The sequence below is a fragment of the Pan paniscus genome, chromosome 3 (genome assembly GCF_029289425.2).
Source record: "Pan paniscus chromosome 3, NHGRI_mPanPan1-v2.0_pri, whole genome shotgun sequence".
NCBI classification, from domain to species: domain Eukaryota; kingdom Metazoa; phylum Chordata; class Mammalia; order Primates; family Hominidae; genus Pan; species Pan paniscus.
Window position 1 is genome coordinate 40242308 of NC_073252.2, and position 138162 is coordinate 40380469.

The following is a 138162-nucleotide window of genomic DNA, read 5'->3' on the forward strand; positions in this document are numbered from 1 at the left end:
CTTTGTCTCCCCGTGGGGCTCCGAGGCCGCGCGCCTGGAAGCCCCCCGCGGGAGGGCCGCGCGCGAGAAGGCGGGTTCCCGTGCCCGCCGCAGCGGCCACGGCCCTAGTCAGGCAATGCCGAGGCCGGTCGCTCGCCTCGCCGTCCCTCCCAACTTGCAGCCTGGACCCCGCGCGCGTCAGGGCTCGTCCCAGCTCTGCTTTCCTCTCTCCCCTCACCCCGCGAGGCCGACCTTGTGTTTGTTTTGTTTTTTGGGGCTCGGGAGAGTGCCGAGGGCTAGAAACAGCTGTGGTTTACCGCGCCGCTTATTTTGGCAAAAATTCCGGGCCTGTTGCAATGTTCCCCAGCGCCAAACAGCTCCCGCCTTCCCCCCCAGCAGAACCCGACACTCGAAGAAGGGCTTGCTCCTCCAGGGACCCCCTGATAAGAAAAGTGGGGACCACGGCCCGCTCTCGGGCGAGCCTTGGGGGGTGGGCGACCGGAAGCAGCCGAACCGGCCGGGCAGGGCTTGCTCTCCAAAGGGAGAGCGGGAGCGGGAGAGGTGGGAGCGCCCGCGGGCTCAAGTCCCCCGGGCCGCCGCGCCGAGGCGGAGCTCGGGGACGAAGCAGAGGTCGTGGCGGAGAGCCGGCGGGCTTGGGGGGGGGGGGGCGGTGGGCGGCGATCCACCTGGGCGACGTGGCAGCCATTGCCGGCGCCTCGAGACCCCTCCCCACCCGGCCGCCCACCCGCCCTCTCGCGGCGGGCTTCTGCGCGGCTGCTCTTCCCCGGCCGGACGGAGAGCGGCAGTGTCTCCCCGCCGGGCGCGCTCGCCGTGTCTCCCCCGCGGCCGCAGCTGCTTGCTAGCCCTGCGCGGCGCGGGAGAGCGCAGTGGCGCCGGCGGGAAAGGGCTGCGGACCTGCGGCGCCGCGTTGTGCGTTCGACGACGCGGCACCGGCTTCGACGCCCTCTGCCCGCTCCAGAAGCAGGTAAAGGCGGCGGGTGGGAGGCAGGGAGGCGGGTCCAAGGTGAGGGCCCTGGAGGTTAGGGGTCCCGGGGCTCCGAGCCGAAGCGGAGGGCCTGAAGCAGCGGCGGGCGGCGCGGCGAGTGAACCCCCAAGCCCTGAATGTGGGGCCCGGCGCGGGCCGCCTCCGATCTGACCCGCGGGCCCGGCTGCCCGGACGGAAGGGAAGTGAGGCGTCGGCGAGAGGCGGGCCCTGGCGCTCAGCCCGAGGCCGGGCGAAGGCGGGGGCCGCGGCCGCTTCCTTGGCCTCCGAGTGCCTGGCGGGCCTCCAGGCCCCAGACACACCCCTCTCGACCCCCCGAGGTTTCCTCCCAGATCTGTTCCCGCCAGGACCTGACCTTGCGCCCCTCCAGGCGCCTTAGGTGTTTGCCAGGCGGAGCCTTCTGGGAACTTCAGGCCACCTTCCTGAGCACATAGTCCTAGCAGAGCCGTTTATTTACTCAGTTCAAGTCCAGACACACAGCCACTCACACGTTCGGATTTTGGAGACTGCGGGGAGACTTTCCCCTCCCCGGCATTTGTGTGTCTTTGGCCCTCGTCCCGCCTCCCCTGCCCCCATCTGCAACTTTGTCCCTCAGTGGGACCCTTCTAGAGCCCCTCTCTCATCGGGACTCTCTCTAAGCCGTCCGTTTGGAAATTCATCCTCAATAGAGTGAGTCATCTTAGCGGGGGCACAGTTTATCTCTCATGCGCTTTTGGTTAAAATAGTTTTTTTTTTTTTTTCCCTCCGAAAGAGAGCTAGAGTAATAGAATGTAGATGACAGGTCAGTGTCAGTGTTGGCTTCAAAGGCTCTTCCTTTCGGCGGCAGTCTTTGTAACTAGGATCTGATATTTGTGGCACGGACAGGTTTGTACACATTCTCGCCATGCAGTGGTTGTAATGTCTCCATGGCACAGTTCTGGCTTGAAGGCAGGATTGGCTGCTTTTTCTACTCGACATCTTTGAGCCAATCAGCAAGGGCTGCTTGCCTGGAGACTGGTTAACTCAGTAAAGGTGGCCATTGGTTGAGCTCCTAGAAGAAAATCCTGGAGATGAACCTAGCCTCTCAGAAAACAATGACTGATTTGCAGCTGTATTAAAAAAATGTTTTCTTTTAATCCCAACATCAGCCTTTTCACTCCGTTTTTATTACTTCCAGTGTTTTTCTTTCAAACACCAGCTGTCTTTTGTAACTCGTTTTAACTCTCATCCTTTAATTTTAACTAAAAGACGCGCTTTAGGAAATGTAAACATCGTGCGTTCTCTGTTTTGATAAACGTGGTTCCATCTGCCTTTCTAACATTGTTTACTGCTAAAGGTCAGAAATAAACAGTTTTGAGTTTCGCTGCCAGGACCTTTTATTATTTAAGTGCCGTGCTAGGATGGGGGGTAGGAGCGAGGGGCTGTAGTGGTGGACATGGTGGGAAGAATAGGAAATAAATGCCTGCTCTTTTGCAAGGAGGCTACAATTTAGTTAATGAAAAAAGGCTAACCTGTAAAACAATAAAGAATAAAGCAGTTGAAATCAGCACGCAGTACGTACGAATGCCAGTTTGTGTACTTGTTGACTTTAGTTAATTTGAAGGGGAGATAGAAGTACTGTATTTCATAGAAAAAGTGGGCTTAAGTTATGGTAGAGGCATGTTTTTTCCTTCATTAAAGTATATTAAAGTAGGCATAGTATCTTGTATGTACACAGTAGAAGCTAAATATTATCACTGTAGTTGCATGGTTTTTTTTTTTTGGAATTTATTTTAAATCTAAATACTGTTACATAGTTGCATCTTATTTATTTATTTTTTTGAGACAAGGTCTGGCCATATCGCCAAGGCTGGAGTGCAGTGGCACTATCTCAGCTCACTGCAACGTCTGCCTCCTGGGCTCAAGCCATCCTCCCACCTCGTCCCCTAGAGTAGCTGGGACTAGAGGCGAAAGCCACTACGCCCGGCTAATTTTTGTATTTTTTGTAGAGAGGAGGTTTCGCCATGTTGCCCAGGCTGGTCTCAAACCCCTGAGCTCAAGCAATCCACCTGCCTCCGCCTCCCAAAGTGCTGGGATTACAGGAGTGACCACCACGCCCGCCCGGCCGTTTTAAAACGCTGATTATTTTCCTTTTAAAATCTCCCTTTTCATCATGATTAGCCATGATTATGCATGTTTTTTGATATGCAAAGCAGCAACCATTTATTAGTTAATGAATTTCAGAAAAATAGCTACCTACCTTCTTTGCTTTCCTTTCAGCTTTTTATATGCAAAATCATATTGTAAGCCTTGGGAAGAATCAGTTGTCTATTAAATGCCTTTAGAAGTAGTTTATGTTAGGAATTTAAGAAGAGATTGAGCATTTTTTATGTATGTATGTATGTATGTATTTTGAGACAGAGCCTCACTCTGTCGCCCAGCCTGGAGTGCAGTGGCGCTATCTTGTCTCAGCCTCTGGAGTAGCTGGGATTACAGGTGCTCAACACCACACCTGGCTAACTTCTGTATTTTTAGTAGGGATGGGTTTTTGCCATGTTGGTGAGGCTGGTCTGTAACTCCTGGCCTCAAGTGATCCGCCCGCCTTGGCCTCCCAAAGTGCTAGGATTACAGACATGAGCCACCCTGCCTGGCCTTAGATTGAACACTTTTTTGATACCTACCTTGCCTGATAATGAGTAAGCATACATCAAGCCATGTATCATTATCAACCTCATTGCCCTCGTCCTCATAGTAATGAAGTGGCTTATGTGTATGTACACACACATGCACACCAGGTGCTGTTTTAAGCACTTTGCATATGTGATTGTATTTAATTCTTACAACTCTGAGATTTGCAGTATTCTTACAGGGGAGGAGACAGAGACTGAGAAGTATTAAGAAAGTTGCTGAAAGTTACCCGACTAGTGTGTGGGAGTGTTATGTATGTATCAGGTAGGTTTCAGTCAAACTTAGATCTTTGTGACCCAAAACCTTATTCTTTTTTTTTTTTTTTCTTTTTTTAAAGAGACAGGGCCTCACTATGTTGCTCAGGCTGCTCTCGAACTCCTGAGCTCAAGCAGTCCTCCTGCCTCAGCCTCTCAAGGCGCTGAGATTACAGGCGTGAGCCACTGTGCCTGCGCCTTGGGAAGAGTATTTTACTTTCTTACCTATCTCAGCATTGCCCTCCAGAAATTATTTTATTAGAACTGTACATCTAGATTGTGGTTAATCAATTCTATCTGAGCTCTCATACTTCATTTTTTTTTTTGAGATGGAGTCTCGCTGTGTTGCCCAGGCTGGAGTGTGATGGTGCCATCTTGGCTCACTGCAACCTCTGCCTCCCGGGTTCAAGCAATTCTCCTGCCTCAGCCTCCCAAGTAGCTAGGATTACAGGTGCACACGATCACGCCCGGCTAATGTTTTTATTTTGAGTAGTGACGGGGTTACACCTTGTTGGTCAGGCTGGTCGTGAACTCCTGACCTCAGGTGATCCACCCACCTTGCCCTCCCAAAGTGCTGGGATTACAGGCATGAGCCACTGTGCCCGGCCGCACATACTTTAAAAATTAAAAGAGGCTTTAATAAATTTATGTGGCTAAGTAGCTAGATTTTTTTTTTTTTTTTGAGACAGGGTCTCCCTCTGTTGTCCAGGTTGGAGTGCAGTGGCATGATTATAGCTCACTGTAGCCTTGAATTCCTGGGCTCAAGGGATCCTCTTGCAACAGCCTCCCGAGTAGCTGGGAGTATAGGCACATACCGCTGTGCCTGGCTCATTTTTAAAATTTTTTTGTAGAGACAGGGTCTCGCTGTGTTGCCTAGGCTGGTCACAAACTTGTGGGCTCAAGCAGTCTTCTCACTTCAACCTCCCAAGTTGCTGGGAATATGGGCCCGAGCCATCACGCCTGGCCTGTTTTTCTAAACGTGGATTGTATGAGCATATCCTTTGATCATGTATTAGCTGCTTTTCTTTTCTTTTCTTCTTCTTTTTTTAAAATTTAAATTGAGACGGGGTGTTGCCATATTGCCCAGGCTGGCCTCAAACTTCTGGGCTCAAGCGATCCTCCCACCTTGGCCTCCTAAAGCCCTAGAATTACAGGTGTGAGCCACCATCCTCAGCTGGCTGTTTTTCTTAAAACTTTATGCAAGCCCCAGATTTAAGGTTATTAGTGTCTTTATTATTATTATTTTTTTGAGGTAGAGTCTTGCTGTGTTGCCCAGGCTGGAGTGCAGTGGCATAATCTTGGCTCACTGCAACCTCTGCCTCCCAGGTTCAAGGGATTCTCCTGCCTCAGCCTCCCGAGTAGCTGGGATTACAGGTGTCCACTGCCATGTTCGGCTAATTTTCATATTTTTATTTCATTTTATTTATTTATTTATTTATTTTTGAGATGGAGTCTCGCTCTTGTTGCCCAGTCTGGAGTGCCATGGCATGATCCCAGCTCACTGCAACCTCCGCCTCCTGGGTTCAAGTGATTCTTCTGCCTCAGCCTCCCAAGTAGCTGGGATTACAGATGTGCACCACCACGCCCAGCTAATTTTTGTATTTTTAGTAGACATGGGGTCTCACCATGTTGGCCAGGCTGGTCTCGAACTCCTAACCTCAGGTGATCTGCCCACCTCAGCCTCCCAAAGTGCTGGGATTGCAGGCTTGAGCCACTGTGTCTGGCGTATTTTTTTTTTTTTTTTGGGTGGAGTTTTGCTCTTGTTGCCCAGGTTGGAGTGCAGTGGTGTGATCTCGGCTCACTGCAACCTCCGCCTACCACATTCAAGTGATTCTCCTGCCTCAGCCTCCCGAGTAGCTGGGATTACAGGCACCTGCCACCACGCTTGGCTAATTTTTGTATGTTTAGTAGAGATGGGTTTTCGCCATGTTGGCCAGGGTGGTCTGGAACTCCTGACCTCGGGTGATCTGCCTGCCTCGGCCTCCCAAAGTGCTGGGGTTACAGGTGTGAACCACCATGCCTGGCCATTAGTGTCTTTTTTTCTTGAAAATATTTGCATTCATTTGCTGCTTTATTTATTTTTTGGTTTTATTTATTTATTTATTTTTGTTTTGTTTTTACTGCTTTATTTTTTGGTTACTTTTTTTTTTTTTTTTTCTTGAGACGGAGTCTCGCTCTGTCACCTAGGTTGGAGTGCAGTGGTGCGATCTTGGCTTGCTGCAATCTCCGCCTCCTGGGTTCAAGCGATTCTCCTGCCTCAGTCTCCTGAGTAGCTGGGACTACAGGTGCCCGCCACCACGCCCGGCTAATTTTTTGTATTTTTAATAGAGATGGGGGTTTCACCGTGTTAGCCAGGATAGTCTCGATCTCCTGACTTTGTGATCCTCCTCTCTTTAATATCTCTTGAATCTGTTCCTTTTCCCTATCCTCGCAGCTGCCCTCCTACTCCATGGTTAGTATCACGTCTCACCTGGGTTGTTGCACGAGCCTCCTAACAGCTCATCCCTGCTTTCAGTCTTCCAATGCATTTTTCCCACTGTAGCTAGAGTAATCTGTCTAACACATTTAAGCATGTAACTCCTCTGCTTAAAACTTTTTTGTGACTTTTCATGGCCTTTAGGATAACTTTTGAACTTCTTTTTTTTCTTTTTTGAGACTTCTGAACTTCTTCACTTGGCTTTCAGGATCCTCATGATTTGGATCCTTATTGACACTTGGCTGTCAGTGTGCTAGCCCTATTAAGTTCCTTGTATTTCTCCCTGAAGGGGTCAGAGTTCTTAAATCTGCACTTGAGTTCAGAAGCTTCTATCTGTCTGGAATACCTTTCCTAGTTTGTTCCTTACCCTCACTTTTATTTTATTAACTCAGGCTTGTCTTTCAGGTCTCAGCCTAGGTGGTAGCTCTAGGAGAAAGCCCTTGGATACTTCAAGTCTGGGTTACATGGGCCTCCTCTTTGTGTCCTTAGCACTCCATGTTCTTTTATTACATTGTGATTGCTTGCTTATTTGTCATCTCACCACATAGCGGTAAATGGACTGTCTTAAAAAATGATGTGATTTGCATAGAGTGTATTGAAAGAGAATGAAATAGTAATTTTGGGGTTTATCTAATACAGAGAGGAAAGGGACATTATATTTGATAGATGAAAGTTTTCTAAGCCAGAGAAGGCATACCAGGCCCTTTTATAGCCTGAATGAAAAATATCCTTTGATGTCTAATTTTTATCAATTTGGTTTCTCTATTTTATTAGTTAGGACTTTTTGGTGTTCAAGTAACAGAAATACAGCTTGAAGTAGCCTGTAGGGGAAAAAGTTATTGGTTCATATGACGATATAATAGACATTGTATGAATAAGGATGGCCATGAAGAGCTAGGGTGGGAACTTTCCCATAGTTGGGACCTTTCCGTACTTATACTCTGTGCATACTGGTTTCATTCCTTTTACTGAAAATATGTTTCTTCACATGGTAAACCTGTTTCGTGGCAGCACAGGGGTATCAACTAGAACCTTGACCAAATCTAGTGTTTGAGGGGATGAAGTACTATGCTTAGTTCATTCTAGGTTGTGATATGCTCACTTACATGGCCAGGGATCTGTTAGCAAAAAGCAGAGCAGACCTTGAGTAGGGGAGGGGACGGAGTTCTGGGCAGACATAAAGAATATCCACTTTAATTCTTTATCGTTTTATTGATTTATTTATTTTTAATTTAATTAATTAATTAATTAATTTTTTTGAGACGGAGTTTTGCTCTTGTTGCCCAGGCTGGAGTGCAATGGTGTGATCTCGGCTTACTGCAACCTCCACCTCCCGTGTTCAAGCGATTCTCCTGTCTCAGCCTCCCGAGTAGCTGGGATTACAGGTGTGCATCACCACACCTAGCTAATTTTTTTGTCTTTTTAGTAGAGACAGGGTTTCACCATGTTGGCCAGGTTGGTCTTGAACTCCTGACCTCAGATGATCCTCCTGCATCAGCCTCCCAAAGTGCTGGGATTACAGGTGTGAGCCACCGTGCTGGCCAATTTTATTTATTTATTTAGAGAGATTGGTGGGGCGCGGGGGAGGGTCTCACTATGTTGCCTAGGCTGGTCTCGAACTCCTGAGCTCAAGTGATCCTCCTGCTTCAGCCTCCCAAGGTGCTGGGACCACATGTGAACCACTATGCCTGGCCTCATCCACTATAATTCTTAACCACCTTTCTGATTATGAATTTATTTTCATTGGTACTTTATTTGTGGTAAAGAGATGCCCTGTACTATGGACCTGTGTATTCCAGGTACGAAAATGGTAAGTCCAACATTTTAAAGAAGTTGGCCTTTTGGCTTATGCTAGCTTATAACAAGTACTTATTTATTGATTGATTGATTTGAGACAGAGTCTCGCTCTGTTGTCCAGGCTGGAGTGCAATGGTGTGATCTTGACTCACTGCAACCTCTGCCTCTTGGGTTCAAGCGATTCTCCTGCCTCAGCCTCCTGAGTAGCTGGGACTATAAGCGCGCACCACCACGCCTGGCTAATTTTTGTATTTTTAGTAGAGACGGGGTTTTGCCATGTTGGTCAGGCTGGTCTCAAACTCCCGACCTTGTGATCCGCCTGCCTCGGCCTCCCAAAGTGCTGGGGTTACAGGCGTGAGCCACCGCGCCCGGCAATAACAAGTATTTATTGAGCTCTTGTTTGCTAAATAAAACACTTATCTGCAAGATGCTTACAGACTAGTAGTCTCAACAAATAAATACAAAGGTGCTAAGATAGATGTCTAGGGTGCATTGGGAGCTGTGGCTAAATCATGCTTTGAGATAGTGGGAAACTTTCCTAAAGGAAAGTAAATTGAACCAATAAATTATGGGTTGGGTGTGATGGGGTAGAGATGGAGTCTTGCTCTGTTGCCCAGGCTGGAGTGCAGTGGTGTGATCTCGGCTCACTGCAATCTCCGCCTCCCAGGTTCAAGCGATTCTCCTGCCTCAGCCTCCTGTACTCAGGAGGATTACAGGTACGCACCACCACACTCGCTAATTTTTGTATTTTTAGTAGAGATGGGGTTTTACCATGTTGCCCAGACTGGTCTCAAACTCCTGACCTCCTGATCTGCCCACCTCAGCCTCCCAAAGTGTTGGGATTACAAGCGTGAGCCACTGTGCCCGGCTGGGGTTAGAGGGACTTTCAGGCAGAGAATGTATAAGGCACAGAGCTGTGAAATGGGCTACCTTGTGTGGGAAACAAATAACTAGGTACAGGTGGATTAGAGTAGAAGAAGAGGAGGCCAAAGGTAGATAAGGGATCACGTCATAGAAGTCCTTGAGTGCTTTATCACAGAGTTGGAACTTGATCTTGAAAGCTATAGAGAGTCATTGAAGGAAATTTAAGCTGGACCTCTCAGGTTTGAAGTGCCCATGGAATATTCAAGTGGATATGTCTGTCAAACAATTAACTATATTGGGGTTTGGGAGAAAATTATTGACTGGAGTCACACTTACAGGCATTGAAGCCATGGGTTTGAATGGACCTAGAAGAGGTAAATCGAACAAAAGATTAGGAACAGAACCTTAGCGAGCAATGACACTGAAAAAAGTGAGCAGAAGGCAGAAAATCCATGACAGAGACCAAGAAGGGCCAGACAGAAAAAAACCAGTAAATGCTGCTTGGGATGGGAGGGTGGATTGTATTGGGTCAAGGAGTCAACAGAAAAAAGTTGAAACAACAAATATAAACTACTTTCATTTTAAGAAACTGAAACCGTATAGGAAATAATAGGAGTTTGGTTAGTCTGATCATTATCAATTCTGTGTGCACAGAGAAAATAAAATTTTTAGACAGTTCTTCCAATGCAGGGATTTGAATTTTTTAGCATTTTTAAGGTCAGGTAGGAGCAGATGGAGGCTTTTTTGGCAGTGTTTGGGAGGTAAGAAGTGGTTGACCGGGGGCATGGATATGATACATGCGCAGTCACTGGGGAGTACAAGTATCTAGTAGAGTATTTTGCACATAGTTTCTGGACCTATAAAGATCCAGTAAAGCATTTTTTTTTTTCTTTGAGATGGAGTCTAGATCTGTCGACAGGCTGGAGTGCAGTGGCGTGATCTCAGCTCACTGCAACCTCTGCCTCCTGGGTTCAAGTGATTCTCCTGCCTCAGTCTCCTGAGTAGCTGGGACTACAGGCACACGCCACCACACCCAGCTAATTTTTGTATTTTTAGTAGAGATGGGGTTTCACCGTGTTGGCCAGGATTGTCTCAATCCCTTGACCTTGTGATCCACCTGCCTCAGCCTCCCAGTGTGTTGGGATTACAGGTGTGAGCCACCGTGCCCGGCCCATTTTTTTCAGGGGACCCAGAGTTAATTATTGATTATGTAGTTGTAATTAAATTTAGTTCATTTCTCAGGATTTCTATTTGTGATTTTCCCTTTTTTTTTTTTTTTTTTTTTTTGAGACAGTGTCTCACTCTGTTGCTCAGGCTGAAGTGCAGTGGCATGATCTCGGCTCATTGCAGCCTCTACCTCCCAGGTTCAAGCAATTCTCTTGCCTCAGTCTCCCAAGTACCTGGGACTACAGGCATGTGCCACCACACACAGCTAATTTTTGTATTTTTTATTAGAGATGAGGTTACACTATGTTGGCCAGGCTGGTCTTGAACTCCTGACCTCAAGTGATCCACCTGCCTTGGCCTCCCAAAGTGCTGGGATTACAGGTGTGAGCCACCATGCCTAGCCCTGGTCTGTTTTTGAGTCTATCTCTCTTGAGTGAACATTCTCTTTCTCTGCTAAATCACCTTGTCTCAGTTTTTTTCTTTGTAGTTAAGCTACTCATAGTTTTTTTAGTTGGGGAAAAAAGTACAACGTATTTACTGTCTTAACCACTTTTAAGAGTACAGAACAGTAGTGTTAACTATGCACATTGTTGTGCAGTTTTTTTCATCTTGCCAAACTGAAACTCTGTACCCAGTGAACCCATTTTCTCCTTCCTAGCCATTGGCAACCACGATTCTACTTTCTGTGTCTAGAGTTTGACTACTTGTAGATACCGCATATAAGTAGAAACATGCAGCTTTTTGTCATTGTTATTGCTGTTTTTGGGGTGACTGGCTTGTTTCACTTAGCATAATGTCCTCAAGATTCTTCCATGTTGCAGCATATGACCTAATTTCCTTTTTTTTTTTTTTTTTTTGAGACAGGGTCTTGCTCTGTCACCCAGGCTGGAGTGCAGTGGTGTGATCATGGCTCACTGCAGCCTTGACCTCCCCAGACTCAAACCATCCTCCCACCTCAGCCTTCTGAGTAGCTGGAACCACAGGTGTGCACCACCACACCTAGATAATTTTTGTAGACATGAGGTTTTGCCATGTTGCCCAGGCTGATCTTGAACTCCTGGGCTCAAGTGATCAGTTAGTTAGCCTTGGCCTTCCAAAATGCTGGGATTACATGCATGAGCTACTGTGCCTGGCCTCCTTTTTTTTTTTTTTTTAAGGCTGAATAATATTCCATTGTATGTATGTACCACATTTTTTTTTTTTTATCCATTCACTTGTTGATGGACATTTAGGTTGCTTTCACCTCTTGACTATTGTGAATAACGCTGTGATAAACATGCATGTGCAAGTATCTCTTGGAGATCCTGTTATTAATTATTTTGGATATGTACCCTGAAGTGGAATTGCTGGATCATATGATAATTCTGTTTTTAATTTTTTGAGGAACTGCCATACCCTTTGCTTAGTAGCTGAGCCATTTTACGTTCCTACCAGTAGTACACAAGGGTTCCAGTTTCTCTACATCTTCACCAACATTTTTATTTTTTATTTTTTTATTTTTTGAGACAGAGTCTCACTCCGTCACCCAGGGTGGAGTACAGTGGCATGATGTTGGCTCACTGTAACCTCTGCGTCCCAGGTTCAAGTGATTCTCCTGTCTCAACCTCCCAAGTAGCTGAGACTACAGGCTAATTCTTGTAGTTTTAGTAGAGATGGCGTTTTACCATGTTGGCCAGGCTGGTCTTGAACCCCTGACCTCAGGTAATCCACCTGCCTTGACTTCCTAAAGTGCTGGGATTACAGGCATGAGCCACTGCACCTGGCCTGTTTTTTAACTTATTTGTTGATAGTGGCCATCTCAATAGGTGTAAGGTGATATCTGTCTCATTGTGGTTTTAATTTGTATTTCTCTGATTAGTGATAAGTATCTTTTCATATACTTGTTGGCCATGTGTATATCTTCTTTGGAGAAACATTTGTGCAAGTCCTTTGCCCACTTTTAAATTGGGTTATTTGGATTTTGTTTGTTGAGTTGTAGGAGTTCTTTATGTATTCTAGATATTACCAACTTATCAGATGTATGGTTTGCAAATATTTTCTCTCATTCCGTAGGTTGCCTTATTATTCTGTTGATTGTTTCCTTTGTGACACAGAATTCTTTAAGTTTGATGTCCATTTTGTCTATTTTTGCTTTTGTTGCCTATGCCTTTGGTGTCATCTTCAAGAAATCATTGCCAAATCCGATGTCATGAAGCTTTCTCCCCGTTTTCTTCTACGAGTTTTAAGTTTAAGGTCTTAGATTTAGGTCTTTAGTCCATTTTGAATTACCTTTTGTATTCAATGTAACGTAAGATTCTAGCTTCATTCTTTTGCATGTGGGTACCCAGTTTTTCCTATATCATTTGTTGAAGAGACTCTCCTTTTCCCATTGTGTGGCCTTGGTACCCTTGTTGAAGATCATTTGATCACATATGTGAGTATTTATTTCTGGGCTTTCTATTCCATTCCATTAGTCTTATGTCTATCTTTAAGCCCTACCATACTGTGTTGATTACTGTAGCTCTGTAATGTAAGGTGTTTTGAAATAGGAAGTATGAGGCCTCCAGTTTTGTTTTTCTTTCTCAAGTTTGTTTTAACTATTTGGGATCCTTCTCATAATTTTTATCCTTTAAAAAATTCCCAGGCTGGGCACAGTGGCTCACGCCTGTAATCTCAGCACTTTGGGAGACCGAGGCAGGTGGATCACTTGAGGTCAGGGGTTCAAGACCAGCCTGGCCAACATGGTGAAACCCCTGTCTCTACTAAAAATACAAAAATTAGCCAGGCATGGTGGCGGGCGCCTGTAATCCTAGCTCCTCGGGAGGCTGAGGCAGGAGAATCGCTTGAACCTGGGAGGCAGATGTTGCAGTGAGCCGGGATCGCGCCACTGCACTCCACTGAGTGACAGAGCGAGACTCCATCTCAAAAACAAATAAAAACAAAAAACAACAAAAAAATTCCCAGCCAGGCACAGTGACTCATGCCTGTAATGCCAGCCCTTTGGGAGGCCGAGGCGGGCACATCACTTGAGGTCAGGAGTTCAAGACCAGCCTGGCCAACATGGTGAAACTCCGTCTCTACAAAAAAATGCAAAAATTAGCTGGGCTTAGTTGTTCTTGCCTGTAATCCCAGCTACTCGGAGGCTGAGGCAGGAGAATCACTTGAACCTGGGAGGTGGAGCCAAGATTGCACCACTGCACGAAAGAGTGAGACTGTTTTAAAAAAAAAATTCCGTTTCATTTTTTTCCCTTCCTTTCATTTTAAACTCACTTACAGCGTGGTTGAATTTTTCTTTTTTCTTCTCAACATGTAAGGACAGATAACCTATACATAACCTTTGAAATATGGAGTGTGCCCTGCTTTATAAAAACTTGGCATTTTTGAATTACATGTTTCATGTTAAGAGTTGATATTTGAATTAAAAAAGGATTTTGGCCAGGCACAGTTGCCCATTCCTGTATTCCCAGCACTGTGGGAGGCTGAGGGGAGAGGATTGCTTGAAGCCAGGAGTTGGAGACCAGTGTGGGCAGCAAAGCGAGACCCTGTCTCTACAAAACAAAATAAAAGAAGCAACAACAAAAAATAAGCCAGGTGGAATGGTGCATGCATGTGGTCCCAGCTTTGGGAAGCTGATGCAGGAGTATTGCTTGAGCCCAGGAGTTCAAAGCTGTAGTGTTGTACCACTGCACTCCAGCCTGGGTGGCAGAGTGAGACCCTGTCTCTTAAAAAACAAACACAACCCCCAAAAACTCTTTCTTTGCTTTGTAGAGGTATTCTTTTAGTGGATTAAATATGGTTTTATCTTTTCAAACATCTTAGAAGCAAACTAGTTTGCTTGAAGCATGGTACATTTTAAAAACTTTCATTACGGGAGTGGGGAGGGATAGCACTGGGAGATATACCTAATGCTAGATGACGAGTTAGTGGATGCAGCGCACCAGCATGGCACATGTATACATATGTAACTAACCTGCACAATGTGCACATGTACCCTAAAACTTAAAGTATAAAAAAAAAAAACTTTCATTAGGAAAATAGAGATATAGAAAAGTAGTATGATACATTGAAACCACAGGTACCCACCTCCTTGATTCAACAAGTGTTACCATTTTGCCATATTTGTTTTATCTACATATATAAATTTCCTGAACCAGTTAAAAGTAAACTAAGAGTGGCAAATAAGTTTTTTTCAGTTTTCCCTTTTAAGTATCATATGATTGTATTATAAATGTATGTATTTTGGACTTTGACATTTAAAGATTTAGATTGATATTTGCTCTTTTAAAAGATTATAAGAAGACATATATCTTCAGATCTCGCCAAGGAAAAGGAGGACATTCTCCCTATATAGCCATAAAACCATTATCATTTCTAGCAAAATTACCAGTAATTCCCTAGTATTATACTACTTTTTGATTTTTTTTGAGACAGGGTCTTGCTCTGTTGCCCAGACTAGAGTACAGCAGCACATTCATGGCTTACTGCAGCCTTGACCTCCCAGGCTCAAGCCATTCTCCTGCCTCAGCCTCCTGGAGTGGCTGGGGGCTACAGGCACATACCACCATGCCTGGCTAATTTTTGTATTTTTTGTAGAGATGTGGTCTTGCCATGTTGCCCAGGCTGGTCTTAAACTTGTAGTCTCAAGTGATCCTCCTGCCTTGGCCTCGCAAAGTGCTGGGATTACAGGCATGTGACCTGATTCCCTGATACATGCTACTTATACTATATTCAGATTTCCTGAGTTGTTCGAAAAATGTTTTTGATTGCTGTGTGGTGTTTTTTTTTCTTCTTTTTTTTTTTGAGAGGAAGTCTTGCTCTATCACCCAGGCTGGAGTGCAGTGGCGTGATCTTCGCTCACTGCAACCTCCTTCTCCTGAGTTCAAGCAGTTCTCTTGCCTCAGCCTCCTAAATAGCTGGGATTACAGGTGTCCGCCACCATGTCTGGCTAATTTTTGTATTTTTAGTGGAGACGGGGTTTCACCATGTTGGCCAGGCTGGTGTTTTTTTTTTAAAAGCCAGATTTCAGTCAAGAACTACCCGTTGCATTTGGGTTGTAATCTCTTGAGTCTTTTTAAATATATAGGTAGAACTGTCTCTTCTACCCATCCACCTCCTTCTCTACTCTGCCTCTCCTTCCCTACTCTGCCTCTCCTTCCCTACTCTGCCTCTCCTTCCCTGTGGTATTGACCTGTTAGGTCTGTTGAGACGATTACATTTTGTATTGCTGCTTGTTTCCTCATGGCGTAGTATTACTTCTTCCTCTATCCCCTATATTTATTTCCTGTAAACTGGGAGTTAGATCTAAAGGTGTGAGTAGACTTAGGTTAAACAGTTTTGGAAGAGTATCTCATTTAGTAATGCTGTGTACTTCCTACTGTTTCCAGTTAAGAGGCATATAATGTCAGGTCCCACTATTTTGATGCTGTATTTGATCACCAAGCTAATGTGGTGAGAACCTGATCATTTCATTATAAAGTTATGGTTTTCTTTTTGCTTCTAGCAAGTAGTAATCTATAGGGTGGTACTTTGACATCAGGTAAATTTTTTATTTTTTATTTTTTTGAGACGGAGTTTTGCTCTTGTTGCCCAGGCTGGAGTGCAATGGTGCAATCTCGGCTCACTGCAACCTCTGTCTCTTGGGTTCAGGTGATTCTCCTGCCTCAGCCTCCCGAGTAGCTGGGACTACAGGCTCTCGCCACCACGCCCAGCTAATTTTGTATTTTTAGTAGAGACGAAGTTTCGCCATATTGGCCAGGCTGGTCTTGAACTGCTGACCTCAGGTGATCCTCCTGCCTTGGCCTCCCAAAGTGCTGGGATTATAGGTGTGAGCCACTGCCCCCGGCCTCAAATTTCTTTTTTTAAAAAACATTTTTACTTCATTTTATTTTATTTTTTGACTTTTTGGAGACAGAGACTCACTCTGTCACCCAGGCTGGAGTGCAGTGGCACAATCTCGGCTCACTGCAACCTCTGCCTCCCGGGTTCAAGCAATTCTCATGCGTCAGCCTCCTGAGTAAGCTGGGACTACAAGCATTTGCCACTATGCCTGGCTAATTTTTTTTTTTTTCTTTTTTGAGATGGAGTCTCCTTCTGTCACCCAAGCTGGAGTGCGGTGGCACAATCTCAGCTCACTGCAATCTCCGCCTTCCGGGTTCAAGTGATTCTCGTGCGTCAGCCTCCTGAGTAAGCTGGGACTACAGGCGTGTGCCACTATGCCTGGCTAATTTTTTTTTTTTTTTTTTTGATATGGAGTCTCACTCTGTCGCCAGGCTGGAGTTCAGTGGCGTGATCTTGGCTCACTGCAACCTTCGACTCCCTGGTTCAAGCAATTCTCCTGCCTCAGCCTCCTGAGTAGCTGGGATTATAGGCACGTGCCACCATGCCCAGCTAATTTTTGTATTTTTAGTAGAGATGGGGTTTCGCCATGTTTGCCAGGATGGTCTTGATCTCCTGACCTCGTGATCCACCTGCCTCGGCCTCCCAACGTGCTGGGATTACAGGCGTGAGCCACTGCGCTCGGCCCACCTGGCTAATTTTTGTAATTTTAGTAGAGATGAGGTTTCACCACGTTGCCCTGGCTGGTCTCCAACTCCTGAGCTCAGGCAATCCCTCCCTGTACCCCCCCAGGCCTCCCAAAGTAATAGGACTACACTCGAGAGCTACCACGCCCGGCCCCAGATAAATTTCTTTCTTTTATTTTTGTGGGACTTTTTTTTTTTTTTTGGGACAGAGCCTCTCTCTGTCGCCCACGCTGGACTGCAATGGTGCTATCTCGGCTCACTGCAATCTCTGCCTCCCAGGTGATTCTCCTGTCTCAGCCTCCCTCCTGAGTAGCTGGGATTACAGGTGTGCACCACCATGCCCAGCTAATTTTTATTTTTAGCAGAGACGGAGTCTCACCATGTTGGCCAGGCTGGTCTCAAACTCCTGACCTCAAGTGATCCACCCACCTTGGCCTCCAAAGTGCTGGGATTACAGGTGTGAGCCACCGCACCTGGCCAGGTCAATTTCTTTACCAACTTTTCACCTAATGATTTTAGCATTCATTGATGATTCTTGATTAGCTATTTAATTATTGGTTAAAAAATGGTAATTAGTTTTGGGTTCTGTTGTTCCTTATACATTTAGTAGCTAGCCACCTTCTATAAAGATAAGGTTTCTCTCATCAACTAAGGCTATTTTGTTACCTGGAATTAGTGTTCTACTTAAAGGCAGAATAGATGCTTAGTTACTTTCTTTTATACAGACTTTTTCAGAGTGCAATAGTCACCTCCAGTGGCAATAAGTGCAGTCTTTCTTGTCTTTTCTCTTTTGTCACTTTCTTTTTGGAATATCATATATATTATAAATATTATAGACAGTTTTGACTTTGATTTCTTTTGTGATTATAGTTTGATGTGAATTTGACTTTAATATATAACTTTCCTTTCATAGTAAGAAGACATGTTGGATAACAAGAAGAGGTGTAGAGTTTGCATATATCAACTGTGGCCTTAATGAGCATGTTGACAGCATCGATGCTAGACAGACAGTAAGTGTTATTAAAGTTGTAGAGTATGAATATTTTACATATAAGATTTTTTTTTTTTTTTTAATTGAGTCTTGCTGTATCACCTAGGCTGAAGTGCAGTGGCGCAATCTTGACTCACTTCAGCCTCAAACTGCTAGGCTCAAGCGATTCTCTCACCTCAGCCTCCCGAGTAGCAGGGACTACAGGTGCATGCCACCACACCCAGCTAATTTTTGTATTTTTTGGTAGAGATGGTTTTTGTTTTTGTTTTGTTTTTTTGAGGTGGAGTTTCGTTCTTGTTGCCCAGGCTGTAGTGCAATGGCATGATCTCAGCTCACTGCAACCTCTGCTTCCCAGGTTTAAGCGATTCTCCTGCCTCAGCCTCCCGAGTAGCTGGGATTACAGGCGCATGCCACCACATCCAGCTAATTTTTTATTTTTAGTAGAGACAAGTTTTCTCCATGTTGGTCAGGCTGGTCTCAAACTCCCAACCTCAGGTGATCCGCCCGCCTCAGCCTCCCAAAGTACTGGGATTACAGGCGTGAGCCACCGAGCCCTGCCTGTTTTTGCTTTTTTTTGAGATGGAGTGTTGCTCTATTGCTCAGGCTGGAGTGCAGTGGCACGATCTTGGCTCACTGCAACTTCCGTCTCCTGGGTTCATGCAATTCTTCTGCCTCAGCCTCCCAAGTAGCTGGGATTACAGATGTGTGCCACCATGCCCAGCTAATTTTTGTATTTTTAGTAGCGATGGGGTTTCACATATTGGTCAGTCTAGTCTCTTAACCCTTGACCTCAAGTGATCCACCCACTTTGACCTCCCAAAGTGCTGGAATTACAGGCGTGAGCCACCGTGTCTGGCCCAGAGATGGCGTTTTGTCATGTTGCCCAGGCTGGTCTCAAACTCCTTGGCTCAAGTGATCCGCCTGCCTCGGCCTCCCAAAGTGCTGGGACAACAGGTGTGAGCCACCACGCCTGGCCTACACAGGTTTCTAAGCTTTTACTTATATATTTGAGGGACTAAAAAAACACCTCATGAGAAGGAAAATATAATCACAGATTTTGTTACTAGAATTTTCAAAAGAGCTTTCGTGGTATAAGACATGTTGACTGAGGAAGCATAAAGAACTGAATTGTGGTGTTAGTTTTTCTATTTAATGAGTGTTTTCATTTCTCTGCTTCTTAAAGGCCAGTCTTGGCTGGGCATGGTGCCTCACGCCTGTAATCCCAGCACTTTGGGAGGCTGTGGCAGGCAGATCACTTGAGGCCAGGAGTTTGAGACCAGCCTGGCTAACACGGCAAAACTCCGTCTCCACTAAAAATACAAAAATTAGTGGGACATGTTGGCATGCACCTATAATCCCAGCTAGTTGGGAGGCTGAGACATGAGAATTGCTTGAGCCTGGGAGGCAGAGGCTGCAATGAGCTGAGCTCTTGCCACTGCACTCCAGCCTGGGCGACAGAGTGAGACTCTGTAAAGAAAAAAAAAAAAAGTAAATAAATAAAAAATAGGCCAATCTTGCTTCTTCATATTTTACATATTGTTAGCCATCCATAAATATTTGTGCACCTGTTTTATGTGTGGTACTATGCATAGTACCATTTTGGCGTATATATCATGATCCATGTTCTCAAGAAACATTATTAGTTGTAGATATAAACACATATAGATGGAAATTAATAAGTCAGTAATACCGACTGACTCTAAATTAAGCAAGACTAGTACTGCAATAAGTAGTTAAGGATTACAGACAGTGTTGATGTATTATACAGAAATACACTTGGAATTAAAGGTATATATTTTTCAGCAACTGGCTTTAACATTTAACAACATGTCTCAGAGGTCTATCCAGTTTTTACACAGCTTTTCTTTTATTCATTTATTTTTTTGAGATGGAGTCTCACTCTGTCGCCTAGGCTGGAGTGCAGTGGCGCGATCTTAGCTCACTGCAACCTCTGCCTCCCAGTTAAAGTGATTCTTCTGCCTCAGCCTCCTCAGTAGCTGGGACTACAGGTGCATGCCACCATGCCTGGCTAATTTTTGTATTTTTAGTAGAGATGGGGTTTCACCATATTGGCCAGGCTGGTCTGGAACTCCTGACCTTATGATTCACCTGCCTCGGCCTCCCAAAGTGCTGGTGTTACAGGCATGAGCCACTGTGCCAGGCCTACGCATCTTATTTCTATATTCCACCAACTTTTTTTTATTACTGCATAGTATTCCAAAGGATGAGTTCTGCCATAATTTATACTGTTTTCCTAAGTGTTTAGGATGTTATAACAGATAGATACATATTTCTTTTTTTGTTTGTTTGTTTGAGACAGGGTTTTGCTTTGTTGCCCAGGCTGGAGTGCAGTGCTTTGATTACTGCCTACTGCAGCCTTGGCCTCTCAGGCCCAAACAATCCTCCTACCTCAGTCTCCTGAGCAGCTGGGACTACAGGCATGTACCACCAGGCCTAGCTAATTTTAAATTTTTCACAGAGATGTGTTCTCCCTATGTTGCCCGGGCTTGTATTGAACTCCTGCGCTTAAGCAATCCTCCTCCTTTGGCTTCCCAAAGTGCTGGAATTACAGGTGTGAGCCATCATGCCTGCCCCTGATAGATATATTTAAAGATGATTGGTTACTTTAATTTGGTTACATTTTCTATAAAAAGTATTTTTTGGCCAGGTGCGGTGGCTCCTGTCTGTAATCCCAGTACTTAGAGACACTGAGGCAGGAGGATCACTTGAGGTCAAGAGTTCGAGGCCAGCCTGGCCATCATGGTGAAACTCTGTCTCTACTAAAAGTACAAAAATTAGCCAGGCGTGGTGGTGCACACCTGTGGTCCCAGCTACTCGGGAGGCTGAGGCAGGAAAATCACTTGAACCTGGGAGGCGGAGGTAGCATTGAGCTCAGATCCTGTCACTGCACTCTAGCTTAGGTGACAGAGAGAGACTTTGTGTCAAAAAAACCCAAAAATATCTTTTTTTTTTTTGAGACTGAGTCTTGCTCTGTCACCCAGGCTGGGCGCAGTGGCGCCATCTCGGCTCACTGCAAGCTCCGCCTCCTGGGTTCATGCCATTCTCCTGCCTCAGCCTCCCGAGTAGCTGGGACTACAGGCTCCCGCCACCATGCCTGGCTAATTTTTTGTATTTTTAGTAGAGACAGGGTTTCACCATGTTAGCCAGGATGGTCTCAATCTCCTGACCTTGTGGTCCGCCCGCCTTGGGCTCCCAAAGTGCTGGGATTACAGGTGTGAGCCACCACACCCGGCCCAAAAATATCTTTTTTAGTGACATACTTTTGGCATCTCATGAGATTTTAGCATCTACCTTTTTCTTATCACAGTAGTATTTTGAAATCATCTTGTAGGTGACTTAATCCTTGGGAAAGACATTGATGATACTGGTTTTTGGTAGCTTCTCTTCCTGAGGAAGTTGTTTGCTGATCGTGTTTGGGAACATGCTATGTTTGGGTCCTGTAACTTCCCTATATATTACATATAGGGAGATTTTTTTTGTTTGTTTCTTTTTTGATGGTCTTAAGGAGCTAAATATTTGGTTCTTAGTATCAGTTTTCTTAGGCCTATTATTCCTAGTTGGTCGATATTGAATATTACGTAGAATATATGTGTGTGTGTGTGTGTGTGTGTGTGTGTGTATTTTTGTTTTTGTTTTTGAGAGAGTCTTGCTCTGTTGCCCATGCTGGAGTGCAGTGGCGTAATCTCAGCTCACTGCAACCTCTGCCTCCTGGGTTCAAGCAATTCAACCTATAGTCCTGAGTAGTTGGGACTATAGGTGTGTACCACCATGCCTGGCTGTTTTTTTTATTTTTAGTGGAGACAGGGTTTTACCATGTTGCCCAGGCTGGTCTTGAACTCCTAACCTCAAGTGATCTGCCTGCCTCGGCCTCCCAAAGTGCTGGGATTACAGGCGTGAACCACTGTGTCTGGCCAGAATATCTTTTTTTTTTTTTTGAGACTGAGTCTTGCTCTGTCACCCAGGCTAGAGTGCAGTGGCGCGATCTTGGCTCACTGCAACCTCTGCCTCCCGGATTCAAGCGATTCTCCTGCCTCAGCCATCTGAGTAGCTGGAATTACAGGCACTGGCCACCACACTTGACTAATTTTTGTATTTTTAGTAGAGGTGGGGTTTCACTATGTTGACCAGGCTAGTCTTGAACTTCTGACCTCAAGTGATCCGTCCACTTCAGCCTCCCAAAGTGCTAGGATTATAGGCGTGAGCCACCGCACTCAGCCAGAATATCTTTTTTGATTGTTATAGAGATCTGTTATTTTCTGGATATTGTTCCACCGAGGTAAATTATTCAAACTTAATTGTCCTTGTCATATACTACATATAAAAGATTTATTTATAAAATGATATGGAGTGCAGCACATTTCCTAAAATTGGAATGATACAGAGAAGATGAGCATGGCCTCTGTGCAAGGATATGACACGCAGATTCGTGAAGTGTTCCATATTTTTAACTTCAGTATAAAAACTGTACAGATATTTGTATAGCTGATAAGGTTCTTTTTAGAGAAAATACTTAAAAAAATGCAGCTTGTACCTTTTTGAATTGGATTTTAAAGCTTCTGATGTTGAATATTTCTAAATGTGTGTGTGTGTGTGTGTGTGTGTGTGTGTGTGTGTATTTATTATTATTATTTTTTGAGACAGTCTTGTGTTGCCCAGGCTGGAATGCAGTGGCAGGATTTCAGCCTCCTGGTTTCAAGAGATTCTCATGCTTCAGTGTCCTGAGTAGCCGGGACTACAGTCATGTGCCACCATGGCCGGCTACTTTTTGTATCTTTAGTAGAGACAGGGTTTCACCATGTTGGCCAGGCAGGTCTTGAACTCCTGGTCTAGGTGATGCGCCTGCCTCGGCCACCCAAAGTGCTGGGATTACAGATGTGAGCCACCGTGTCTAGCCCAATATTCCTAAATATTTAATGGTTTTTTAAAGTTTCTCGACTTGTGTATGGTGGCATAGCAAACTTGGAATTAATATCCTTTTTTTTTTTTTACTTTTTTTCTTTGAGTCAGGGTCTCGCTTTATCGCCCAGGCTGGAGTACAGTGGCATGCTTATGGCTCAACTGCAGCCTTGACTTCCTTGGCTCAACTGATCCTCTCACCTTAGCTTCCCAAGTAGCTGGGACTACAGGTGTGCACCATTACGCCCAGCTTATTGTTTTGTATTTTTTTGTTGAGACAGGTTTTATAATGTTTCCCTGGCTGGTCTTGGACTCCTGGGGTCAAGCAGTTCGCCCACTGTGGCCTCCCAAAGTGCTGGGATTACAGGGATAAGCCACCTACACTTGGCCTCAGAATTAGTATCAATAGTAAAGTTTGGGATTTTTAGGATACTGCATTTTGTTTTTTTTAAGAAAATCTGTAATAAAATTGTGTATCTTGAAAAATGATATGGTGCTTTTTAATTTTTATTTTCATTTTTTTAGTTGTTTAGAGTGGAGTCTCACTCTGTTGCCCAGGCTGGAATGCAGTGGCGCGATCTCAAGCGATTCTCCAACCTCAGCCTCCTGAGTAGTTGGGATTACAAGTGTGCACCACCACACTTGGCTAATTTTTGTATTTTTGGTAGAGATGGGGTTTTACCCTGTTGGCCAGGCTGGTCTTGAACTCCTGACCTCAAGTGATCCTCCTGCCTCGGCCTCCCAAAGTGCTGGGATTATAGGCATAAGCCACTGTGCCTGTCCTGATAATGGTGGTTTTTTTGTATTGATGATGTGGTTTTCAGTGGGAAGGTTTTGTATTTTTTGTTTATTTATTTATTTAGAGATAGGCTCTTGCTGTGTTGCCCAGGGTGGTCTTGAATTCCTGAGCTCAAATGATCGTCCTGCCTTGGCCTCCCAAAATGCTGGGATTACAGGTGTGAGCCACTGTGCCCACCCTGGATGGTTTTTTTTTTTTTTTGAAGTGTTTATTGGTATATCTACTTTAATGGCAGTATTTTTTTTTTTCAGTGTAGGAAAACCACAGGCAAATAATGTCAGTATTGACCATTGCCATAACACTATTAGAGATCATGTTTGTTCATTCTATTACTATTTGTAGATTTCATCTTAACCCTGAATTTTAAAAAACTGCTTAAGTGAACATATGTCCTTATTAAAAGAAAAACAAAAAATTAAAATTAGCTGAGTGACATGTGCCCATAGCCCTTGCTGCTTGGGAGGTTGAGGCAGGAGGATTGCTTAAGCATGGGCAGTTGAGGCTGTGGTGAGCTGAGATCATGCCACTGCAGCTCAGCCTGGGTGACAGAGGGAGACTGTCTCAAAAACAAAAACAAAAATCTAGAGTTGATAAGACCTCTGCTTACCATGTTGGAATATTATGATGATAATCAGTGAGCAAGTATTGATTAGATTTTACATCAGGTTAAAATTATATAATAGAGGTAGAAGAATTTGAAAAATGCATATATTCATGGTATTGTTAATAATTATTTGTTTTGAGGATGGGAGGGGGGAATATATTTGTTTTTACATTGTTCATTTGAGCCAGTCCATTCACATTTCTCCATAATATATCAAACTTTACTTATGCATTCTTATTTTCTATATCCTTTTCAAATACAATCTCTGTTTAGGTCAGGTATGTATATGAAGGTACTATACAAGGTTGTTTAAACTAATGTATTAATAAGGAGGCTCTCATGAAAAAAGGAAGATACGTAAGATTAGATGATAAAATAGTTAAACCTGAGCATCACTTACAGTAGAATATGTGGGATTGAGATAAACTGGATTATAAGTAGAACAGGTGATTGGGAGATAGTGTGAGCTGTATATATATATATACACACACACATATATGTGTATATATATAATTTTTTTTTTTGAGGTGGAGTCTTGCTCTGTTGCCAGGCTGGAGTGCAGTGGCACCATCTCGGTCACTGCAACCACTGTCTTCTAGGTTCAAGCAATTCCCCTGCCTCTGTCTGGGACTACAGGTACGTGCCACCACGCCCAGCTAATTTTTTGTATTTTAGTAAAGACAGGGTTTCACCACGTTGGCCAGGCTGGTCTCGATCTCCTGATCTAGTGACCCGCCCGCCTCGGCCTCCCAAAGTGCTGGGATTACAGGCGTGAACCACCGTGCCTGGCCTATATATGTTTTTATACATCAGAATTTTCTTATTTATTTATTTATTTGTTGAGATGGAATCTCGCCAGGCTGGAGTGCAGTGGCGTGATCTTGGCTCACTGCAAGCTCCGCCTCCTGGGTTCACGCCATTCTGCTGCCTCAGCCTCCCACGTAGCTGGGACTACAGGCGCCTGCCACCACGCCTGGCTAATTTTTTTTTTTTTTTTGTATTATTAGTAGAGATGGGGTTTCACTGTTTTAGCCAGGATGGTCTCGATCTCCTGATCTCGTGATCCGCCCACCTCAGCCTCCCAAAGTGCTGGGATTACAGGCATGAGCCACTGCGCCTGGCAAGAATTTTCTTTAATACACTTAACATTATTTGGACACTAAAACGGCCTATATGTTTAGATCTTTTTACATACAAATAGACACAGTGAAAAAAAGGGAATGGAAGGGATATATAGCTTGCAAACTGGAGGAAGTACAGAGGGAAGTCCATGATTCACCTTTAATTTATAATAATGATTTTTTCCTGATTATGGAAAAAATGCATTTCTTACGGATTATGTGGAAAATGCGAAAGTAGCATATAAAAAGTATATTTAAAAAATCACCTATGATTCTATTATCCAGAGATTTCTTTTCCAGTCTAATTTAATTCAGTCCCTTTTGTGTGTCTGGGTAGATTATATTTAGTTGAGTGTCTTGCTTTCATTTCTAACATTCTCTTTTAAAAAACTACAGTGAAGGCCGGGCGAGGTGGCTCACACCTGAAATCCCAGCACTTTGGGAGGCCGAGGTGGGCGGATTACCTGAGGTCAGGAGTTCAAGACCAATCTGACCAACATGGTAAAACCCTGTCTCTACTAAATATACAAAAATTAACGGGGCGTGGTGCCGCATGCCTGTAATCCCAGCTACTAGGGAGGCTGAGGCAGGAGGATTGCTTGAACGCGGGAGCTGGAGGTTGTAGTGAGCCAAGATTGTGCCATTGCACTCCAGCCTGGGTGACAGTGTGAGACTGTCTCAAAAATAAAAAACAAAAACAAAAAACTACAGTTAAATATTATCCAAATCAGGCTGGGCACAGTGGCTCATGCCTTTAATCCCAGCATTTTGGGAGGCTTAGACGGGTGGATTACCTGAGGTCAGGAGTTTGAGACCAGCCTGGCCAATGTGGTGAAACCCCATTGCTACTAAAAAATACAAAAATAAGGTTGGGTGCTGTGGCTCACGCCTGTAATCCCAGCACTTTGAGAGGCCAAGGTGGGTGGATCACCTGAGATCAGGTGTTTGAGACCAGCCTGACCAACATGGAGAAACCCCATCTCTACTAAAAATACAAAATTAGCCGGGTATGGTGGCGCATGCCTGTAATCCCAGCTATTCGGGAGGCTGAGACAGGAGACTCGCTTGTATCTGGGAGGCAGAGGTTGCAGTGAGCCAAGGTTGCGCCATTGCACTCTAGCTTGGGCAACAAGAGCGAAACTCCATCTCAAAAAAAATAACAAAATAAATTGGGTGTGGTAGCGAGCGCCTGTAGTCCCAGCAAACTGGGAGGCTAAGGCAGGGGAATTGCTTGAACCCAAGAGGTGGAGGCTGCAGTGAGCCGAGATGGCGCCACTGCACTCCAGCCTGGGCGACAGAGCGAGACCCTGTCTCAAAAAAAAAAAAAAAAAAAAAAAAAAAAATTATTCAAAACATAGTCTTTTTAAATGGCTGTCTAAATTTCCATTATATCAATCTAAAGAGGTGTTGTATTCAATAATCTAACAATCCTGGGTTCAGCTTAATAATAGAAACAACCCAATTTACAAATAGGCAAAAGAATCCAAACAGACATTTATTCAAAAAAGTATATAAATGCCAATAAGAACATGTAAAGATGGTCAACAACATTTGTCCTTAGGAAAATGCAAATCAAAACCACAGCTAGATACCACTAGGATTATGTGGAAGAGTTAGTTCCTTGAGCCCAGGACTTTGAGACCAGCGTGTGCAACAGAGTGAGACTCTGTCTCCAAAATAAAAAACAACCAAAAAGCCTAACCAAACAAACCAACCCAACACCTCCTGGTGCTTACCACAGGCTGTATTCTTTTTTTTTTTTTTTTTTGAGACAGAGTCTTGCTTTGTCCCCCAGGCTGGAGTGCAGTGGCTCAATCTCGGCTGACTGCAAGCTCTGCCGCCTGGGTTCACGCCATTCTCCTGCCTCAGCCTCCCGAGTAGCTGGGACTACAGGCACCCGCCAGCATGCCCGGCTAATTTTTTGTATTTTTAGTAGAGGCGGGGTTTCACCGTTTTAGCCAGGATGGTCCCGATCTCCTGACCTCGTGATCTGCCTGCCTCAGCCTCCCAAAGTGCTGGGATTACAAGTGTGAGCCACCGCGCCCGGCCGGGCTGTATTCTTACACTGACTGTATAGAAAGAGGAGATAGAGTAAACCTACCCCGTATACTTCAGCCCACGCCCTGTGCCTGTTCTGTATTATGAAGCGGGGTTGGGGGGTGGTGCGGACATAGAAAAAGGAAAAAACAAAAGGAAAAAAAGAAAAAAAAACCCAAAACAAAACAATGGACAGTAACAGTGTTGGTGAGGATTAGAGAAATCAGAGCCCTTACACATTGCTGGTGGAAGCTGAAATTGGTGCAGCTGCTTTGGAAAACCGTTTGGCAGTTCCTCAAAAGGTTAAACATAGAGTTACCGTATGAACTAGCAATTCCACTCTTAGATATATACTTAAGAGATATGAAAACATGTCCACAGCAAACTCTTATACAAATGTTCATAGCAACATTATTCACCATAGCCAAAAAGTAGAAACAACCCAAATGTCCATCACTTGATGCATATGTACATAAAATGTGTTATATCCGTACCATGCAATATTTTCTAGCAGTATCGGTGAAGTACCAATACAGGCTACAACATGGATGAACCTGGAAAACATGCCAAGCGAAAGGAGCCAGTCACAAAAGGCCATGTTTTAGATTATACAATTCTCTTCATATAAATACCTAGAATAGGTAAACCTATAGAGACAAAAGTAGATTCGTGGTTGCCAGGGGATAGGAGAGGGAGGAATGGGAATGGTTACTAATGGGTGGTGGGGTTTCTTCTTGAGTTAATAGAAATGTTCTGGAATTAGTGGTGATGGTTGTACAACTCTGAATATACTGGAAACCACTGAATTGTACACTTTTGAAATGGTGAATTTTATGGTTTACATATTATATTTTAATAAAGCTGGTATAAATAGAAATTTGGGAGCTCCCACACTTAAAACCAATCCACGACGCTACCTTTGATACAGATGGTAGTGGTGAAGGTGATGATTTTAAATGTATTTTGGATTTATTATTCATTCATTCATTCAGACGGGGTCTCACTCTGTCACCCAGGCTGGGGTGCAGTGGTGTGATCTCTGCTCACTGCAACCTCCCCCTCCTGGGTTCTCCTGCCTCAGCCTCCTGAGTAGCTGGGATTACAGGCATGCGCCACCACTCCCAACTAATTTTTGAACTTTTAGTAGAGACGGGGTTTCGGCATGTTGCCCAGGCTGGTCTTGAACCCCTGACCTCAGGTAATCCACCTGCCTTGGCCTCTCAAAGTACTGGGATTACAGGCGTGAGCCACCGCACCCAGCTTATTTTGAATTTACAACTGGCGGGATTTGCTGAATGATGAGGTGTGACGGAAAGAATAGGCAAAAATGACTTAGTTTTTGGCTTCAACAAGTAGAAATTGCCACTAGCTGAGATTGCAATTACTATAGATAGGGCAGGGTGGCAGAGGAGAATCAGGTCACTTTTAGATATGCCTGGTTTGAGATTTTTTTTTTTTCCTCCGAGATGGAGTCTTGGTTTTTTGTCTAGACTGGAGTGCAGTGGCACGATCTCAGCTCACTGCAACCTCTGTCTCCCAGGTTCAAGCGATCCTCCCGGCTCAGCCTGGCAAGTAGCTGGGATTACAGGCATGCACCTCCACGCCCAGCCAAATTTTGTATATATATATATATATATATATATAATTTTTTTTTTTTTTTGAGGCAGAGTTTCTCTCTGTTGCCAGGCTGGAGTGCAGTGGCATGATCTTGGCTCACTGTAACCTCCGCCTCCCGGGTTCAAGCGATTCTCCTGCCTCAGCCTCCTGAGTAGCTGGGCCACCATGCCCAGCTAATTTTGTATTTTTGGTAGAGACGGGGTTTCTCCATATTGGTCAGGCTCATCTTGAACTCCCGACCTCAGGTCATCTGCCCACCTTGGCCTCCCAAAGTGCTGGGGTTACAGGTGTGAGCCACAGCGCCTGGCTATTTTTTTTTTTTTTTTTTTTTTTTTTTGAGATGGAGTCTCGCTGTGTCGCCCAGGCTGGAATGCAGTGGTGCGATTTCAGCTCACTGCCACCTCCGCCTCCTAGGTTCAAGCGATTCTCCTGCCTCAGCCTCCCGAGTAGCTGGGATTACAGGTGCCCACTACCACGCCCAGCTAATTTTTATATTTTTAGTAGAGACAGGGCTTCACTGTGTTGGCCAGGCTGGTCTCGAACTTCTGACCTTGTGATCCACTTGCCTTGGCCTCCCAAAGTGCTGGGATTACAAGCATGAGCTACCACACCCGGCCAATTTATATTTTTAGTAGAGATGGGGTTTGGCCATGTTGACCAGGCTGGTCTTGACCTCAGGCAATCTGCCCGCCTCAGCCTCCCAAAGTGCTGGGATTACAGGCCTGAGTCACTGAGCCCAGCCTGAGATGTTTTTTAGATACACAAAGTAGAGATGTTCAGTGAATACTTTGATGTGGTTCTAGAGTCAGAGAAGAGTTGCTGGCTGAAGATGTAAATTTGTTAGCATGTTGATAGGATTTATTTTTTATTCTTTTTCTTAAGAGATGGGGTCTCACTCTGTCACTGAGGCTGGAGTGCAGTGGCACAATCATAGCTCAGTGCAGCCTCCAACTCCTGGAGTCAAGTGATCCTCCTGCCTAAGCTTCCAGAGTCGCTGGAATTACAGGCACGCCACCATGCCTGGCTAATTTTTAAATTTTTTGTAGAGGGAAAAGAGGGAAAAGAACAGGCCCTAGGACTGAGCTCTGGAACGCTGTATTGTTTCCAAGTTGAGAGATGTGAAAATCTCGAGAGTGGCAGTGTCCTCTGGAGAAGAAAGCCAGTTCTTGGGGGAGAGATTGATCAGCTGTTTAAGTGCTGTTGATAGGTCTAGAAAGACAAGAACTGAGAACTGATCATTTGATTTAATTTTATTTTCTAGTTGTTGGTATAAAGAAATATAATCTAGCTAAGTGTGCTGCTCACACCTGTAATCCCAGCACTTTGGGAGGCTGAGGCAGGAGGAATATTTGAGGCCAGGAGTTTTTTTTTGTTTTTTGTTTTGAGACGGAGTTTTGCTTTTGTCACCCAGGCTGGAGTGCAATGGCTCGATCTCAGCTCACTGCAACCTCTCTGCCTGCTGGATTCGAGCGATCCTCCTGCCTCAGCTCCCGAGTAGCTGGGATTACAGGCCTGCCAACATACCCGGCTAATTTTTTTTTTTTTTTTTTGCTAATTTTTGTATTTTTAGTAGAGACAGGGTTTCGCCATGCTGTCCAGGTCTGGTCTCGAATGCCAGACCAACCTGGATTACAGGTGTGAACCATCGTGCCTGGACAAGTCCAGGAGTTTGAGACCAGCCTGGACAACATTGCGAGACACTGTCTCTACAAAAATAAGAAAAAAATTTTAAAAATTATTTATTTATTTTTTTGTTTTTGAGACGAAGTCTTACCCTGTCACCCAGGCTGGAGTGCAGTGGCATGATGTTGGCTCACTGCAACCTCCGCCTCCTGGCTTCAATTGATTCTCCTGCCTCAGCCTCCCGAGTACCTGGGATTACAGGTATGCACCACCATGCCCAGCTAATTTTTGTATTTGTAGTAGAGATGAGGTTTCACCGTGTTGGTCAGGCTGGTTTCGAATGCCTGACCTCAAGTAATCCACCCGCCTTGGCCTCCCAAAGTGCAATTGCAGGCATAAGCCACCGGGCCCGACCAAATAAAAAATATTTAAAAAGAAGAACATAAGAAAAAGACTTATGGAAAGTATATTTCTTAATTTTCAAGAAATTTGGATTCTAATTATATATATTATATAGATTAAAAAAATTATTTATTTATACTTTTGAGACAAGGTTTTGCTTTGTTGCTCATGCTGGAATGTAGTGGTGCGATCAGAGCTCACTGCAGCCTTGACCTCCTGGGCTGAAGTGATCCTCCCATCTCAGCCTCCTGAGTAGCTGGGACCACAGGTGAACGGCACCATGCCTGACTAAGTTTTTAAAAGATTTTTTGTAGAGATGGGGGGTCTCACTATGGTGCCCAGGCTGGTTTCGAACTCCTGGACTCAGGTGATCCTCCCACCTCAGCCTCCTAAAGTGCTGGCATTATAGGTGTAAGCCATCGTGCCTGGTGTAATTACATTTTTTGCTACTGATTTCTAGTATAATTCCATGTGCACTTGAAAGTAAATTGTGTTTTGTGGCTATTGGGTTCAATGTTCTATAGATATGGAGTCAAGTTATATTTATTGCACAGATCAAATCTTCTGTGTTCTTACTGTTTCACCCCTTCCTCCTTACCCCTTTCTTTCTTCCTCTTATGTTTCTTTCCTTTTCCCCTTCCCCTCCTTTAAAAAAAAATTTTTTTTTTAAAGGAGGGGAAGCTTCTTGTGTTAATGGTTACAGAGAGGGGAGTTTCATTTGAATTTTACATACTTTTTTCAAAATTAAAAAATTAGGTTTTTTTTGAGGCTAAGTCTCACTCTGTCACCTAGGCTGGAGAGCAGTGGCTTGATCTTGGCTCACTGCAACCTCTACCTCCTGGATTCAAACAATTTTTGTTTCTCAGCCTCTGGAGTAGCTGAGATTACAGGCATGTGCCACCAAACCCAGCTAATTTTTTGTATTTTTAGTAGAGACTGGGTTTTGCCATGTTGCGTAGGCTGGTCTTGAACTCTGGCCTCAAATGATCTGCCCACCTTGGCCTCCCGAAGTTTTGGGATTACAGGCATGAGCCACCGTCCCCCACTCCACGTGCACCCCCCCCCCCAAAAAAAAGGAATGTTGTGTAAGTGGAATAATTCAATATAGCCTTTAGGACTGGCTTTTTTTTAGATTTTTTTATTTTTTGAGATGGAGTGTCTCTCTGTTGCCCAGGCTGAATGGCTCGATCTCGGCTTACTGCAACCTCTGTCTCCTGGGTTCTAAGTGATTCTCCCAAGTAGCTGGGATTACAGGCATGCGCCACAATGCCCAGCTAATTTTTGTATTTTTAGTAGAGGCAGGGTTTTGCCATGTTGGCCAGGCTGGTCTCACTATGCTGCCCAGGATGGTCTCGAACTCCTGACCTCCGGTGATCCGCCTGCCTTGGCCTCCCAAAGTGCTGGGATTACAGACGGGAGCCACCACGCCCAGCTACGACTGGCTTTTACTGAGCATAATACTCTGGAATTTCATCCAGGTTGTTGGATGCATCAGTAATATGTTTTTATTGCTGACTAGTATTTCATGGAATGGATGTACCATAGTTTTTTTAACCATTTATCTACTGGAGGACATGAGTTGTTTCCAGTTTTTGGTTATTATGAATAAAGCTGCTGTAAACATTTGTTTACAGGTTTTTAGATGAATATAATTTTTCAGTCCTGATAAATGCCCAGAAGTGCAATTGCTGAGTTGTATGGTAGTTGTATATTTAGTTTCTTTAAGAAACTGCAGAATATTTTTCAGAGTGATGGTACCATTTTACATTCCCATCAGCAACTATAAGTGATGTTGTTTCTTTGAAGTCTTGCCATCATTTGGTGTTGTACCTGTTTTTTATTTTAGTCAATTTGATAGGTAAGTAATATCTCATTATAGTTTTTTTTTTTTTTTGCAATGGGGTTTCGCTCTTGTTGCCCGGGCTGGAGGGCAATATTGTGATCTCCGCTCACTGCAGCCTCCGCCTCCTGGGTTCAAGTGATTCTCCTGCCTCAGCCTCCCGAGTAGCTGGGATTACAGGCATGCACCACTACGCCTGGCTAATTTTGTATTTTTACTAGAAACGGGGTTTCTCCTTGTTGGTCAGGCCAGTCTCGAATTCCTGACTTCAGTTGATCTGCCCGCCTTGGCCTCCCAAAATGCTGGGATTACAGGCATGAGCCACCGCGCCTGACCTCATTAGAGTTTTAATTTGCACTTACTTAATGGTTAGTGATGTTGAACATCTTTTTATGTACTTATTTGCCACCTGTATCTCCTCTTTCGTGTAGTGTTTTTTCTCCTTTTTTGCTGATTTTCCAATTGTTTGGTTTTTATTTTTTGTTTTTTTTGTGTGTGTTTTTTTGAAACAGAGTCTCTGTCTGTCACCTAGGCTGGAGTGCAATGGCATGATCATAGCTCACTGCAGGCTCAACCTCCCAGCTGCAAACGATCCTTCCACCTTAGGCTCCTGAGTAACTGGGATTACAGGCACGTGCCACCATGCCTGGCTGATTTTTTTCTATTTTTTCATAGAGACAGGGTCTCACTATTTTGTCTAGGCTGGTATTGAACTCCTGGGCTTAAGGGATTCCCCCCCTCTTCAGCCCCTGTTGGGCTCCCAAAGAGCTAGGTTTACAGGCATGAGCCACCATGCCTGGCATACTGTTGAGTTTTGATAGGTTGTTAATAGATTTTAGATATTAGTCCTTATCCTGAATGTGGTATGTAAGTATTTTCTCATAGTCTGTAGCTTGTCTTTTCATCCTTTTAGCCAGGTCTTTCATCAAACAAAAGTTTTGATTTGATAAACTATAATTTATCAGTTTTGCCTTTTTTTTTTTTTTTTTTTGAGTCATAGTCTTGCTCTGTCACCCAGGCTGGAGTGCACTAGTGCCATCTTGGCTCACTACAGCCTCTGCCTCCTGGGTTCAAACCATTCTCTTGCCTCAGCCTCCCAAGTAGCTGGGATTACAGGCACACGCCACCACACCTGGCCAATTTTTGTATTTTTAGTAGAGACGGGGTTTCGCCATGTTGGCCAGGCTGGTCTTGAACTCTTGAGCTCAAGTGATCTGCATGCCTCAGCCTCCCAAAGTGCTGGGATTACAGGCATGAGCCACTGCACCCAGCCACGATCAGTTTTTCCTTTTATGCCCATGCTTTTGTGTTTTTGCCTAGCCTTAGCTTCTGAAGATTTTCTCTCTCTTTTTTAGTTCCCACAAGGAGAGATTTTCCCCTTTTTTCCTGAAAATTTTATAGCTTTATGTCTTAAACATTTAAATCTGTGGTCCATTGTGAGTTAATATTTCTGTAAATATTTCTGTAAATTTCCAAGAATACTAAAGGGTAAGCATGAGACTTAGGTCAAGGTTTATTTTTTACTGATTGATGTCCACTTGTTCCAGTATCATTTGTTGAAAAGGTGGTCTTTTCTCTATTGAATTGCTTTTGCACCATAGTCAAAAATCAGTCAGGCACACTTATGTTGCTGGGTTTTCTCTCTTGTTCCCAGATCTATAATCTGTTATCAGGTCTGTATTTCTGTCTCTCACTGATGCTACATAGTTTTGATTAGTGTAGCCATACAGAAACCCTTGAAATCAGGTTGATGATTCCTCCTGCTTTGTTCTTTTTCAAAGCTATTTTACCTATTTTAGTTCCTTTGTCTTACCAATTTTAGAATAATTTTATCTATATCTATAAAAAAATCTTGCTTGGGTTCTGGTAGGCATTTTCTTAAACGTGTATATCAATTTGGGGAAGAATTGACATATTTACTGTGTTGTCTTCCCGTCTTTGAACATTTCTTTCACAGTTTTCAGCATATTAAGTTTTGTACTTGTTTTCGTAGATTTATACCTATGTGCTGAAATATAGGAAGTCCTCACATAACATCATCAATAGGTTCTCGGAAACTGTGATTTTAAGTGAAACGACATGTATCAGGTCCTTGAACAACATACTTTCGTTCAACGTCATTCTGTTATAATGTTGATGAGGAAAAAAATTGGTTATGTATTGTCTTGCTTAAAGTTGTAGTTTACAGCCAGGCGTGGTGAGTCATGCCTGTAATCCCAGTACTTCGGGAGGCTGAGGCAGGCCAATCACCTGAGGTCAGGAGTTCGAGACCAGCCTGGTCAACATGGTGAAACCCCATCTCTACTAAAAATACAAAAATTAGCTGGGTGTGGTGGCATGTGCCTGTAAACCCAGCTACTCAGGAGGCTGAGGCAGGAGAATTGCTTGAACCCAGGAGGTGGAGGTTGCAGTGAGCCAAGATCACGCCATTGCACTCCAGCCTGGGTGACAGAGTGAGACTCAGTCTCAAAAAAAAAAAAAAAAAAAAAAAAAAAAGTTGTAGTTTATAAGATCCTATTGAGGTTAATAAGTGAGGACTTAGTGTATTTCTCTGTTTTTTTTTTTTTTTTTTTTTTTTTTTGCAATTGTGAAGGGTACTGTTTCTTTAATTTCAGTGTCCATGTGTTTTTTGCTAGTATGTATAAATACAGTTTCTTTTATATGTTTATCTTGTATCTTGCACCCTTGTTAAACTCACTTTCTTGTTGGAGATTTTGTAGATTACTTGGGATTTTCTGTAATACATAGATAACCATGTTATCTGCAAATAGGGACACTTTTATTTCTTCTTCCCTAATCTATATGCGTTTTATTTTCTTTTTTTCTCTTATTTCATGAGCTAGAACTTCCAGCATTATTTTGAATAAAATTGGTGAGAGTAGATATCTTGCCTTTTTCCTGATGTTAGGAGGAAAGCGTTTAGTATTTCATTACAAATACAATGTCAGCTGTAGGTTTTTGTAGGTGCTTTTATCAGGTTGAGAATATTTTTGTTCCTGTTTTTCTGGTAGTTACCATGAATGGTGTTGAATTTTGTCATTATTTTCTGCATTGATTGATACGATTCTTTCACCCATTAAAATGGTGGATTATACTGATTTTTGAATATGGAACTAGCCTTGCCTTCCTGGAATAAACCCCATTTCATTATAATATACAATCCTTTTTTTTTTTTTTTTTTTTTTTTTTGAGACAGGGTCTTACTGTTACCCAGGCTGGAGCATAGTGGTGTGATCATGGCTCACTGAAGCCTCGACCACCTGGGCCTAAGTGATCCTTTCACCTCACCTTGCCCACCAGTACCTGGGACGACAGGTACGTACCACCATGCTTGGCTAATTTTAAATTTTTTTGTAGAGTTGAGGTCTCACTGTGTTGCCCAGGCTGGTCCTGAACTCCTGGGCTCAAGCGATCCTCCCAACTCAGCCTCCTAAAGTTCTGGGATTATAAGTGTGAACTACTATGCCCCGCCAAAATTCAACAATATATAAAAACAGTTATATCCACTGCACTCCAGCCTGGGTGATAGAGCAAGACCTTGTGTCAAAAAAAAAAAAAAAAAAAAAAAAAATATATATATATATATATATATATATTGCTGAATTTTATTTGCTAGTATTTTGTTAAGGATTTTTGTGTCTGTAGTCATGAGGAGTATTGGTCTGTAGTTTTTTTGTACTGGCTTTGTCTGCTTTTGGTGTCAGGATAATACTAGCATCATAAAATGGATTGGAAGTGCTTTCTTATTTTCTGGAAGAGATTATGTAGGATTAGTATTATTTTTTCCTAAAAATGTTTGTTAGAATTTTCCATTGAAGCTATTTGGCCCTGGAAATTTTTTTTTTTGAGTTTTAAAATTATGAATTAAATTTCTTTATAAATTATAGTGATTTTATCTATGTCTTATTGGATGAGTTTTGATACTTTGTGGTTTTTGAGACATTGGTCCATTTCATATAAATTGTCAAACTTTTGTGTGTTCATAGTTTACTTTATTAGCCTTTTGATATCTGCAAGGTCTGTAGTAATATCCCTTTTTCATTCCTGATGTTGGTAATTTCTGTCTTCTTTTTTCTTTGTGAGTCTTGCTAGTCTTACAGTTTTATAGATCATTTTGGTAAACCAGCAATTTATTTCATTGAATTTTCTCATTATTTTCTGTTTCCAATATTTGTTATCTGCTATTTATTATTTCCTTTTTTTTTTTTTTTGAGACAGAGTCTTGCTCTGTTGCCCAGGCTGGAGTGCAGTGACACAATCTCAGCTCACTGCAGCCTCCACCTACTGGGTTCAAACGATTCTCTTGTCTCAGCCTCCCAAGTAGCTGGGACTACTGGCGTGCACCACCACGCCCAGCTAATTTTTGTATTTTTAGTAGAGACGGGGTTTCACCGTATTGGGCAGACTGGTCTCGAACTCCTGACCTCAGGTGATCCACCCACCTCAGCCTCCCAAAGTGCTGGGATTACAGGCATGAGCCACCGTGCCCGGCCTGCTCTTTTTTTTTTTTAAGATGGAGTCTTGCTTTTGTCACCCAGGCTGGAATGCAATGGCGCAGTTTCAGTTCACTGCAACCTCTGCCTCCTGGGTTCAAACGATTCTCCTGCCTCAGTCTCCGGAGCAGCTAGGATTACAGGCGCCTGCCACCATGCCCAGCTAATTTTTGTATTTTTAGTAGAGAAAGGGTTTCACCATGTTGGCTAGGCTGGTCTTGAACTCCTGACCTCAGGTGATCCACCCGCCTCAGCCTCCCAAAGTGCTGGGATTACAGGCATGAGCCACCATGCCTGGCCCCAGCCTACTCTTTATTATTTTCTTCTTTCTGCTGGGTTTGAGTTTATTTGCCCTTCATTTTCTGGGTTCTTATGGTGGGGGCTTAGATTATTCATTTGAGACTTCTTTTCTAATGTATGCATTTAGTGCTATAGATTTTCCTGTAATCACTGCTTTAGCCATGTTCTACAATTTTTTTTTGAGACAGAGTCTTGCCCTGTCACCCAGGCTGGAGTGCAGTGGCTCGATCTTAGCTCACTGCAACCTTTGCTTCCCGGGTTGAAGTGATTCTCCTGCCTCAGCCTCCTGAGTAGCTGGGATTATAGGTGTGTGCCACCTTGCGTGGCTAATTTTTGTATTTGTATTATTTATTTATTTATTATTATTATTTATTTATTTATTTACTTTTGGAGACAGAGTTTTGCTCTTGTCGCCCAGGCTGGAGTGCAATGGCACTGTCTTGGCTCACTGTAACCTCTGCTTCCTGGGTTCAAACGATTCTCCTGCTTCTGTTTCTTCAGTGCGCGTGCCAGCGCTCCTGGCTAATTTTTGTATTAGTAGAGATGGGGTTTCACCATGTTGGCCAGGCTGGTCTTGAACTCCTGACCTCAGGCGATCCACCTACCTCGGCCTCCCAAAGTGCTGCAATTACAGGTGTGAGCCACCGCGCCCAGCTAATTTTTGTACTTTTAGTAGAGATGGGGTTTTACCATATTGCCCAGGATGGTCTTGATCTCCTGAGCTCAGAGTGGTCTGCCCACCTCAGCCTCCCAGGGTGCTGGGATTACAATCCAGGTAGGCGTGAGCCACCACACCTGGCCTACAAATTTTGATATGGTATATTTTCATTGGCATTCAATTTATTATATTTTAAAAATTTTTTCGAGACTTCATCATTGACCCATGGATTATTTAGATGTATATTGCTTGGAAATTTTTATGTTACTGATTTCTAGTTTGATTCCATTGTGGTTGGAAAACATACCTGTGTGATATCAATTGTTTTAAATTTGTTGTGGTTTGGTTTTAGCTTAGGATATGATCTATCTTGGTATGTGTTCTGTTAATACTTGAAAAGAGTGTGTATTTTGCTGTTGTTGGGTGGAGTGTTCTGTAAGTGTTGATTAGATCCTTAATTATTGGTGTTGTTGATATTTGCTGATTTACTGTCTAGTTTATTCTGTCTGTTGTTGATAGAGTGGTGTTGAAGTCTCCAACTATAATTGTGAATTTGTCTATTTCTCCTTTCAGTTTTAGCTTCACTTATTTTGTAGCTCTTTTTAGTGCATATACATTTAGGGTTGCTATATCTTTTTTATTTTTATTTATTTATTTATTTATTTATTTATTTTTGAGATGGAGTTTCGCTCTTGTTGCCCAGGCTGGAGTGCAATGGTGTGATCTCAGCTCAATGCAACCTCTGCCTCATGGGTTCAAGCAATTCTGCCTTAGCCTCTCGAGTAGCTGGGATTACAGGCATGCACCATCTTGCCTGGCTAATTTTGTATTTTTAGTGGAGATGGGGTTTCTCCATGTTGGTCAGGCTGGTCTCAAACTCCTGACTTTAGGTGATCTGCCCACCTCGACCTCCCAAAACGCTGGGATTACAGGCGTGAGCCACCGCGAGTGCAGTGGCGTGATCTTGGCTCACTGCACCTCTGTCTCCTGGGTTCAAGCGATTCTCCTGCCTTAGCCTCTCGAGTAGCCGGGACTACAGGTTAGTTCTTTTTGTATTTTTAGTAGAGACAGAATTTTGCCATTTTGGCCAGGTTGGTCTCAAACTCCTCACCTTAAGTGATCCTCCTGCCCATTGTCCAACGTGCTGGTATTACAGTCGCGAGCCCCTGAGTCTGGCCAGGGTTACTATATCTTTTTTTTTTTGAGATGGAGTTTTGCTCTTGTTGCCCAGGCTGGAGTGTAATGGCGCTATCTTGGCTCACTGCAACCTCTGCCTCCCAGGTTCAAGCAATTCTGCTTCAGCCTCCTGAGTAGCTGGGATTACAGGCCCATGCCACCACGCCTGGCTAATTTTTGTATTTTAGTAGAGACAGAGTTTCACCATGTTGGCCAGGCCGGTCTCAAACTCCTGACCTCAGGTGATCCACCCACCTTGGCCTCCCAAAGTGCTGGGATTACAGGCGTGAGCCATAACGCCCAGCCCGCTATATCTTTTTGATGGCCTGATCCTTTATCATTACACAGTGCCTTTCTTTGTCTGTGATAATTTTCTTTGCTCTGAATTCTGCTTATGTCTGATATTAATACATAAATGTACTTTTATTTAATTGTAATTAATTTAAATTTAAATAGGAACATATGGCTGGTGGCTGCCATATTGACAATGCAGTTCTGGAAGGTGGAGAGAGCTATGATACAAATTTAATTAAAAGGTAAATTTTATAACACAATAGGAGATGATAAGGGCAATGGATAGTTAGCAGGAAAGGGGAGATTGGGGCAGAGGGAGCAGGGTATATGATTATCAGTTGGATAATCAATAGAGAAATCATTGAATGTGACACTTGAACAAAAATTTGAAGGAGTACAGGAGTTAGCCGTGCAGATATCTTGAGGAAGAGTATATCAAGGGCTAGCAGAGAGATACGTCATTGTAAGAACTTTAGTTTTTTCTCTGAGTGATATGGAGAACATATAGGGGTTTAGATCAGACCCTTTTTACATCGTATAAAGCTCAGTCTGGCTGGTATATTGAAAATAGACTATAGGGGGACAAAGTTGCAAACAGGGAGAACAGGTAGGAGGTTGGAATATGGGTGAAAGATGACAGGTGTCAGACCCAATGATTAGAGCAGATTTTGGGAAATATATTAGACATTTAGTTTTGGATATGTTAAGTTTGAAATGTTTATTAGATATATTCAAGCAGAGAAAACAAGTAGACTGCCTGTAGTTCTATTCCAGGTATGAGTCCCTGCCCTTGTGGAGCTTACACTTTATTGGAATATGGGTGGTAAATACAATACGTATGTAAAACATATGCTATGTAAGAAAACAATAAGTCCTATGGAGAAAATTCAAGTAGGAAAGTGGGATAAATGGTGTTGGGGCTCTGAGGTCCTGAGAAGGTAACATTTGAATAATGATAAGAAGGTGATAAGGAGATACTTGGAGAAAAGTGGTTCAGTAGAGGGAACCAAGGTGTAAAGGTTCCCAGGGGAGAACATTGCTGGTGTGTTTGAAGAAGAGCGAGGAGACTTAAGTGTGGCTAAGGGAAAGGACAGTACAGAGGTAACCAGTGTCCAGGTTATGGGCCATTTTAAGGGCTCTGGCTTTTGTCCTGAGTTAGGGAGCTAGTGGATAGTTTAGTAGAAGAAAGGCATGATCCACCATGTGGTTTAATTGAGTCACGCTGTCTTTGGTGCTAAATAGACTGAAGCGGCAAGGGTGGAAACCAAGAGATAGGAGACTTATAGTAATTCAGGCAAGAGGCTGTGGTAGCTAAGTCTAGGGTGGTGGCAGTGAGGAATGATAGTATTCTGGATATGTTTTGAGAGTCGCACTGACAAAATTGGCTTACCAGTTGGATGTGGGATGAGAGGAGTCAAGGATTATTCCAAGATTTTGGCCCAAGTCATTGGAAGGATATAGTTGCACTGAGATGGGAAAGACTGGGAAAAGCAGGTTTGAAGGGGGTGATGAGGAGCTGTTTTGGACATGTTAAATTTATAATGCCTATTGGACATCTGAGTATAGGTGTTCAGTACGCATTCTAATTATATTTATGAAGACTTTCATGTTTTTAAAAATGAAAAAATGTATTGAAATAGTGTATTCATTGCTCTGAAATACATATTGTTAACATCTTAATTTTTAACATGTTCAATCCTGGCAAAACCTGCATATTTTGAAGAGAGAGAAATTGACTACTTTTTAGCTCTGCTGTTAGAGTTGGTGGTACTTTCTTAGAGCTAAATAAAGATGTCATTCTGATTTTAGAAATGGAAATATATATAGTCTGAGTGTTTTTAATTGCTTTCTATTTTAGGTCTTTTTACTGCTGGATTGTGCAAGATATTTAACCCTATTTTGTTTGAATTATGACTTAAATATCAAACATCTTAACTAAGAAAAGGGAAACATTTTAGTTTTGGAAGTCAGAATGCCAAGGAGAAGGAAAAATCTTGGGGGAAATCCTTTTCGGAAGACTGCAAACCCTAAGGAAGTTGTCGTATCCAGTGTTGCTAGTCGTGAGGAGCCAACCACTACTCTACCTTCCATGGGTGAGACAAAAGTTGATCAGGAAGAACTCTTCACCAGTATCTCAGAGATATTTTCTGATCTGGATCCTGATGTAGTGTATTTGATGCTTTCTGAATGTGATTTCAAAGGTGAGAAAAAGTTTAGTTTGAACCCTGTCCGTCTTATAAGAAGACTTTGTGTACTATACCATGATTAATAGTAATATAGAAAAATGTCTTGTTTCTATTTTATTCATCATTTATTAATCATCTGCTGTTGGCAAGTTACTAAGGTTGGTATTTGAGTTGGTATTTGGGATATGAAGAATAAAACATATTTTCTGCTCTTGAGAAATGTGCAGTTCTAGGTGTAAGGTATTTGTATAGATAGCATATTCTATCTCTTTCATCTTCACTCTAGAACAGACTGGCACTGTCGACACTTTAGGCTACATAATCCTTTATTTTGAGTGGCTCTCCTATGCATTGTAGGTTTAGCAGCATCCCTGGCCTGTACACGCTAGATGCCAATAGCTCCTTACCACCCAGTTGTGACAATAAAAAATGTCTCCATGTATTGTCATTTGTCCCCTGGGAGGCAAAATTGTACCTGGTTGAGAACAACTCTCCTAGAATGTAAGCTCCATAAAGACAGAGTTTTTAAAAACTTTGTTTTACTCCTGTATCTTCAGCCCGTAACATAGCAACTGATTCATAATAGGAGCTAAGTAAATATCTATTAAGCAACTAGGTAATTATAATTATGCAAATAAGAGCTGATTAAGAGTTGAGGCTAGCAGAATAGTATAATTTCAAAACATTGACTTTGGAGTCAAGAAACGTGGGTTGGATTTCCAGCTCTGCCACTTAATCTCCCTGAGTCTCAGTTTTCTAATCTGTTAGGTAGAAATATAACAGTATGTGCCTCATAGGACTTTTTTTTGGTGAGGATTGAGTTTTAGTTTTTTGTTTTTGGTAAAGTCTTCAGTATGGTAGGTTATTAATAACTTGTCATACATTGTTTAGAAGTATGTAGACAGAAGGGAGTTTATATAAGTTGGCTAGATGAGTAAATTAAATGTTGATGCTTAGTATTGTTACTAGCCATGATTAGTATAAGGTAAAATTATTCTGGATTTGGGAAGTTTTGGTAATGTGTTATAAACTTCCAGTTTCAGTCATCGTGTGGTCTGCGAGCATATCTTGTCCAGTTATGCATGTAGAAAACCAGTTGTCAGCAGTGCATGATGCTCAGAAATGATAGTATATTGAGTTTTGTAAGTTACTTTGACATTTTCTAATTTTGATATGTTTAAAATGTAATTGTTGCATATAAACTAATACAGCAATGAGGAATTACAAGAAATCCACATCATCCTATACCATAACAAAAAAACTTTTTTGTTTTCCAGAATCTTCTATAGACCTTGTTCATAAGCATTTGAGATTTGAGTGGTGGAATTTTGTTATTAAGCGTTTTTAACTTAAGCATTTGTCTATGTTGCTGTAATCTATATTTTTAATGGGTTTCTAATCTACTCAGTTGTGCTGTAGTTTAATTATATCTACGTTTTTCGTGAATAATTAATATTGCAGAGAACATCTTGGTAAAAATATTTTTTTCTTTCTTTTGGCTTTTTTTTCTTAGTTCCAAAATCTTATTTTCTTGCGTCACAGGGTAAGAACTGCTTTGGCTCTTGGAAGCATACTGCTGAATTGCCTACCAATGAGGTGTGCTGACTTGTAATTCCACCAGGCTTGCATAAGTGTAGTGGTTTCACTTCAGCCTTTTCAACATTGTGTAGTAGTGTTTTAAGATTTTTTTTTTTTGAGACGGAGTTTCGCTCTTGCTGCCCAGGCCGGAGTGCAGTGGCGCCATCTTGGCTCATGGCAACCTTGGCCTCCCGAGTTAAAGTGATTCTCCTGCTTCAGGCTCTGAAGTAGCTGGGATTACAGGCGTCCACCACCGTGCCTGGCTAATTTTTTTTTGTATTTTTAGTAGAGAATGGGGTTTCATCATGTTGGCCAGGCTGGTCTCGAACTCCTGACCTCAGGTGATCCACACGCCTCAGCCTCCCAAAATGCTAGGATTACAGGCGTGAGCCACCGCACCCAGCCCATGTTTTAAGATTTTAATAGGAATAAAATTGCATTTTTCCTAATTTGTGTTTTTTTAATAAAGAGGAATGTTGAACATTTTTGTACATGTTTGTTTATTCTTGTATTCTTGTGTAAATTGTTCATTCATTGAAAAAAAATTTTTTTTATACCATGGTTTTAATTTTTCCCAGCAATCTGTATAAGGACTTTTTTTTATGTGATAAGTACCTATCCATTTTGATCTTTAATTTACTTAGTGTAATTTTTCATTGTATAGACATTAAGTTTTTAGTTGATCTTTTCTGGTTTTACTGTCATGTAGATTTTTTTTCGTAGAAATACTCCTTACGTTTGCTTTCTTTTTTTTCCCCCGTCCCTGCCCACCCCTGCCACCTTTTTTTTTCTTCCATTTTTAGGTTTTCTGTCCTTTGTAGTATTGCTATGATCTCCTAATTGGTCTCTGCCAGGCTTGCCCCCTCCAATCCCTCTTTGTTTTTCTTCTTAAGGGAACTTAATTGGGTGCTTACTAGGTGCCAGTTCTTGTGCACAGCACTTTTTCATGGATTATCTCATTTAATCCTCACAGCAACCTATGAGGTAGGTGCTTTTATTATCCCCATATTACAAATGAGAAAATCGAGGTTTAGGAAAGTTAACTTGTTGAAAGTGTCATAGCCAGCAGTAGAGATTTAAATGTTGGTGTTCTGACTCCAGACCAGAGCTGTTACCTACTCTGCTGTGCTGTTTCCAGACTTATCTTTCTTAAAACAGCAAGACAAAACACAAAATAAACAACCCCTCCCTCCAAACTTCAGATGCTTAAAAATTCTTATTTTGTTTTTTTTTTTTGGTTTCCTTTTTTTTTTGAGATAGGGCCTCACTCAGTCGCCCAGGCTGGAGCGCAGTAATCACTTTCACTAGAGGCTCACTGTAGCCTCGACCTCATGGGCTGAAGTGATTCTCCTACCTCAGCCTCCTATGTGGCTGGTACTATACGCACATGCTACCACACTGGTTAATTTTTGTAGAGACAGGGTTTTTCCATGTTGCCCAGGCTGGTCTCAAACTCCTGAGCTCAAGCGATCTACCTGCCTCAGCCTCCCGAAATGTTAGGATTATAGGCATGAGCTGCCACACCTGGCCTTAAAATTTCTAATGGCTCCCTATTTGTGTTATAACAGAACGAGCTCAGCATTGGAGTCAGATATACCAGTCCTGGCTCTGTCACTGACTATCTGTGTGACTTGGGTCAAGTTAATGTACTTTTTAACTTCATTTCTTCATCTGTTTGCTAGGAATAATATACCTCATGGTAGTATTTGAGGATTCAGTGAGGTGATGTGTATAAAACTTCTAGCTCAAATGCTATGACTGGTAGTTTCCTTCAAGTTCCCTTCGAAAATAAAATTAATATTTCTTAACATGACATACAGGACTCCTCCCAATTTCACCCAATCGACCTCCTTCTAGGGAGAGCCAAGCCTGGGTTTACCCTTTTTTCTCTTGTGTCTGGCAAGTTACTTTTTAATCTTCAAGTCCCAGTTCACATATCACCTTATGTGAGATCTTTTCTTATTCTCCTTTGTGCTTCTATGGCATTTGTACATTATCAAAAGTGTGCATTATTTATTTATTTATTTATTTATTGTTGAGAGGGAGTCTCGCTCTGTCACCAAGGCTGGAGTGCAGTGGCGCGATCTCTGCTCACTACCACCTCTGCCTCCCAGGTTCAAGAGATTCTCCCACCTCAGGCTCCTGAGTAGCTGGGATTACAGGCATGCGCCGCCACTACGCCCAGCTAATTTTTATATTTTTAGTAGAGATGGGGTTTCGCCACGTTGGCTAGGCTGGTCTCTAACTCCTGACCTCAGGTGATCCACCCGCCTCAGCCTCCCAAAGTGCTGGGATTACAGGCATGAGCGACCGCGCCAAAAAGTGTGCATTATTTAATCTGTATTATATTACAATGTAATTGTCTCTAATATAATTGTTTTAAATCTCTATTAGATTGCAAAGTTCTTTGAGCATATTAAAGATTTTTTTTTACAAAATATTTCTGATGTGCAGTACATGCTCAAATATTCTTTGTAGTAAGTGAAATTCATAGCGTGGATCATGTAAATAAGTTAGATTTACTAAGAGAATACATAAAATACTTAATATTTAAAAGTTTGCATGCAATAGGTAAGTATTTGTTAAACAACAGGCTTTAGGACTTTTATAAATAAGCCTAATATGTCCAATTACAGATATTTATGTATTTACTCAATTCAGCAAATAATATTTATTTGATGATAGTTTATTAGCTTGGTTTATTACTGTTTTCCTGAAAGAATAGGATTGCATGTCTCCATCATTCAGACTTTTTGCTACTACAGACTTTGGTATGTTAATAAAATATTAATTTTTTTAAATAACATGAATATTGTACATTTATATTCTGTTCAATGCAAAATCCAATATAATTTTAGATGGATTTTAATAAAATTATTAAATCTGTTTTCTCTGTCTATATTTTTGTTGTTGTTATTATTCTTGTTGTACAGTTGAAAATGCTATGGATTGTCTATTAGAATTATCTGCCACTGATACCAAGATAGAAGAATCATCTTCACAAAGTTTCGTTGCTTCTGAGAACCAAGTAGGTGCAGCAGAAAGTAAAATAATGGAAAAACGTCCTGAAGAAGAGAGTGAAGATTCAAAAATGGATTCATTTTTGGACATGCAGCTAACTGAAGACCTGGATTCCTTAATACAGAATGCTTTTGAGAAATTGAACTCTTCTCCTGATGACCAAGTATACTCATTTTTGCCTTCACAAGATGTTAATAGTTTTAATGACTCGAGTGAGTTTATAAATCCTGATTCAAGTAATATGACTCCCATTTTTTCTACACAAAATATGAATTTGAACGGTGAAAATTTAGAGAATTCTGGTTCTACTTTAAGTTTAAACCCATTACCTTCACATTCAGTTTTGAACGAGTCCAAGTGTTTTATAAAGGATAACACATTGGCTTTGGAAAGTAACTACCCAGAAGATTCTCTTCTCAGTAGTTCTTTAAATGTAGCAAGTGACTCCATCGCAGGTTGTAGCAGTCTCAATCAAAAACAGAAAGAACTTTTAGAATCTGAGTGCGTTGAGGCTCAATTCTCTGAAGCTCCTGTAGATTTGGATGCCAGTGAACCTCAGGCTTGTTTAAACCTTCCAGGGCTTGATTTACCAGGTACAGGTGGGGATCAGAAATCTACTCGGGTCTCTGATGTGTTTCTACCTTCCGAAGGGTTCAACTTCAAGCCACACAAACATCCTGAACTGCCAACTAAGGGGAAGGATGTGAGTTACTGCCCGGTACTTGCTCCTCTCCCATTACTGTTGCCTCCTCCGCCACCTCCACCGATGTGGAATCCAATGATTCCTGCTTTTGACCTCTTCCAAGGAAACCATGGCTTTGTAGCTCCTGTTGTAACCACAGCTGCACACTGGAGATCTGTCAACTACACATTTCCACCCTCAGTTATTTCTCACACTTCCCCAACAAAAGTATGGAGAAATAAAGATGGAACAAGTGCTTATCAAGTGCAAGAAACCCCAGTTTCTCAGGTTGTAAGAAAGAAGACATCTTACGTTGGACTAGTTCTTGTTCTTCTCAGAGGTCTTCCGGGATCTGGAAAATCTTTTTTGGCAAGGTATGAGGTTTAATTGGGTTTTTAAAAAATAGTATAATGTCTGAATTTGAACACAAGTATGAATAAATAGGCAAAATGCTTTGCTTAGTAGAGATCTTTAGTAACCCCTAAAATGTTTTCTTTTTACTAAGGTTTCCTAACTTTGTGTAGCTAATAACACTGTTTTCTGTGGAAGTTTATTGAAACCGTTCATCTTGGAATATCTCTTTGAAAGACAGAAGAAAAAATTAAAGACAATTTCAAAATTGTGAGCTATTGATGTAGTAGAAGAGAGCTAATTTGAGTGGGAGAAAGATGAGTTCAGCTTTGATCACAGAGTTAAAGAGATATAATTGATCTTGATTTCATGGAATGGAAGTCTTAAATACATTAATTTTACTGGTAGTTGGAAATTCAGGATTATAGAATGTTGTTAAATAATGCTTTTAGAAATGTGTGATTTGAAGGAAGAGAGTATAGGATGACAACTGGTAGTCAGAGAACTTCAAGTTTTCAGGGACTTTTCTGTTCCAAAATAGAGTACCATCAGTTATTTGATCTCATATATACACCTTTATCCCTTCTGTAGTTAAGGTAGGCTGTGAGTGCCTTAATCTGGGAGACAGGAGTCAGTGTTAGAGGCAGCTTTGTAATGGTTTCAGTGGCACTCCTTGAAGAGTATTGTTTTCATAGTCCCTCTCTATCCCTGCTTAACCTTTAAATTCCAGAAGATTTCACCTAATCTATTTTATATGCTAGTTCTTTTTTTTTTTGAGACGGAGTCTTGCTCTGTTGCCCAGGCTGGAGTGCAGTGGCGCGATCTCGGCTCACTGCAAGCTCCGCCTCCCAGGTTCATGCCATTCCTGCCTCAGCCTCCCGAGCAGCTGGGACTACAGGCGCCCACCACCACGCCCAGCTACTTTTTTGTATTTTTAGTAGAGACGGGGTTTCACCGTGTTAGCCAGGATGGTCTCGATTTCCTGACCTCGTGATCCACCCGCCCCGGCCTCCCAAAGTGCTGGGATTACAGGCGTGAGCCACTGCGCCTGGCTTGCTAGTTCTTTTTTTTTTTTTTTTCCTTTTTCCAAATTTTAACCATTAGCCTTCTAACATTATCAGTTGGGTCTCTATTTGATCCTGGGTGTATCTAGTCTAGTCTTAATGAATATGCATAGATAACTGGAGAATGTCCTTCATAAACTTATTTTTAGTTTTTTTTTGATATCTTTTGTGTGTCTGGGTTTCTCTGCTAGTAAATTTCCACATAGTCTGCTGATACACTTATAAGCATATTTTTCAGTAGACATGTAGGCTTTTCTAACTGACTTAATAGCAACAACAACATAAAACAATTTAATATTATAGATGTTACTGTCAGTCATGGCAGTGTGTTTCATGAAAGAGATTGGACTGAAAGGTGGTACCTTAGAAGGCAGTTGAGCTGTGAGACAAGTTTGAAGAACTAGGTTTCAGGGGCCTTTAGAATCAGAGGCAGCTACAGTGTGGGTAAAGAAAAATGTGCTTTTCACAAGATAGAAACTTAATATTTTTTGAATGAAGAGAGAGAAATAACAGGAAGAGTGTTGAGACATAGAACCTGCGTTGTCTTTTTTTTTTTTTTTTTGGAGACGGAGTCTTGCTCTGTCACCCAGGCTAGAGTGCAGTGGCGCGATCTTGGCTCACTGCAAGCTCCGCCTCCCAGGTTCACGCCATTCTCCTGCCTCAGCCTCCGGAGTAGCGGGACTACAGCCACTGCCACCGCGCCTGGTTAATTTTTTGTGTTTTTAGTAGAGATGGGGTTTCACCGTGTTAGCCGGGATGGTCTTGATCTCCTGACCTTGTGATCCGCCCGCCTCGGCCTCCCAAAGTGCTGGGATTACAGGCGTGAGCCACCATGCCCGACAAACCTGCGTTGTCTTGAAGAGAATGGTCTAGTATTCAAACCAAAGGAAAACGATGAGTGGAAAAAGCCTTTTGAATTTATTGGAAAGAAGGTCATAAATGGATATCTGAGAAACAATTTTGTTGTCCTGTGAGGACAAAAGGGTTTAACAAGCTCTGATGATGGAGTTAAAGGAAGGAGAGAAGTTGGGTAGTCGTTGAAAGGGGTCCCAAAGTGTAGTTACAATTTTTTTTTTTTTGACAGAGTCTGACTCTGTCACCCAGGCTGTTGTGCAGTGGTGTGATCTCAGCTTACTGCAACCTCCACCTCCCCAGGTTTATGAGATTCTCCAGCCTCGGTCTCCTGGGTAGCTGGGATTACAGGTATCTGCTGCCACCCCCAGCTAATTTTTATATTTTTAGTAGAGACAGGGTTTCACCATGTTGGCCAGGCTGGTCTCAAACTTTTTTTTTTTTTTTAAGAGACAGGGTCTTGCTTTGTCACCCAGGCTGGAGTGCAGTGGCATGTTCATAGCTCAGTGTTGCCTTGAATTCCTGGGTTCAAGCAATCCTCCTGCCTTGGCCTCCTGAGTAGCTAGGACTACAGGCATGGGCCACCACACCCGGCTCATTTTTAAATTTTTTGTAGAGACAGAGTCTTACCAGCTTGCCCAGGCTCATCTCAAACTCCTGGGCTCAAGCAGTCTTCCCACCTCAGCCTCCCAAAGTGCTGGGACTATAGGCATGAGCTACCATACCCAGCCTAGTTAGAATTTTTAAAGATAGCTGAGATATATACATGTTTAACGGTAAAAAAGGAAGTGTCAGAGAAGGGAAAGCTACAAAGAGAAGAGGATAAACATAGGAATTGGGATCAAATGAGCATTCACTAGAATGTAAGCTCCATGAGTGCAAGCTTTTGTGTCTTTTTTTGTTCATTGATGTATGCTCAGTGCTTAAAACAGTGCCTGGCACTTAATAGATGCTACAGAAAGGGACATATATTTTCAGAAAAGGATAATTAAAAATTTGTTAATCTTCTAACCATTATTAAGATTTTATAGTTAAGGATAAAAGGTCTTTGTAACATTAAAAACAAGTTTCTGAATATTAATTTACATAAAGCAAAATAGACCTGCCTTAGGTCAGATTTTTTTTGGAATTAAACTTCTGCTTAGAGTATTTTTAGTATGATTTGTTTGACTATTACAATATGTTTGTTCTTTTATTTATCTATTTGTGTTTAATTTTTTTTCTTTTTTGAGAGAGGGTCTTATTCTGTCACCCAGGCTGGAGTGCAGTGGTGCAACCTTGGCTCACTGTAACCTAAACCCCCTGGGTTCAAGTGATCCTCTCAACTTAGCTTCCCAAGCAGCTGGGACTATAGGTGCACACTACCACACCTGCCTAATTTTTGTCTTTTTTGTATAGTTGGGTTCTTGCTATGTTGCCGAGGCTGATTTTTACTCTTTTATTTTATTTATTTATTTTTTTGAGACACAGTCTTGCTCTGTCTCCCAGGCTGGAGTACAGTGGCGCAATCTCAGCTCACTGCAACCTCTGCCTCCTGGGTTCTAGCAATTCTCATGCCTCAGCCTCCCTAGTAGCTGGGACTATAGGCGCATGCCACCATACCTGGCTAATTTTTGTATGTTTAGTAGAGATGGGATTTCACCATGTTGGCCAGGCTGGCCTTGAACTCCTGGCCTCAAGTGATCCACAAAATGATAGTACTTGAATAATTTATTTTGTTTATGACTTTGGAAAAATTAGGAGAGAAAATTTAGAAGAAAAGGTAATGAAAATTATTTCATTTATCTTTCACAGGACTTTGCAAGAGGATAATCCAAGTGGAGTCATTCTTAGTACTGATGATTATTTTTATATAAATGGACAGTACCAGTTTGATGTAAAGTACTTAGGAGAAGCACATGAATGGAACCAGAATCGTGGTAAGAACAGATAATCAGATTCTGGGTAACGTTATGAGTAATACAAAGAAAAAATTCACTTAGTATTTGTTTGTGTGTTTGTTTTTGTTTTTTGAGACAGGGTCTCGCTGTGTTGCACAGGCTAGAGTGCAGTGGCATGATCTTGGCTCACTGCAGCCTTGACTTCTGGGTTCAGGTGATCCTCCCACCTTAGCCTCCCAAGTAGCTGGGACCACAGATGTGCCACCATGCCTGGCTAATTTTTGTATTTTTTGTTGTCCAGCCTGGTCTTGAACTCCTGGGCTCAAGCAATCTGCCTCTCTTAGCCTCCCAAAGTGCTGAGTTTGCAGAAGTGAGCCACTGCGCCCAGTTAAATTGGCTTAGTATTTTTTTTTTTTCGAGATGGAGTCTCACTTTGTGCCCAGGCTGTAGTACAGTGGTGCAATCTGGGTTCACTGCAACCTCTGCCTCCTGGGTTCAAGTGATTCTTCTGCCTCAGCTTCCTGAGTAGCTGGGATTACAGGTACATGCCACCGCACCTGGCTAATTTTTGTATTTTTTATAGAGACGGGGTTTCCCCGTGTTGGCCAGGCTGGTCTCGAACTCCTGACCTTAGGTGGTCCGCCTGCCTTGGCCTCCCAAAGTGCTGAGATTACAGGTGTGAGCCACCGTGCGTGGCCTATAACTGTATAGTATATATAAAATTTTAACTGTCATTAACATTAATTCTTATGTTACATAGTAAGAGGTGAGTTTATTTCATAGGGTGGTTATAAGGATTCAAAGAGTTAATTTTTGTAAGGTACTTAGAATATTGTGTGGCATATTTAAGTTATCAGTAGGGATCTTTTGAGAAGTAAATCTAATTTTCTGCTTGGGTCTCAGAATAGCTGTAAGGAAATTGCAGTTGTTTCCTGTGTATCTTTTTTTTTTTTTTTTGACACAGTATCTCGCTCTGTCGCCCTGGCTGCAGTGCAGTGGTGTGATCTCGGCTCACTGCAACCTCCGCCTCCCACGTTTAAGGGATTCTCATCCTCAGCCTCCCAGCCTGAGTAGTTGGGACTATAGGTGTGTGACACCATGCCTGGCTAATTTTTGTATTTTTAGTAGAGACGGGGTTTTGCCACATTGGCCAGGGCCAGGCTTGTCTCAAACTCCTGGCCTGAAGTGGTCTGCCTAACTCGGCCTCTGAAAGTCCTGGGATTACAGGTTTGAGCCACCATGCCCAGCCTGGTTACTGCTTTCTAAAATGGAATTTGAACAACCAGAAATGGAATTTGACCAGTTAACCACTGGTTTTCCTTAGATTGGGTTACTCTTTTTTTTTTGAGACAAAGTCTTGCTTTGTTGCCCAGGCTGGAGCGCAGTGGCGTGATCTCGGCTCAGTGCAACCTCTGCCTCCCAGGTTCAAGCGATTCTCCTGCCTCAGCCTCCCCCTGAGTAGCTGGGATTACAGGCGCGTCCACCATGCCTGGCTAATTTTTGTATTTTTAGTAGAGACAGGATTTCACCATGTTGGCCAGGCTGGTCTTGAACACCTGACCTTGTGATTCACCTGCCTCGGCCTCCCAAAGTGCTGGGATTACAGGCATGAGCCACTACGCCTGGCGATTGGTTTACTTTTTATGGAAGATAGTGTGAGAATAAAAACGACTCTCTAAACTGAATCTGTGGGGACATCATAGGTAAAAATTTAGTTTCCTTGCTAGTGTAACTGTCTATTCAGTGAAGATAGTTTTATCATTAAATGTTTATTTGCATAGTTTGAATTTTCTATGGAGAATCTTATTAAGATATAGGGACTGTATTTTCCTCAGTTTTTTTTTTTTTTGGAAACAGAGTCCTGCTCTGTTGCCAGGCTGGAGTGCGGTGGCGTGATCTTGGCTCACTGCAATGTCTGCCTCCCGGGTTTAAGCGATTCTCCTGCCTCAGCCTCCTGAGTAGCTGGGACTACAGGCATATGCCACCACGCCCAGCTAATTTTTGTATTTTTAGTAGAGACAGGGTTTCACCATGTTGGCCAGGATGGTCTCGATCTCTTAACTTTGTGATCCACCTATCTCAGCCTCCCGAAGTGCTGGGATTACAGACATGAGCCACCGCACCTGGCCCTCAGTCTTTTATGATAAGTGTACTGTAAAGGTGATTCTTGGGTTTGCCATCTTCAGACATTGTTAAATTTTTATATATTCTTTTTTGAAGTAAAGATTAAGAATTCAGGAATCTGAAAATGCCAACATAACTAAAACCAAAGGAGGCAGTATGATTTGGTGATGAAGATCACCCTTGGATTCACCAGTTACTAGCTATATGATCTTGTGCAATTTACTTATACTTTCCAAGGCCCAGTGTCCCCTTTGTAAAAGGGAATAATAATACTTAACTCCCAGGATTGTCGTGAAAGTTAAATGAAGGTGAAAAGTGTTAACATTGGCTGGGTGCGGTGGCTCATGCCTGTAATTGCAGCACTTTGGGAGGCTTAGGCAGATGGATCACCTGAGGTCAGGAGTTTGAGACCACCCTGGCTAACATGGCGTTACCCCATCTCTACTAAAAATACAAAAATTAACCGGGCATGGTGGTGCACACCTATAGTCCCAGCTACTTGAGAGGCTGAGGCAGGAGAATTGCTTGAACCTGGGAGGTGGAGGTTTCAGTGAGTCAGGATCCCACTACTGCACTCCAGCCTGGGTGACAGAGTAAGACTCTGTCTCAAAAAAAAAAAAGTGTTAGCATGGTTCAGCATGCCCTTATAACAGCAACAATAATATATGTTAATAGGCGGAATTCATTTTAAAACTGCTTTGTTAAGACAAAATTCATGTGCCATACAAATCATCCATTTAAATTGTATAATTCAGTAGTTTTTAGAACTTAATATTCAGGGCTGTGCATTCGTTAATACACTCTATTTAATTTGGCTTTGCTGCAACTTTTAGAACACGCTAAATTTTAGAACATTTTTATCATCTCAGAAAGATTCTGTACCTATTAGCAGTCACTCTTCATTTCTTTCCAGTCTGTGTTTTGTCCCTATAGATAATTTGCCTATTCCGGACATTTCCTACAACATGTGGACTTTTGTGATTGGCTTCTTTCACTTAGTATAATGTTTTCAAGCTTCATCCATGTTGTAGCATGTGTTTCATTCCTTTTTATGGATGAGTAAGATTCCACTGGGTGGATATATCACATTTTATTAATCTATTCATCAGTTAATAGACATTTGAGTTGTTTTCACTTTTTGGCTATTAAGAACAGTGCTGCTATAAACAAATACACATGTCTATGTCTAACCTTTTTAGGAACTGCCATGCTGTTTTCCAAAGCAATCATACCTTCTTATGTTCCTCTAATAATTTATGAGGGTTTCAACTTTTCTACATCCTCACCAACACTTGTTATTGTCCGTTTTTTTGATTATTCCTATTCTGGTAGGTGTGAAGTGGTATCTCATTGTGGTTTCAATTTGCTTTTCTCTGATGGCTAATGATGTGGAACATCTTTTTGTGTGTTTGTTGGCCATTTGTATATCTTCTCTGGAGAAATGTCTATTCATATTTGCTCTGTCACTTAGACTGGAGTGCAGTGGCACGATCTTGGCTCATTGCAACCTCTGCCTCCTGGGTTCAAGTGATTCTTGTGCCTCAGCCTCCTGAGTAGCTGGGATTACAGGTGCAAGCCACTACGCCCGGCTAATTTTTGTATTTTTAGTAGAGACGGGGTTTCACTGTGTTGGCCAGGATGGTCTCGAACTCCTAACCTCAGGTGATCCGCCCGCCTCAGTATCCCAAAGTGCTGAGATCATAGGTGTGAGGTACCGTGCCCAGCCTCCTTTGCCCATTTTTAAATTGGTTCTTTGTTTCTTCATTAGTGAGTTGTTAGAGACTGGGCAGAACTTTGAAAACTTCCAAATAAATTACTTGTAAGACTTACTTGTTGTGGTACATCATTAATTTCCTGTTTGGTCTAATTCCTTTGGAAGAAAGGTAAGAAAATCCCTTGTGCAATGGTGTATTATAATGTTTTCTTTATTTCAGATCATTACATTGTGTGTGTGTAAATTTGTCCATTTGTTTTTGTTGTTTGTTTTTAAACTTTATTTTTGAATATTAGATATATGGAAAAGTTGCAGAGATACTATGGAAAGCTTCTGTATACCCTTCACTCATTTATCCTTCATGTTAACATCTAATATAACGAGGATACATTTGTCAAAACTAAGAAATTCGTTTATTATTATTAACTAAACTCAAGACTATAGTTTGATTTTAATTTTTCTACTCAAGGTCTTTCTCTCTTACTTGACAGTCTTAATATGTGGGGTTTTTTTGAGACGGAGTCTTACTCTGTCACCCAGGCTGGAGTACAATGGCGTGGTCTCAGCTCACTGCAACCTCCGCATACTGGGTTCAAGTGATTCTGCCGTCTCAGCCTCCCAAGTAGTTGGGACTACAGGTGCGTGCCACCACACCTGGCTAATTTTTGTATTTTTAGTAGAGACGGGGTTTCAATATGTTGGCCAGGTTGGTCTCGAACTCCTGACCTCATGATCCGCCTGACTTGGCCTCCCAAAGTGCTGGGATTACAGGCATGAGCCACCGCGCCCGGCCTTGTTTTGTATTTTTTAGGCAGAGTCTTACTCTGTTGCCCAGGCTGGAGTGCAGTGGCCTGATCTTGGCTCACTGCAACATCTGCCTCCTGGTTTCAAGTGATTCTCTTATCTCAGCCTCCTGAGTAGCTGGGACTACAGGTGGGCACCACCACACCCAAATAATTTTTGTATTTTTAGTAGAGATGGGATTTCACCATGTTGGCCAGGCTGGTCTCGAACTCCTGGCCTCAAGTGATCTGCCCACTTTGGCTTCCCAAAGTGCTGGGATTATGGGCATGAGCCACCATGCCCAGCCAACCCATACTTACTTAATTTTTATGTCCTCAAAGGGATATTTAGAAGTTGAGCAGTGAGTAAAATTAGCACATCGTGATTTTCAAATTATGAAAAGATCAGATTTTTTGAAAATCATAATACTTAGTATTGTTGTTTAAAAAATGATTTTTAATTATGTTATGTTTTTCAGCAAAAGAAGCATTTGAGAAGAAGATATCTCCTATAATTATAGATAATACAAACCTACAGGCATGGGAAATGAAACCATATGTTGCTTTGGTTAGTACCATAAGTTGTCATAAGTTTATAACAGTTTGTATGCAATTATTGGGGAACATTAATTATGAAAGTGAATCTGAAGCACTTAAGAATCTCAGAACCTTGGATAGTCTGTAAATGAGCTTTCATTGGTGTTCAGCAAAATGAGGAAATTAGGCCATTTAGCTGAGTTTTTCCATAAAGTTAAAGTTTTAAATTCTGAAATTCAATTTTTGAACTCTAAGATTGTTTTGTTTTTTGGGGTCTTTTATGAAAAGGTAGTGGTACTAAATTATAATTTTATTTTTTTGTTTGTACATATATTATATATATTTATTTCCTTTTCCTCATACTTGGCAGAATCAAAATTTGTTGGTCCTTTGTTTTTCCCTAAATTTCTTTTGAAATTTTGCTGTTCTGAGAAATTCAGCATTCTGTAAACTCAGCTATTTTCTCTGAATTTGCCAGATTTCTTTTAATGTTTAAGTCCTTTGCCTTTACCTGACCTATACCTAATCCTCTTCTTGCCCTTCTTGCTCTTTTTTGCCCACCTTTTTTTGTTGTTGTTGAGATGGAGTTTTGCTCTTGTTGCCCAGGCTGGAGGGCAATGGCGTGATCTCGGCTTACTGCAACCTCTGCCTCCTGGGTTCAATCGATTCTCCTGCCTCAGAAACTGAGAAACTGGGATTACAGGTGCCCGCCACCACGCCCAGCTAATTGTTTATATTTTTAGTATAGACAGGATTTCACCATGGTGGCCAGGCTGGTCTTGAACTCCTGACCTCAGTTAATCCACCAACCTCGGCCTCTCAAAGTGTTGGGATTACAGGCGTGAGCCACCATGTCTGGCCGAAAATTCTTTATTTTCCTGTCTTAACATTTTTTTTTAAGAACATTCTGTCATTAGCACATGTAGAATTTAAATATTACTGTGTAGTATTTTCATCTTGTGGTTATGCCTTCACTTATTTAGTCAGTTCTATATTAATAGCCACGTAGTTATTTGTATTCTTTTGCTGTTACAAATACTGGAAAACTGGCTATCCTGGCATATATCTAATGTATGTATTATATAAATAAATGCTCTTATATAAGTATTTATCAGTAGCATAAATTTCTAATAGTTAATTGCTGGGTTAAAGTGATTGTATATTTTGCCATTTTAACACACTCATCAAGATTAGATAATCTACGTTTTACATGCTATATATTTGGAAACAATAATTTTGATTTCTTGGAAATACCTATTTTAAAATGTTTTTGTCTTTGTTGTATGTAGTCTCAGAAACACAAATATAAAGTCCTTTTTCGGGAACCAGACACATGGTGGAAGTTTAAACCAAAGGAACTTGCAAGGTAAAACTTGGAGGCTACCTAACATGCTTTTTATATAACGACAGACAGACAAGGTCCGTTTAGATTTTTCCCCTTGTAAATGATGAATGAATTGATTAGATTGTAACTTAATTTCTATTGCTTACGGCTTTTTGTCCAGTTTTATGAAGAGTTTCTTTGTGTTTCTAAAATTGAGTTAATTTACAGTAAAAATTCCCCTTGTATTATATACTCAGTATCTTACTACCTTTTTTGAGTTTTATTTATTTGTTTATTTATTTAAATATAGAGACAGGGTCTTGCCATGTTACCCAGGCTGGTCTTGAACTCCTGGCCTCAAGCGATCCTCCTGCCTCTGCCTCCCAAAGTGCTGGGACCACAGGTGTGAGCCACCATGCCCAGCCTGTACTTTTTTACTTTGAATCATATGTTAATATCTAAAGCTAGAACAGACCCTAGGATTTGGCACACCTGAACTATGTGCTACTGGGAGGGGCGAATTGTCGTAGCTGCTTAGTGATTTAGAGCACTAGAAGGTGGTACGGATATAGAGATGGAAAAGGTAGCAAATATCCAGCTGTCCAGATATCTCACTCCATGCCTGCCTCCCACTATGGCTATACTTTTTTCTTTATTCAATTGCTTGACTTGAATAAAAATGTTAGTCAAGGCATGGACGTACAGTGTGTTTTGCTTTGTGTTCTATACTTCCACAGAGATAGCCCTAACGTCATTTTGGTTAGGCTATTTTTTTTTTTCTTGGCAATTTCAACTAACTTTAGTACTAAAGGACAACCTAATTTTAGTATATTCACAGTGTTGTGTGATCATCAGCCCTATGTAATTTCAGAACTTTTCCATTTCCTCCAAAGAAGCCCTATGCCTACAAGCAGTTACTCTAGTTCCCCCCTCCTCTTGGCAACCACTAATGTGTGTTCTGTATTTATGGGTTTTCCTGTTGCGTATACTGCATATAAATGGAACATACAATATGTGGCTGTTTGTGTCTGGCATCTTTTCACTTAGCATAATGTTTTTAAGGCTCATCCATGTTGTAGCATGTGTCACTACTTCCTTTTCATTTCCTTTTGATAGATTACTGAGTTTGGTTTTCTGATATTTCATTTAGGATTTTTGCATCTTTATAAATAAATGAGATTGACCTACAGTTTTTTTATTCCTTGACTTGTCTTGCCTGACAGTGATATCATAGTTTTAGGATCATGAAATTAATTGGGAAGTATCTCCTCTTTTCTTCTTTTCTAGGTTTATCTAAGTTTGAATGTTAGAATTTACTTTAAAAATTCTTTGGATCTGATGTTTTCTTTGTGAGAATGTTTAGTTGGAATTTTTCCATTATAGCAACGTTTCCAAATTTATTAAGACTATTAAAGCAATTATAGTAGTCTCTTACTGTTTACACATCTACTGTGTTAGCAGTTAAGTTCCCTCCTGCAATCTTAGTATGTTTATATTATCTTCCTTCTTTTTTCTTTGTTATTCTCATCAGAGATCAGATTAGCCTTTTCAGATAAACAAGTCTCAGCTTTATTTGAACTCCATCGTAAGTTTTCTAATGTTTAATTAATTTCTGCTTCTCATTATTCTACCTTTATTGCTTTCAAAAATCAATTTTGCTTTTTTTATTCTCTTGTGTTTTAAACTTCTCTACTTGAAGGTTTAGGTCATTTTCTAATATGACATTTGATGTTAAAATTTCCCTATGTATGCCAGGTGTGGTGGCTCCTGCCTGTGATCCCAGTACTTTGGGAAGCTGAAGCAGGAGGATTTCTTGATCCCAGGAGTTTGAGACTAGTCTGGGCAACAGAGTGGGACCCTGACTCTACAAAAAATAAAAAAATTAGCTGGGTATGGTGGCGTTCGCCTGTGGTCCCAGGTACTCGGATGCTGAGGTGGCAGGATTGCTGTAGCCTGGGAGGTCGAGGCTGTGATGAACTGTGATTGTGCCATTGCACTCCAGCCTAGGCAACAGAGCGAGACTCTGTCTCCCAATAAAATAAAATTTTGATATGTATTATTTTAGCTGCTCTCAGAATTTTAATATATAATACTTTATTTTTGTCTTATTTAGTTATTTTCTAGTTTGCATTATGATTAATTTCATTCTTTAACTCTTGGGTTATGTAGTACTGTGTTTTTAAATTTCTGAACAGATGAGTGTTTTGTCTTTTATAAAAATTGGTTTTCACCTTAACTACAGTAGGTCAGGTCGTGTAGTTTGTATTTTTCACTGACATTTATAAGATTTTTTTGGCCTAGTTAAGTGTTGATTTTTTATACATTTCATATTTGCTTGATAAGAATGTACATGATTACAATGTGTTAATATATCCATTAAATCATGCTTATTGTTACTCATATCTCCTGTATTTGAGAGATGAATGTTGAAATCTCCCTTTATTATGTTGAACTTGTGGTTTCTCCTTATAATTCTGCCTATGTTTGCTTTACATATTTGGAGGGTAGTTTTTGAAATGTATACAAGCTTAAGATTTTTATATCACCCTAATTAATTGAACCTTTTATTATTTTCTAGTGATTTTCTTTTGTCTTTAGTAGTGATTTTTGTTGTAAAGTGTAATTTGTCTAATATTGATAGACCTACATCAGCTTCCTTTTAGTTAGTATTTGTTACTTCTTTTTTCATACTTTTACTTTGAATATTTTTATGTTCGATGTATCTCTTGTAAGCATGATGGCTGGATTTTTCGAAATCCACTCTGTCCACCTTGACTTTTAACTGATAAACTTAGTTCTTTTATGGTTATTTTGGTTATTCATATAATTGATCTTGTTTCTTAGAATTATTCATATAATTGATCTTGTCTCATTCTGTGCTTTTTGTTTATCTCACCTTTTCTGTGATTGTTCTTCTATTATAGAAAATGATGTAGTTGGATTTTTTTCCTATCATGCCTTATTTAAAATTTTTAAAATTGTTTCCAAATTTTTGTATTAAATTTTTTTCTTCTCTACTAATTTGGAAATTGTGCAGACTTTAAATCTAAAGTCAAACCATTTTCTTGGCTTTCCTCCTCACGCATACGAAGACTTTAAAACATTTTAATTCTGACACTTGCCTCCCTCTCAATTTACATGCTCTCATTGTCCAGAATATACAGGTAGTGTTTATTTTCACTTATTCATCTAGTTATTGCTTTCTGCTTCATTTTTTTCTTGCATCATATACCTTTCATCTGGGAATTGCCTTCTGCCTGATGTTCATCTTTGAGAATTTTCTTTACAGTAAGGGTCTGCTTGGTGTCAAATTCTTTTTTTAAAATCTGCAGATCTTTTTATTGCCCTCATTCTTGTAAGATACTTTTGCTGGATATGTATATTCTATACTGACAGTTATTTTCTGTTGTTGAAGATAACACTTCACTCCCTTCTGACTTACATTATTATTGTTGTTAAGTCATCTGTCATTCTAATTGTTTCTTTGTAGATAACTAGTTTTAAAATGATTTTTTAAAATTTCTGGTTGCTTTTAATATCTCTTTGTCTTTGGTGAATGACAATTTCAGTACTATGTTTCTAGTTATGGATTTCTTATTTTTTTTATCTTGTTTGGCATTTGTTGGCTTCTGAAATTAAGGGATTGGTGTTTTTCATCAGTTCTGGAAAATTCTCAGCATTTTTCTTTACATTGCTTCCGTCCCATGCATTCTCTTCTCTTTCCGGGACTTAGATTAGATGTATACTAGAACTTTTGGCTCTGGCTCCTATGACTCTTAACCTCTCTTTCATATTTTCTATCTCTTTGCTTCTCTGTGATCTGAAACCAGACAAGATCGAGGTAGGTAAATATGAAAGCCAGATTTGCCCAACTGGCAAATGCATATATTATCCCTGGGATCCAGTCACAAAGCCTTGAATTCAACCCAAGACAGGAAAGTTGCAATTGAGATGTTTTCATTAAGACCAAACCTTTGAGGGGCTAAAGCATAACATCTGGCCTCCTGGCAGGTATAAACCTAGATGCTGTGTGAAACTACTCCGAGTTGAAGGCCTCAGAATTCTCATATATTAAGTTCAACCAAATATGAGCTTATAATAAAAAACATTTTTGAAAAAGGCACCATGAGTGAAAACATAAACAACTAACTTCATATTTGAACATCTAGAAACTTCAAATACTAGAATTTTTTTTCTTTGTTTGAACTTAAGTGTATAATTTAAGAAATCCTTAATAAAATGAAAATTAGAATCAAATTGTATATATTGTGGTCACAATAAAGCAGCTTTGATATTCTTATCTATTAGAAATATATTATTGTTTTCCTAGACATATGTTCTGATTTTTAAAAACTTAATTATCAATATTCCTTCAACCCTTTTTTCCCCTGGAATTTTCAGGCGTAACATTCATGGGGTAAGCAAAGAAAAAATAACAAGAATGTTGGAACATTATCAACGTTTTGTTTCAGTGCCAATAATTATGAGTTCTTCGGTTCCAGAGAAAATTGAACGTATTGAGTTGTGTGCATATTCTTGTGAGGATAGAAGCACTAGGTAGGTTAAAATGCCTTATGTACAAAATTCAATTTGAAATATAATTTTTAAAAGGTATAATTTTGGAGCTTGTGGAATCATTGCTGATAAACTTTAAAAATAAGGTGGACTTGGCTGGGTGTGGTGGCTCACACCTGTAATCCCAGCAGTTTGGGAGGCCGAGGCAGGTGGATCACCTGAGGTCAGGAGTTCGAGACCAGCCTGACCAACATGGAGAAACCCGTCTCCACTAAAAGTACAAAATTAGCCTGGCTGGTGGCGCATGCCTGCAATCTCAGCTGCTTGGGAGGCTGAGGTAGGAGAATTGCTTGAACCCTGGAGGCAGAGGTTGCGGTGAGCTGAGGTTGCGGTGAGCCGAGATTGCGCCATTGCATTCCACCCTGGGCAACAAGAGCAAAACTCCATTTCAAAAAATAAATAAATAAATAAGGTGGACTTTTGTTATTTTTAAGGATTTACTTATAGTCTTACCTGTGGTGGGATATATGTAGTTATCAAGAGAAGTACAAATTCATATGAGAGATGACATGACAGTTCTTTTATTGTCCTCAGAGTTTTGAGTCCGTGATTATGCTATGAATTCTCCTGCCAGTTTTACTTGACGCTTGCTGCTAATCCAGTATTTCCCTTATTTTCTCGCTGTTATTATTTTGTATCCACTCAAATCACTTCTTAATTTCCTTAAGTTTTAATGAAAATACTCTTTCAAGCTAGTGTTATAAAAATTATTAACAGTACACTTTTACCAAGTAATACAAGTCATGGCCTTCTGACAATTTGCAATCCAAGGTAGCACTGATTCTGTTTAGCAACGAAGACACATAAACAATTGAATAAATAAAAACAGCATTAACTGACAGACAGAGTAAAGAAGAAACCAGAGGTCTGAATTATCCATATGTTTTGATGGTAAGGGATAGAGAGCTTCTGTTAAAAAGGAGTTGGGAATGGGGAAGAGAAAATTTATAAATGCTTTTTTGATTGAGAAACAGTGTTGCAAAGTGGTTAAGAGCATGGACTCTTGAGCTATATTTCCTGGGTTCAAAAAGTCCCAAAGCTTTGTAATCTCTGACAAGTTACAAATCTTTCTGTACTTCAGCTCTTCATTTCTAAAATGCCAGTAATAACACTCTGCTCATAAAAATCTTATAAGGATTATGAATTAGTACATGCAAGGGACTTAAAGTAGCATCATCTAACACATAGAAAACTCAGCGTTAGGTATGATTTCACTTAGGAAGGCATCCTGCGAGAGTTGGGACTTCGAGCACTCCTGAAGTTAAAAAAAAGAGGAAATGCATTGACAAATTTAATCGAGAAAAATTAACTAAAGTTGAGAGTATAATGATTTGCACAAGTGCTCTGAGTCTGAAATTAACATTAAGTATGGCTTTAAAAAATCTTACCAAATGACATTTCAAATGAAAGCTCTTTTTCTCTAATTTCTCTTAATCGGGCAAATAGCGTTGGTTGGCCCTTTGTGACTTTGTAAATGAAGCTTCCTCGGTATCAGACCTATTTTACATATGCTTAGCTATGTAAAACTAAGGTCAGAAAGAAGCCAGAAAAGTGGTGTCCTCTCCTGGGAACAAATTCAGAGCTTTAACTTTAATGCATAATTAACACCTAAACTGAAAATCTCATATGTACTATTCAATTAAAAAAAAAGTTTGAGTGCTTCATATATGCCAAGCATCATGCTAGGTAATGGGGTTACAACAATGTAATGTGTTCACAGGGTATTAGAGAAAGATCAGAATTAGCTTTTATAATTTTAATGTAATTTATTTATAAAATTTTCAGAATAACTGTTAAGTGCCCTGTCTGTCAATTAATGCTTCTTTAAATCATAGTATTGATGGTAGCATTAAGAGACTTTCTCATGATACTCTTTAAAATAATCTTACAGCCCAAGAGACAATGAAGATATTATCTCTGAAAAAGAAGAAAATATTTTATCTTCATCTTTGAAGCATCTAGAGTTCACTGAAGAGAAGAATCTTGATGTAACCAAAGAAACAATGTTACCTGAGAATGTTGCATATCTCTCTAATGCAGATTTAAACAAAAGAAGAAAAGAAATAAGTGATATGAATCCTAGCATTCAAAGTGCTTTAATTCTGGAAACTCCACACATGTATTTTTCTGACTCTGAAAGCAAACTACAGGCAACAGACAAAAGTGAAAAAGAGCAAATAGAAATGGTGGCTGTAAAAGGGTATAGTAAAACTGACACAGATAGTTCTATGGAGAGAGTATCACCTAGTACTTGCTGTAGTGAAAATAATCAAGAAGACTGTGATCTTGCAAATACTGGACCACTTCAAAATGAAAAATCCTCACCTGGTGAAATAGTGGAAGAAAGAGCAACAGTAACGAAAAAAGCCTTTGGGAAACAAAAAAGCAAATCGACTTTGGAAAAGTTCCCAAGACATGAGCTATCAAATTTTGTTGGTGACTGGCCAGTTGATAAGACTATTGGTCAGAGGACAAAAAGGAACAGAAAAACTGAAAAAACTTCATCTGTACAAAGCGACAAAAAGTATAATTACCCTCAGTCACACAAATTAGTTAACAGTGTATCTGTGAATACAGATTGTGTCCAGCAACGAGGATCTCCACATGAAAGTGTAGAGGATGGCAGAAAGTCACAGTGTGATGATGCTTCAGAGCCACTCAATAGCTATAAATATGATGCTTATAAAAATATTGACAAAAACTCATTCAACATTATGGGTGACTGGCCTTCATCTGATTCTTTAGCTCAGAGGGAACACAGATCAAGAATGCCAAAGACTGGTTTAAGTGAGCCCAACCTAGAAATTGGAACAAATGACAAAATGAATGAAATATCCTTATCTACAGCACATGAGGCCTGTTGGGGCACAAGCTCTCAAAAACTAAAGACATTGGGTAGCTCCAATCTAGGAAGTTCTGAAATGCTACTCAGTGAAATGACCTGTGAGAGTCAGACTTGTCTAAGTAAAAAGAGTCATGGGCAACACACATCCTTGCCTCTTACTTTTACCAATAGTGCACCAACTGTTTCTGGAGTAGTAGAACCACACACGTTAGCTGAATGTCAAGAGCAAATGCCTAAGAGAGACCCTGGAAAAGAAGTAGGCATGTGCACCCAGACTGAACCACAGGATTTTGCTCTTTTATGGAAAATAGAAAAGAATAAAATTAGCATTTCAGATTCTATCAAAGTATTAACAGGAAGATTAGATGGATTTAAGCCGAAAGTTTTCAATATTAACACAAAATCAGACGTTCAAGAAGCAATTCCATATAGAGTAATGTATGATAAAAGCACGTTTGTTGAAGAAAGTGAGCTTACCAGTGCAGATGAATCTGAAAATCTTAACATTCTTTGTAAACTGTTTGGATCCTTTTCATTAGAAGCCCTGAAAGACTTATATGAGAGGTGTAATAAAGATATTATTTGGGCCACAAGCCTTTTGTTGGATTCTGAAACTAAGTTATGTGAGGATACAGAGTTTGAGAATTTCCAAAAATCGTGTGATGGATCACAAATTGGGCCTTTTTCTCTGGGGTTGAATTTGAAAGAAATTATTAGCCAAAGAGGAACTTTAGAGAATTCTAATTCTCCTGTGCCAGAGTTAAGCCATGGGATTGGTATTAGTAACGCTGACTCACAGTCTACTTGTGATGCAGAAAGAGGAAACTCAGAGCAGGCGGAAATGAGAGCTGTCACTCCTGAAAACCATGAATCGATGACAAGTATATTTCCCAGTGCTGCTGTGGGTCTAAAGAATAATAATGACATACTTCCTAACAGCCAGGAAGAACTTTTATATAGCAGTAAGCAGTCCTTTCCAGGTATTCTAAAAGCTACTACTCCTAAAGATATGAGTGAAACAGAAAAAAACCTAGTAGTCACAGAGACTGGAGACAACATACATTCTCCTTCACATTTCTCTGATATTTTTAACTTTGTATCTAGTACTTCAAATCTTGAATTAAATGAAGAAATTTATTTTACTGATTCTCTTGAAATAAAGAGAAATGAAAATTTTCCAAAGGATTATGTGAAATTTTCAGATGAAGAAGAATTTATGAATGAAGATGAGAAGGAAATGAAGGAAATTCTAATGGCAGGAAGTAGTTTATCAGCTGGAGTTAGTGGGGAAGATAAAACCGAGATATTGAATCCCACTCCAGCGATGGCCAAATCTCTGACCATAGACTGTCTGGAATTGGCATTACCCCCTGAACTGGCTTTTCAACTTAATGAATTATTTGGTCCTGTTGGTATTGATTCAGGTAAGGAAAAAGTAAATGACAATGTGTGTGTCTTTGTGTGACTAGACTACAGAGGGTTCTATTTTGTGTTTTTTTTTTTCTGAGATGGAGTCTCGCTCTGTTGCCCAGGCTGGAGTGCAGTGCCTCAATCTCGGCTCACTGCAACCTCTGCCTCCCAGGCTCAAGTGATTCTCCTGCGTCAGCCTCCAGAGTAGCTGGGATTATAGGCATGTGCCACCGTACCTGGCTAGAGAGTTCTATTTTGATTGTAAAATTATATTCTATGTTAACTGAAATGCAAAAGTAATTTTATGTTGCCTAACTTCACATAGTGCCTTATTTTTGACACATTTCTGGAGGACTTTAAAAAATACAATAGGAAGAAATAGAGAATATTTATATGGAGTTTGTATTTATCCCATACATAGTTTGAACGTTTTCTCTGGTATTTACTTCACACTTAATTGTACGGATGAACCTTTTAAAATCCTTTGGTGCTACTCCAGATACATTTAAGACAAGATTAATTTTTTAGAACATATTTATTGAAAAGTCTTGACTAATAGAAATGAATAAAGTAAACATATTTAGACTCATGGAAAGGAATAACTTAGATTTACTGTGAAGCTTTGTATAACTGCAGTAGTCAAGAAGTGTGAAGACAGTAACATAGCATATAACATAAATAAAAGTACTCTAAGATTTAGTAAATAGAAGCATAAGTTAGGAATTAATAGTACAAGTTAGTTTTGTGATGCATAAGGTGGTTTAGTATGTTTTCTGCAAATATATAATGAGTAATGATTACATTTTCTTCCCTCCCCCTTCCCCCACAAGGGTCTCTAACAGTTGAAGATTGTGTGGTTCATATAGATCTGAATCTGGCGAAAGTGATTCATGAGAAATGGAAAGAATCTGTAATGGTTGGTAGGCTTCTTTTTATAAAGAGCTCCTTTTTTGTCCATTTTGAACCTTTGAATTTCAGTAAAATCTACCACATAATATTAAGGAGTTCTATTGAATTTTGGCTTTGAGATGGAAGAGTTCTATTGAATTTTGACTTTGAGAGAGAATGAACTTGTACCATTTAACAGATTACTGTCTTTTTTTTCCTCTCTTTTCAGTAGTTTAAGTATTTCCAGACAGCCAAATTATATAATTAGCGATGGAGCTCATTGTAATTGTTGATTTTTTTTTATATCTTTTTTCTATTTTAGAGACAGTGTCTAGCTCTGTTGCCCTGGTTGAGTGCAGTGGCACAATCATAGCTCACTGCAGCCTTGAACTACTGGGCACACGATCCTCCTGCCTTAGCCTCCAGAGTAGGTAGGACTATACAGGTGCCTGCCACCACACCTAGGTAATTTTTTTTTTTTTGTAGAGGCGAGGTCTCACTATGTTGCCCAGGTTGGTTTTGAATTCCTGGCTTTAAGTGATCCTCCTGCCTTGGCCTCCCAAAGTGTTGGGATTATAGGCATGAGCCACTGTGCCTGACCTGTTTTTTTTTTAAGAAAATAATTATAAACAGTGAGTTTTTCACTCCCAGAATTAAAGACTTCAATGCTGATTGGTTAAATTTCAAAGACAGTTTTTAATTTATTTAAAAATTTTTTTCAGACCATTCTTCATAACAAGAAATTTTTTTTTTAAATGCAGTATTTTTACCATTTTAGAAGTGGAAAAAATATGTAGCTGTAGTCATACTTCATAATTTTTATTATCTAACTTTATTGTTTTACTTAGATTGAGTAAGAATGGTTTACAGTTATACAAGGAGAAATGATTTCTAGAGAAAAATAATATAACCTTGTATCCTTGTTTACTAATGCACTCCCTGTTTGCCAATCTCTTGCCTGGCTTTTGTGTTTAGGAGCGACAAAGACAAGAAGAGATGTCTTGTGGCAAGTTTATGCAAGGTAAAGCACATGTTTTTATTTCTAATGTCTTAATGTTGAAATTTGGTGTGTGTGTGTTTGAATTTTAACTCATTCTAAATTACTTCCACAAAATACGGTACCCACAAATTTTGATTTGCAAATAACAGTTTTATTTATTTATTTATTTTTTTATTTAGAGATGGAGTCTTGCTCTGTCGCCCAGGCTAGAGTGCAGTGGTGCCATTTTGCCTTACTGCAACCTCTGCCTCCTGGGTTCAAGCAATTCTCCTGCCTCAGCCTCCCAAGTAGCTGGGACTACAGGTGCGCACCACCACACCTGGCTAATTTTTGTATTTTTAGTAGAGACGGGGTTTCACCATATTGGTCAGGCTGGTCTTGAACTCCTGACCTCAGGTGATCTGCCCACCTCGGCCTCCCAAAGTCCTGGGGTTACAGGCATGAGCCACTGCGCCCAGCCAGTTCTTTAAAAATATTTAATATTTTATTGATATGAAATAAAATAAAACTTAAAGGGGAAAAAAGCCCCTATAATGTATATTGAACTTTCATGAGTGCTGTGGAACACCTAGGGTATGCTCTCAAAGCATTTCCTGTTGAGGTTTTGCTCTGCATGAAAGAAAACTTTTGGTTTGAGAGCAACAGAGTGTTCATGTGTTTGATCAAGAACATCATTGAAATATTACTTGGTTATTCAAAGTTTTTATTGATGTCAGTATTGTTAAACCACAAAACCCAGCCTGCTTTTTGGTACATCCTGCCAACTTGAAAATATTTGATTCCAGATGACTTCTCTTAGATAGCGTTGTCTTCAGTGACTGTTGCAGGGTGGCAGACCTGTTATTAAGCATCCTCCTTTTGTGCCTGAGTTCCTCCACATGCCTCTGTTGTCCAGTCCACACTGGGACCAAGGCAAGGAGTTTCACCTTGAAGATTCTTAGGATCCACTTTGGTCCAGACCTGTGCTCATGTCATAGCCTCAAGAGCTACAGCTGATGTAGGGATAGAGGTGCCCAAAGGATGGTGTGCAAATGCCAGTGTCTATTGTTTCTTCACTCTCTAGGGCAGCAGAGGAATGTATCAGAATGTGTTGATACTCCTCTGAGAAGTTGAAATGTTACACATTAAATTCTGTTGTTGTGAACTTCCTAGAATGTTCAGTTCCTTATTTTGAATATCATTTGCCCACTCTTTATTGTGTGCCTTCACTGAGTTACAGGTTTGCCAAAGTAATCGATCTTCTTGGTCCTTAGAATGGGTGGCCAGAGCTGACTGTAGCTGTTATGGTTGCTCACTTCCAGCTGGCTATAACTTCCTCTATTTACCAGTGTCCTGTATACGTGTCACTATGTTTTGGGTTGATATGATATGAAAAAGAGTGGAAAGCATTGAGTCAGTTTAAAATTATACACAGACTGGCCGGGTGCGGTGGCTCACGCCTGTAATCCCAGCACGTTGGGAGGCCAAGGCGGGCGGATCACCTGAGGTCAGGAGTTCAAGACCAGCCTGGCCAACATGGTGAAACCCCCGTCTCTACTAAAAATACAAAAACTAGCCAGGCATGGTGGCGGGCGCCTGTAATACCAGCTACTTGGGAGGCTGAGGCAGGAGAATTGCTTGAACCTGGGAGGCAGAGGTTGCAGTGAGCCGAGACTGCGCCATTGCACTCCAGCCTGGGCGACAGAGCAAGACTCCATCTCAAAAAAAAAAAAAAAATTATACACAGATCATTACTCTTTTAAAATATTGCTGCATTAACACATACTATTTCTTACTTGCAATGACGTGAAGATGTATTTTACAATTTCAGAGTTGTGTTATATTTACAAACTGAAAATTAAAAAACTGTTTCCTTGGTCTCTGAGGTAAATATAACAGAGTGAATAATGTTTAATTTATACATTTATTGTTGAGAGTATGACAGTATTTATACTACTTTGTAGATCCTTCCTTGGTTGGACATACTGGGCTTGATAATCCCGAACAAAAATCATCTCAGAGAACAGGCAAAAAATTACTGAAGACTTTAACAGCATCTGAAATGCTACCTTTATTGGATCATTGGAATACTCAAACTAAAAAAGTATCACTCAGAGAAATAATGTCAGAAGAAATTGCCTTACAGGAAAAACATAATTTGGTATGAATTAATATAAATATTAAGCTACTGTCTCTGATTCTGGTTTATTGTGTATGTTTACTTTGTGATTTTTTCAAAGTATTTTCTAGTCTAGAATTCATATTTAACCTGATTGAATTTAATGTTAAAATTGAAAAATATTTTAAGTATAATTTGAAGCTGGAGGTTTTTGCTTCAGGGAAATTAGTTAATACTCAACTATAAGCCATCCATGTTAAGTTTGTGTTGTTTTAGATTTAACTGTATAGGTGATTGAGCTGCATCTTTCTTTTTCTTTACCTTTTTTTTTTTTTGATACATCGTCTTGGCTCTGTTGCCCACACTAGACTACAGTGGCGTGATCACAGCTCATGGAAGCCTTGACCTCCAGGGCTCAAGTGATCCTCCCACCTCAGCCTCCTGAGTAACAGGGACTACCATGCCTGGGTATTTTTATTTTATTTTTTGAGATGGAGTCTCGCTCTGTTGCCCAGGCTGGAGTGCAGTGGTGTAATCTTGGCTCACTGCAACCTCCATCTTTCGGGTTCAAACGATTCTCCTGCCTCAGCCTCCCAAGAATCAGGGACTACAGATGTGTGCCACCATGCCTGGCTAATTTTTAGTAATTTTAGTAGAGACGGGGTTTCACCATGTTGGCCAGGCTGGTCTCAAACTCCTGACCTCAAGTGATCCACCTGCCTTAGCCTCCTAAAGTGCTGGGATTACATGCATGAGCCACCATGCCCACGAATTTTTGAATTTATTATAGAGACAGTTTTGCCATGTTGCCCAGGCTGGTCTCGAGTTCTGGGGTCAGTGATTCACCTGCCTTGCCCTCCCAAAATGCTGGAATTAAAGGCATGAGCCACTGTGCCTGACCGGCTGCATCTTCTTCTTTTTTTCTTTTTTTTAATTTTATTTGTTTGAAACAGGGTCTTGCTCTGTTGCCCAGGCTGGAGTGCAATGGTACAATAAGGCTCACTGCAGCCTCAACCTCCTGGGTTTAAGTGAGCTTCCTGTCTTAGACTCCCAAGTAGGTGGAACCACAGGCATGTGCCACCATGCCTGGCTACTTTTATTTTTTGTAGAGATGGGGTCTTGCCATGTTGCCCAAGCTGGTCTTGCACTCCTGGGCTCAAGTGATCCTCCTGCCTCAGCTTCCCAAAGTGCTGGGATTATCAACATGAACCACCATGCCCAGCCAGCTGCATCTTTTTCAGCTTTTAATATTTACCTCTATTTTTTATTTCTATAAAAACATGAAGGAAATCTTATTTAAAGATAATTATATATATTAGTAATAAGAAATGTCTATCTTACTATTAAAGATGTCTATCTCTGAGAAAATATATATATATATATTTTTGAGATGGAGTCTCGCTCTGTTGCCCAGGCTGGAGTGCAGTGGTGCAATCTTGGCTCACTGCAAGCTCCGTCTCCCGGGTTCATGCCATTCTCCTGCTTCAGCCTCCTGAGTATCTGGAACTACAGGTGCCTGCCACCACGCCTGGCTAATTTTTTGTATTTTTTAGTAGAGACGGGGTTTCACCGTGTTAGCCAGGATGGTCTTGATCTCCTGACCTTGTGATCCACCTGCCTCGGCCTCCCAGAGTGCTGGGATTACAGGCGTGAGCCGCCATTCCTGGCCAAAACAAAATATTTTAGAGAAAAATTTTAGAAACTTATGAGTTTGAATTAAAAAAATTACTCTTCCTTTTCAAATAGAACCTTCACTTTGAATTTTATTTTTGGTCTTTATTTCAAAATATCTAAATATATGAAGCCATACTTGCAGTAGATTTCATTTGGATTTCATCTTACTCTTTTCTGGAATTCTGAAAATTAGTATTAAAGAATTCCAGGTCAAAAGGGAAAACATCTTAGAGGTTATTTAGTCTAATTCTCAAGGGAAAAGAATAATTCTTAGATGGTGTTCTTAAAACATTTTAACACTTTCTTATTCGTTTGACTGCACAAAGGAGCACCTTTATATTTGGCTGTAATACATCCAGTTAAGGCATAGGGATTGCTCTACCTTCATATTTATTTTTTAAATTTATCTTGGTTAACTAAATTAGAAATATACTGCCATTCCCATCTTTGTATCCTAACGCAATCCAAGGAATAACCTCTTCAGTAGATCTTAAAATTTTAGTGTCCTGTCAAATAGCCTCTTCAATTAATATATGTATTAATTTGAGGCAATGCATTTTCTTTCTTCTTTCTGTTTTTTTTTTTTTTCTTTTTTTTTGAGTCTCGTTCTGTCACCCAGGCTGGAGTGCAGTGGTGCGTTCTTGGCAACTGCAACCTCCACCTCCTGGGTTCGAGTGATTCTCCTGCCTCAGCTTCCCAAGTAGCTGGGATTACAGGCATGCGCCACCATACCCAGCTAATTTTTGTAATTTTAGTAGAGACAGGGTTTCACCATGTTGGCCAGGCTGGTCTTGAACTCCTGACCTCAAGTGATTCGGCTTCCCAAAGTGTTGGGATTACAGGCATGAGCCACAGCACCCAGCCAGCAATGGATTTTCTTTAAAAAAAAAAATAAATAAATAAAATAAGGAAAGCCTAACACTTAGGCTTAAATGGTGTGATACTTTCTATTGAAATGCCATTTTCCACTATTAAAACTTGTCTTTACAGTTCTACCCTCCCTTTAATATCTTGATGTAATAGGTGAACAAATGAGCATCTTTTGACTTCACAACTTTCTCCTTTTTTTTGCTATCAGTGATTTTTGCTTGTTTTTCTTTTTCTTTTCTTTTTTTTGAGACACAGTCTGGCTTTGTTACAGGCTGGAGTGCGGTGGCACCATCTCAGCTCACTGCAACTTTGCCTTTTGGGCTCAAGCCATCCTCCCACCTCAGCCTCCCAAGTAGCTGGGACTACAGGTGTGAGTCACGATGCCCTGCTAGTTTTTATTTTGTTTTGTTTTGTTTTTTTTTGAGACAGAGTCTCGCTGTGTTGCCCAGGCTGGAGTGCAGTGGCACAGTCTCGGCTCACTGCAACCTCCACTTCCCAGGTTCAAGCGATTCTCCTGCCTCAGCCTCCCAAGTAGCAGGAATTACAGGTGTCTGCTACCACGCCCTGCTAATTTTTGTATTTTTAGAAGAGATGGGGTTTCACCATGTTGGCCAGGCTGGTCTCAAACTCCTGAGCTCAAGCAATTCACCTGCCTCGGCCTCCCAAAGTGCTAGGATTATAGGTATGAGCTACCACACCTGGCCTTTTCTTGTTTTTCTGTAGATTGGGTAATATAATAGAAGCTGGTTGGCTTTGTCCCAAGGATACCCACCTTTACCTTCACATGCAGCCTGAGAAAGATAATTTTTTTTCTTTCTTTTTTTTCTCAAATAGAGATGAGGTCTTGCAGTGTTGCCCAGGCTGGTCTCGAACTCCTGGCTTCAAGCAGTCCTTCTACCTTGGCCTCTCAAAGTGCTGGGATTGTAAGTGTAAATGACACTGCACTCAGCCAGATAATTTCCTGATGCTGTCCTCACTCTTTGTCCCCAAAGGAGAAATATACTTTGTATATGTTTTTTAAAGCAAAAAATATAACTTTAGACATAATATATGAATAGAATAATTAATTTTAAGATGATTAAGGTTACAAGGTTTTAGTTCATTGATGAAACCTCAGAATTTATAGTTTAGAAACTTTGACCCGATAGATTGGTAGAAAATCTGATGATTGAATTTTTTAGTAAGTTTAGATTACATGCATATCTTAAGTAAAATGTGAAATATTTTAATTTATTTTTTTTTGAGGCTGGGTTTCACTCTGTTGCCCATGCTGGAATGTGCAGTGGCGCAATCTCCTGGGCTCAAGCAATTCTGTCACCTCAGCCCCTCAAGTAGCTGGGACTAGAAGCGCACATCACCACGCTTGGCCAAAAATAAAATATATTTTTAGTATAGATGGGGTTTTGCCATGTTGCCCAGGCTGGTCTCGAACTCCTGGGCTCAAGCGATCTGCCCACCTTGGCCTTCCAAAGTGCTGGGATTATGGACATGAGCCACTGCACCCAGCCAGAAATATTTTAAATTCTTCAGGTAGCTTGTTTCCATCACTCTTGTTGCATGTTCAGCTTTATCACTCCTTTTTAGTCATATTGTCACCTCTTGTGGTTTCTCTTTTATTGCTGTTTGGTGTTATAAATGGCCTAAGTATGGTTAAGCTCTAAAATAAATAACAATTCTAGCATTTTCCCAGATTATTTTGTTTATTTATTTTTGATACAGGGTATCACTCTGTTGTCCAGCCTGGAGTGCAGTAACTTCATCTGAGCTCACTCTAGCCTTGACCTCCTGGGCTCAAGCCATCCTCCCACCTCAGCTGGGACTCTTGCCATCACACCTGGCCAGTTTTTAAAAAACAATTTTATGTAGAGATAGGGTCTTGCTGTGTTGCCAGGTTGGTCTTGAACTCCTGGGTTCAAGGAATCCTCCTACCTCAGCTATTGTAATTTTTAAATTTAGGAATTTTCAGTCATTTTATTGCCTTTGAAACTGTATAGGAAGTTATTTTTCAGACATCAGCATTTTTGTAGCAAACAAAATTATTTTGTTACATCACAATGTTTAAGAATATTTATTATCATCTTAGGTTAGAATTAAAATAGCATATTTTTAGGAAAGTTCTTTTTGTCTGACAGTTTAGAGCAGATCCAAATATGAAATGTGAGTAATAATATAATTCTTATACAGTTATTTTGGAGTAAATATATTTGTGAAAAACTGAAAAAAAACCAATTGTGAATTCCAAGATTTCTGTCAATCTGAATTTGCAGCTTGTTTGTACACTGTAGTTTCTGCCCATTGAGGAGAATATGTTTTGAGGACGATGTTCACAGCATCACATAGTGTCACTTTTATGAGGACCCATGGGGAAATTTCTCTCAGGTCTCAGTACCAGAAAAAGCTGTACTTCTGAGCAACTGGTTTGTTTTTATTTTATGGACACTGAGAATCTTTGTTTTCCCCTTTGCTTTGGCCACTAAGAGTCTCAGAACTAAATTTGTGGCCTACTTGTAGCAATTGTGCAGGATTTTGTGGCATGCATTTATATACTAATACTGCTAGCCTTAGCTTATATTTTATCTTTATTTTCTCCGACTTCATTAATTTTTATCCTGTTTATGTGTGTGTATGTATATATATGCCTCTATATCTTCATCCTTTTAATGATTCAATGTGTTGGATATACATGTGTGACAGTATGTGTATATATATTTACATACAGATGCCCACACATACATGTATACATGTGATTGTGTGTGTGTGTGTATATTTATAAGCAACTTCAAATACTTTGCAAAAAATGAGATATAAATAAATAGTGCAAGAGTACTCGTATTACTAATTTCAGCCTTTAATCCTTAAAGAAAGTCTGTGATTGCTTTTAAATCATCAGTAGTTTTGCAACAAGTTAACCATGCCTTTGGTCAGTGTTTCTAGTATTACACATTTCATCTTGAACATGATTTTTATGTTTTTGTTTTAGAAAAGGGAGACCCTTATGTTTGAAAAAGATTGTGCCACTAAACTAAAGGAGAAGCAGCTCTTTAAGATATTTCCAGCCATTAACCAAAATTTTCTGGTGGACATTTTCAAGGACCACAAGTGAGTGCTAGAAGGATTGTCTGTAGTTTCTACTCTGATGTCACTGAAAGCATATGCCATGTTTATTTTTCTGATAACAAAAATAATGTAAGTCTACAGTAGTCTCTCCTAATCTGTGGGTATTATTCCAAGACCCACAGTGGGTGCATGAAACCATGAATATAGCAAACCCTCTATATACCCTCTATATACTATGTTTTTTTCCTGTAAATAAGAATTGATTTACAAATTAGGCACAGTAAAAAATTAACAACTATAACTAACAATAAAATAGAGCAATTATAACAATATATTGTAATATAAGTTATGTAAACATGGTCTCTCTCTCTGTGTCTCAAAATACAGTTGTCCTTCAGTATCTGGGAGATTGGTTACAGGACAGAAAATCTTTACCATTATTGTTTCTGAGTTTTATGTTTTATTTAGGGAGTCTGTTATGTCCTAATATTATAAAAATTTTTCTTTATTATTTTAAATGTCTACCTTTTTATGTATGTGGTATGAGGTAGAGATTTATAAATGAGCTAGAGATTTAACTTGTCTTTCCAAATGACTAACCAAATGAATGGATCATCTTTGCCCACTTATATAAAACATAACCAGTAATTCTACATCTCCAAATATATATTTTAAGGACTTTAATTCCATTGAGCTATTTGTTAGATCCTGAGTTGCCACCGTGTTGTTTTAATTATTGTAGTGTTATGTTAGGTATATCAGGAATGCTCTGGTTTGAAAAATACATACTTTTGATCATGTATTTTTCTTAAATTCTTCACAAGAGCTTGTTTTAAATAGGTACTTTTTGAGAATCTTTTGAGAATCTAATATAGATTTTGATCTTTAGTTTATTAATATATTTCATATCAATCACAATAATGGATTTCTGGAATAAAACCTACTTTACTTTCAGATTTTTTTTTTCCTTTAATGCAGGTAGGAATTGATTTACTAATTCATTGGTATTTTTACAATAGTAATGAAATGGTGTTGGTCTGTGATTTTTTTTTTCTGTTCCTGGGCTATTTTTGTCAGATTTTGGTTTCAGTGTTTTATTTGGTGTCAGGCTTAATAAAATAAACTGGCAGCCCGCCATTTTTCCCTCTGCTGTGGAAAGTTTAAAGAACTTAGTACCTTGAAGGTTCTGGGCTTGTACCTTCTCAGAGAGAGAATCTTGGTTTATTGGTCAAAGTCTATTTTATGCTGTCTTATCATTTATTTTTTACTGATATCTTTCTCTTAAAATTTGTTAGTATATTTTCAACTCTGGTTAGTTTATTTCCTTTCAGTCTTTAATAACATACATTTAAGGTATGAATTTTTCTCTATATGTTTTGATTTTGATACATATTTTAATTTTCATTATTTTCTAAATCTCAAATTTTAGTTTGATTTTCTGTTTACCCTGGAATTTCTTTCTCCTTTTTTTTGAAACAGAGTCTCACTTTGTCTCCCAGGCTGGAGTGCAGTGGCACCATCGCGGCTCACTGCAGCCTCCGCCTCCCGGGTTCAAGTGATTCTCCTGCCTCAGCCTCCTAAGTAGCAGGGATTACAGGCGCACACCACTACGCCTGGCTAATTTTTGTATTTTTAGTAGAGACAAGGTTTCACTATGTTGGCCAGGCTGGTCTCGAACTCCTGACCTCAGCTGATCCACCCACCTTGGCCTCCCAAAGTGCTGGGATTACAGGCGTGAGCCACCTCCCCTGGCCAATTTTTAAGGCATATAAAAACATGAGTGAATTTTATGTTTAGACTTGGACCCCATTCCCAAGATACCTCATTATGTATATACAGATATTCCAAAATTTGGAAAGATCTGAAATCTCAGCCACTTCTGATTCCAAGTGTTTCAGATGAGGAGTAGTCAACATATACTTTTTTGTGTGTGTGTGTTTGTGTGAGACAGGATCTTGCTGTTGCCCAGGCTGGAGTGCAGTGGCACGATCTTGGCTCATTGCAGCCTTGACCTCCTAAGCTCAAGTGATCCTCCCACCTCTGCCTCCCAAGTAGCTGGGACTATAGACACGTGCCACCATGCCTGGCTAGTTTTTGTATATTTTTTGTAGAGATGGAGTTTCACCATGTTGCCCAGGCTGGTCTTGAACTCCTGAGCTCAAGGGATTCTTCCCCCATTGGCCTCCCAAAGTTCTGGGATTACAGGTGTGAACCACCGTGCCCAGCCCAGTCTGTACTTAAGAATATTTATTCTCTGCTGAGTGTGCAGAGTTCTAAATATGTCACCTAAATCAAATCTTTAAAAGTAGTATTCCAATCCCTAATTTTCTTATTTATTTTTGCTACCTAACTTGCTATTTTCTGAGAGTTTTGTGTTAAAATCTCCCAGATGCCAGAGGTTGATGCTAGCATATGGCCACTCCTGTTCTATGAGTACCTAGAGCAAGAGGCCTGAGGTGAAATAGCTCAGAGTTGTGCTTCCCCAGGCAAAGGAGGGGGCTGGGTGTGTCCTTTCTGGGTATGGTCAGTGATTGGTCAGCCAGGGCCCTCATGTTAGGTGGCTGATTGCCTCCATTTGTCTGCCAACGGCTGGCTGATTCTCTCAGCTAGCAGTAGGTTCAGCTTCATCCTAGTAAGAAGGGTAGGTGGGCTCAGTTACTACAGTATGTGCTTGAGGTGTAATCTTCTAGGGCTGTTTGCCTCAAACAACATCAGGGCTGGAGACTGACTTCCAGTAGATGGGTGATTTTAAGGCCTAGAAAGGATGTGGATAATTGTTGGTAGCATCCAGCCCCTAATACTGATATCCTTTGTGTTGAGCATATCTGAGGCAGCAAGATGAGAGGGGAAGTGGAACTGGTAGTTGCACATGGCTTCCTTTCAAGGGTTGTCTTTAATAAATTGAAGAATAGCAAAATACCACATTATTTTGGATAATTAGTTTACCAAATTTCTTTCCCTCTTGCTTTCTTGCTTCTTTCTTTCTTTCTTTCTTTCTCTCTTTCTTCCTTCCTCCCTTCCTTCCTTCCTTTCTTTCTCTCTCTCTCTTTCTTTCTTTCTTTTTTATTTTATTTTATTTTATTTTTTATTATTATACTTTAAGTTTTAGGGTACATGTGCACAATGTGCAGGTTAGTTACATATGTATACATGTGACATGCTGGTGTGCTGCACCCACTAACTCGTCATCTAGCATTAGGTACATCTCCCAGTGCTATCCCTCCCCCCTCCCCCCACCCCACGACAGTCCCCAGAGTGTGATGTTCCCCTTCCTGTGTCCATGTGTTCTTATTGTTCAATTCCCACCTATGAGTGAGAATATACGGTGTTTGGTTTTTTGTTCTTGCGATAGTTTACTGAGAATGATGATTTCCAATTTCATCCATGTCCCTACAAAGGACATGAACTCATCATTTTTGATGGCTGCATAGTATTCCATGGTGTATATGTGCCACATTTTCTTAATCCAGTCTATCATTGTTGGACATTTGGGTTGGTTCCAAGTCTTTGCTATTGTGAATAGTGCCGCAATAAACATACGTGTGCATGTGTCTTTATAGCAGCATGATTTATGGTCTTTTGGGTATATACCCAGTAATGGGATGGCTGGGTCAAATGGTATTCCTAGTTCTAGATCCCTGAGGAATCGCCACACTGACTTCCACAGTGGTTGAACTAGTCTACAGTCTTTCTTTCTTTCTTTTCTTTCTTTCACAGAGTTTGCTCTTGTTGTTCAGGCTGGAGTGCAGTGGCACCATCTCGGCTCACTGCAACCTCTGCCTCCTGAGTTCAGGCAATTCTCCTGTCTCAGCCTCCCAAGTAGTTGGGATTACAGGCGCCCGCCACCATGCCCGGCTAATTTATTTTTGTATTTTTAGTAGAGACAGGGTTTCACCATGTTGGCCAGGCTGATCTTGAACTCCTGACCTCAGGTGATCCACCTGCCTCGGCCTCCCAAAGTGTTGGGATTACAGGCGTGAGCCACCGTGCCTGCCTAGTTAACCAGATTTCAAAAAATATTCGTATATGGTCAGTTCCTCAGTATCTGGCCAATGGAAGAGGTGAGAGACATAAATAGTGTGAAATACTGAGCAGCATATAATTTTTTTGAATGATTTTCTTTAGATATTGGAACGTGAGTGTATCAGACATTTGTTGATTTGTAGAATTTCATTCTACAGATAATATAGTATCACCCTCAAGATATGACTGAATAATGCAGGGATGAGAGGTAGGGTAGTGCTTAAGTTTTTCTTTTCTGTATCCCTGCTTAGAATTTGACTAAAATCCCATGGTAAAAGTAAATGTAGAATTTGACACAATAAAAATGTCAGCTTAAAGGTCTATTGTCTGTGTTTGATGTTTGAAGGAAACCACGTATAAATCCAACAAAGGATTTAAGAAGAATAGGTGATAAAATGAAAGAAAGATTTGTTATGGCTAATCTGCCTGGAATAAAGGATTAGAAATTGAATCTATCTATCTATCTATCTATCTATCTATCTATCTATCTATCTTTTTTTTGAGACAAAGTCTCGCTCTGTCGCCCAGGCTGGAGTGCAGTAGCACCATCTCAGCCCACTGCAACCTCTGCCTTCCGGGTTCAAGCGATTCTCGTGCCTCTCAGCCTCCCGAGTAGCTGGGATTACAGGCGCGCGTCACCACACCCAGCTAATTTTTGGGTTTTTTGTAGAGACAGGGTTTCACCATGTTGGCCAGGCTAGTCTCTTAACTCCTGACCTCAAGTGATCCACCCGCCTCGGCCCCCCGAAGTGCTGGGATTACAGGCGTGAGCTACTGTGCCTGGCTGAATTACCAATATACTATCTTTTGGCATTCATTTTTTGAAAATTAGCTTTTGAGAACCTATTATTTGATAGTTTCCTTCTGATTATTCTTGATTTTTTTTTGAGATACACCATGAGCATTTAATTTCAAGGTTGAAAACTTAAAAGTAAGCCAGTTTTTCATATTCTTGTAAGATGTTTGAAGATTGCTTGTGTTAATGTCCCACACAACTTATTTTCATTTATTGACATTATATTTCTACTTAAATTTTCTACAGCTATTCATTAGAACACACAGTGCAATTTCTTAACTGTGTTCTTGAAGGGGACCCTGTAAAAACAGTTGTAGCCCAAGAGTTTGTTCACCAAAATGAGAATGTCACATCTCATACTGGCCAGAAGTCTAAAGAGAAAAAGGTATGGAGTTACTAATTTTTTTTCTACAAGGGTAGATAATTGCATATAAAAATATAATTGGTTCATTGAGTATAATAATTTAATGATTATTTCTCACCATTTTGACTAGACTGGAAATTTAACCACCAATGGCATATTTGGCTTATAATATCTGTGCACTCAAAATAATGAATTTATAGCTGATTTTTTTCTTCGTGTGCATGATAAACAGGCACTTGAATTTCTGCAACTTCTGTATAGTCTGACACAGTAGAGTATGTGGTTTAATTGAATAGCAGTAATGTGATGGGTCTTGAATATAAACGTGTGGGCAGAAATATTTAGCCTTTTGGGAAAGTGCCAAATTTTTTCCCAAAGTGGCTCTACCATTTTATATTTCCACTAGAACAGTATGAGGGTTACAATTTCTCCACATCTTCACTGACATATATTATTATTGAACACCTGTCTTTTTATTATAACCATTGTAGTGAGTGGGAAGTTGTTTTAAGAATACCGAGAATTTGTTTTAATCAGGTATGGTAAGACGTGCAGACATGGAAGTGTCGTGAAGGAAGTTTATCATACTCACAGAGTTCTGGAAACAGGAGGTATGGCTTGCTACCCAAGGCCACATGGGGAGCCAGCAGGATTGGTCAGGAGGCAGAAGGAGTAGGGGGGAAATGTGGGCAAAAGCCTGTATTTTGGTTTCTATGGGAAGGAATGGGTAAGGCAGGGTAAGCAGGTTTAGGATTGGCTAGTTTAAATAATTTCAGCAGGCTCTGGGGCATAGGGACTTCCCCTGGTTGTCTGATACTCGGGGGCAGGTGGATAGTGCCCTGGAGTGGGAGAACTCCATTAAAGGAGGAAGTTGGAGGCATAGTTTCTGGACTGGTTGGTTTCCAAATGAAAGGCGTGCTCCCAGACAGGTGTTTGTTATCTCTAGGAATTAGCTAAACCTGAGGGGCTTGTGAGAGTGGATGGAGATGAGGGGGCAGAAGGAGCAGCCTCTCTAGTGTCATGAAGGCTGCAAAAATGCCAGTGGCAGAATACAGAAAATAAAAGACATGGTTAATACAGAAATGGTGTCTTATTGTGGTTTTGATTTGCATTTCCTTGATGACTATTGATGTTGAGCATCTTTTTATGTGCTATTTGTCATTTGTACATCTTTGGAAGAATGTCTGTTCATATCCTTTGCCTATTTTTAAATTGGATTATTTGTCTTTATTGTTGAGTTGTAAGTGTTCTTTATATATTCTAGATACAAGTCCCCAGTCAGACATGTGATTTGCAGATATTCTGTCCTTTCCATAGGTTGCCTTTCACTCTGTTGTTTCTGTTGTGACACTGAAGCCTTTTAAATTTGATGTAGTCTAGTTTGTCTACTTTTGCTATGTTGCCTGTGCTTCATTGCCAAATCCAATGTCATGAACTTTCGTCCTGTATTTTCTGTAGGAGTCTTATAGTTTCAGGCCTTTCATTTAGGTCTTTAATCCATTTTGAGTTAATTTTTGTATATGTAGTGAGATAGAAGTTCAAGTTGATTCTTTTGCATGTGGATATTCAGTTGTCTTGTACCATTTGTTACAAAGACTATTCTTTCCCCATTGAATTTTCTTGGCACTCTTGTTGAAAATGAATTGACCATAGTTATAAGGATTTATTGCTGGACTCCTAATTCTATTCCATTGATCTGTATGTCTGTCCTATTGCCAGTACCACTTGTCTTGATTACTGCGGCTTCTTGATTACTGTGGCTTTGTAGTAAGTTTTGAAATTGGGAAGTGTGAGTTTTCCAACTATGTTCTATTTATTTATTTATTTTAAGAGATTTTGGCTATTCTGATGCCCTTGGATTTCCATGTGAATTTTAGGATTAGTTTGTGAATTTCTGCAAAGAAGCCAGCTAGAATTTTGATGGGGTTCGTGTTGAATATGTAGACCAGTTAACAATATTAAATCTTTCAATTCATGAAATGGAGTATCTTTCAGTTATTTAGGTCTTCTTTAATTTCCTTCAACAATGCACTATAGTTTTCAGAGTATAAATTTTAGACATCTTTTGTTAAGTTTATTTCTAAATACAGTATTTTATTCTTTTTCATGCTATTGTAAATGTAAATGGAATTATTTCTTTTGTTTGTTTTGTTTCTTTCTGGTCTGGAATTATGTCCTTTTTAAAAGTTTACTTTATTTTTTGATATTACTTTTAAATTAAAAAGAGACGAGGGTCTTGCTATGTTGCCCAGACTGGTTTCAACTCCTGGGCTCAAGCAATCCTCCCGCCTCAGCCTCCCAAAGTGCTAGGATTACAGGCTTGAGCCACCGCACCTGGCCTGGAATTATGCATTAATTTTATTTTTGGATTGTTTATTACAAATACATAGACATGCAGTTGGGTTTTTTGTATTAATTTTGTATCAGCATTAGGCTTTTTTTTTTTTTTTTGAGACAGAGACTCACTCTGTCGCCCAGGCTGGAGTGCAGTGGCGCGATCTCGGCTCACTGCAACCTGTGCCCTCTGAGTTCAAGTGATTCTCCTGCCTCAGCCTCCCAGGTAGCTGGGATTACAGGTGCCTGCCACCACTCCCAGCTAATTTTTTGTATTTTTAGTAGAGACGGGGTTTCACTGTCTTGGCCAGGCTGGTCTTGAACTCCTGACCTTGTGATCCACCCACCTTGACTTCCCAAAGTGCTGGGATTACAGGCGTGAGCCACTGCGCCAGGCCTAGCATTAGGCTTTTTTTTTTTTTACATTTTTTTTCTTTTTTTTTTTTTTTGAGACAGGGTCTCACTGTGTCGCTCAGGCTGGAGTGCAGTGGCAGGATCACAGCTCAAGCGATCCTCCCATCTCCCCCTCCTGAGTAGCTGGGACTACAGGCATGAACCACCACACCTGGCTAATTTTTGTATTTTTTGTAGAGATAGGGTTTTGGTTGCCTAGGCTGGTCTTGAACTTCTGGGCTCAAGTGATCCACCTCGGCCTCCCAAAGTGCTGGGATTACAGGCGTGAGCCACCATGCCCAGCCTTATTATTTTATTTTATTTTATTTTACAGAATCTTATCATCCTGCAATCCTTATTAATAAGACCACTCAGGGGTAAATTAAGTGCTCCCTTTTTTCTTTGAATGTTTCATTGTCAGTTAGTTGGTATTTAGGACTTAGGTAATTTTGATTTTCATATGATCTGTTAGTGCTACCACTGATGCCTCTGCCCACCTGGAAAACATGCTGTCATGGATAGATAGATGCAGCATATTATAAAAATGCAGAGTGTACACAAGATGATTATGAGACCTTATGGGCCAAATTGGCAATGAAGTTACTTCTCCCTCCTGATAATATGCAAGGCACTGTGAGTCATTATGGTAGTAGAGGGTGATAAGAAGATGTGCTTGCTCAAAGTGGGAGATGATTGGAAATATAATCAGAAAGAGAGTTTTTGTGAGTTATGTAAACCTTGGCCAAAATGTAAACTTTAAGTTATTCTGGAAATTATTTTTGCACTTATTCTCTTAAATTATCATCTGTAGTTTCAAAACTCAGACCACCAATGAACAGTTTTTTCAACTGCTCTGGTTCCTTTGGATCATGGCCCTCCTCTCTCTGGCGGTGGTGGCGACGGCTGGAGTTGGGCTGGGGGTGACTGGGTGGTGGTTTTACCTCCATTTTGAGACTGAACTCGCCTCTTCCAACTCGGAGTTCAGTATCCCTAATTGTATTTTGATAATTTTAGAGAACTCTTCAACATCTCCCAAGAGTGGTTAAAGAAAGGGTAACCTTAGCGGCATAAAAAAGTTAATGATAGTCGATAAATGCCTGACTTACAAGGTAGACGCTGGGGAGAATCTATTTCCTGAGGAGAGAGATGAAAATATACGACAGCCCAGTTTTCATGTGCGTTTTGTGAAGGTGTAAGACGTGAGTTTTTTTTTTTTAACTTTCTGTGTGTGTTACTTATTGTTTAATATCTTATAGCCAAAGAAATTAAAAGAGACTGAAGAAACACCAAGCGAACTGTCTTTCCAGGACTTTGAGTACCCAGACTATGATGACTACAGAGCAGAGGCTTTCCTTCACCAACAGAAGAGGATGGAGTGCTACAGCAAGGCCAAAGAAGCTTATCGGATAGGGAAAAAAAATGTCGCCACCTTTTATGCCCAGCAGGTAAAGTGGAAAACTGATTATATATTTTTTGTCAGTTATAATAACTAAATACTCTTGAAGCAGATAAGACACCCATATTGTGACTAGATTAAGTTATTCTGGGGAATGTAGTAGTTATATAAGTGACATAAATAAGGTATCCTAAGAAATGTATGGTTCTGAGAATTTCATCTCCTGCTGTTTTGAGCATTTGAAATGCTCAGTTTCTGTGGTTGCTTTTGCATTTACTGCTTATGTGAATTACAGTTTATTCTGACAGTCCATATTTCTGGCAGCAGAATATTAATATTGGCCATCTGAGAGTGAGATTAAAGGGGTTTTGTGCCTTCTATCATGTTTGAATTTTTGGTAATATATCACTTTCATAGTACAAAAATAACATTAATTTTTTTTGGGAAGTAAAATTTCTACCTGGGCTCATTTAACATGATATTATAAGGAACTTGCTTTATTTATTTATTTATTTATTTATTTAAGATAAGGTCTTGCTCTGTTGCCCAGGCTGGAGTATAGTGGTGCAATCTCCGCTAACTGCAGCCTTGACCTCCCAGGCTCAGGTGAACCTCCCACATCAGCCTCCCAAATAGCTGGGACTACAGGCACGTGCCACCAGGCCCAGCTAATTTTTGTATGGGGTCTTACCATGTTGTCCAGGTTGGTCGTGAACTCCTGAGCTCAAGCAATCCTCCCATCTCAGCCTCCCAAAGTGCTGGGATTACAAGTGCAAGGTACTACTTCCGGCCAGGAATCTGCTTAACTTTTTATGTTTGTGTTGCCATATGGGTTACTTCTTTGTGATTGAGCAGAGAAGAGTATCAAACTGCTATAGGCCTATGAGCCCTAACAATAGTCCTTGGGGGATAGCTTCTGGGGTAGGTAACTACAAAATGTTGAAGGTGAATGCCAAGATGAGACCCAGCATTATCAAAGGATACACAAATAATAAACCAGTGATTCCTTCTTGAGATGGTGTATTAGAGTTCTCTAGAGAGACAGACCAGTAGGATATATGAAAGATAATTTATTAGGGGGAATTGGCTCTCACAGTCATAGAGGTGGAGAAGTCCCATAATAGGCCAGCCGTAAGCTAGAGAACCAAAGAATTCAATAGCATAGCTTAAAGCCAGGAGTGTAGCGCAGTCGAAGTTCAAAGCCTCAGAACCAGGGATACTGACTGCAGCCCCCAGTCCAGGGTCAAAGGCTCAAGAGCCACCGAGAGGCAGCTGGTGCAGGTTCCACAGTCTAAAAGCTGAAGAATGTGGAGTCTGAATTCCAAAGGCAGGAGGAGAACATCTGCCTGTTTGTCTTAGCCAGCCTCCAGCTGCCCACATGGTTGGTGCCTGCCCGCATGGAGGGGAGGTCTTCTTTCTGTCCACTGACATGCAGGGCAATCTTCTCTGGAAACACCCTCACAGAGACACCCAGAAATAATGCTTCACCAGCCATCTAGGTATCCCTCAGTCCAGTCAAATTGATACCTAAAATTAACTGTCACATGTGAGGATCGTGTTTAGTTAAGTTTCCCACTTTTACGACTTTTGGTTCAGAAAATGTTAGAAAGAATGACTCAGTAGTTTAAGGACTACATTATTAAGTCACTGAAATTTACCTAAATTTTGGTGCATTCTTATATATTAAACTCATTGCATTATTTAAGATTTTAGGTTTATTATTCCCTTTTTCCCCCTTCCTTCTATTTGGGGCACTATTAACTTCCTCATCACCCAAGTAGCAAACAGCAAAACTGTCCCTTGGTGATATGTTTATGATTTAGGGTACTCTTCATGAGCAGAAGATGAAAGAAGCCAATCACCTTGCTGCCATAGAGATCTTTGAGAAAGTCAATGCTTCGCTGCTGCCACAGAATGTTTTAGACCTCCATGGGCTGCATGTGGATGAAGCTCTAGAACATTTGATGAGAGTTTTAGAGAAGAAGACTGAAGGTAGGACTGTGGTAATCACAAGTTTTCAATAGAATATATGTCTTTGCTTATATTGGTATAGCTTGCAAATTCAGGAGAGTCTGAATATGCAGGCTGAGAATATCTGTGTAACATCTGTAAATGTTTGTGTTACTCATTCTTCAAGAGAACCTTCTTGGGAAAGGATCCTCATTGGTATGATGATTAACATTTTCTTCATTTGTATTCCTGTGCTGTATTTATTAATGGGAGGGCATGGTGTAATCTGCGAATCCTCTCTGTGACTTATAAATGAGACCTTTCAGGAATATTACATATCTTTGTCCAATAGACATTTAATAAACTTAATTGATATTTCTTGGATTTCAGTTTTTCAGTAGATGCTTGATAAAATACAGAAGTAAATAAGGTGATAGGATTCTCCCACTCCAGTAGTTTTTTTGTTTGTTTGTTTCTTTTTCTGAGACATAATCTCACTCTGTTGCCCAGGCTGGAGTGCAGTGGTGCCATCTTGGTTCACTGCAACCTCTGTCTCCTGGGTTCAAGCCATTCTCGTGCCTCAGCCTCCCGAGTAGCTGGGATTACAGGCGGGTGTCACCAAGCCTAGCTAGTTTTTGTATTTTTAGTGGAGACAGGGTTTTACCATGTTGGCCAGGCTGGTCTTGAACTCCTGGCCTCAAGCAATCCACCTGCCTTGGCTTCCCAAAGTGAGCTACTGCTCCTAGCCTGACCCCAGTTGTTTTTAAACTGAATTTTGGAAATCTTGTAGAAAATCTAGAAAACAGTAAAGATTAGAAAAGAGAAACTTTAAGAGCCGTTTAAATTATTATTTAATCCAGAGAGAAGAAAACTCTTCAAGTATATAGAAGTGTTATGAAAGAATATTCTTTCTATAGAGGATGAATTAATAGTGTTTTACTCAATAAATATTTGGTTATCTTCTGTATTCTAGGCATCAAGGATAAGGTAGTGAAAAAGACACACAATCCTTGTCTTTTTTGGAGTTTATTGTCTAGTGGGGTATACCATCTAGTAGGATAGATAACAGTGAAAAAATAGTTACATAAGTAATTAGCATTGCGATAAGAAAATACAAGTTGTGGCCGGGTGCGGTGGCTCATGCCTGTAATCCCAGCACTTCGGAGGCCGAGGTGGGCGGATCACCTGAGGTCTGGAGTTCAAGACCAGCCTGGCCAACATGGTGAAACCCCGTCTCTACTAAAAATACAAAAATTAGCCAGGCATGGTGGCATGCACCTGTAATCCCAGCCACTTGGGAGGCTGAGGCAGGGAGAATTACTTGAACCCTGGAGGCGGAGGTTGCAGTGAGCCAAGATCATGCCACTGCCCTCCAGCCTGGGTGACAGAGCGAGACTCTTTCTCAAAAATAAATAAATAAATAAATAAAATAAAATAAGAAAATACAAGTTGTATTTAGGATAAATTCTAAAATCCCTACATAATATCTCTTGCTTACCTCTCCAGTCTCATCCTGTGTTTTTTTCTCCTTTTCTGTATATTTAACTACACTGTCAGTCTTGACCCCCATACTAGTTAGGCCCCCTGTTAATAACTTCTCACAGTACTCCTACCTCTCACAGTGTTTATAAAAAGCTTATTGTATAATTGGTTATTAAATACCTGTCTTTTTGGCCAAGAATTGAGCCAGTGATGATCATGTTTTTTCTTCAACACTCAAAAAAGTTTTTGAATAAATGACTAAATAATGGTAGTTATTACTCTTATTTTTTTGACAAATAAGATTGTTTATATTGAAAGTATGCAATGTGATGATTTGATAAATGTACACATTGTAAAGTGATTACCACAATGAAGTACTTTAGCACATACATCACCTATTATAACCATTTTGTGTGTGGGGGATGAGAACACCTATGACTTACTCTCATAGCAAATTTCAAGTATATGATATAGTGCTATTAAATATTATTGCCATGCTACACATTAGCTCAGCAGAATGTATTCTTTTTAAGCTTGTACCCTTTGACCAGCATTTCATTTCCTCCTCTCTATTCTGGCCCCTGGCAACTACCATTCTATTATGTTTCTATGTGTTTGGCTTTTTTTTTTTTTTTTCCCCAGGTAATGTTTTTATTTTTATTTATTTTTATTTTTTTATTTTTTTTATTGATCATTCTTGGGTGTTTCTCGCAGAGGGGGATTTGGCAGGGTCATAGGACAATAGTGGAGGGAAGGTCAGCAGATAAACAAGTGAACAAAGTTCTCTGGTTTTCCTAGGCAGAGGACCCTGCGGCCTTCTGCAGTGTTTGTGTCCCTGGGTACTTGAGATTAGGGAGTGGTGATGACTCTTACCGAGCATGCTGCCTTCAAGCATCTGTTTAACAAAGCACATCTTGCACCGCCCTTAATCCATTTAACCCTGAGTGGACACAGCACATGTTTCAGAGAGCACAGGGTTGGGGGTAAGGTCATAGATCAACAGGATCCCAAGGCAGAAGAATTTTTCTTAGTACAGAACAAAATGAAAAGTCTCCCATGTCTACTTCTTTCTACACAGACACAGCGACCATCCGATTTCTCAATCTTTTCCCCACCTTTTCCCCTTTTCTATTCCACAAAACCGCCATTGTCATCATGGCCCATTCTCAATGAGCTGTTGGGTACACCTCCCAGACGGGGTGGTGGCCGGGCAGAGGGGCTCCTCACTTCCCAGAAGGGGCGGCTGGGCAGAGGCGCCCCCCACCTCCCGGACGGGGCGGCTGGCCGGGCGGAGGCGCCCCCCACCTCCCTCCCGGACGGGGTGGCTGGCCGGGCGGGGGCTGACCCCCCCACCTCCCTCCCGGACGGGGCGGCTGTCCGGGTGGGGGCTGACCCCCCACCTCCCTCCCGGACGGGGCGGCTGGCCGGGCGGGGGCTGACCCCCCCACCTCCCTCCCGGACGGGGCGGCTGGCCCTCACTTCCCAGACGGGGTGGCTGCCGGGTGGAGGGGCTTCTCACTTCTCAGATGGGGCGGCTGCCGGGCGGAGGGGCTCCTCACTTCTCAGACGGGGCAGCCGGGCAGAGACGCTCCTCACCTCCCAGATGGGGTCGCGGCCAGGCAGAGGCGCTCCTCACATCCCAGACGGGGCGGCGGGGCAGAGGCGCTCCCCACATTTCAGACGATGGGCGGCCGGGCAGAGACGCTCCTCACTTCCTAGATGGGATGGCAGCCGGGAAGAGGCGCTCCTCACTTCCCAGACTGGGCAGCCAGGCAGAGGGGCTCCTCACATCCCAGACGGGGTGGCGGCCGGGCAGAGGCTGCAATCTCCGGCACTTTGGGAGGCCAGGGCAGGCGGCTGGGAGGTGGAGGTTGTAGCGAGCCGAGATCACGCCACTGCATTCCAGCCTGGGCACCATTGAGCACTGAGTGAACGAGACTCCGTCTGCAATCCTGGCACCTCGGGAGGCCGAGGCTGGCAGATCACTCGCAGTTAGGAGCTGGAGAGCAGCCTGGCCAACACAGCGAAACCCCGTCTCCACCAAAAAAATAAGAAAACCAGTCACGCATGGCGGCGCGTGCCTGCAGTCGCAGGCACTGGGCAGGCTGAGGCAGGAGAATCAGGCAGGGAGGTTGCAGTGAGCCAAGATGGCAGCAGTACAGTCCAGCTTCGGCTCAGCATCAGAGGGAGACCGTGGAAAGAGAGGGAGAGGGAGACCGTGGGGAGAGGGAGAGGGGGAGGGGGAGGGGGAGAGGGAGTTCGGCTTTTTTAGGTTCCACATATAAGTGAGATCATACAGGATTTGTCTTTCTGTGTCTGGCTTATTTCACTTAGTATAATGCCCTCCAGCCACATCTGTATTGTTGCAAATGGCAGGATTTTCCCCTTTTAAAAAATTTTTAATTAAATTTTTATTTTTATTTAAAAGAAATAGGAGGTCTCAGTGTGTTGCTTAGACTGGTCTCGAACTTCTGGGCTCAAGTGATCCTCCCACCTTGGCCTTCCAAAGTGCTGAGATTGCAGATGTGAGCCACCATGCCTGGCCTGAGCCACTGTGCCTGGTCCCTTTTTTATTGTTGAATAATATTCCATTGTGTCTATATCACATTTTTTTATCAATTTATCCATCGATGGACAATTAGGTTGTTTTACCCAGCCTGGATGACAGAGTGAGACTCTCTAAGAAAAAAAAAATTGAAAAATCGAAAAACAGAAAAATGAAATGGAAAGTAATCAGTATTGTTAAGGATGTGGATAAATTGGAGCCCTCATATATTGCTAGTGTAGCCACTGTGGAAAATTTCACTAGTTCTTTGAAAGGTTAAACATATAATTAACCGTATGACCCAGTAATTCTGCCCCTAACTATGTACCCAAGAGAAATAAAAACACAATATGTCTTTACGGAAACTTGCATATGAATGTCTGCAACAGCCAAAAGGTGGTGGTAACCTAAAAGTTCATTAACTGATGAATAGAGAAACAAAATGTGGTAAATCTATACAATGAAATTTAATTTAGCCATGTAGAGAAATGGTGGACCTTGTAAACATTATTCTTTGTGAAAGATGAAGGCAGATAAAAAGCCATATGTTGTATGATTTCATTTTTACCAAATGTTCTGAGTATGTAAATCTAGAGAGACAAAAATTTGATTAGTGGTTGCTGGGACTGGAATGGCAAGAATATGAGCAGTGACTGCAATGAGGCACAGAATTTCTTTGTGAAATGATGGAATGTTCTGGAATTAGTGGTGGTGGTTGCACAACATGATGAATATGCTAAAAACCGCTTAATTGCATATTTTAAAATGGTTAGTTTTATGTTAATTTTATCTCAATTAAAAAAATTGTAAGAAGAGAAAAAGAGGCCAGGCTCAGTGGCTCATGCTTGTAATCCCAGCACTTTGGGAGGCCGAGGCTGGCGGATCACGAGGTCAGGAGATCGAGACCATCCTGGCTAACACAGTGACACCCCGTCTCTACTAAAAATAGAAAAAAATTAGCTGGGCATGGTGGCGGGCACCTGTAGTCCCAGCTACTTGGGAGGCTGAGGCAGGAGAATGGTGTGAACCAGGGAGGCGAAGCTTGCAATGAGCCGAGATCGAGCCACTGCACTCCAGCCTGGGTGACAGAGCGAGACTTCATCTCAAAAAGAAAAAAAAAAAAAAAAAGAAAGAAAAGAAAAAAGAGCTAAGTAATTTGCCCAAGGTAATACTTGGTCAAGATCCAAGATGCAGATCTTTTCTGGAAGCCAAGGCCCATCTCTAGTGCATGCTGCCACCTGTGGTAGTCTGTAGTTACTGTCAGTCACCACCAGGTGGCAGTATTGTTGAATAGAAATGAATCCAGTGGAAGATTTGTGGCTCTGACCTGCATTGCCTTTTGTCATAAGATTAAGGAGTGTTAAAATCGGAGATGAATTTTTTAAAAAAGAGAGACATCTGGACCTTATGTCCCTTCTGGTTGAAATATACACTGCTACGTACGAATCATTTTTGCCCCCAAATCAAACTAGGAGCAGATCAAACCTTTAGAACTGACTACTATTTTATAGGGATTTACAGGGGACAGAGGAACATGTTAAACAACACCGTGGGGATACAGTCAGCAAAATTCAGATTGTGAAAATCTAGGATAGGCTGGGTGTGATGGCTCATGCCTGTAATTCCAGCACTTTGGAAGGCCAAGGCAGCCAGATCACTTGAGGTCAGGAGTTTGAGACCAGCCTGGCCAACATGGTGAAACCACGTCTCCACTAATAATATACAAAAATATTAGCTGGGCATGATGTCTCAGGCCTGTAATCCCAGCCACTCTGGAAACTGAGGCAGAAGAATCGCTTGAACCCAGGAGTCAGAGGCTGCAGTGAACCGAGATCATCCCACTGCACTTCAACCTGGGCAACAGAGTGAGACTCTGTCTCAGGGGGAAAAAAAAAAAAAAAAAGAGGAAGTCTAGGATAAATGATCCAATTTTTTTCAATAAATTGTAAAGAAAAACACCAGGGGAGGGGAAACCTTGTTACTTAAGAAATATATCAATCAAATAGAATGTATAGACTTATTTCAATCTTGATGCCAACAAATTAATGTAAAAACATATTTTTGAGATAATTGGGGGAAATTTTTGGAAACTAATGATATTAAGGGACTTTTATTAATTTTATAAGATATGATGGTGCCATTGTAGTTATGCTTTTTAAAGGAGTCCTTATCTTTTATGAGGTATGTACTGAAATATTTGCAGTTGAAGTATCTGGAGTGTGCTGAAAAATGAGTTAAACAGTCCTTTCTAAGGTGTTAAAACAGCAAGAACAGCCTGTATTTGGGAACGAAACATATACATTACTTCATGCAACAAACATCCTTTGAACTCTTACTTGAGGCATGTGAATCAACTAGAGAATATTTTCAGAGCAATAAGTGAACTATTAGCAGGTGATAATCGTATAAATGACTGACCTAAGTGATAAGGGGAGCCATAGTGAAGAGTGTGAGTTATGATTAGAGATTTAGTTGGGCTTTTTTTGTAAGTAAACTTTTTCTTTTTGAGATGGGAGTCTGGCTCTGTTGCCCAGGCTGGCAGTTGGTTGTGACCTTGGTTCACTGCACCCTCCACCTCCCAGGTGCAACCCATCCTCCTACCTCAGCTTCTCAAGTAGCTGGGACTACAGGTGCGCCTCGCCATGCCCTGCTAATTTTTGTATTTTCAGTAGAGATGGGGTTTTGCCGTGTTGCCCAGGCTGGTCTTGAACTCCTGAGCTCAAGTGGTCCACCTTCCTTAGCCTCCCAAAGTGCTGAGATTACAGGCATGAGCCACTGTCCCTGGCCAAAGTAAAACTTTTATGCGTAATATAACATATGTAAAGAACAGTGCCCAAAATTATAGGTATATAGTGCAAAAACTTTGTAAAAAGTTTGTAAAAAGGTTTTACACTATATACCTAGAATTTTGTGCACTGTGAATACCTTTGTGAAGCTAGCACTCAGTTGAATTTTGAGCAACATATTGCTTGAAGTAATGGATGTGGATTAGAGTTGGAGATCATAAACAGACAAGGAATTAGAAATGCAAGAGCAACATATTCTTTTAAAATTCCAGGCTGAATATCATCTTGGAGATATGATACTTGAAAAACCATTTGTTTGTATTCTATTAGGAGTATTAGGACAATTTAATAAGCAGACCGTGGAATGTTTATATTTTGTGTGTTTTAAATTTATTAATTCATCTCATTAATAGTTTTTTTGTTGTTGTTGTTGTTATTCTGCTACAGCTTTTATTAGTTTTCAGGATTTATATCCTTGATTTTCACAAGGTCATTTCCAAAATGGAACTTCAGTATTTTAGGAGGCTCAGACTCCTTTGATGTTTTAAGAACTATCTATCAGGAAAAGTTTGTTAACAATTGATTATCTTTAATAGTAAGACTGCAATCCAGCTGTGATTAGTGGATTTGCTAATAGCTATTACTGGAAGATAATCTATAAACTAGTTGCTATCATTATCCCTTTTTCCTGATGAGAAAATAGGCACAAAAGAAGCTAAGTAACTTGTCCATGGTCACACAGTCATTTAGTGGCAGAGCCATGATTCAGAACAAAGCTTGATGGCTTTAGAATATTTAATTAACAGGGTTGTTGTGAAGATTCTTAGTTAATAAATATAAGCCACTTAAAGCAGTACTTGACTCCTTTTGTATAGTAATTATTAGGTATCATTAATGTTATTATTGCCATTATCATTATTTCAGGGAGAACTTCTGGTAGTGCATAGAAATCTCTTCCCCCATAAAGGAAGAAGTCCCACCAAATCTTTTGATGGATAGATTACAATGAGGCTATGTGTTTTAAAACATACATCTTAAAACATTAATTTGGGGGCTTTTTGAGATAGCAAATCTGTCTTACTATTACTGCTTTGAGATGGCAAACCCCAAAATCCTCATGAAAACAATTTCATGTGCTTGAGTAGCTAAGGTTTACGTTTTCTATTGAGAATGTAAGATAAATGAATTTTAACTCCCCTGATTTCTGTTGTAACAGAATTTAAGCAGAACGGTGGGAAGCCCTATTTGTCTGTGATTACGGGGAGAGGAAACCACAGCCAGGGAGGAGTTGCTCGCATCAAACCAGCTGTCATTAAGTACCTCATAAGCCATAGCTTCAGGTGAGTGTAGATTTCTGTTATTAATAATGGCAACTGCCCATATAGATCTATATCAGATATTTCTGTGAGTATAGATTTCTGTTATTGATAATAGCAATTGCCCTAATATAGCTAGGTAAATAAACACTAATAGCGTACTCAGAACAATCTGTTAAAATAGTTAACTAAATTTAATCATCTGATTTCAGCCACAGATTCATGCTTAAATTATGATATAACTTTCCCTGCTGGATTTATGTTGTCTGGTAAACCAGAAATAAGGAAAAATGTATTTGTTGCCAATAATCATCTGATAAAACTTTCTATCATAAATTTAAAGTTCTAAAAGAAAGTAAATATATTTGTTTCTTTGATAATATGCAAAATAATTAGGTAATATGTATCATACTTTAAGATTTGCTATTATTCTTTTGAAAGGAAATCAGTATTTGTGGGTTTTGGTTGGAATTGGGTGGCTTCTATTGAAATATAGTTATAATTTAGGTACGTTTAAACTTTAGCAGAAATGTTCAGTTAATATGAATTTATTTGTGTTTTCATAAGTTAAATGCCATTAATGACCTGTGTTGACAAACATGAAATGTTCTTTTTCATTAAGTGATAATTATTTAATAAGAGAAAATGACAAGAAAGTCAAAGATGAAATATCTGTTGATGGATAGATTTCCTGCAGATGTGTATCATTAACTCCTACCCACCAATTTCAGTGTAGCATATTTATTTTATGCCATGTAATAAGATGTTATTTGGCTACATTATCGAAAATGATAGCATAAGTTATGAGCATAAAACAGGTGACATCAGGGTTATTTTTATAAAAGGAGTAGTTAGACCAGAACATTATGTTGAGATTAATTATCTATTTTAGAGACTAGTCTTCCTTTAAATTCTCTCCGGATAGAGTTGAAAGCATTGCATGGCCAGATTAATCAGACTTACCTGATATATCAGAGATTTATTCTTGGTGCTTTCATGATGGACCAAGGACTTTATTCTTCCTACAGCATACTCTTTTTCATAAAGGTAAAATTCAGGCCTCACAGGTTTTGACAAATCTTAAGTTATACTAAGTCAAGAGCAACCCCCAGCTTTAAGATTGTATTTGTTTTGACCGTAGATAAAAGGAACATAAACCTAGATGTTGGTCTTGGATATTGACTTAATAAGGGTCAATACTTTGGTAGTAAATATTATATTAAGCGTAGGTACTTGGAATTGATTACAAGGTATATTCCTTAGCTAATTTGAAATTTTCATCTTTAAAATAACTCTTTTCTCATTTTTGCAGGTTCTCTGAAATTAAACCAGGGTGCTTGAAAGTCATGCTAAAGTAAAATAAACATCCTTGAATTAGAAGTATGAAGGTTTGTAGGTTAAAATTACTTTTATTTGCAGTAATTCAGTCAATTCTACCCTAAAGATGTGTTTTATTATAAATAATATTCAATTATGAAACAAAAAAATTATGATGTTTTTCAAAATGCAAGTGAGGTTTGATTTTTTTTTTACTGAATCAAATGCAAATGTTACCTGTTAAAGATATTACAGAGAAATTTTATTGATTACAAAATATGTAAGAAAATTATCAGCTACAGTTTTAAAGTTTAAAATGCTCTGATTGTTTCTCAGAAAAAGTTACCTTTCTATTAATTGTTGTATGACATTTAGTAATGTCCTAAAAGTCTTTTGTGAGAGGTATTTAAAGTGCTTTGAGACCTGATTCATGCCCCCCAAAGGGTGGTATTAAAAGAGGAAAAAGGACATAGTAGTGGTAGTAAAGAAAAAAAGGAGATCTAACAAAAACACTTGAATATTTTTTATTTTCAAAACTAAACACATAAAATGCTTTTATTTTGCCATATCCTACAGGAAGGAAGACAGGCTTTTGCCCTTTCTTCTGCTTTGTATATGACCTTGATCTTTTACCTTTTGTTCTGTTCTTCTGTGTGCATTTTATGGAAAGAAAGTTGGGTCTGAGATTATATTGTAATTTTATACTTTCTATAGACAGAAAGGTTTTCAGAGAAAAAGAAATGGTTAAATATCTTCCAGATGTTGCTGCCTTATCGAAATGCTTCTAGAACTGTCTGTATAAGTCGTATTTCAGACAGTACTAAATACTTATATTTTATTTTTGAGGCATGTAATTTTAAAACTGCAGTAGGTTAAAATTCTATTAAACAAATATAGAAAATATTTTAGTTATAATTGGCCTGGTGTGGTGGCCCACGCCTGTAATCCCAGCACTTTGGGAGGCCGAGGTAGGTGGATCGCCTGAGGTCAGAAGTTCGAGACCAGCCTGGCCAACATGGTGAATCCCCGTCTCTATTAAAAATACAAAAATTAGCTGGGTGTGGTGGCGTGTGCCTGTAATCCCAGCTACTTGGGAGGCTGAGGCAGGAGAACTGCTTAAACCTGGGAGGTGGAGGTTGCAGTGACCCGAGATCGAGATCACACCACTGCACTCAGCCTGGGTGACAGAGCAAGACTCCGTCTCCAAAAAAAAAAAAAGAAAAAAAAGAGAAAATATTTTGGTTATAATCATAAGAAGAATCCTTACAATTTAAAATATTTTCACTTTTATTTTGAAAAAGAGCCAACTTTCTCAAAGGAAGCTTTCATTAACTTCTGTTGTTTGGTTAGCTAATAAATTCTGTTAGTATGCAAGTTAAACCTGTGTAAAGGAGGTTATAACGTGGTAAGGTATAATTTTCCAATATGAGGCAATGGCTTAAATTTGCCTTTGGAGATGGAGAATATTTTCAACATACATAATTTTAACAAATAGTTTTGTTGCTTTTTGTTAAGCTTAAAAAAAAATTTGGATCAGAAATTATAGGATTGAGCTGGTACCAAAAGAATCCTAAAGTACAGAATGGTTTTCCAAAAGAGCAGACATTTCAATGAAAATAAAACCCCAAAACTTTTTTTTATATATCATGATTGCATGCTTTTAAAATAAGGAGGCTTATCATTGAATTTTAGTTCCATAAAAATGAAAATACATGTTTATTATTTAGAAATGGTTAGTGACTGGTATTGAAGTATTATTCACACTTATGTTTGTAATAATTTATTTAAAGAATGCCAACAGTTTAGCACACTTTTGTAATCTCTAGAACAGTTCTGTACATTAAAAATAAAGCAGTTCCTTTAAACAACTTACTATAAAACTATAATTGTTAATGAAATAAGATATTCCTATGTATACATTAGTATGATTTAAGGGTATGAAAAACAGTGCTAAAATGTGGAGTTATTGGAATGTGTGCAGCTGCATACTCACTTTCTGTGTTTTTATATTTCCTTACCTAGTTTTAAAAATCATCACTTTTCGGCACTTCAGCTAGACTTATTTCAATATTATAATTATGATTAATGAAGGAGCAGTCAGAAGTAGAGGTGTGGTATTCCGTGGGCAGAAGTCAAATGAAAAAAGCTATATTGTTTAGTTGTTTACTATATCAATGTTAATATTATGCCTTATTTTGATAAATCAAATAGTATATCTTAATCATTGTTGATAAATATACAGGCAAAGTTTGAGCATCATATGTATTTTTATGAAGCTGCTTAATTCCAAATTGCCTCCCACCCCACTATCTAGCATAGTTTAAGCAACACATAATTTTGAAAGAAAAGTTTGTAATCCCTCCTTTCTTTTTTTTGCCCATTTCTAAATCCTGTATGCCCGCAGTAAAGATAGTTTGGGGATTTTAAAAGTTTTCTCTATTACCCATTTCTAAATCCTGTATGTCAAAGATAGTTTGGAGATTATAAAAATTTTCATGTATTGGTGTAGGTTGAGTATCCCTAATGAGAAAATTCAAAATCTGAAATGCTTCAAAATCTGAAATTTTTCGAGCACAGACATGATGCTCAAAGGAAATACTCACGGAGCATTTTACATTTGTAGGTTAGCGGTGCTCAACAAGTAAATATAATGCACATGTTCTAAAATATCCCCCCAAACCCCAGCAATCCAAAACACTTCTGGTCCTAAGCATTTTAAATAGGGGATACTCATTCAACCTGTATATTTGTGCTAATACATGACTCATTAGAATGATTCTTTGTAAACTTAATATTTTAAAAGTACAGCACTTCTGTAGTATGGAAGGTTTCAGTAATAATTATATTCATTCAGTAGTCTCTTACCATTATCTCCCAGATGGAAAAAGAGGACTAATGTGGAAACCCCAGAGGGTGTCCAGTTGGACCAGGGAGATATTAGACACTTAACAGTATTTTCAGTCTGTCCATCTCTTTATTCCAATGTGAGAAATGGAAGTTTTTTTTTTTTTACGTTTATTGGCTCTTCATATTTCTCTACATTATTTTTAATGTGCAGTTTCTTCAGTTGGTTAGTATTTCCATACTATTTGCAACTTTATGGCCTTTAAATATAGGACATATTATATAGCAGAAATTTTGACTTTAAATCCTCTTGAGTAGTATATTTTGAGAAGAAAAGCTATACTGCTCTTCTGGATGGTTTCCATCCTTTATTTAGGTCTTTTCTTTTTGAATTCAAGTGTTTTGTATGCTTAGAAAGTAGACATGTATAATATTGAGATCGGTTATTTCTGAGCTGGAAATTGGAAACTTTGGAAACTCAGGAAATTGCTCTGACAATGTTTTAACTGCTCTCAATTTAAGAAAATGACTAAATGTATAAAAAAGACAAAAATAACGTGTGCTGTTTTTTCCAAGTGCTTTTTCTAAGTGCTTTTCCATTGTGCAATGAGGTGAAGTTTGGTAATTTTTCGGTGTAGTAGTTAAATATTGCTCAATTTTTATTTACATGTAAAGAAAACAGATTTAAATGTTTATGTGGCCAAAAGGTGTCATTTAAAAGGTAAAATAAGTTTATGTAGAATGTATGTTCATGGTGCTTATTTTTAAAATGTAATTCAAGTTTACAGTATTACTTAATGCTTCTTTACAGAATTTAATAGAGAAACAAGGCTAGAACACATCTACATCCTGAAGAGCCGTTTATAACTTCATATTATATGATGACAAAGTTCATTATTTTCCTTAAAGTTGAGCAATTGACTTTTATGGTCCAATGATGAACTTATTATTAATAAATGATTGAATTAACTGTGAGGCTTCTCATTAAGATACAATATTGCAGCTATCAGTTGGAGAATATATTATAAAATTTTCAGACAGTATATCAGAAAAATGTTTTTATTTGTACTGTATAGAAAATGTAATTTTGCTGTTAACTCTGTACTTTTTAAATTGAAAATGTTTTATAAATTTGCTTTTAAATTTTCTTATGAAGCCATTTGCAAATTACATACTTAATTTAATAAAATACTTTAGCCACAGTCCAGTGTGAGGAAATCCTTCATTTGATGTATTATTAGGGTTAGTGGTTTAAATATTTTAAAATATTTTTATGTCTAACTTTGTAATTTCAGGGGGAAAGTGTCATGAAAATTTTATTTCTGTACCACAACTTTTCTTCTAGTTTACGTTTTCTGTAGCAAATAAGAGTCTACTTTTGAACCAGATAAATGGATTAGCTATGGTTTCTCTCCTCACACCCTGTATCTTTTAACTGATATCAAAATTAAGAATTATATCTCTTAGAGGCCAGACGCGGTGGCTTATGCTTGTAATCCCAGCACTTTAGGAGGCTGAGACGGGCAGGTTGCTTGAGGTCAGGAGTTTGAGACCAGCCTGGCCAACATGGTGAAACTCTGTCTCTACAAAAAATTAGCCAGGCATGGTGGCATACACCTGTAATCCCAGGCATGAGAACTGCTTGAGCCTGGGAGGTGGAGGTTGCGATGAGGCGAGATTGTGCCACTGAGCTCCAGCCTGGGCAACAGAGTGAGACCATCTCAAAAAAAAAGAATCTCTTAGAGACTCAAGTAATGCTTTAAATAATATTAATGACCTTGGAACTTTATATTCGAGTCCAAAGCAGAATTCACTCATTTTGCAAGGACTTAAAAACATTTATCTAACAAATATTTAGAGCACTCGTTACTGGGGTTACAGGGTAAATGCGATAGAGCTTTTATCCAGAATTATAATTATTCTTATCAACTCCTATGTATATAGTGACTTATACTATGGGATACTCTCGTATATGTTATATTTTAAATCTCAAGAGAATTTTATTACATAGGTAGTGCTATCCCAATTTAATGAATAAAGCCACATAGACTTAGAGAAGTTAACTGGTTTGCTGTTTAATGTCAGAGGTATAACTTGAACCACATTCTCTGACTCCTAATATGGAGCAGCTGCATTTGTCCTAAGAGAGAATAGTTACTTATAAAGAGATAATAGTCTACTGTTCTCTCCAGAGAGTTGTGGCTCCACAGTATATGTCTTTGAAAACCTACCATTTATGATTCTGCCTTCTTCCTTTATACGAAAGCTGGTACTTTGGAAAAACCCAAAATACTAATGGCAAAAGGTAAAAGTTTATTTCTTTCTTCCTATAAAATCCCAGGGATAAAAATTCCAGGACTGCTGGGAATCTTCTTTTACTTGACGCTTTTGGGAATCTAGGAAAGTTCATCATTCTGCTATACCCAAGATAATGGCCCTCATTTTCCTAGGCCAGGGTGGGTGGCTACATCTCTAACTGTCACATCTGTATTCTGCTGGAGGAAAGACAAAGAAAAAGGGAGCAAAAGGCAAGTGCCAAGTGGTCTTAAAGATGGTTTTTGGAACCTGCCGTAGGACACTTCTACTTACGTCCTATTGGCCAGAACCTAGTCATGTCATATCTAGCTGCGAGGGAGACTGGGAAATTTTCTATTTCAGACTGCCATGTTCTGCTGAAATTTGGTATTCTCTTGGAGGAAAGAGAATGGATATTAGGAGAATGAATAGCAGTCTCTGCCACATCATTTTTTATCATTATATGCAAATAATGTGAAAATTAGTTCTCGATGCGTTGATGACTTCTGAGTGTTAGGAATCAAAAAAAGGAAATCACAGTTGTTGTTGTTGTTGTTTTTTTTGAGATGGATTCTCACTCTGTCACCCAGGCTGGAGTGCAGTGGTGCAGTCTCCCAAGTAGCTGTGATTACAGGCACCCACCACCATGCCTGACTCATTTTTGTATTTTTAGTAGAGATGGGGTTTCAGCATGTTGCCCAGGCTGGTCTCGAATTCCTGACCTTAGGTGATCCATCCGCCTCAGCCTCCCAAAGTGCTGGGATTACAGGTGTGAACAATCACACCCGGCCAGGGAATTTTATTCGGGGAGGATTGCTGTATATGATCCTGTTCTAGCCTCAAGTAGGAAAAAACTAAATGACACGGACTAGCTTAATAAGTGCTAATGGCAGGAAGTACATTAGTCAAAACATGTTTTTGGCATTGCTACATTAGCCTGCCCTATTTAATATACGATATATGTACAGATGGTCTCCCACTTAGGATGGTTTGACTTATTTTTCGATTTTGTGATGGTGTGAATGCTGTATGCGTTTAGTAGAAACCATCCTTCAAAGCATGAATGTTGATTTTTCTTGTGCTGGTGATGGGCTAGTGATATGTGGTGCAATACTCGCCTGTGATGTTGGGCAGTGGAGCGAGCTGCAGCTCCTAGTCAGCCATGCTAACGTTAACTTTCCTAAGCACATTTAAGGTAGGCTAGGCTAAGCTATGATGTTCAGTAGCTTAGGGGTATTGGATGCATTTTCCACTTAAAATATTTTCAACTTACAGTGAGTTTATTACATAAGTGACCCCATTGTAAGTTGAGGAACATCTTTATTTCACATGCATTTCTTAGTTAGAAAACTCAGACTGACTCCCTAACTGGGAGAGTTGGGGAAACAAAAGATTCCGGATGAAAATACTAAACACACACTAAAAACACTGCATAGTTGATAAAGGGGCTTAGGTCAGAAATCTAAGTGAGAATATTAGAGGCACTTTTGCAAAAGGTGCCTCTGCTCCTGACTCATGTTAAGTTTTAGTTTTCAGTTTTGGGGTGGAGGGACAGATGACAAAGGACAGCAGACTTAAAGACTAAGACACTCCATAAACCTAACACCCCACAGAGCTTTATCCTCAGTGGGGATGGGGATGAATAAAACAATTTCGCCCTCCTTCCCACCCCCAGAAGGACTGCAAGGAATATTGTCTTGGCATGAGCAGAAGAGACCAAAAACTCAATCAATCAATCCTGACAAGTTAAAATCACTACTGGCCCTCACAGAATAACAGCCCGAAGTCATAACACCTAGAGTAGGCAAAAAAACGGGAAGTCGAGAATTGAATTGGTAGAGGTCTTGGCCTGATAATGCCGCCACTAGCTGCCTGACAAAGGCAAACGCAAATTTTCTCAGAGAGAATGCACCCTCATCTTGGAGAATTAGATCTGATCAAGGCTGTAGATCCAACAACCAATTTACAGGGATTACAGAGGACACAGGAATATGTGAGACATCAGGATGCAATTACCAGGATAGACTGGGAAACTGACAACACAATTTCTTTAAATAAGTTGAAGATAAAATAAAACCACACAGGTGGAGGGAGAACTTACCCATTGAAACAAAAGAGGCTTATACCAGTTGCAATTTGTGGACCTTTTTTGGGTACTGGTTCAGCAGAAAAACTTGACAATCACACGACAGTTGGCAATGTGAACATTGACTTGAAAATTAAAGAACAATTGTTTTTTAGGAATGATGTGGTTGTATTTTTAAAAGGATCTCTATTTTTAAAAAAGAGATACATGCTGAAATATGTACGTAAAATGATACGATGTTAGCAATTCAAAATAAGATGGAGGAAGTGGCTGTGGGTACTTAGGAAACAAGATTGCCCATAAGTTTGTAAATGGGAAAGATAGATGTTTATTATACTAGAATGTCTACTTTTGAATATATTCAAAGCTCTATAAAAAAGGATTTTTAAAAAGTTGATGGAAGAGCTGGAGAAGTGGATTCTAGACCTGGCTCTGGGGATGAATTCCAGAATGCTGCAGAATTAACCTGCATAGTAGCTGCTACCTCTGCCGTAATTTAAAGGTGAGGAATCAGGAGGCCACCATGGCACTGTTGCCACAGCTGTCTCTTAACCATTCTCAAAGCTGGTGACTAGGCACCAGAAAAGTGTTGTAGAAAAAGTCTCCATCATTTGCCTTTTGAACAGAATGAGCCGTACCAGTGGATAGATGGCCTCCACCTTACTTATGCCTCTGAAATCTCACTGGAGTGTATCTAATTGGTAGAAACTATTGTATTCTAATATATATAGAATTTTACCTTCATCAAAGATCTGGGAAATGTTCTTTTAAACTTTATGGAAAGGCTCATTAGAAGTAGAGCTGGGGCTGGGTGTGGTGGCTTATGCCTGTAATCCCAACACTTTTGGGGGCGAAGGCAGGCAGATCACTTGAGGTCAGGAGTTCAAAACCAGCCTGGCCAACATAGTGAAACCCTGTCTCTACTAAAAATACAAAAATTAGCAGGTGTGGTGGCACATGCTTGAAACCAGGAGGTAGAGGTTGCAGTGAGCCAAGATAGTGCCACTGCACTCCAGACTGGGTGACAGAGTGAGACTCTGTCTCAAAAAAGAAGAAGAAGTAGAGCTGGAGGATGAGTATCAAATGTTCATATTTGCTACACCGATGATACTTGTCCAACCAGGTATAGAAATAAAATGGCTTGACATATTAGTCACAAAAGCATTGCATGTCAACTGGGATATTTAGAAGTATGCCAGGGAGTACCCCAAGTCCAGGATAAGCTTAGGATATATTTCAGGAGCACTGGTTTTACTCAATGGCAAATAATACACATTATTATTTAATGTAGCTTATTGGTGTATGTATTAGGGTTCTCCAGAATGAATAGGAGATAGATAGGGGATTTATCAGGAGAATTGGCTCCTGTAATTTTGGAGGCTGAGAAGTTCCACTCCAGGCCATCTGCAAGCAGGAGAACTAGGGAAGCCAGTAGCATGGCCCAGTACAAGTCTGAAGGCCACAGAGCCAGGGAAGCTGATGGTATCTTTCAGTTCAAGTGTGAAGTTCTCAAAATCCAGGGGGAGAGGACCCCATGTGGGCCTCTCCAAAGGCTGCTTGAGTGTCCTTACAACATGGTGGCTGGTTTCCCCAGAACAGGTAATCCAAGTGAGCAAAACAGAAACTGCAGTACCTTTTATGACTTAGTATTGGAAGTTTTTTGCAGTTATCTGCCAAATTGTTTGTTAGAACCAAGCCATTAAATTCAGCTAACTTTGAAGCACAGGAGAATTAGCTCTACCTTTTGAAGGATACAATGTCAAAGGATTTGTGTATGTATTTGGAAGCCATTATGTTTACTATGAACTAGGCACCACTGGGTACTTTGCAAATGTACCTAGTATAATCATAACCACCCACTGGGGTAGGTATTATTGCCCACATGGCCGACATTGTTGTCCTACCCAACAGTTATTCTATTACAGCTCTTTTTGTTCAGGCATCTGGTGGCAGTGGGCTCAGGGAAGATCAACCCCTCTGTAGCTCCTGCAGGTGAATTTTGATTGGTGGAAAAGCCAATCATGGCAATGCCATTTCCCCTTGCCAGTGATTAGTTGGAGGATGGATATATGATCATACCAACAAGAATTCTGCTAGATTGGTTCTAGGAAAGGTTTTCCTCACGAATACAGAGAAACACATAGGAAGAAATGCATTCTTGTTCAGCAAGACTTTGTGTCTGTATGTGATGTCTGGAATTGCAGTTGCCTTGTTGAAACCATGAAGAGACAAACCTAAGGCCCAAGCCAATGTGCTAAGGATGGTGAGTGTAGAGAAGAAAAACCCTCTGTTCTTGATGATGTCATTGAGCCCCTGAATTAACTAACCCTGGAACTGATCTTTAGTGGCCTTGTTATGAGAGACAATAAGCTGCCTTTGTTTGGGTTTTGTGTTACACCTGGAAGCATCCTAATGATTTGATATACCCCGTTTTACAGACTAGGAAACATGTTCAGAGAGATTATAGAATTTGCGAAATCTTTCCCGGCTATTAATAGCAGAGCCGGGCTTCAGACTGAGATGTCTGTGTTCTAAGCACCTGGTCTTTTATCAGTTAAGTGATTTTCTCCAGCAATTCTCAGGAATCAGAGAGGAGAAACAGAGACATTAGTTGGTTTCAGCAGAGGTAGTGATTGGTGGATAGGTATGGGAAGGGTTCAGTGTGGGAAGGAAAGGAGACGAAATTCACCATGCTGTATGTGTAAGGTTGAAAAGCTTGACTGTGAGATACAGGCTGGTAAGGAGTCAAGTGGAATCCAGAGGGGGCTGATAGACTGGAATAGTGGAGGTGAGCAGTGAAGGTATAGTTGAGGAAAGAACAGATTCAGAAAGTTTGAGGGGGAGGGAAAGTGGAAGGAGGTTGTAGGAAGGAACCTTGAGAACTTCAGAGTTCAGGATATTAGGATGTGGGTATTTGTTCCTAAGGGAGTTTGATTTGTGGCTGAGCATGGAGATGATGGTAGTCGGAGTGGAGAAGGTCACAGAATTGATACCAAATTTCTGGATCATCCACTTTGTGTACATATTACCTAGAAAAGTGACAAGCAGTGCAGTAGAGAGGAAGATTGAAAGCCAGTCTGCTGGAAGGCTGGGTGAAATAAAAATGTTTTCTTTATTTGCGTGGTCTCCATTCTTCACATGGATAGGATCTGACTCAACACAGCCCCATGTTGAAGAAAGAATTATAAGGATTAATCTGTTTTAATCTGCTGCTTTGTCAAGACTGGAGAGACGAGATAGATAGGGTCACTGGGAGGGGCTGAAAGGAGAGAGTCATGAGAAATGGAGTTTCCTAGGTCTTTCTGAAACAGTTCTTTGCAGCGGGACCTCACTGTTTTGTTTGAAGTTGCTTCTTGCCTATTTATTTAATCCATCTGAATTTATGAAAACCAACAAAATAGGCTTATACATTGCCCATTATTTCAGATTATTGTGGTTTCCCTATTTATTTAAACAATTACAGGCAACTCTGCTGATCTCTTTGCTGAGACTCTGAAGACTCTGGTGATCTCTTTGCTGAGCTGTAGAGTAAGAAGAGCTCACTGTCTTCTTAAGCTGTGGGCTACGTTTTTCTTTTCATTGTTCTGTCCTTTCTTAGATAAAATTAATTTTTTCTTTCAAAAATAATTTTTGGCAGTGGGTTACATAGGAATTTATTTTTAAAGTACCTTATTAATTTTATGTTACCTTCATAGAATCATTAGCTAGAATATCTGAATATAGTTGTCTCTTATATTTCTTGGTTCCTGTCCTTAGAGTCATGTTAATAGTTTTAGGTCATATTCCTGTGATTTTATTGTAAGCTAGCTCAAATCTTTTTTTGGAAATAGGATAAAAATCAATCTGTACTTTTTTTTTGACTTGCTCTATCACCCAGGCTGGAGTACAGTGGCACAATCACAGGCCAGTGCAACCTCTGCTTCCCGGGCTCAAGCAATCCTCGTGCCTCAGTCTCCTGAGTAGCTAGAACTACAGGTGTGCGGCACCATGTCTGGCGAATTTTTGTATTTATAGTAGAGATGGGGTTTTGCCATGTTGGCCAGGCTGGTCTTGAACTCCTGGCCTCAAGTGATCCACCTGCTTTGGTCTCCCAAAGTGCTGGGATTACAGGTGTGAGTCACTGTCTCTACTTTTAAGAGAAAAAGAAGCAAGGTGCAAAAGGGTACTCACAGGATGATCCATTAGTGTGTTTTTTAAAAGGATATGTGTAGATAGATCCACTGATATACTATACATCTCTATGTACGTGTGTGTGTGTGTATGTATATATAAATGCAAACCCACACATAGAGTGAATAGAATAGATTCTGGGCCCCTTATGACTCAGTTTCAAAGGATGTCATGTTCAGAAGTCAGTATTCCTCAAAGAACTTATAGGAAACATTTGTGTTTTATATAGCACAAGTTGAAATTAGTTTTCCCTTCATATTCTTTCTGTCTTCCATTCTTATATTTCGTAGATACCCCAAAGCCTCTGTCTCTATTTCTTCCTCTCCTCCTTTCACCAAAACCCTCCCTGATGTCTCTACCACTGCTGGGCCTTATCTATCTCCCTTCCCACTTTCTTTCTGTTTTCTTCTGCCTAGTGAATAATTCTGGGCCTTTTGCATATAAATCTCTCATCTCAGCTTCCTTGGTTCTTCTCATAGAACACACCTCCCTCCCATTTGTTTTATCTACACAATAAGACAATGGAAGGTGGGGGTGTAGCCAGTGGGAAGTGGTCAGGATGCAAATATTGGAATCTTTTTCTTTGTTAGTAGGCAGGAGGAAGGAAGCTACAAATACCCCCACAGTAATAAGTTTTTTCCCTGTTTCACATGAAGAATTTCTGAAGGATTCTGTAAGAAACTGAACAGCAGGCTATCTGGCGGGATAGGCCTGTGGGGTCAGAGGTAGAATTAGATTTTGCCTTCATTGTCTGAACTGTTTTTGTTTTAAAACTATATATATTACTATTAGAAAGTCATTTAAAAATAGAGATAATTGGCTGGGCGAGGTGGCTTATGTCTGTAATCCCAGCACTTTGGGAGGCTGAGGCGGGTGGATCACCTGAGGTTGGGAGTTCAAGACCAGCCTGACCAACATGGAGAAACCCCGTCTCTACTAAAAATACAAAATTAGCTTGGCGTAGTAATGCATGCCTGTAATCCCAGCTACTTGGGAGGTTGAGGCAGGAGAATCACTTGAACCCAGGAGGCGGAGTTTGTGGTGAGCCGAGATCACACCATTGCACTCCAGCCTGGGCAACAACAGTGAAACTCCATCTAAAAAACAAACAAACAAACAAAAAGATAATTAATAGATGCACTTTTTATTTTAAAATTTTGTGGGTACATAGTAGGTGTATACATTTATGGGGTACATGAGATATTTTTGATACATGCATGCAATGCATATTAATCACATCAGGGTAAATGGGATATCCATCCCCTCAAGCATTTATCCTTTGTGTTACAAACAATTCGGTTGTTTATTTTAAAATGTACACTAAATGATTGTTGACTGTAGTCACCCTTTATGCTATTAAATACTAGATCTTATTCATTCTAACTACACTTTTACATTTTGAAACATAGTGAAAATGTCATACTTGGTATTAGAGTGAATTATTCAGTGTACAAATTATATGTATTTTAATATGTTTCTCTTTAGGCTGCCTTCTAGTACCAAATGTTATAATCAGATAATTGACCTGGTGTTTGTGGTGATCTGATATTATTAGGAAAAGCATTACTCTGCCTTTTTAAACTCTTAAATTGATACAACTGCTGGAAGAAGGGAGGACAGATCTAAGAGATCTAATTTGTATATAATGGGAGTTCCAGAGTGAAATACAAGAGAAAAGCCAGATTTAATAGAAGTAAATTTCCTGAGCTGAATAAAGCCTTATATTTGCAGGTTGAAAGTGTTCACTAAATTCTAGGCAGGATTGATGAGAAAAGGCATACACCTAAACATACTCTGACAGAATTCCTGAATCTCAAAGTTAAAGAGAAAAATATATAAGATTCCAGGCAGAAAGAAGTTATTTGCAATGGGAAAAGAATTGGACTGGTATCAGACAGTGGAATCATATCTATACCTGTTAAGAGAAAAGGAAAGTAACCCAAGAAGTCTCTTTCCAGCCAAGCATCATTCACCTGCCAGAGTGAAAGGGATGCAGAAAGGATTCCAAGAATCTATCATCTGCATATCCCCATCTGAAGAAACTGAAAAGAGGACTGTAACTAAATAACAAATTAATGAGAATAGAGACTTCAAGAAATGAGAAGGTAAAGTAGAAAGGGAAGATGATGAGTGAACAATAAGCCTTGTAATATACATGGGTATGTATGTTAATGTACTTGGATGATGATGAAATGACTGAAAATGTGTACTATATGTGTTAAATAAAGACTCTTAAGATAAATGAGACTCATCTAACTAGAGCCTGGGAGTAAAAGTTACAGTTTTTCTCAGCAAAACCTAAGAGGTGGTATTGGAGGAAAGGGAGGAAGAAGTAAAAACATTCTAAAAGTTTTATCTTATTGGGTGGAGGGAAAGCATCAAGGAATAGAGTAACTTGGTGGGGAAATAGTATATTCTTACATAATAGTAATAAAATATGTGTTTGATGATGTGTATTAAAAAAACATAACCACTAGTGGAGTGGGAAAGCATAGTGTCATTTTGAAATTATAAGAGGAAACAAAGGAATAAATTGTAACTTGATCATACCAGTATATATAAAGAAAAGGAAAAAAGAAAATTAATGAGGTAGTTTAATAGTAAATATAAGCAAGAGAGAAGGAATAAAATGAAGAATATCAGTGATTATATTAAATGTAAATGAGCCCAATTTTCCTATCAACAGACAGAGACTATCAGAATGGATTAAAAACAAACCCAGTGAATATGTTGTTTACAAGAAACACACTTAGAGTGATAAAGAAGTATTTAAAGCAATTGGAAAAGCAATACTACAGATATATAAAGAAATTAAAAATTAGGAGAGGCAATATTAGTATCAGAAAAGGTGGGACAAGCTATTAATGAACTAAACAGGGAGAACAGTATCTATAAAAGACAATATTTGAAGATAAGCACCAAACTATCATAAAGATATAAATCAGAAGATTGTTATAAATATAAGGATAACATCATAAAAATGAAATTTATGGATTTTACTACACCTTTTTCAGAACTAGACAGATCTAGTAGACAAAAAATAGGAGACCACAGAAATCAATTGACCTACTTGCTTTAATAAATATATATAGAATTATACATTCTTCAGAGAATAAATATGTATATTTCTTTTTTCTTCTTTTTTTTTTGAGATGGAGTTTTGCTCTTGTTGCCCAAGCTGGAGTGCAGTGGTGCAGTCTTGGCTTACTGCAACCTCCACCTCCCTGGGTTCAAGTGATCTCCTGCCTCAGTCTCCCGAGTAGCTGGAATTACAAGTGCGCGCCACCACACCCGGCTAATTTTTTGTATTTTTAGTAGAGACGAGGTTTCACCATGTTGGCCAAGTTGGTCTTGAACTCCTGACTTCAGGTGATCCGCCCACCTCTGCCTCCCAAAGTGCTGGGATTACAGGCTTGAGCCACTGCACCTGGCCAAATATATATATTTCTAAATGGCTACTAACTAGTTACAAAAATTTATCATAAACTTGGCCACAAAAATAAAAAAGGGCCGGGCGTGGTGGTTCTCGCCTGTAATCCCAGCACTTTGGGAGGCCAAGGCGGGGGGATCATCTGAGGTCAGGAGTTTGAAACTAGCCTGGCCAACGTAGAGAAACCCCGCCTTTACTAAAAATACCAAAAAAGCCTGGCATGGTGGCACACACCTATAATCCCAGCTACTTGGGTGTCCGAGGCACGAGAATTGCTTGAACCCAGCGGGTGGAGGTTGCAGTGAGCTGAGATCGCTCCACTGCACGCCAGCCAGCAAAACAGAGCAAGACTCTGTCTCAAAAAAAAAAAAAAAAAACCTTAAAAATAGAGATTTTTAAATTTCACATTATTTGATGAAATTAGAAGTAAATTAATGAAATTAGAAATATATAAAAGATTTAAAAATAATTATTTGAAATTTGAGACTGCCCTCCTAAATAATCATTGGATCAAATTAGAAACTGAACTGAAATGATAAACTTTGTAAAGAAAAAAAGGGAAACTCGACATAACCAAACCTACAAAACCCAGCAAGAGCTGTATGTAAAGTACATAAAGATTGGAAATTCAGTGCTCATCTTTAAAAAAAAAAACAAAAAAAAGGAAGCTGGGTGTGGTGGCTCTCGCTTGTAATCCCAGCACTTTGGGAGGCCGAGGTGGGTGGATCACCTGAGGTCAGGTGTTCGGGACCAGCGTGACCAACATGGTGAAACCCCATCTCTGTTAAAAATACAAAAATTAGCTGGGCGTGGTGGCAGGCGTCTGTAATCTGAGCTACTTGGGAGGCTGAGGCAGAGAATTGCTTGAACCCGGGAGGCAGAGGTTTCAGTGAACTGAGATTGCACCATTGCACTCCAGCCTGGGTGACAGAGCAAGACTCAATCTCAAAAAAAAAAAAAAAAAGTAAAATAACCATAAAAGAAAATAGAGGAGGAAATTAAGAAAAGACTCATATTAATGAAATTTAGAAAAGATAAAAAAACTCTGAAAAAAGAGAAACGTCTTATGAATTTGAGGGTAAAAAGCTTTTAAAAATTAAAATATACATTTAACTCAATAATTGTGTCTATAATTTTCATGGAAATAAAAACATAAATTTCAAGATATATACCCTTAATCATTCGTTTTTTTAGGGGGCCTACTTACTATGTACACTGGTCATCCCAACTTAAGAGTCCATTGTGGTAATATATTTAAAGATTACAAATAAAAAAGAAAATGAATTAGGTAGTTGTCTAATAAGAGCACATGCAGGATGGCCGGGTGTGGTGGCTCACGCCTGTGATCCCAGCACTTTGGGAGACTGACGCAGGCAGATCACTTGAGTTTAGGAGTTGAAGACCAGCCTCGGCAACATGACGATACCCTGTCCCTACAAAAAATACAAAAATTAGCCGGGTGTGGTGGTGCGTGCCTTTAATCCCATGCGCCACCACAGTCCCACTCTACTTGGGGGGTGCTGAGACAGGAGGATAGCTTGAATCTGGGAGGTTGAGGCTGCAGTGAGCCGAGTGGTGCCACTGAACTCCATCCTGGGTGACCAAGTGAGACCCTGTCCCCCAAAAGAAAAAGCACATGCAGGAGCTCAGCGGACCTCATCCATTTTTGTGTTCTAATTGGAAATTGTTGACTACCTTTTTTCAGCTGTATCTTTTTGGCCAGATGTTACCAAATGAGATCATTTCCTGTTCAATAGCTCTATCAGGTTATGCATTAACTTAAATGATTGAGTTAATATGTCATGGGCCATTTAAGACAGTGCAATTGTATTTCACATATCCTCGTTTTGCTCAATGATGTATTTTCTATTTTGGTTCCTCTTTGGTATGTTGGAAAGGGATTGAAACTAGGAGATAAGTGATATGGAAAAGGCTTTTACATGTTTATGATTGAGAGATTTATTTACTTTCTTGGCAACTTGTTTGAGAATACAGTTTTAATATTTCAGCAAAAGCAGATTGGTGTATATTTTATCTAGGGATGCCCAGTTTAATGATTGTATCAGTTATATTGGAGTTTGGTCAAGGCATTTAGGTATATTTAGCCTATCTTGCTAGGTTGCATATTTAAAGGACTGGGCTTCCACTTTTCTCAGTCTATCTTCTGCCCTTCGCAAGTTCTTCCAACGTGAAGTGCCAGGGCATGCTGTCACTTTCATCGTTTGTCCATCCCTTCTGCCAAAAACTAGCCAAGAAACCAGGAGCCGAGCTCTAGGAGAAGGCTGCCAATACCATTGGCAGAAAGAGAGTGCCATCTTGTTTTCTACTTATTGCTGTTGAGCCTGGTGTTGGTGCTACCTTTGCTTCCCAGGGTAATGCTGTGTGGTGATTCCCATGCAACATGGCCAGGGAAGCATTTCAGTGTTGTCTGATGACACTTAGGTTCAGCTTTGGATCATCCCCTATGATGTGGCTGGGTGTTATGGCTTGAATTATGTTCCCCCAAAATTCATATGTTGAAGTCCTAACCCCCAGTACTCCTGAATGTGATCTTAATTGGAGGTAAGGTCTTTACAGAAGTAATCTAGTTGGATTAGTCAGGGTTCTCTAGAGGGACAGAACTAATAGGATAGATATCTACATAAAGGGGAGTTTATAAGGAGTATTGACTCATATGATCACAAGGTGAGATCCCACAGTAGGCCATCTGCAGGCTGAGGAACAAGGAAGCCAGTCGAGTTCCAAAACCTCAAAAGTAGGGAAGCTGACAGTGCAGCCTTCTGTCTGTAGTCGAAGTTCCAAGAGTCCCAGAGCTGATGGATGTGGAGTCTGATGTTCGAGGGCAGGAAGCATCCAGCACAGGAGAAAGATGGAGGCCGGGAGACTAAGCCAGTCTAGTCTTTTTCTGAGATGGAGTCTCACTCTGTCGCTCAGGCTGGAGTGCAGTAGGCGCGATCTCAGCTCACTGCAACCTCCACCTCCTGGGTTCAAGTGATTCTTGTGCCTCAGCCTCCTCAGTAGCTGGGATTATAGGCATGCGCCACCACACCTGGCTAATTTTTTGTATTTTTAGTAGAGATGGGGTTTCATCATGTTGGCCAGACTAGTCTCGGTCTTGAACTCCTGACCTCAAGTGATCCGCCCACCTCGGCCTCCCAAAATGCTGGAATTTACTGGTGTGAGCCATCACACCCTGCCAACAATCTAGTCTTTTCATGTTCTTCTGCCTGCATTTATTCTGGCAGGCAGATTAGATTGGCAGCTGATTAGATTGTGCCTACCCAGATTGAGGGTGAGTCTGCCTTTCCCAGTGCACTGACTCAAATTTTAATTTCCTTTGGCAACATCCTCACAGACACCCCCAGGAACAACACTTTGCATCCTTCAATCCAGTCAAGTTGACACTCAATATTAACCACCACACAAGTTAAAATGGGGGTAATTTGGGTGGACCCTAATCCAATGTGACTGGTGTCCTTATAAAAAGGAGGAATTTGGACACAGAGATAGCCACAGAGGGAAGATGATGTGAAGAGACACAGGAAGAAGACACCACACAGGCAAGGAGAGAGGCCTGGAACAGCTGCCTCCCTTGCAGCCCTCAGAAGGCACTAGCCCTGCTGACACTTCGATTTTGGAATTTAGCCTCCAGAACTATGAGATGATAAATTTCTCTGAAGCCACCCATTCTGTGGCACTTTGCTACTGTAGCCCTAGCAAACTAATACAGTGAGGTTGGATCAGTTCAACTCAGCAGTGTGTTTGAATCTGTGAATGACCATTTCACTGCAATCTTCCCAACAATGTGTTTTATAATATCTTAAAATCTCCAAATCTCCAGCACATGCCTGGCTAAAGTAATATTACTGTTTGTTAAATAAACAAAGGAATGGTTACATTGAATCTACAAACTTTTTTGCTTTTTTTTGCAAAAGCACCACCCAGTATTCCCTGTAAGTATCTTTGAAATTATGTCCAGTTGACACCGCCTTGCTGTTGACAGTTTGCTCCCCTAACTTCCCCTGCCATTGTCCCCATCCCTCTACCCCCAGCCCAGAATAAAAAAGGATCTTTGTGGTCATCTAACTCTACTCTCACCATCAGTAGAGGACATCTCTTGCGCATCAGGCCAACTTCCCCTTGAACCCCTTGTCCCCTTAGAGGGGCTAGTTTAGGAAACCTCTGTTCTCCCACCTCAGCAAATTGCTCAGATCCTGGGTATGGACAAATTGGCCACCCAAAATTGCAAAAGGTAGCTGATTACCCTAAATGCAGGAACTCCCTGGAAAGCACCCCATGATCACAAATAGTTTTTGCTTGAATGTAGTTGGATGAAGATGAGAATGTGATCCCTGGCAAGTTAGATGCTGTGGGAATACAACCCCTGTCCTCAAGGATTTACGCAATAGCAGGAAAGAAAGTAGGATACTCATTGCTATACTAGGAGGCGGCATTTGTAGTACACACTACGTGAGAGGTATGAGGGAACAGAGGAAGAAGTTCATTTTGACTGGGGCAGCCAAGTAAGGCTCATGATGATGAGCATCAGATGGAGGTGAAGGGAAATACGCTCTGTGCAAGGTTAACAGTGTATTCCCAAACACACCCTTCCTTGTAAAGTGAGCCTGAAAACAGGCTGACAGTCAGTGGATATACACCAGTGCAAGTGGACCAGTTAGTCACAGTCAAAGTCAAACTGTGTTCTCACTGCAGAGAGCCTGGGCCGAACTCTTGTTAAATATTTTGCATATCACCTCTATTGGCAAACCAGTATTTCCTTTTCTCTGCGTTATCACTTTCTCTTTCCTCTCTCTGCTCCCCTGTCCTCTCCTTTTACCTCCCTTTTCTTTTCTCATTTCTTTTTTTCTTTTTCCTGAACTGATGGCAAGAAATAGAAAGTACGGATTTGAAGTTTTACTCATAAACTTTTCTGGGCTTATTTCTAATTATAAAAGTAATAATGCTTGTGAGAAAAAAACACTAAAACTACAAAAAAAGGTATAAAGCAGAAGAAATTTGAAGTCTTTATTAATCTCATTGAAAACAAACAACTGGATAGCTATTATCAAAAAGATGAGAGGCTGGGTACAGTGGCTCATGCCTAATTCCAGCACTTTGGGAGGCTGAGGCGGGAGGATTGCTTGAGTCTAGGAGTTCGAGACCAGCCTGGGCAAAATAGCAAGACACTGTCTCTACAAAAAATAAAAAAATTAACCCGGTGTGGTAGTGCATGCCTGTAGTCCCAGCTGCTTGGGAGGCTGAGGCAGGAGAATCATTGAGCCTAGGAGATGGAGGCTGCAGTGAGCCGTGATCATTTAAAGAAATTAAAAATAGAATTACTAGATGAGCCAGCAATCCCTCTTCTAGGCATATACCCAAAGAAAATGAAATTACCACCTCATAAAGATATCTGGACTCCATGTTCATTGCAGCATTACTTACAATAGCCAGGATGTGGAAACAACCTAAGTGTGTGTTGAAGGAAGAATGGATTAAAAAAACTGCTGGCCAGGCGCGGTGGCTCACGCCTGTAATCCCAGTACTTTGGGAGGCCGAGGTGGGTGGATCATTTGAGGTCAGGAGTTTGAGACCAGCCTGGCCAACATGGTGAAACCCTGTCTCTACTAAAAATGCAAAAATTAGCCGGTGTAGTGGTGCGCACCTGTCATCCCAGTTACTCGGGAGGCTGAGGCAAGAGAATCGCTTGAGCCTGGGAGGCAGGGGTTGCAGTGAGCCGAGATCGCGCCACTGCACTCCAGTCTGGGTGACAGAGTGAGGTGCTGTCACAAACAAACAAACAAAACTGTGCTTAGTGTTCACTGCAGTTTGGGAGGAAAAAAGGAAAAACTGTGTATAGATAGACTCTGGGATATTATTCAGCCTAAAAAAAAAAAAAGGAGATCCTGCCATTTGCTGCCACGTGTGAACCTGAAGGACATTATGTTAAGTAAAATAAGCCAGTCACAGAAAGAAAAGTACTGCTTGGTCTCACTTGCATGTAAAATTTTTTTTTTTGTTTTGTTTTTTCAAAGACAGTCTCATTCTGTTGCCCAAACTGGAGTGCAGTGGCACAATGAGAACTCACTGCAGCCTAGAATTCCTGGCCTCAAGCAATCCTCCTGCCTCAGCCTCCCTAGTAGCTGGGACTATAGGTGCATGCCACTGTGCCTGGCTAAGTTTGTTTTTTTTTATGGTAAAGACAGGGTCTCGGTGTGTTACCCATGTTACCCAGGCAGGTTTGGAACTCCCGGCCATATGTGCGTCAGCTTCCCAAAGTGCTAGGATTATAGGCATGAGCCACCAAGCCTGGTATATATGTGAAATATAGAAAAAAAAAGCCAAATATACAAAGACAATAAAATAGTGATTACCTGGGGCAGGGTGGGAGGTAGGAAGTAGGGAGTAGAGGATGGGGGGATACAAAGTAGCAGATACCTGGGATGAACCAGTCTGGAGATCTGATGCAAAACATGAGAACTGTAGGTAATAATAATGTATTGTATTCAAAAGAAAAACAACTGGCGGGTCACTGAGGCTCATGCCTGTAATCCCAGCACTTCGGGAGGCCGAGGTGGGCGGCTCTCCTGAGACCAGCCTGGGCAACAAGGCAAAACCCTGTTTCTACCAAAAAATACAAAAAGTAGCAGGGCGTGGTGGCGGGCGCCTGTGGTCCCAGCCACTCGGGAGGCTGAGGCAGGAGAATCGCTCTCAAACTCAGGTAACGGAGGTTGCAGTGAGCCGAGATTGCGCCCCTGCACTCCAGCCTGAGCAACAGAGACTCGTCTCAAGAAAAAAAAAAAAAAAAAAAAAAAAAGGCCTGTATTCCCAGCACTTTGGGAGGCCGAGGTGGGTGGATCACGAGGTCAGGAGATCGAGACCATCTTGGCTAACACGGTGAAACCCCGTCTCTATTAAGAATACAAAAAATTAGCCGGGCGCGGTGGCGGGCGCCTGTAGTCCCAGCTACTTGGGAGGCTGAGCCAGGAGAATGGCGTGAACCCGGGAGGCAGAGATTGCAGTGAGTTGAGATCGGGCCACTGCAATCCAGCCTGGGCGACAGAGTGAGACTCCGTCTCAAAAAAAAAAAAAAAAGAAAAGAAAAAAAAAGAGAGAGAAAGAAAAAAAACAAATTTTGATGATTTTCCTATCCAGCCTCTCTGCTGTGTATATAAACATTTAAATAGTTGTGATCATATTTTATAAATATGTATCTTTGCAATGATGAAAAATGATTTTTCATCTTGCAATGATTTTGCAAGATAAAAAAGTTAAACCATCTTTTCTGATGTTCTAAAAAGAAATAGTTACAAACATATAATAATAACATAATTTATTTTCCTGTTGTTGGACATTCATGCTGATCAAAATCTTCATCACTAAGAATATGAACATCTATCCTTATTTTTGTTTCCAAAAGTAGATTCTTAGATTAATTTTTGTCCCTTATATCTCCCTTTCTTTGATTAGATCATTGTTCATCATACAAGGAGTGGAGAGTGTATAGTTTTGACAAAAGTACTCCCGAGGTGATTCGGATAAGCATGCCTCCCTCTCCCCCAACTCCAGTTAAGAAATGTAGGATTAAGGCACTGAAGTCACTCTGTGGCGACTGGGAGAAAACACGAGAACAGTAACCGTAACAAATGCCTGAATAATTGTGATACTCTTTTCTCACTGAGTTAATTATTCAAGCTCCCTGTGCTAGAATTCACAGTCAAAGCAGATGTCCCTGAGACAGCCATGTGGGAGAGGGTCCCTGAAGAAACTCCACCCAACCTGCCCACTGAGGTGGAGCCTCGGGAAGTTCATGCTGTTTGCAGCAGGGAGGAACCTGGCCCCTCCTCTTCCTGGGTGGAACCTGGGATTCAAACTGCGTGCGGGAAGCGCTCTAGCAGGAGACTCTGGCCTTTCGGGGGATCCCTGTTTTCCCCCGCTTTTTTCCCTTTTCACCCAATAAAATCCTTTTCTCATCCTTTAAACCGTCTGCAAGCTTACATTTTCGTGGCTGTGGGACGGATAAGAACCCCCTCTTTGGCGGAATTAAGGAAAAGTCCTGCAACATCAACCAAGAGTATTTTTGCAGCAGACAGCAGTGGAAAGCTAGCCTGCTTCTCTGTCTTCCAGAACTTTCCTCCAATGACCAACCCGGAGGGGGTCGTGCCTAGCTAAAGCTCAACTCTGAACACAGAATTCACACAGTATTTCATGTTTCTATTGATTATGAAAGGAAACAGATAACTAGGTTCTTTGGGAGATAACAGGTGATCTGGTACCATGCAGAGGGAAGGAAGGGAGGGAAAGGGAATTTGTAGTTGTTTTGCTTTTTAAATACTTCTTCCTGGGCCCGGCACGGTGGTTCACGCCTGTAATACCAGCACTTTGGGAGGCCGAAGCAGGTGGATCACCTGAGGTCAGGAGTTCGAGATTAGCTTGGCCAACATGGTGAAACCCCGTTTCTACTAAAAATACAAAAATTAGCTGGGCATGGTGGCAGGTGCCTGTAATCCCAGCTACTCTGGAGGCTGAGGCAGGAGAATTGCTTAAACCCCGGAGGCAGAGATTGCAGTGAACTGAGATCGAGCCACTGTACTCCAGCCTGGGTGACAGAGCAAGACTCTGTCTCAAAAAATAAAATAAATAAGAAGAAAAAAAATAAAGACTTCTACCTCAACTAGAGCACAGACTCCGTGTGAGGATATCTGATTTTCAGTATCAAATGCTCTCATTTTCTAGTGTCAGATCCCTCATTTGTAGAGTGTAAGGCTTTGGCTCTCTTTACGGTTGCTCCGAGCTCTAATGTTCTTCCATCTTCTCTGCAGTCATCTCACATGCAGGGCTCTTTAGGGGAGAGCAACTTTATTTTCACAAATCTTACATAGCCCAGGTGCCTGCATGGGGTCTCTGTGTCCTTTGAATAAAATAGTCTCAAATAAATGCTTCTGTTATGAAATGAGAGCAACAGAAAACAGAAAGATGAGGCATTTAACTTAAGCAACCAGAAAAAAACAAAAACAAAAAACAATAAGTAGAAAGTAAGGTGCCTGTAATCCTAGCTACTCAGGAGGCTGAGGCAGGAGAATCGCTTGAACCCAGGAGGCGGAGGTTGCAGTGAGCCGAGATCATGCCACTGCACTCCAGCCTGGGTGACAGAGCGAGACTAGGTCCAACAAACAAACAAACAAAGAACCCAACAAAACAAAACAAAACAGGAGGATGAATTCTTTGCTCAGAAATGTGTACAATCTAAAAACAATCTTTACTTTTCTCTCAACTGTCAGTGTCAACACAAATGGGATAGAATCAGAAATGAATAAATTGGAAAATAATGATAAAGCAAGAGTTAGCAAGTAAAATCAAAAGTTGTTCCTTTAAGATATATAAATGTTGTAGGAAAACCTCCGGCAAGACTCCTCCCCCGCCCCGCCACCAAAACAAAAAAAAAAACAAAAAAAAAGAAAAGAAAAGAAAAGAAAAACCTTCATCTTTAGGCACAAGAAAGGTACTCACAGATATGAAAGAGATTGAAGAATTGTAACTAGTGGTACTGGGGCAGCATGTACCTTTCTGGTAGATTTCAATGATTATTAACGTGGGCATACTTTATCATTGTAAAAAACAATCACCACTCTTGGTCTTCCAGCTACCATGCTTAACAAGGACAATATCCAGCTCTCTAGATAACAAAATAAGTTGCCCAGGACAAAACAAAGATTTAGAAAGGTTTGAACAGACTCCGTCTGCACAGTTTCCTTGAGACATGCGAAATGTGTAGGGAACGAACTTCCTTTGAATATGAGCACACATTTGCCTTCCATGGGATAAGACATGCTTAGTGCAGCTGCTGTCGGAGAGCTCTGTCAGGGCAAGACTCACAGTTGAAACTCCCTGCCTCAAGTTCTTCTATTTGCTTAAAGCTGGCTGAGTTTTTGCAGCTGGTACTTCTATTTGATTTGCAGTGTGACACTGCCCTTCTCATTTTCTGTCTTTGTGGTTGCCGATTTTCATTTTTATTGATAGCAGCAGGTGGCAGAAAGCATAAGACCATTATAAGGAATGGATGTATTGTGGAGCATTTATTTATGGGTCCTAGTAGATATTAAAACGTTTTGGAGGCCGGGCGCAGTGGCTCATGCCTGTAATCCCATCACTTTGGGAGGCCGAGGCGGGCAGATCACAAGGTCAGGAGATCGAGACCATCCTGGCTAACATGGTGAAACACTGACTCTACTAAAAGTACAAAAAAATTTAGCTGGGTGTGGTGGCTGACGCCTGTAGTCCCAGCTACTTGGGAGGCTGAGGCAGGAGAATGGCATGAACCGGGGAGGCAGAGCTTGCAGTGAGCCGAGATCGAACCACTGCACTCCAGCCTGGGCGACAGAGTGAGACTCCATCTCAACAAACAAACGAAAAACATTTTGGAAAACTACCATTGAGTCACAGCAAAACTAATAGTAGCTAATGTTTATTGAAATCTTCTGTGTTGCAAGAGGGTGCTAAGCAGTTGGTATGTACTAATTCATTTAATCCTCACAATAGCCATAAGAGGTGTAGAGGCTATTATTATCCCCATTTAACAGTTGAGGAAACTGAGGCACATGGAAATTAAATAATTTTCCTGAGGTTACACAGCATAATCAAGATTTAAACTTGGGCAGGTTGGTGCCAGAGACTGTGCTCTTAACCATTATATTATTGCAGTGTAATTTTGAAAGAATGATAAATCATGAATTATAGGAAAATATTGTTTACATTTTAGAGTGGTAAAGCCTTTCTTTTTTTTTTTTGTTTTTTTGAGACGGAGTTTCACTCTTGTTGCCCAGGCTGGAGTGCAGTGGAGTGATCTTGGCTCACCACAACCTCCACCTCCTGGGTTCAAGCCATTCTCCTGCCTCTGCCTCCCGAGTAGCTGGAATTACAGGCATGTGCCACCACGCCCGGCTACTTTTGTATTTTTAGTAGAGACAGGGTTTCTCCATGTTGGTCAGGCTGGTCTTGAACTCCTGACCTCAGGTGATCCACCCACCTCGGCCTCCCAAAGTGCTGGGATTATAGGCATGAGCCACCGCGCCTGGCCTAGAGTGGTAAAACCTTTCTAAGCAATTGCTAAACTTAAAAACTTGGGCATGGCAAAAGACATCGTAAATAAAATAAAATAAAGACAAATGACTGAGAGATAATGTCTGTAACATATAGACAGATTATTGATATCTTTCATATACAAACAACTTTTCTAAACTGATATGACAATATTCAATAGAAAAAAATGGGCACAAGATATAAATATGCCATTTTAGAGGAGAAATACAAATGACCAGTAAATATGTGAAAAGATGTTGAATCTCGATAATAATTAATCGGCAAGACACCACTTTTCAACTAAAAAACTAAAAAAATTTCTGATAAAATCTAAAAAGATTTTTAACATCTGGTGTTGTGATAATGCAGGCAGATAGTTAGTCACTCTCATACATCACTGATGGACTTCCCTGGAGTGGATTTGGCAATATCTACTACAATAAAAAAAAAAATCTACTCTGAAACCTGCAAAGTCACTTCCTGTCATTATTCCACAGGAATACTTAATTACTCATGCACAATTCATTCATGTACAATCAATTCAGTTCACAATTACAAAACATGTGTTACATCGTTTTGTACAAGTATAGCACTGTTGGTAATAGCAAAAAAGTGAAATACATCAAGATGGGCTAGTTAAATTAATTATGGTACTTCTATACAATGGAATATTATGTTGCTATTAAAGGGTGAGGTTAATCTATTTTCCAGACTTCTTGTCCTTGCTATATTGATTGGTGAAAACAAAACAAAAATAAGTTGCAAAACAATATGTCTACCATGACCTTATCCTGGTATAAAGAAAAACTGTAGGCCAGGCACGGTGGCTCACACCTGTAATCCCAGCACTTTGGGAGGCTGAGGTGGGTGGATCATGAGGTCAGGAGTCCGAGACCAGCCTGACCAAGATGGTGAAACCTCGTCTCTACTAAAAATACAAAAATTAGCCGGGCATGGTGGCATGTGCCTGTAGTCCCAGCTACTTGGGAGGCTGAGACAGGAGAATTGCTTGAACCTGGGAGGCAGAGGTTGCAGTAAGCTGAGACCTCGCCATTGCACTCCAGCCTGGGTGACAGAGCGAGAGTCTGTCTCAAAAAAGAAAAAAATATATATACATTGGCCAAATCTTTGCCCTTGTTCTCTCCCCTAAAATAGTCATTGGTGGCTCTAGCTTGTCACCATATTGCTAACCCACTGTCTCTTCTTGTCTCTGTTTTCTTTTTCAAGCAAGCTTGAAACTTCCCCAACTTTCTGTTCGTTTCTTCCGGATAGCAATTCAGTGCTACTGTTGTCATCCCTTCTTCTCAAAACATTTTCGATACTAGCTCATCTTGTAGATTAACATATCAATTAGGATTAGGTTAAATTGTATGTGACAGAAAACCCCCAAGCAATGGTGGGCTGTGCAAGATAGAAGTTGGTTTTTCCCTATTGTGCAAATGAAACTGAGAGGTAGGTGCTCCAAGGCTGGTATGGCAGCAATGTCATCTTCAGGGACTTGGCTTTCTTCTCTCTTGTTCCTCTGAGCTCAACTCGCGGCTTTCATTTCACAGTTCAAGTTGGCTGCTCAAACTTAAGTAAGCACTTAAGAAGGAAAGGACAAAGAAGAAGTCCCGGTGCGGTGGCTCACGCCTGTTAGTCCCAGCAGTTTGGGAGGCTGAGGCAGGCAGATCACCTGAGGTCAGGAGTTCAAGACCAGCCTGGCCAACATGGTGAAACCCCGTCTCTACTAAAAAATACAAAAATTAGCCAAGCATGGTGGCACACACCAGTAGTCCCAACTACTCTGGAGGCTGAGGCATGAGAATTGCTTGAACCCAGGTGGCGGAGGTTGCAATGAGCTGAGATCATGCTACTGCACTCCAGCCTGTGCAACAGAGCAAGACTCTGTCTCCAAAAAAGAGAAAGGACAAAGAAGAGAGTACTTCTTCCCATTAAAGACATTCCTGGGATTGCCTGGAGGTTGCTTACACCCCATTAGCCAGGACTTAGCCACATGACTACATTCAGCTGAAAAGAAGATTGGGAAAAATAACCTTTATTATTGGCTACAGTGCTCAGTTGAAAATTATGTTCTGTTGCTAAGGAAACGGATTTTGGGGGATAGTCAGCAGTCTCTAACACAACTAACAGTGTTTTACCTTGCATACAGTAAAGGCTTTTCAGGCTGATACAAGAACATGCGCAGAGACAGGAAAATGTGTTCATGTGCTTCGAACAGGACATGGGTGAAAGGTCAGGCTAGAAAGAGAGGCAGATGCCACGTTAGGAAAGGCTTTGAGGGTCAGGCTGAGAAGTTCGCTTTTGTCCTGTAGGCAGTAGGGAGCCAAATAGATCCTTGTATTTGGTATAAATCCTTCCAGGGATGTAAGCTAATTGCTTGTCTGAGTTCATTTTATTTATTTATTTATTTTGAGACAGGGTCTCACTTTGTCACCCAGGCTGGAGTGCAGTGGCGGGAACACAGCTCACTGCAGCCTCCACCTCCCAGGCTCAAGCGATCCTCCCACCTCAGTGCCCAAGAAGCTGAGACTACAGGTGCACGCCACCATGCCGGGCTAAATTTTTTTTTTTGTAGAGACGGGGTTTCGCCATGTTGCCCAGGCTGGTCCATTTAATATATGTACATATGTATAGAGAGACAGAGTCTTGTTCTGTTGCCCAGGCTGGAGTGCAGTGGCTGGATCTCAGCTCAATGGAACCTCTGCCTCCCAGGTTCAAGCGATTCTCCTGTCTCAGCCTCCCAAGTAGCTGGGATTACAGGCACCTGTCACCACGCCCAGCTAATGTTTGCATTTTTAGTAGAGATGGGGTTTCACCATGTTGGCCAGGCTGGTCTTGAACTTCTGACCTCAGGTGATCTGCCCGCCTCAGCCTCCCAATGTGCTGGGATTACAGGCATGAGCCACCATGCCTGGCCCCATTTAATATTTTTTAATATAAAATTGTGTAAGTTCCAACATTTAGAAAATAGAGGAATGTATAAAACCAACCATGTTACCCTAAGACAATTCCTGTTAGTGGTTTGGCTTTGTTTCCTCATAGTCTTTGGAAACACTGTTGTAGTCATAATGCACAGATACAATCCCAAGTCCTGTTTCTCTTTTTGCACATAACCTTGTATCATGAGCATCTCCTTATGTGGTCACATCATCTTCCCAAATACTATGTTCAAATGACCGTGTGTAACATCCCAGTAAGATAATCTACCAATCATTTCTATACAGTATTCTACATTTTTGGCCATTTAGGTTGGTTATTGGCTAAACTACTTTTTACATTTTTTTTTTTTTTTTTTTTTTGAGACGGAGTCTGGCTCTGTCGCCCAGGCTGGAGTGCAGTGGCGCGATCTCTGCTCACTGCAAGCTCCGCCTCCCGGGTTCACGCCATTCTCCTGCCTCAGCCTCCCGAGTAGCTGGGACTACAGGAGCCCGCCATCGCGCCCAGCTAATTTTTTTGTATTTTTAGTAGAGACGGGGTTTCACCATGTTAGCCAGGATGGTCTCGATCTCCTGACCTCGTGATCTGCCCGCCTCGGCCTCCCAAAGTGCCGGGATTACAGGCGTGAGCCACTGCGACCGGCCTAGTTTTTACATTTTATAAGAGGTTGATAGCTTCAACGTCATAAGCTTTTTGTTATTTGTTACTATATCATTAGAAGACAGTCAAGTATTAGAGTAATGAACTGTGGCTTAGGTAAGACATTTATCTCACATAATAAAAAGTAAGAGGTGGTAAGTGAGTCAACAATGCCAGGCTTCTGCTGTGTCTCTCTGCAGTTTTTTGGGTTTCTTTGCTTGTCCTCAGGGCTGCTGCAACCTTCAAGGCATCTAATTCTCCATGGCTACACCCAAAGCATGTAAGGAAGACGGGTGCTCCTGCCCGTGTCTACTTAATCTAACTGGTGAGGAGGACCTCTCCCAGGAGCAAGCAAGACTTTCCCGAACATTTCGTTGATGAGGACTGGGTCACACAGCCACTCATAGCTGCAGGGGAAGCTGAGAAGCAGGAATCAGAAGATTCTTTTTCAGTCTTAGACATCATGATTCATCCCCTGGAACAGAACATTTTGTCCATCTCAAAATAGAGGTTCTTTAGCAAGGAAGAAGACATGACTATCGGGCAGGTAGTCATCTATGTTAAACGTGGGACTTACTGTGGAGACAAAGAAAACCACAAAAATGGTTTTCAGATTAAGTTCTCAGAAGCTGCCCTGTATGGCTGCACGGGCTACAATGGAGAAACAGGCCCTCAAAATGCAGCACTGGACTTCACATTATTTTTTTTTCTTTACAATGAAACTTCATCTGCCTTTTTTTTAAAAATAAAAAATTCCCAGCAAAGCAAAAAACTGAAGTGAAACCAAATACATTAAAGAATCACTGAAGAGAATAAACTATATGAGTACAGCTCTTTATTAAAAATAGATTGTAATGTTTATTTTTCTGATTATAGAGTTAATCCTTACTGATCATTAAAAATCTGCAGAGTACAAAAAATTAAAGAAAAAAGTGAAAAAATTATCTCCAATTTTACCATTCAGAGACAGTCACTATTACTATTGGGTCTAATTATTTGTTGCCTTTCAGACATGTGAAAAATTTTTTTCATATTAAATTGAGATTTGGGCTGGACATGGTGGCTCATGCCTGTAATCCCAGCACTTTGGGAGGCCGAGGCGGGTGGATCATCTAAGATCAGGAGTTCGAGACTAGCCTGGCCAACATGGAGAAACCCCATCTCTACTGAAAACACAAAAATTATCTGGGCGTGGTGGCACACATTTGTAATCCCAGCTACTCGGGAGGCTGAGGCATAAGAATCGCTTGAACCTGGGAGGCGGAGGTTGCAGTGAGCCGACATTGTGCCACTGCACTCCAGCCTGGGCAACAGTGCAAGACTCTGTCTCAAAAAATAAATAAATAAATAAATAAATAAAATAAAAAATGGGATTTTACTGTACAGATAGTTTAATTTTATAGCTTACTCTTTGTAATAATAAATCAATGTCCCTTTAAAAATAACAGTTTTTCTCTATTTTTTGCATGTCTCCCTTCCATTTGATGTGTACCTCTTGTTGTACTATAATGAATTAATTTGAAAAGTAATTTGTCTTCTGTAAGGGGAAATGCTGTAGAAGTAAATTGATTCAGGGAGTCCCCTTACTCATTGGCTGTGTGGCCTTATGTAAGTTGCTTAACCTTTCTGAACTTCACTTTTCTCATTTACAAAGTGAAGATGTTGCTAATAATAGTAATAGTGGGTTTTGCTGTTTTATGGTTTTCTTGTGATAAATGATAATATAAAAGGATATTGTAAATTGAATTTGAAAGACAAAAATTTAAAGTTAAAAGAAAACTTAGTAATGTGAATATCCTTTCAAAGTATTTTTAGAAATCTCATTATTGTATATTGAGAAGATTAAAAGACAAGAATTAGAGAACAAAAACAATTTTATTTCCTATTTTGAATAATAAATACTATAGAGATAGGTTTGCTCAAAATTGTAAAGCTTGTTTTGTTTTTGGTAAACATTTGAGAACTTAAATTTATTATTTGGAAAAAACATTTTAATAGAAATTTTACTTTTTAAAAGGTTTATGTGGTTTTAAAAAAAAGCAAAAAACATTTGTTTATGACTAATCTTGAAATTTTATGTATAATTTAAAATGTCATTTAAGCAGGAAGGTACTCATTTAGGAGAAATTACAAAACTACTTCCTTTTCTTTTAAATGATTAAAAAAATGCACAGCTACAATAATTTAGGTAATAATAATAATAATGAGAACGCAGCAGGCTTAGTTTGAAACCAGACCTTGCAATCCTTGACTGCACTTGTCACAAACATGTTTTCCTCTAATGAGCCTCAAGCATTTCCCACTACCTCTTTCTTTTTGAGCACAGACACTGAATTAATTTCCCGGAAACCTCACTTTTTTATTTTTGAGTACTCCTTTATCTTCCCATGAGAAGAGAAAGCTACTGAGATTGCCCAGGATGTGTTTCCCAGGTATAATTTCCATTTTAAGGGAAAGTTAAGACAGGGCTTCTAAGAGGTTTGATGCAAAAGCCTCTGGAATCCCTTGTTTTTGGAGTCTGTCTGGAAGTTTGAATGGGCATCGGGTTGGAATCCTCTAAATATGATCCTGTGTAAGCTGAGTAATGAGGAAGATGACTTTGCTATGCTTAGCTGTGGTTCAGTGATTCTCCCCTGAGAATCAACTGCTATAAAAATCACTGGTTATTATGTAAAACATTGTGACTGAAGCAATGACAAGGGTTTATAGAGAAAACTTAGGTAGACTTGCTCAATGAAGTTAAGAAAAATAAAAGAGGAACAACAACTTTTCATCTGGTTCATCTATATGATAGATGCTCATTACAGAACATTTGGGAAATATGTGGCTGGGCAGCATGGCTCATGCCTGAAATACTCACTTGCCCACTGCTCACCTCCTGCTGTGCGGCCCAGTTCCTAACAGGCCACGGGTGGGTACTGGTCTGCAGCTCCAGGATTGGGGACCCCTGACCTAGAGGTTGCCTCTATAAACATTGGCATGTGTGTATACAACAAGTTGAATCCAAATTCGTTTTGTAACCTGCTTTTTTCACTTAACAGTATATTGTGAGCATGTTCCCATGTCATTAAAGATTTTTTGATTTGCAGTGAGCTGATATTGTCTGCTTCCTAGGACTGAGCCACCAGGAGCAAAGAAAGGAAATCATTGCCTTCAAGAAGAACATGGTTGACTCGTGCCCATACTTGTCTCTCTTTCATTGAGCCCGTGACTATTTTTCCTGATAAGTCATGCCAACTGGTGTCAAGTCTCATCTGGATGACATATTTTGTTGTTGTCACTGTTGTTTTTTATCTATGGGCCCAATTGCAATTTATAAATAAGTACGCATTTTCACACAGATATTTTAAGCTGGTTCTTTTCATGATAATTGCATCAGTAATAAAGTGAATGAAATTCACAATTTTACTTAACTGACTCAACATTTATCATTTATCTTGAGCAGGGAATACTTCCAAGACAAGAAATTAATTGGTGAGGAAGAAGGGATATGCTAATCTGAATCTGGCCTCCCAAAGCTTTAGCCAGATTATTCCTGATTTGCCAACAGGTCAACTATAAAATTTCTCTTGAAGTAAGGAAAACTTAAGGAGTGTGCTGTGTTCTGGTAAGCTGATTTTCTCGACCATTTTTAATACTGTAAATGGAATCTTTAAAAACAAACAAACAAAACCTACATTCATCCAAAGCCAAAAATCTGTACACATTCTGGACATTTGTGCAAAAAAAAATTTAAATGGCTACATGTAATTAAAACGACACTGGTCATTTACTTTCCAACTCAGGACATACCCTGACTTCCTTGTGTTGGTTATATGTCACTATATGACACAGTTATTTATTTATTTTTAAAATTGTTCTATTTTTTGTAGAGATGGGGTCTTGCTATGTTGCCCAGGCTGGTCTCAAACTCCTGGGCTCAAGTGATCCTCCCACCTTGGCCTCCCAAGGCACTAGGATTACAAGCGTGAGCCACTGTGCCCAGCCTAAGATGCATTTTATTCACTTAGGAGAGCTAACCTGTTCAGATTATGAATTGACAAGTCATATCAATTCTAGTTTTGAGTGACTTTCAGAAGACAATCACACACCTCATCTATAAATCAGCATATGTCTGTAACATCTTCCAAAACTCAGGAGGGCAGATGAAAGCCATTCTCACACATGTCGTTCACATTATCAGCAGAAACTGTGCGTTAGTGGGTGGAATTCCTTTTGCTTAGTTGTATGATGGTGATAGCTAATAAAAATGGCATTTAAAAATGAATGTCTAAAACTTGCCCTAACCCAGGAAATTACAGGCATCTTAGGAATAAAAAGACAAAAAGAGGCAAAGAACTATTCTTTAAAAATGCAAGGAACAGAGTGAAGGCAAAGGAAAAGGTTTCTTCTGGAGGAGGGAGGAAAAACAACAACAACAACAACAAAAGAAAGTGTTTCTTCTTTTTTGGATGAGAATAATAGTAGCCTTTGAAGTTTAAAATTGATCTTTGTCAATGAGCCATTTGGAATTCAGGATCAGGCAAACTAGCTTGAGCGGCTGGGGTACTCACTTAGTGGAGAGACCAAACAAGTAATATTTAAATGATGTAGCCGCAGCCTGAAGTCAAGGATACCAAAGATATTGGCAAAAGTCAACCGGCTACCATCATAAAGATGTGCAAAGGTAGACTATGGAATCAGGCTGTGCTGTTTATTGCCCATGTGGCCCTGAGCAAGATACTTAATCTCTCTGTGCCTCAGTTTCCTCCTTTGCAAATGGAGATAACAATGGTACCTACCTCATAATTATTGGGATGATTAAGTGGGAAAATGCATATAAAGTGCTTAACTGGGCCGGATGCAGTGGCTCACACCTGCAATCCCAGCACTTTGAGAGGCTGAGGCAGGCGGATCCCTTGAGCCCAGGATTTTCCGACCAGCCTGGGCAACATAGGGAAACCCGACTCTACAAAAAGTACAAAAATTAGCTGGGCGGGGTGGTGTGTGCCTGTGGTTCCAGCTACTCAGGAGGCTGAGGTTGGGAGGATCACCTGAGCCTGGGAGGCGCAGGTTGCAGTGAGCTGAGATGGCGCCAGTGCACTCGGGCCTGGGTGACAGAGTGAGACTCTGTCTCAAAAAAAAAAAAAAAAAAGTGCTTAACTGACTAATGTAGTGCCTAATAAATGGTAAGCCAGTGTGACCATTATTATGAAATTATCAGTATGCTCTGATTACAAAGATCAAGGGAGGCCAGGTGCGGTGGCTCATGCCTGTAATCCCAACATTTTGGGAGGCCGAGGCGGGTGGATCACCTGAGGTCAGGAGTTTGAGACCAGCCTGGCCAATATGGCAAAACCCCGTCTCTACTAAAAATACAAAAAATTAGCCGGGCATGGTGGTGTGTGCCTTTAATTCCAGCTACTCAGGAGGCTGAGGCAAGAGAATCGCTTGAACCTGGGAGGGGGAGGTTGCAGTGAGCCACGATTGCGCCACTGCACTCCAGCCTGGCGCCAGAGCGGGACTCCGTCTCAAACACAAAACAAAACAAAACAAAACAAAACAAAACAAAACAACAAAACACCATCAAGGGAGCAGAGAATAACAAGCTGAAGAAGAAAGCAGCATGGTGGTGCTGCGTCTTGAAAAACTCCTACAACCCTACAACCCTGGAATTTTCCACTAGGTACTTGGCTCTGGTTATAGTTCTCTCTCCATGGCAGTCTGTGATGGAAAAGACTTTCAAAGATTCAGAGAAGAGACTCAGAAAGGACTCAGAAGGGTGGAGGACTGAGCAGTGAAGTGGAGGAATGGGGCTGAGAGATGAGCACCAACTTGGCCCCCGAGTAAAGCTGCGTGGTCAGCTTCTCCCGCTCGCAGGTATGGGCAGAACAGGAAGCGGACTGTGCATCAGCAAGGAGGAGCCAGGACTTGGTGATACCTGATGATCATTAAACCTACGGATTTATGCGGATGATAAAGACCATTGAACATTATGGCGAGGCGCGGTGGCTCACACCTGTAATCCCAGCACTTTGGGAGGGCGAGGGGGGCGGATCACCTGAGGTCAGGAGTTCCAGACAAGCGTGGCCAACAGGGTGAAACCCTGTCTCTATTAGAAATATAAAAATTAGCCCGGCATGGTGGCGGGCTCCTGTAATCCCAGCTACTCAGAGGCTGAGGCAAGAGAATCGCTTGAACCCGGGACGTAGGGTTTGCAGTGAGCCGAGCTGGCACCACTGCACTCCAGCTTGGGCAACAGAGCAAAAACTTCGTCTCAAAAAACATAAATAGGCCAGGAGCAGTGGCTCACGCCTGTAATCCCAGCACTTTGGGAGGCTGAGGGGGGCAGATCACCTAAGGTCAGGAGTTTGAGACCAGTCTGGCCTACATGCTGAAACCCCATCTCTACTAAAAATACAAAAATTAGCTGGGCATGGTAGTAGGCCCCTGTAATCCCAGCTACTTAGGAGGCTGAGGCAGGAGAATCGCTTGAACCCGGGAGGTGGAGGTTGCAGTGAGCAGAGATTGTGCTGCTGCACTCCAGCCTGGGCGACAGGGGGAGAGGGGAGAGTCTGTCTCAAACACACACACATACACAGACACATACACACACACACAAACATAAAATAAGACCATTGAACATTAAAATGGCTTTAGGATATTTTTTAAAAGACTTTACATTTTTCATCTTTCTATGAAGGACTTTCCTGACCATCCTTTTTAAATATGCACCCTCCAAGTTTTCTATCCCCCTTCCTTACTTTGCTTTTCTTCTTAGTAATTAGCTCACTGTAACATATTCTACTAGTAGAGTTTCATATTCATTGCTTGTCTTCCTAATACGTAGATATAAACTCAGGCGAGCAGGCTATTTTTGTTCTTGTTGTTTGCTGCTGTCTCCCTAGCACCTAGCCCAGTGCTCAATAAGTATTATAGCAAGTGTTCAGTAAATATTTGTTGAATGAAAGGATAAATTCTCATTTATCTTAGGGCATTTGTAATGGGGCAACCAGATGGCTTCAGGAGGCACCTCTGAAGATTCTGCATTGCTCAGATTATGCATAAGGAATAAAATGTCATTAACAATTTGATTTTAAATTTTCTGTATCCTTTTAACTCATTGTGACAATAAACACATGACATTAGAATCCTCTGAGTGATGTGTGAGTTTCTATGACTTTATTCCACGTGAATTTGGGCCCTGCCAAAGCTTCTCAAATTTTTCAATTCAACAGTTGTTATTTAAAGAGGGGGTAGGGATGGAGGGGGAAAAAAACTCCAGAAAGCAAAAATCCAAAAGAGGAGTGGCTAATAACAGCCACTGTGTATTGAGCATTTACTGTATTCCAAGCACAAGTCAGGTTTGTTTTTTTTTTTGAATTGAACTCTTCCAAGCTAGATATTATACCTGTTTTGCAGTTGGGCAGGTCAGGGCCTCATCCTTAGTAATAAGTGGAGCCGGGTTTCGAATCTTGCTTTGTCTGAATCCAAATGTATACTTTCTCCAAAATTTCAGATTGCCTTTCAGTTTAAGCTTCAACCTGTTCCCTACAGAACAGTGAGGAGATCTGTTATTTTGAAAAGATGGCAAATTAACACTCGGTCTGCCCTGCCTTACAACTGAAATGTTTGCAACGCCCGCTGTGAGCAGATGTGCTGGGTTGCAGTTACCCTGTGATGTTTGTGCTCAAACCGAAGATCCCTATCAATGCAACGAGTAAGATATGAGTTTGAGAAGAAGCAGTGATCACCTTCTTCTTCACTCTTCACGCTGATGAATTTCTACATCACTGTGCATGTCCTGTGCTTTGCAGTCATTCCCTAGGAGCTCGGGCCCTTGACCCAAAGATACTGCTCTTACTAACACTACATTTTAAACTCCTCCTCTGGACTCACTCTCAGAGCCTGCCGCACAATCTTTAAAAACTTTGCCAATGATTGCAAAATCTTTTTCCTTTTAGAGTGGATTTGATTTTAGGAGACAGCCATTCGGAGCTACATCCAGTGAATAAGGCGGGTTAAAAAGCCATGTACTATTTTGAGTCAAAAACAAGTTGTGAACAGAATGCAGATACTGGTTTTGTTTTGTAGTTTATTAAGCTGTCTCTCAAGGATATTGTAAAAAGGGTCTAAATGCACTTTGACTCATGTCTGTGATGTTGCAAAAGCGCATCAACTATCGAGGGACTGCTTTGAAGGGAAACGGTCATTTGACTACATTTGCTCTGCTCTGACAGACTTTTTAGAAAAAGTTGTATCATAACTTTAGAGCCACAGCTTGAATTATTACTTTGAGTGCTATCATCTTCCGCAACAAGACCCTGTCTTCTTATGAATTATGGCTCTGCAATGAAACGAACCAGGATGTGAATGTTTGCTAGATCAACACAGTAATCCAGGGCAAACAAACCAGAATAAACACGGCAGCTGAGAATCCTGAGAACCGAATATTCACTGAAACAAAAGCAATATGTTATGATGCATTAACATATTTAAAGAGAAAATAAATGATGAGAATAACAGCAGGGGAAATGATGTTTTTATGGTTATGGCAATAAGAGGGAAGCTAGAAGATGTTTCAAATGCTATTATCTGGTTAGGGAGGCTGGTTTTTTTTTTTTTAATAATGAATTAAAATGCATAAAGAGGAAATCACCCATGAGATTTCTAGCCTGTGGCATTTTGAAGCTATTTCAATATTCAGCATTTAAAAAGTATTTTATATGAATGTATTTTTACACTAAAAGTTACATCAGAATTAAGATCATTCTCTTAACATTTTATAGTTCCCATCATGAAATCTCTCAATCAGAAAGAAAGGATATTTTGTTTTAATACAGTTGTTCATCATCCAGTGGGGAGCTGGGTGAGAATAATTGCAATACGACTAATGGCCTGAGTTTGAAATTCAAAGCCTTCAGACAAGGTTTTAGTACATATTACCTATCTTCACAACTCACTGAAATATTTTATTAGGTGGCATAAATGAGGGTCTGTGTAAACATTAAAAGCTACCCACTGAATCTAAATCATTTCAATTAATATGCTAATAGCAAGGGGGAGGGAAAGGCATCTTACTAACCCAGCGTTGAAATAATTTTGTAGATGATTCAAGTCTCAAGGTTTCTAAGATTTACTATTCATACAATTACAATTGTCATTAAGAGTTTTCGCTGGCATAAGTGGCACAACACCTTTGCAATGAGCAAACATAGTACTTATGCATGAGTTCAGGGTACACAAGTAGTTGTCATATTATTTAAAAAACCTCAATAAAAGAGGCCTTTGTTCACAGGAGAATATTAAAGTAAGCTGTTCTTTTGCTATATCAGAGAACATTTCTGATGAAGGTGGTTTTGAGAAAGTAAGTCTTTGCTTTTTCACCTTGACCTGAAGGGGACCGTTTGCACAGGGAATCCTGGAGGGGGCATGTTTAGGGCCAAGAAAATGGGCCTTGGGGCTCTGGCTGCTCCTCGTTGCCCACGGTGGTTCAGTTCTCTCTGTGGGGAGGCAGCGGGAGTGACAGCCAGGACAGATGAATGGGGTGAATCTTGGTTCTGGTTTTCTTAGGCCATAGGGTCTTATGCAAATCATTTAACCAGCTGAAGTCTCTGTTTCCTTGGCTGTTAAAATAGGGTTTAAAGTGTTTACGATAAAGGGCAGCGGTGAGGCTGTGAGATGGGAGAATCAATCTATTGGTCAGAAAGTGGTTGTTCAGTACCTTGGATTTCTGAGTGGGCAAGGCTGGACCCTGAGCCCTGGGACCTCTGAAGTGAACACTGCAGGGCCATTTGGTGAGTGCTCTGGCCGTGTTAACACGACGTGCTATGGAGCCCTTGGGAGGGCACCTCACTGGGCTTGCAATGGAGGTGGGTGGTGGCTACAGATGGCTTCCTGGAAGATGGCTCAGAAGGGGGCTCTGATTCCCAATTACGAACTGTGGACCCATGGTTTCCCTCCTCCTGCCACTCTGAAGTCCCCAGGATTTCTCCCAACCCCATCCCAAGGACAGACTGCACAGCGTCAGAAGGGACACGACCTGGGGCTTGGGTGCGTGTGTGTCTGTGAATGTTTGCATGTATTTTCAGCATTTGCTTCCTCCCCTCACCACTATCCCTGTCGGTTAAAAGTCTGTTAAAAGAATGAGAGCAAGAGAGAGAGAGAGAGAGAGGAGAGGAGGGGCGGGGTGGGGGAGGAGGGGAGTGGGGAGAGAGAGAGAGAGAAAGAGAGAAACACCAAAAAGACATTTTCAAGGAAGGAAGAAAATTAGATGGCAACCCCCTGTCCCCTCCCCCTAAGAAAATCCTCTCTGAGATTAAACTGTGTGAAGATTAGAGGCGTGTAGGTCAGGAGCAGGAGGAAGCCCAACGCTGGACTGTACCAGATCATCTAAAACTGGCAATTCCAGGCACAGAAAACCAGTTCTTCAGAAGCAGAAGGGTGGTCAGCCAGGGGGTGAAAGGGACAGGGGTCTCGCAGCCAGGTATGACAATGCCCTTCCTAGTCCTTTCCAGTATGGGGTGGGACACACCCAGTCCATCCTGACTCTGGAGTACGTCTCCACTTTCGTGCAGAAAATGGTACAAGGCCTGAGGCCTGGAGCTCGTTATAAATCATGCTGGTGGCGTTTCTTGCTTTGTTTCCCAAAGGGCAGAGCCTCATCTCCCCTTCTACTTAGGAGATGGAGGGGATCTGTCCATACAGGCAGCTGTCCTTGTCTGACTCCTCTGCTTTCTGAAGGGGAGACATTGTCCCCCTTAAAGGACACTGGATCTCCTGTTGGAGGGGCAACCAATTTTGAACTCTTTGCCTCTTTAAATCTTTTAGAAACTTGGATGAGAGAAACTTTTTATCCTGAATTTTCTGAAGCATATCTGAAGTCATTTTTCTTTATTATTATTATTATTATTTTTTAGGCTGACGTCTCACTCTGTTGCCCAGGCTGGAGTGCAGTGGTATGATCTTGGCTCACTACAACCTCTGCCTACTGGGTTCAAGCAATTATCTTGCCTCAGCCTCTCGAGTAGCTGGGATTACAGGCATGAGCTTCCGTGTGTGGCTAATTTTTGTGTTTTTAGAAGAGACGGGGTTTCACCATGTTGGCCAGGCTGGTCTCGAACTCCTGACCTCAAGCGATCCGCCCTCCTCGGCCTCCCAAAGTTTTGGGATTATAGGCGTGAGCCACAGCACTCGGCCTATTGTTATTGTTATTATTATTATTATTTTAGAGACTGGGTGTCGCTATGTTGCTCAGGCTGGTCTTGGACTCCTGGGCTCAAACAATTCGCCTGCCTCGGCCTTCCAAAGTGTGGGGATTATAGGCGTGAGCCACTGCGCCCGGCCCATGAAGTCATTTTTCACCTCTGGATAAAACTGGAACATCAAAGTGGTGTTGTGGGGTGGCACATTCTTATTAATCTCCTGCTGCACTCTCCCTGCCGCACACCCTGGAGTTGCTTTTAGTAAACTCTTCGGTGAGATGCCATCAGCATATATGGAGGAACAGTGTAAGGAACCACCTCACAGACCTGTGGCTGGCTGCGTGGAGTCTAAACATGGTGTTTCACTTCAGCCGTGTTGTCTTCTCTATGGGAATCCAGGGGGCAAAGTTTCTCTTTAATCTCAGCACTGGGGAGCCAGGAAGACCTCATGATTCTGAGCTATGTGTTTATGTTTCTCCCGCGGGCAATGAGCTTTCTGTGTGGTGATATTTCCTGCTTCATACCAGTTGCTGAAGAGCATAGAACCACGTGGCATACATTCTCTGTAACTAACCTCACCCCCAGTTTTAGTGTCATTTTTGTCTTCACTTCTCTTGGCCTCATTTTCAAATTTCTTGTTTCTAATTGTTTCATTTTGCTAAGGTGTAAGTATTTTTGCCAGATGCTGTAAATCCTTTGATGAACAAAACCAGAAGTAAATAAAGAA

General features: G+C 40.7%; 1 protein-coding gene and 2 pseudogenes across 7 annotated transcripts; all 3 read left to right on the plus strand.

Annotated features, from left to right (window-relative positions):
* Positions 1-740: 740 nt before the first annotated feature.
* N4BP2 (NEDD4 binding protein 2) lies at positions 741-113048 on the plus strand. 7 transcript variants are annotated; one of them, XM_063603534.1, is made up of 18 exons: positions 17604-17696; positions 41417-41759; positions 46256-47399; positions 51087-51211; positions 56272-56360; positions 57619-57695; positions 62055-62210; positions 64120-66497; positions 67314-67399; positions 68347-68392; positions 70315-70511; positions 75994-76112; positions 81136-81274; positions 85237-85425; positions 87200-87368; positions 95356-95479; positions 96768-96843; positions 100428-113048. In XM_063603534.1, the coding sequence occupies exons 2-17, from the start codon at positions 41531-41533 to the stop codon at positions 96811-96813; spliced, it is 5313 nt and encodes a 1770-aa protein (XP_063459604.1). In that variant the 5' UTR covers positions 17604-17696; positions 41417-41530; the 3' UTR covers positions 96814-96843; positions 100428-113048. The 7 variants fall into 7 exon arrangements, with proteins under 7 accessions (XP_034814363.2, XP_063459604.1, XP_063459603.1 ...); XM_063603533.1 differs by having other exon boundaries at positions 96768-113048; XM_034958476.3 differs by lacking the exon at positions 17604-17696 and adding an exon at positions 44216-44306 and having other exon boundaries at positions 41626-41759; positions 96768-113048.
* Positions 22046-22144, plus strand: LOC112439643 (U6 spliceosomal RNA; annotated as a pseudogene).
* Positions 27151-27274, plus strand: LOC112439725 (small nucleolar RNA SNORA51; annotated as a pseudogene).
* Positions 113049-138162: the final 25114 nt, after the last annotated feature.

What these genes read in the sequence shown, in the direction of transcription:
- N4BP2 (XM_063603533.1), top strand. Translation starts at nt 41,531, where the DNA reads ATGCCAAGGAGAAGGAAAAATCTTGGGGGAAATCCTTTTCGGAAGACT. An exon ending in TCCTGTTGGTATTGATTCAG is followed by an intron (nt 66,498 to 67,313) that starts GTAAGGAAAAAG and finishes TTCCCCCACAAG; the next exon opens with GGTCTCTAACAGTTGAAGAT. An exon ending in GACATTTTCAAGGACCACAA is followed by an intron (nt 76,113 to 81,135) that starts GTGAGTGCTAGA and finishes AATTTTCTACAG; the next exon opens with CTATTCATTAGAACACACAG.